General features: G+C 42.2%; 2 protein-coding genes across 5 annotated transcripts; both read left to right on the top strand.

The window, feature by feature from the left end:
* The first annotated feature begins 21665 nt into the window (after positions 1–21665).
* LOC128909182 (1-aminocyclopropane-1-carboxylate synthase-like protein 1) lies at positions 21666–48556 on the top strand. Of its 4 annotated transcripts, none has more exons than XM_054200517.1 (15): positions 21666–21888; positions 34298–34911; positions 36384–36443; positions 39136–39206; positions 39754–39823; positions 40976–41042; positions 41499–41596; positions 42181–42258; positions 43757–43857; positions 44562–44651; positions 45710–45755; positions 45905–46046; positions 46652–46794; positions 47163–47316; positions 47540–48556. In XM_054200517.1, exons 2-15 carry the CDS (start codon positions 34315–34317, stop codon positions 47836–47838), a joined length of 2016 nt encoding a protein of 671 aa, XP_054056492.1. In that variant the 5' UTR covers positions 21666–21888; positions 34298–34314; the 3' UTR covers positions 47839–48556. The 4 variants fall into 4 exon arrangements, with proteins under 4 accessions (XP_054056492.1, XP_054056489.1, XP_054056490.1 ...); XM_054200514.1 differs by lacking the exon at positions 21666–21888 and adding an exon at positions 32424–33176; XM_054200515.1 differs by lacking the exon at positions 21666–21888 and adding an exon at positions 32424–33176 and having other exon boundaries at positions 46978–47316; positions 47540–47677.
* Positions 48557–57763: 9207 nt separating this feature from the next.
* On the top strand, positions 57764–135266 carry EXT2 (exostosin glycosyltransferase 2). Its single transcript, XM_054198591.1, has 14 exons — positions 57764–57899; positions 60614–61173; positions 61334–61423; positions 66499–66615; positions 70365–70560; positions 72843–72982; positions 73864–73957; positions 93747–93878; positions 104309–104498; positions 116951–117117; positions 124237–124380; positions 124919–125047; positions 126240–126322; positions 132560–135266. Exons 2-14 carry the CDS (start codon positions 60638–60640, stop codon positions 132696–132698), a joined length of 2157 nt encoding a protein of 718 aa, XP_054054566.1. The 5' UTR covers positions 57764–57899; positions 60614–60637; the 3' UTR covers positions 132699–135266.
* The last annotated feature ends 8913 nt before the right edge of the window (positions 135267–144179 follow it).

The following is a 144179-nucleotide window of genomic DNA, read 5'->3' as shown; positions in this document are numbered from 1 at the left end:
TGGCCCGTGATTTCCATAAAACCTATTTGATCATGTTTATTTTAATAACTGAATATTTCCAAATCTTCCCGCTTTTAATTTCTTCACCTTGATCACAGTTCCTTTCCTAAATACTGTGAATAGTCATTCCCAAGCTCCTGTTTTATTCGAATGCTTAATGGTAACTTGTGATCAAACACTGTTGTAGAATCTAATTTAGGTTGAAGAGGTCTCTGAAGATCATCTGTTTCTTCCATCCACTCAAAGCAGGACCAACTTCAACGCCACATTGGGTTGCCCGGGGACATATCTGATTGACTACTGCACATCTCCATGAATGGTGATTTTCATAGTCTACCCAGGCGCCTGTTGCACTGCTTGACCATCCTCATCACGATTTGTTTTATGGCTTAATACCTAAGGGAAATTCCCTTTCTCTGTCCTGTGTTGATTGCATGTAATCCTGTTGTTGTACCCTTTATTGACATTTCCTATCCTATTCCCGCCCAAGCTTTCCCTTCCATTTCTCAGACCAGTCTTGCTGCCCTTCCTGAAGTGCCTGAATTAGCAGAGGCCAAGCATGTACTTGCTGGACTCGGGGGAGTCCGGGGGCACTGCAGCCCTGCAAGCATGCTCCATGTTGAGAAATGTGCTCTGGTGCCAGAAAAGATGCAGGGCAGAGGCAGGAGGCATCCGGGACCCCTGGCATTTCCCAGAGGGGTGGTGCAGGGGACCTCACGCCTGGGGCTGTGTTTGTGCAGCCCTTTGCCCACCTCTGTGATACAGTCGCTGCTGCTGCCTGAGCCAGGCGTCATGCTCCGGCTGCCTTCCCCGCTTGTTTTCCTCCTTGTGGGTTCAGTTGTTTTGCATCTGCGAGGTTGAGTGGGTGGCTTGTCGTTTCTGTACGCTCTGTTCTTTTGGTGGGTTTAGTTTAGTCTGTGTGTTTAAATGCAGGTTGTGCTTAGCAAAAGGGACATTGCTGTCATTGAATGGCATCATCTATCTAAATACCTGGTTTGGCTTTTACACCAGAAAATCTGATGAGATACAAGCTGACATCTTCTTTTCTTCATCTGGTTACAGGAAGTCACGATGTTTTTTCAGGGAAATCTTTATTCGAAGATCTGAAAATGTATAAACAAGGAGATACTTCCTCTGCTCTCCTTTGTCAGACTGTCAAAATTTTTACGAGCCACCCCGATTTGTGGTTTTCACTTGTTATTCTTTCTTTCGGATGACAATAGGGAAATGAGTTGACAGGCACTGGTGTCTGAGGCAGGGAGTTGCTCTGGGGACAGAAGCACTCATCTTTAAAGAAAACTTTGTTGTGGTTTTGGCAAGGCTGGGTCAGTGACCCTGCCGCAGAACGATGGTGACTTTCACCCAAGGGTATTCATATTGCTAAAATACACAAAATACCTGAAATAGCTGCTCTCTGGCACTGTCCTTTGTGGCTGTGAAGGTGTGCATGGATTTTATCCAAGGAATATAGGTTATGCTCAAACCTATAAACATGAGCACGTGCTGACTTATTTATAAAGTCAGTCTCCTGCCAACAGAATAAATAGCCTATAGCTTTCCAGACACCTAAGTGGAGGTTTGTACCTTTATTCTGCTCTCATTTACACTTCTATTTTAGCACTGTGAAGTGTCACGTCAGTAAAAAGGCAGGCTCAAGCACAAGGCTGCTCATCAGTTTGTTTCATTTGGACCCAGTCAGCAGTTTGTAGTCTGGGTGCAGGGGAACTCGGAGAGTTGATGTCTGTCTGGTCTTTGACTTTCAGGATCAGGCCTTCGCAAATCGCAGCAGCTAACGAGGGAGGAGCAGGAGAGTACACCTCGGACTTGCATGGTTATATTGCGTTAGCTTGAGCAAAGTGTGAGGAGCAGTGGCTAGTGGTGCTTGTACTGGTGTCTAATGTGTCCATGTTGGTTGGAGCTGGGGGCTGGAAACAGCAGTCAGTGGGGAAAGGGGCTTCACCAGGTTCATGAGAGAGGAGCAGGGAGAGCCATAGCCATGAGATGGAGAGTGCTGAGGTGTAACTTGGCTGAGGCGTAACCAGTCCCTATGTTTCAAAAGTCCATATGGTGAGTTGGAACAGATACAGGCTGTGAAAAGGGAGGAGGATGGTGGGGAGCGGCAAAATATGAGGGCAGTGAAAATGGAGTGGGAAAGTAGGAAGGGAAAAGCTGGAGCAGTACAGACCCCCTGCAAAGAGAGAGGTCAGGTCGGTGAAAGATTCCCCATGTCACATGTTGAAACTTGTGACAACATCCAAGTTCTTCTAAATATTAGTTGGGCATTCAGACACAAGGGGAGACGTGAGGAAGCTCAGGTTTGAGAGTTTTTCCTTGTCTCTTCTACTTGTTCTTCCTTTTTCTGTCAGCCTCGTGCTATGGCTGAAGAAAGCTGGAGGTTTCCAAACTGCTGCACACAAGTCCCGTGTAGAGTAGAGAGCAGAGGCAGAGCCGTGCTACTGGCAGCTACTTTGCCTGCTGCCTCCCCCCCATGCTCCCGTGAAAGGGCCCATCATTGCCATGAGGCACGTGAGAGCGCAGGCACGCTAGAGCACGCCAGGCATCCTCTGATCCAGGCAGCGGTGGATCGTTATTCGTGTGAGAAACTCAGTGACTGAGAAAGTGCGGGAGAGTTGTGGGGACTGATATCAGGAGTTGCGGGGAGGGAGGGGTGCACTGAGTGGTTCTTGGTGGCTTGAGGTAGCCATCGAAGCGCTAAGCAAGGAGGTGCTACCTGCACTGCATTGCCAACACCCACAGCAGATGCCAGTGTTGCCTGGGGATCATAGGCATGGCCATTCTTCTGTTGACCTTCGGCATCTCAAAGGGACTATGTAGGGGAGGGAATAAAAGGCAAAAGTATATGTATTCTGTCGCGGTGGATGTGAATAAAGGGATGGATGCATAAATGTTCTGTCGTCTCATACAAGGGTTACCTGATGGCTGTCTGACAGCATTTTGTCCCGGCAGAGGCAGGTGTTGGGTTGGAACTCCAGAGGCAGAGTTAAGGATCTGTTAAGCACCTCCCCATGGAGCGGCCTTGCCTGTCCTGGAGGTCCTGAGTATGCCATGCTCCGCTGAGCCCAGGTATGGGGAGTCCAGTGGGTCGTGTCTAGTGTCCCTGTGGAGTCTGTACAGAGATCCCAGTGCCGGGCCCCAGGTGTAGTGGCAGCTATCTAGCAGGGGGTCCTCTAAAGGGTCACCCCTGCTCCACCATCAAACAGCACTGCCTTCCTCTAACACCCAGGTGAATCTCTCACAGGCTTTATTCTTTCTGCGCACGAAGAGACACCTTCCTGGTGCAGACTCACAGCCGGCTGCAGTTCATGGCATGCATCAGCCTGTTATTGTTGTGACACTGCTCATGTATTTCCTCCTCTCACCCACCGCCTTTCCAAGGGGAAGCTGTGATAATGACAGGACTTCTCGTTCTTTGTCACAGAAATTGGGTATAATTGCTCCATTTCAGTGGCTTTAAGAAGTGCAGCAAGGGAACAGGCTGGATTCTTTCTTAAAACATCAGTCATCTGAAGCATTTCGTAGATGGCACATCAGGGCTGGGAAATGACTCAACCGTCTTTGTTAAAAGCAATCTTTGGGCTCTGGGAATAAAATTAGAGGGAGAGAGCTGAAGGGGGTGTGGGAGAGAAAAGGAGACTTGAGCAGCAAACAGACGCCGTGTTCTGTGCCGCTGTTGTAGCGTGAGGTTTTCCTCTTGCCAGAGCTGTATCTGAATCATCCCTTCAGTCAAGAAGCTATTCATCAGCCAGCCTCCCCATGGCAGAAAGGCCAAGGTGTCCCAGAGGGGAGAGGTGGCTGGTGGGTGCAGCTGGGCTCGGCACAGCCACGCTGCCGCTGGCAGCAGCGCCGGGCTGTACCTTCTCCTGGTGTGCCTGCGAATAATGTTGTTCCTGTGAGGGCACTGGAAAGAGGGCAGACCTCTGTCCTAGACCTCTGGGATCCCTTGGGGAGGTGTGGGGACGTAAGCACTCCGACATCTGCCTAGGTCCCACGTACCTCTTGCTTTCAGCTTAGTGTTGAGATCTCAGCAGAAGAACCCACCGCCTGAGCCCAAGATGGGCTGTTATTAGAGGAAAGCCTCTTTGAGGGGAATGAGGATTGCCATGAACTTGCGTGGTCTGATTAAACTAGCACCCTGTTCTCAACTGACACAGTGCACAGGAACTAGGGTGGCCTTCAGCTGAGCCTTCTGCCCAGGGCCAGGAACGTCTCCCTGCTGGTGTGCTACTGGGCCACCTGGACTGGCTACAGCCTTGCCCTCCTGTCACAACACGGGGAACATCCAGCTTGAGGTAATCCTTGCTGGGAGCCATTTCTCCTCCTGGCTGTGCTCACAGAAACCTTGTTGAGTTGGTCTTGCCTGCCTGCGAGTCTTTGTAGGTCTTGTGCGACAAACTGCTGATGGCAAAACAAGCTGCTTCTCAGTGGGTGTAGCAGGGACTGGCTTTGTTTGTTTTTCCTGCTGCCAAGGCCTTGCTTATCTAACCTCCATTTGAGTCCTGTTTTGCGTGGAAATATTCTTATTTATGCAGCTGGGGCAGAGGCCCTTTTTGTTTTAACTCTTCTAAGTTTGAACTTGTAGAAGAGAAAATCTCTCATGGTCGCTATCTTCCTTCTGCTGCATGAAATGTGGCGCCTGATAGTGGGATTGTACTGACGAGGCTGTTCTCTGCTCAGTAATGAGCCATGGTAATGTCTTCAGTGCTTTTACTCAAATGTATCTAGTACAGCTAACCCAGGCCCTCCTGGTTCAAGAATCACCCCTATGACAGAAACATCCAGAGGCTACAAGCCTGATACAAGCCAATAGCAAGAAACAATCCTTGCTCCAAAGAGTGCTCAGAGGTGTAAGCGCTACTGTATCTGGAGGACTTTTGCAAGAGCCAGCCGTATGTGATCTCAGAGTGGGTCTGGAGGCCATCTCCGGGGATGCCATGTGCTTAGGCACACTTTTTAGGCTACTCTGCAGTCAGGCTGGGGGCTGTCCATGAGGGAGCAGATCACTGAGCGGGCTGTGCTTGTAGCTGTGCTTATACCATAGGTGAAGATGTAGCCATGTATTTAGGAGGCCCTATCACTTCGTCCTGCTGTTTCTGCAGGCTGTACTCTGGGTATAGCATCCCTGATTGCCAGCAATGACTTGGCAATGACTATTGTGACAGCAGGGACTTGATGGTCTTCATGCACTGATGTGACCTCTTTGATCATAGGAACCAAGGTGACTTTTTTCTTCTGTTATAAGTTGATAGAAAATTCAGTCATTTGCAGAGCATCCTATGCCTCTTAGGATGTCTTCTGCAGTGTGAGAGCTCAGCTTCCTCAATACTGTGGCTGTACCAAGTACTCCGTACTCCTTGATGGTACTGTAAAAGGATGTAGAAATGCGATTTCTTATATATGGCTTCCTTTTATAGTCTCTCAATGCACTGCTTTGTTTTTTTGTTTAAATACTCCAGGCTCCAGTTTTGCTTTGTTCAGCACAGTCTGTCCGACACAAAGGAAAGTCAGTCATTAGTGGTTAATTAGAATGTGTTTTTCTTTCTTGGCTGTCCTGTGCTTTTTTGGATTACCCAGGTGGCTGTTTCCAAAACAAAGTTGATCTCTGTGGCTCCCCTCTGAAAAGCATCTACCTATGCCCGGTTATGACTCTGCAGTAATTAATGAAGAGTTGCGGAGCTGGCCTATGCCGTCTATTTAGTGTGGCCCAGTGTGTTTCTAAGTACCATGACAAATTGGTTAAGGGAGCACGAGCGCACGATTTGCCACAGCTGATGCTACTGGTGAGAGAATTAGACTGTCCATCTGCATGCTCAAAGGATCTGCATTGATAAGGTCCTCATGGCAGCTCTCATGTAGCCTGTATGAGGAGAAATTGCAATCTTGGGAGCAAGCATAACGGAATAGACCTTGTTAGGAATGTTTCAGAAAAGAAGATGTGGTTAGAAAATGTGTATGTGCTAAAGCAGAAATGTTTCACAGAAACCTATGTGGTTTGACAAACTGCCAGTCTTCTGTTGGATAACTTGTCTGTTGTATCATGCGTTTGACCTCGGCGCTGTGCAGAAACACAGCTTCCAAGGTTTGCCCCTCAATTATTGCCCTGTAGTCACAGTCCTGGCATCCTCTGCCTGGCCGAGATGGGACTTCTCTTGTGCTGTAGAACCTGGAAACTCGGCTCTTGAGTGAAGTTGATGCGACTCTTCAGTTTCGCTTGCTCCCAAATAAATTTGCTGTCCCTAATCAGTGTTAAGCAGCAGTGATATTGGGGGGGGAAAACACAGTAGTAATTTTGTTCAACAACTACTGAAGTCCTGGGCTACATCTAATATCTTATACACCATGATATACCATGTATCAGGGTTTCTGATATTAAATTTTACAGAATTTCTGTTTCACAGGAAACTTGCAAACCTTTTTTATGTCTATTTGAAATTACATTTCAAGCTATTAAAAATTTCTACAGAAGGGGAATCCTATTATTCAGCTAGCCTGAGATCTGACTTCCACCTTATTGTAACTGAGATTTTGAGCGGATGTAGCTGGAGACATTGTGGCAACCACTATACTCCTCGATAGCAGTCGCTTTCATTCTGTGTAAAATTCAGTGTATACTGACGTTTACTTGCACGTGGGCGCTGGAGGCTCACTCAATGGAGACTAAGCACAGAATGTGTTTGGCCGCTCCTAAAACCCTTTGCAAGAAAGAAAATTGTTTTACAGGCTCTGATAACATATTGATGTGTTCTGTCTCTACAGAATGAGTTTGAAGCTCAACAGCAACTGAAAAAAATGTTAGTGTTTTCTACATTCAGGAGATGTTACTTTCTTGGGAATTTGGTCACAGGTATATTTAGTGCTTAAAAAAACCCTACCCCAGAGAACTGAAACCCCTAGAGAAGTTTGACTAATGTTTAAAGACATCCTATGGCCCAATTCTATACAGTTTTATCCTATTATGGAAGGAAATCAAAGATGAAATATTACGGCTCTAAAGCCATGGCATGCCTACCATCTTCATTTCCAAGTGGCTTCACAGGATATTGCAATTATACTAGCTGTGGGGTGCTTGGTTTCTCTGTGCAGCAATTATGCTGCCCATAAGTAAGCAGAGACTGAGATCTTAACGAGGTGAATTCCAAGAACTGCAGTCCTGCAAGATAAATGAAAAACTCACCCACATCCGTCAGTATTTACCTTCTAGATCAAATCTCAGGTCAAGCTGGGAAGAGAGTGTTAAAAGTCCTGACCTAAGGACAGGCCAGCTGGGTTGGACTCAGCTGCTCTGCCGTCAGTTTTATGTGCAAACTTGGGCAAACAGTTTTATTTCACCTGTTCTAGGCACCTCATTTTCAAAGCGGGGCGGTAGTACCTTTCTGTCTCACAGGGTTGGGAATGCAATACAGCTTGAGGCATTACTGGTTTGGAAGTACAATAAATCCACCTGTTTTCCTGATTGTATAGATTATATAGACGGCAAAAGCAACACAGGGAGTCAGCTTTTTCTGAGGCTGTGCTAGAAATGATGGATTAGTTGAGCTAGTCTGGGAATAACATGTTCTGATGCCAGATCCCTGTTTGGCCATCCTGTTGCTGTCTGTGCTATGCTTGGCTTTGTATCTGAGGTGCTAAGGAGTTCCACCTAAGGGAATGTCCTGGTTTGAGGTAACTGGAGGTAAAAACATCTAGTTTCTCTCCTTTACCAGCTGCAGTTTCTTTTGGAAGTCTTTCAGATTAGCTCAGCCATTAGACTCTTTAATTCCTTTAAAAAAAGTTTGGTTTTGCTTTCATATACTGACAACATGCTGATGCTTGTCACTTGACTTGGCTGCATAGCACTTCCCATGACCCCGGTAAGATATTTTGGAAAGAATATTACAACAAGCATAAATCGGCCCTGAAGGAGAGCGGGTTCAGTAAGAGCATGTTGCAAGCACTGACGTCAAAGAAGCTAGAAAGCTGTGCAGGACTATTCTCTCCCTGAAAACCTTGTCATGAGGTAATTTTCTGAGGTGCTGACTGCTGACACAAAAAGACCTTGATGCTGTTTATGCAAGATCTGGTTGGCCTTCCGTCTAGTATTTACAGCACCCTCATTGATCTCACATATCAGTGGAACAGAGGAGGCTTTGCTCCCATCTCTTTGGGAGCGTTGCCTGGTACTGCACAACTTAGGGTTCTGCCACACAGCTGATTTGCCTTGTTCAAAGCTTACTGACAAAGTTGCATGTCATCAACAAAATATGTGTCCATCTTGGTCACTGACCAAAGGAAAGAATAATTAATGCAAAGCCATGAGAGAAAGAAAAACCAGAAATAAGTGCACGTTCCTTTTTTGAATACAAAATCTCTTAGCAGATTTTGTATTCTTTTCTGCCAAAGATTGCAGTACCTGGTTGCTCAAAATGATTGATTAATTTAGGGAAAAACAAGCAGATTGTTTCAGGTATCTAGGAATGAAATGTAGACCAACCTATTTTTTGGTCTTTCAGTAACAAGATGTTTCAGATCATTCAGGCTGGTCTCCTAAGTAGAACGGGCTTCTAGTTACTGTCAGGGTTTCCAGAACACTCACAAAGGCAGAAGACCCTTTGGTGTGAGACACCCACGCCCAAGCCTTCTTCTGCAAGGGGTGTTGCCCAGGGGCTTCAGTCACCAGGCTGTTGTGCTACGCTGTCTCCGTTATGTCTTGTAGAAATGGTGGGATGGCTTCAAAAGAGAAGCCCGACAGACATATGTAGCATATCTGATGGTTTGGTGATTGGGACCCTCTAATAGAAAGGGTAACGGGGACAGATAAAAGTACATGGTCTGGGTCACTTACGTGGGGTTTGAACTTGGGATTCCCTTGTACGTGATGGACAGCTAGCACTGGGGGTTCTCTGCCCTGTGTAATAGGAACCTCTAACTGTTTCTGCTGAAGCTGCTCTACTTCATTTCCAATGACTCCTAAGGTGAGAGTAAGTGTGGTTCCATGGCCAGCTGCTTAGTGCCGCCCACACAGTACCACCTCTCTTCTGCAGCTCCGAGAACAGTCTCAGCTCCCTTGGGAGCCATTTTGTCTGATTCCTTTGGCTTTTGTAGAAAATGCCCCCCACGGGAAATTATTTGTTTTCCACCTAATAAAACATTTCACTTAATCTGAAGCCAAATGTTTTCAATTTGCCAGATATTCCAAAATATGTCAGTCTTGGGGGGACCCGCAACAACACTTCCTTTTTTTTTTTTTTTTTCACTCCCCTGTTCCGTGACAGAACAAAATTAATTAATTACTGCCTCAGTCCACCTCCTCTCATGCCAAAGGCAAGGCAGAAAAGGTACGGTAGTGCTATCTCCCCTTCTGGGCGCAGAGAGCTGTGCAAAATGGGCTGAGGCTGAGGGAAGCACTATGTCTGGGGGGAGCGGCACAGGGGCACCCGCCAACCCCGAAGGCTGGCAAACACACGTGCCTGTTCGCTTCCCGGTAAAAAAGGGTCATCCTGCAAAAGGAGAGGTGAGCGGTTCATGGCCTCAGGGCTGTCCTCAGGCAAAGGGGTGAATTTCGCAATATTGACTGTCTTTTGGGTACCTTCCTCTTTATGCACCAACAGCCAAACCGCTCGGTTCACGTGCCCCAGGGCTGCTGAGATGCTGCTCCTTGAGAGTTAATCTGTCTTGCTTGAACAGTGTCGCAGACCGCAGTTCCTGCTGTCATGACAGTGACCTTCCTCCAGGCACCAAAGAAAGCGTCCAAGGAAGGACGAGGTGATGCTGTGGCCTCAGTTACGTTCCTCCCCTTGCAGCCGCTGCCTCTGGCTCTTGTTTCCCAGCAACTCAGCCTGCAGGCGTGATGCCTATGTGTTATGGGGATACCTTCACCTCCACTTCCAATGTCAAATCTGTGCTTTTACTCATCGGTCTTTTCTCTCCTCATCTGTTTATTCAGCCTGTGATAATGCTTCAGTCTCCTCACGAAGGCTAGACGGAGGAAGGGGGAACAAGCTGTCTTCTAGCAACGCAGGAACATAAAGCTTCAGCCGCAATTGCAGTTACCAAGTGCATAAAAGCCGTAATTTCTTTGCCAGTGCACAGTCCCTATCCAGAGACAAAGCCTCTGCAAAGCCCTGCTGGCAACGGCCCCAGCCAGAGACATCTGCGTGGCACATCCCTACAGGGGTGTAGAGCAGAGGGGACGATACATCTCTACTCTGCAATTAAGGCACTCATTTTGTAATTTTTATTCCTTTCTTCTGGAAGCTGGCAAAGCACTTTGCTTCTTCCCCTCTCCCACTGCAGTGCTGTACGGTGCTTGGGCGCTCCCTTCCCCCTCTGCCGAGCGGCTGCCACTGAGTTCCCCTGTCCCCAGCTGCTCTAGCGGGGCTGGGTGACCTGCCACCCTGTCTGCCTCCCTTCGCGTGAATGACGCACTTGCTTTCCCAGCCGCTGCTGGGAGGCACTGTTCGGCACAGGACCCTGCTGCTGGGAAACCCATGCGTGCAGCCCTGCTCTGAGGCATAATGCAAAGGCTTAAGTATGTTTGTTTGCTTCATGGGTTTGGAAGGGCTGCCAAGCCCTTCTCTAATTTTTTTTCCTTGGTGTTTTTTTCTTTCTATTTTTTTTTTGTTGATGAGTCCTCCCTTTCCATGTCTGTGGTTTAAAGTACTCTGCTGCAGGTCCCACACTTTAATCACTTGCTTGCCCAGCTCTCCTTTTCCACCTAACGCTGTGCTTCCAGGGCACTCTGATGTGCTAAACTCTGAGCAGATGGACCGAACCGCTCAGCTGTTTGGATACACGCACAGGCTGCTTTTGGGATGTTACTGATCTGATGTGATTCAAAGATTTCACAAAGACTGAAATCTGGACAGACCCTGGGAAAAAGTCAGATCTGCTGTACTTCACCATCCCATTACACTGATGAGCGTTGCAGGTTTTCTCTCCTCTTTCATCTGGGAGGTGGCGTTGTACATCCTTCCTCCTTCCTCTGTACATCCTTCCTCCTAGTGCACTCACATGCAAAGATCATCTCCAAGCAGAGCTGTATTTCTCAGCGTCCTAAACGAGGAGTCACCAGGCAGAATGAGTCACTAGTGCAATTTTTCATAGTTTAATCTAAACTTCTAGGGCTTGATTTCATTATTGTTGCTTACATTGAGTGGTTTCTTCCTGCATGCTGAAATCAGCAGGATTACTTGTGTCACTTGGGTGGAAGCTTTTTTAAAAACATGGGTTGTTTTAGGTCAGGATTAAATTAGGGGAGTGAAGTACAGGAAGAAGTGCTAGGCAGGTAAACAGAGCTGGTGATGAAAGATGCCTTCATGCAACCTTTCCTCTGTCATGTGTACTTTTATGTTACTTAAGCACTTGAGCGGTTTAGTAAATTCTGTGAGCTCCAGGCTGGAGGAGAGAGGCTGGCATGCAGTGGGGTGGAGAGGTGGGATTCAGTGTGCAACTAAGAAATGCCATGTCACTTGTGGAAACATGCAGTGTTTTTGGAAAGCAGGGAGTTGGATGTAGTGTTGTTCTTTACATTTTCTTTCCCAATAAATCCTTGTTCAAGAAACAGAATAACTTCCCCAGACCATCAGAGCTGAGTACTCTAGAAAAACCATTTAGGTCTTTTAAATTACCCAAGGACCTGACTCCCTTTCCTCAAATTCCACAAAACAGATCTCTCTCTGCTCTTTCCCAGAATAGCAGATCATTCATTTTCCCTCCTGTCCCTCCTCCTGCTAAAACAAATCCAGTCCCTCTGCAGGATTTCTTAGCATCTTGGCCAGTCTAACTTGAAAAATAATCTTGTACTGAAGCTTTCAGATCTACTCTATTACATGATTTTTCTTTAGTCACGTCTTTCTTTTTCTTTCTAGTTAAGTCTTTTTCACAAGCAGAAAAAATAAGCAGAAGATTTTATATATATATATATATATGTATATATTTGCAGACTTACTAGCATATCTGTTTTGTCTCTCATCCAAATGGCAGAGGCAGCTTGGTTCTGACAGTCCAGTTCAGTCCTCTCTCTCACCTTGGTTTCTCTTCTCTAAATTCCCGCTTTGACAATGTCTTACTGGTAACGTGCTACCCATAACTGAGCAAGAGTATCCCTGAGGACATCACCCACAGATCTGTAGCAGGACTGTCCCTTCTGTCCTTCAGGACATGATGTGTTTTCTCAGATTCTGTCAAAAAAACCTTTTGCAGAATAGCATCCCTTCCCCCACTACTGCAGATTTGACTTTTTGAGCAGTAGCTGAGGAAGGCTGTGACCCTTCCCGATCTAGGGCAAGAGACCTCTGGGGACAGCAAATTGGGTCCTGGACCCCCGCTTCACTTGCGCCAGAGTACTGACAAGTCAGGTTGGCTACTGTGCTCCCCAGTGAGCTCTGTCCTACTTCCTTTATCCCTTTTCCTCTGTTCCTTTTCTCATGGCAAAAGCAGTTCAGCCCCTTTTTCTTGAGTCAGTAACTTTTTTTAAAAATTCAGTTCAATCTTCCCACGCTGCAGAGATTATTTTTTTTCTATGCTGGCTGGGATATCATTCTGTATGGAGACCTTTCTTTTCTGTAACCCCGGAAAGTGTGGGTGAAACCTATAACATATAGTCAAATATTTTGAGAAAGCATATAATAATAAAAAAACCTAAGAAATGACTACCAGGGGCTTCAATGTTCTAATTTTCAAAGCAATTAGATAATAGAGTAGGTCAAGAATATGCCTGCCCCGCTTTTTCATTTTCCACGTTCCTTATGTCCTATTTCTGTAGCTTTTAACCCTTGTAATAGCTAATCCTTTGGGAGTAAGGATGAATCCCTTGAAACTAGTCTACTTGGAAGGCCTGGAGTAGCTTTTTCCCTTTGCAAGCACTGGCTTTACCTAACTGCATAACCTATGTGAATATTCTCTCTGGCAGGCTATGTAACCCATAGGACCTCTCAGATCGTTATTTGCAGTAGAAATTGTTGAGTATAAAGCCTGTGTTTTGGACTGAATGAATCCTGGTTGTTTAGCTGAGGCACATGGGTGATGAATAAGAATTGCCCTTCTACATCATCCCAGCTACTTACAAGCACGGATTGGTATTTTGTCCGAGGCAGTAGCAACACATAGGTGAAATCCAGAGTGGAGGAGAAGGGAAGGAGAACAGAAGTTGAACAGAGGGCAGGCAGGGTCATGAATCACAGAATAGAAAAGGGAAAACTTTTCCCACCCACTTTAGTGCGAAGAGAATGAGTGATGATGAAGGGGGCGAGCACAGCCATCTGAGCGCCTCTTCCCAGGTCTACAGGTGGTGCCGGGGGCTTTGGCAGGTCCCCTGGGGACAGCAGTTGTCACTGCTTCCTCTTTGGCTCTCTGTAGGCACACAGCTGGAAAAGTCTCATGGATCTACTCCGGCTCCATCTGCTCTCTGTTTATACTGTGATATGCTCCACAGGGCCGTAGATGCAATGCACCCATCGGAACACAGAGTCTCTGCAGAGCAAACGTCCCCTGTGACTGGGTGCGCCGCACTATGCGGGACGGGTATAAAGCTGCCGCCTCCTGCCAGAACCTGTGCTGGCTCTTGCCTCCCCTGAAACCTCAAAACAAGCTCAGGTCAGGGGTTTGTTGTTGCTGTAGGTTTGAAAAACATTTGTTCTTCTCGGTCTCTGGTGTCTTTGGGGATCTGACACAGAGCCGGGAAACTGTATGTGGTGCACCACCTTCTACAACGCTTCCCAGGCTATAAAAACCTGAAAGTCTTAGCGGGAAGGTTGCCCTCCCAGAGCAAGTGCCCCAGGCCTGGCAGGTCCAAGAGATGGGGCTGAGCTTAACAAGTTCAAACCCTTATCCAGGGCTTCGTTTGGCTTCGTTATCGCTCTGACGCAGTTGTGTCTGGAAGAAGCCTTTGGGCAGGCCCTCCTTGTTTGTTCTTATCGAGATCAAGACTTTCAGGTGCCTGTGCGAACTGTGACCTGAAATTCCAGGTCAGATCCTGCCTTGCGACCCAGCCCACCCATGGAAATGGGAGAGAAATTCCCAACACCTCTGGCTGACTGGATATTTATTGAGTTCTCCCACACAAAGTCCTCTGAGAAAAAACCCAGCTCTGGATCTCTTCGCTCTGCACATTTTTTCCTCTCAAAACAGCCAGACTTGATCAAAGCATAACCCAGTTTGACAAAGCATTTGTGAACTTGAGCAGACCTGGCCTTCGCTGCAGTCTGTAATGAAACCCCAAACCCGTGGCGCCTTGCCTGGTTCCAGGCTGGGTTTCGCTCAGCTGCTGGGTTCAAAGCAGCCCAAGCCAGTTGGGTTTAATTGCTACGGATGCCATACTCTGTGCAGTGGGACACAAGGTGGAAAGCTGGATTTCCCCCGCCACCACCACTCTCAACAGACAAACATGAGAGGGATCCAGTGTCTCCAAAGGGCAGAGGGTTTGGATGAGACTTGCAGGGAATTTGCAGGGGGAATTCTGGCAGAGCTGGGTTTGCACAGGGGCCAAGCACATTCCTGGTGCAATGCTGTTGACGTCAGTGCCCCATGCCTTGTTCAGCATCGGATCCTCAGTTGTATTTTCTCTGGAGCTCATACAGCCTGGCATCTGGTTTGTGCTTTTGTTACTGCAGCTGTTTGCTGGTCTGGCTGCTTCAATAATTCCTCCGGTCCCTGGAAAACCCACCCATGAGCCCATCTCTAGAGCTCTGTGATTGCTCTGTTAAACACACGCTTCTCAGATTGGCTCCCTCTCCCCAGACTAATTCATCTGACTAATTATCCCCTTCGTTGGTGCTAGTTTGTTGTGAATGCAGAAATTTGGTCATTGCAATTTGTTCTATTCTTGAAAATTCCAAAGTCGTTGAATAACGATGAATAGAAAAAGCCTTTTGTTAATTCAAATTCAGCAGTGAATAGTGGCAGCCCCTCTGATGGACCTGGCATGTGAGGCTGTCTCTCCCAAAAACGTGAGGCTGAGGCAGCTAAAATTCGGCTGCTTCAGGGAAGTTGGGTGTGAGGCTGCCCTGTTGTCCAGCAGGTACCGCTCACAGGTACTTTCCTAAGCAAAATATTGGTGAATTCTTGGGAGATTTTCCAGTGGGAAAGGTGAAGGAAAACCACTGGGACCTAGAAAGGAAAAAGACAATTTCCCTTAGTGGAAGTGGTTTAGAAAACGAAATGTCTACCAGCACTTTCTCAGTGCAGTGGCAGTCTGGCAGGACTCAAGCCACACCAGCTTAGACCAACAAAATGCTATTAAAATGGACACTGGGTAGCACCATGTTAATAACCATGTTTAACTGTGGAGAATGCTTCTGCTGTTTGCATAAATCTCTAATGGATTTTTTGCAGTCCCACAAGCACTTTGTCTCAAGCAAGTTCTCCAGAAAAGGGCTGTGTCTTTTAAATTCCCGTGGAGCCATCTGTGCAACTGTGTTCTTGCACATCATAACTCAAAATACTTTGCTTCAGCTCTATCTGTTTCACTAGTGAGTGGCAAGCTCTGGGGGTGGGTGGGACAGTTTTACACTTGGAGCTTCTTTAACTGGGTGCCCTCTGGGTCTTACATCTTAAAGTGAGGTCCTTAGGGAGGCCTAAATGATCTCTTCCACGGTTAGGCTTCCACAGTGTCTGCCTTCTGATATTTCCTCTCACCTGCTTTCTTTCTCTTCTAAAAGAAACATTTCTTCATATCCCAGTCTATGTTTTTATATGGATAATTTTCCAATCTTCCTAGTGCCTCCTTCATCATTTTCTATTTTATTTTGGCTCTTTCTTTTGAAAAAGAAAACTGAACACAGTTATTTCAGAGGACGGACTACTACCATTCCTATGATTCCATTATATTTTCAGTATTATCTTTGTGGTCATTTCAGCATGCCTTAATATTGATTCGTTTTGACCGCTGCTGAAACTTGAGCAATATGTTTACTGAATCATTTGCAAGTGGTTTAATTTTGTTTTTAAAAAACCAGTAAAGGCAGTTTTCCTTGTCTCTCGTTGCCCAGTTCTCTCTGCAAGACAGGACCTTCTGAGACTCTTACAGTTGCCTTTTCTTGATGTCAGAGGTAAATGATGCGAACTCTAGTTCAGATTCTTCTATTCTGAAAATGACTGCTTATGCCAGATTTCCACCTGCCGCATTTTTGCTGAAATGGGTATTTTGAATTTTTCTGGATGAGCATTCCTATCCCAATATCACCTAATTATGGGCAAACTGAAAAAAATTATCAGCATGTACTTATGCATCTCTGAGAGCAACTCATAGGCATTCCTGCTTTCTAGAAGAAATATGACTAGAGCGATGTTTTGGTTTCATGGAAAGTAAGTTAAAGCTGTAATTCCCTGAAAGAACATTACACATTGACTCAAAGTCCACAAAAACATTGTTCTCTTAGGACATCTCAGGAATGAAAGCAGATCCTTTTGCTTCTGTCATCTCCTTGACTCTTTCTTGAGGCCATAGCGATCAACTTCTCACCTGGTGCTGTTTAGTGGCAGATCTTAATCATGTTCTTAGGGGGCAGTTCTGTTCCAGAAACCACCACCACAGCTGCTGTCTCTTTGACCACACCAGAAAGAAAAGTGAAGTTTGAAAGAAACACAGAGTTAATTGCCTTCTGATCTGTAGATGAAAAGTTGCATCCTTTTCCGCTTGCCTTAAACATGCTGGTTTAGAAGAGGCCCTTTTATTATTAAAGTAAATCTATTAGCTCTGGGGCTTCTCTTGATAGGTCTCTGTTGGGTTATTGTGTGAGATGCAAAGTGACTTTTTCTCAAAATATTTGCTGTGGTTAACTGTAGAGAGGACCTGTGAATCCAGAATCAAACAATGGTGGGAAAAAAAGACCAGTGAGACATGGTCATGCAGAAATGAAAAGAATTCCTACGAATGGAAGATTTCCCATAAAAGGCTGCATGTTGTTACCTGCTTATTCCCATTAGTCTCCCTGGCAGGTTTGAGATTGTGCTGGAACGTACGGCTTTTTCACATTCTTTTCTGTGTATCATTTTCTCTTCTTCCTCTGACCCCTTCCTCCCACCTCCAATATTTGTGTTTGAGTGAAAGCTGGACACAGCGGGAGAGAGATTTGGGTTCCCCCCTCCTCTTCCCCTCTGATCTCTCATCTCTTATTTATATCTGTAAATGTTTTGTTTTATTTGATGTACATTTGCCAGAGAAATGCTGGGCCCAGCTCCAGGCAGTCTCATTTCCCTCTTCCATCTTGAGACATTCCAGACCTGAACAGCATGAGCTTGCACAGCTAAATATTTAGGAGAAAGCAATGAAGTTGTGTCACCAAAAAGCTCTGAATATCCCTCCAAATAAAATGAGCTTGTTTAGTACGTGCAGAAAAAGATGTATCATGCCTTTTCTATGAAATGCCTTGGAGCAGACTGGGAAAGGCCTATACTTAAATTATCAGCCGCTGTGATCAACATAGCCTCTCACTTGAGTCTCGTATCAGAGCTAAGGTACCACCACGCTCCACTCACTTCCAACCCCGGACCACTGAAAGATCACAGTGTGGTGGTGACTTCTCAATCCAGTAGCATCCCAGACCCCTCCTAGACAGATCAACTTCTTTCACTGAAGATCAGACTCTTTGTGTTTCTTCATCTCGTTCCTCTTTTAATCTTTCAGTGCTTTCTACGAACATGGAGAGAAATGATGGCAAAGCGTGCTTCTCTTGGAGCACAGGCACTGTACTGCTCATCTTTGTTGAGACAAACGTCACCTACTGCTATGAGTTCTGAATCTGGCACCAGTAACTTTGCCCGCAAAAGTTTTAGAGATTTCTAAACCTCTCTTAGAAGTTGATGCAGAAGTTTGCCAGAGGTTACTACAACGCGTAGGAGGGACAGTCATCAGCAGAGGAGTAAAGCAGACAGCTAGGACTGTCTGCCTTACTTATGCCATTGCAGGCATTTTTGACAGAGCCTGTGAACCAAAGCACAAAGTCTGAAAAAAGTACCAGAGTTTTAGGGTAGCTTCTGGACATTAGCACTTGTGTGAATCAAGCTCCAAGCCTTCAGACTGGACATGTCCATGAAAGCAGCTCTTTATCCTCCGTTGCCACATGCCCTGGATGTGATAGCAGTAGAGGAAATTGAGAGCAAATGGGATTCTGGAGAAAGTGGTCCGATTTATCCTCAGTAATGCTGGAGTAACTCCGCATGGAAGGTCCTTCATGTCCAGATGAGCAAGACAAGACAAAGACCAGCTGCCTGTATGTCTTGCCCTGCCTGGTAGTGGCTAACGCATGCTGCATCTCCCAGTTGCCTCCTGCCCATCATAAAGGCTTTTAACACTTCTCTAATCAAATAAGGACAACACTGTATTTAATCAGTTGCCTGTCAGCTGGCACAAGGCCTTGAAGTAGTTCGGAGAGGGAGGACAAACACTGCACACCTGCTTCCAGCCTCTGCCCAAGACACGCTCAGCAACATCAAACACTCCCCTTCGGTTCGTTTCTGGGTTACAAGCGAGTATTAAAACAGGGCTACTAGTTACACAGACGTACAATATCTTTGCATCAGCCTAGGCCCAACATTTTACTCGTTAGCTCATCAGTCTTATGGGAAACATCTGAAGCCTGGTCATACGCAAATAAATATTCCCAGTGGATGAGAGGAAGGAAAAGGGAGATAGGGAGAGCTAAGCCAACAACTTGACTGAATGCAAATGGGAGAGAAAGTGAACCGGCTCTGCATTGCCAAAGTCTGGATTTTTCTATGAACCTTGTGGTTGGTTTTGCTATTCTTAATGCCCCAACTCCATGGAAATCAGTGTGTGTTTATTCATATTTAAATAATGCATTCCTAGCTCTTGTGTTTGTAGCATGAAGCTAGAAGTGGAGTAAGTCTAAACTCACTAACATCCTGAAAACCCACCAAGTTTATTATTATTTCTCAAAAATGGGAGCTTTAAGGCAAGCCTTCTGGAAAAGGAGAAGTCAGGATGATTGTTTTTGAATGTTTGCTAACTTAATATATTGATAATAAAATCTTTGGTGGAAAATAGATGCTGGTTTTAATTTCTGGTTTTATTAATTGGAATTGGGGATACAGAGACCTCAGGGAATTACATATTTTTTGTGTATTAATATACACGTTCTTCTTTTAACTGAGCAGCTGAGGGAGAAAAATCTATGAAAACTGTAAATAAAATTTCTTTTCTTTCTCACTTCTTGCAATTTGTTCTGTAAATAACTACAGCAGGTTTTGGACCAGAGTCTAGACCTTGACCACTTAATCAGAGGATCACCTGTGCTTTTTCCCCAGCATCACTTGGGAGCATCTGGCACGTTCTCCACGTGGGACGGGCACGTGGCTTGTACCTGGGTTTGGAAGGGAGACAGCAATGATCTCTCACTCTTCCCACCGTGGTCTGGAGCACAAAGAGAGTGAGACAACACGGCTAAGAGGCGACTCCTGCTTTGGCGCAGGAGGTCTTCCACGCCAGTGCCTTCCACTCCTGGAGACATGTAAGTGATAGACGACGCTGCCTCCTGGGTACCAAGCAAGCACTGCCATTTAGCAAAGCCCCTGCCTCAAAGGTTGGCAATAAAGGTGAGATTTGGAGTGGTTTAAAACTAGTTACTACTATTAAAGCAGATTAATATTAGCTTAAACAAACTTGTGCTTTCTGAAAGAGGTATCCTTCTGTCTGCAGACAAAGAGGCTTGAAGTATGCTAACAAGGAAAGCTGTTCTGGAAATCTGTGCTGTCTCTCTGAACATAACTATAGTCTCATTTCTCTTTTTGCATATTTGAATTTAGTGAATTTTAAGGAGTTTCGTAGAGGTAGAGTGAATGAAATCCCATCCATCAGACTGAAGCACCCTGGGCACAGGCTGAACACACTTCTATGTATGCTGCCTCGGCTTGCCAAAATATTTCTTGCTTCCAGTTGGAAAGAGGCAGGGTTCCTTGTGGGACAAACAGCCCGCTTCAGTCACGACCTCTGGGCCAGCAAAAGACTTAATGGTTTTTCTGTGAGGTATTCATCATTTATAAATAACTGGCTTGAAACGTAACTAATTTCCTTTATAAATTACGGTAATTTTGGTCACTTCTGAACCAAAACAGTTTCAGTCAAACTGAAAAAAGGGAAAGCAGAGAGAAGAAAGATGGTGATAATGCACATGTTTCAAGGGGAAGGTTTATATGTGTCTTCCTTGATAACTACCCTATTCAGTTGCAATAGATCCAAAACTGCAGAGGAGAAGGGCTGAAGGGACGTGAACTAAATCTGGCCAGTAAGATAACTTTTTAAGGCTAGACTCAAATTTGGGTTCAATTAAAGCAAAGTCTCTTAAGGGGTGGAGAAGATACTCCTGGAGTGTACAGTCAGATGATAACAGGATAAACTGAAAGGCTGACAAATTGGGAATGGGATGTGAAGACTCTTGTTCGTAAGTCTTTGATAGTACCACAGGTGAGATCATGTTTCCTCTCTCCCATCTGTCCTTGATTTACAAAGGATGGAGGCTGCTACTACAGTCTTGGTTATAGACACCTGACTCAAGTTCAAGCCAAGCAGCTCACATCTTTAATACTGGTGTTGTCCATTGCCTTTCCTGTGTCAGCTATTGTGATGATGGTCCTGGAGATGTTCCAGTAGTCTGGATGGGAGGTTTGGGTGGAACTGGCCTCTGCTCAGTTTCTGCTGCACAATCCCACAGCACAAAAGCAGTTCCCTTTCTGAAGTCTTGCTGGATGCATTGTAGACTTAAATAGAGATCAAAAAAATTTCTTTCCTCTCATGCAGTCAGTCACCCACCAGTTTCAAGCTGTGCGACCATGGCAGGGCGGCATGGGCAAAGTTCCCTTTGTCAACTGAGGATGACATGCCCCTTCTGGCTGTATTTGGGGCATGAGTACCCTGACTCAGTTCACTGGCACTGCACTTAACTACTATTTTTAAAAATTACTTACAAAACCAGAGCAGATTCTTTTGCTCCCACCATGTATCATATTTGGAAAATGACGTCAACGTGTCAGCAGCAGAGACTGGCTTTCGGCAGGCTGGAGAGACCTTGCGAAGGGTGCTGTGCCTCAATTTGCCAGAGATTTATTAGCTTTGGAAAGAGGGGTCTCGAGCATCCCCTCAGGCTGTGGCATGGGAATTTGTGGTCTTGGGTTAGGAGGTGATCTCTGCAGAAACCTTCTAGTCTTTGCAAATCTGAAGTTAGGGGTTGGAAAACATAGTTAGCATTGGCATTCTTCAAGGCACTGACATCTGATTGTTATTGACATCTGGACCAGTGAGTAGCTGAACAGCCTGTCACTTGAAGGTCTAGAATTATTTTCTTAAATGTTTTTAGAACCTTTTGTGAAGTTCTCTGGGATGAATCACTGTTTAACAACAGCTCAGTAAACATCATACAGTTAAAATGACTGAACACAGTACAGTTTGAATTGTGATTGAGTTCTCAAAGAAAAGGTTTGCCAAAAACTGCAAAACAAACTCTGTTCTTTTCCTTAATGCAATAAAACCCCTGTCAGCCTCCAAGGAATCAGATTTTCAGAAACTTCTAGCAATAGCTGTGATTACTGAATGTTCTCTTCCACCCCAGAAGGCTCATGCCCGGTGATTGATAACCAGCGCACATGCTGCTCTTTAAATACTGCAAGGAAGGCACGTGACCCTAGCCAAGGGCACAAGGACACAGCCCCTGATTGGGAAAAGCTTGCAAGGGGGGGTGTGATTCTCACACATGCTTTTCTGGGAGCTCCTTGATGCAATCTCAGTCTAATGAACACACCTGACAAAGTAAACAAACATGAAAAAGAGCAATTCCTCAGCCTTTTTGCCAGTTATAACTGCAGCTGCGCGCTGGGATCCTAAGGCAAATTCTGACTGACTGCCCACCAGCCCATTTCTGTTTCTGCCAGCAAACTTCACAGGTAAGAGCAAAATATTAGTATCTGACTCCAACTGTGTTTTGCCTCGGCTGTAAGGTATTGGGAAATATTTTTATTTGCTTTAGGCGATGGGTATTGCTCATTTGTGGAGTACCCTTGTTCTGGATAAATGATGCTGCTGTAGCTGGGGCACTGAACTCGGATGAGACAGCCAACATCTCTTGTTGGCACTTCTCTGCGCATGTTCTTTTTGATCTGGGACAAGTCGCTGAATCGCTCTGTGCCTTTCTTTCTTAAATGTAAAGTGGGAACAAGCTGTGTGACTATGTTGTGAGGTTACAATCATAAACACACGTGAGGCATTTGCCTAGTATAGAGGAGAAAAGAAGATTGGAATAGCCAACAGCTATACCTTTAAGAGTCGTGTTTTCCCATTTCCAACTTTTTTTGGAACCAGACCAGTGCAGTGGGATGACTGTTAGTCAACTGACCCTTACTTGGCTGATAGGGGAGATTATGCTGGGTATTGTGATGGAGGAGCTGTCTGTTGGATCAAACCAGCTCAGGACCAGCAGATCTGATTATCTTTGTGGCAACCTTCTGGACAGGTCTGCAGCACTGTGATGCACTGTAAGGCAGAGAGTGAGAAGAAACAGCGGGGTTTGGCAGAGATAATGAGGCCAGACCTCCCGTCGCATGGACGTGGTTGTTCAGCTTTGAGGACTGGGTTGGGTCAGGACCAATTTTGGAGGGAATGGACTTCTGACAGCTTGGATCTGGCTTTGTGTAGCGCTGCTCAGCTTCCCACATGCAGTGCAGTCCTAGGACTGCTTAGATACATGTATTCAAGTTCACTTGATGAAGCCCGGGGTTGAGGGAACTGGCTGTGACAGCTGCAGAAGTGTTAGGAATTATTTCTGAGGTATCATGGGAAATGTATGAGATTCCCAAATCTAGGGAAAGGATGCATGTAATGATGGTCTCTGAAGACAGGAGAGGGAGAAAGATGTGAAAAGAACTGGATAGTAGTCACTCCAGTTCCAATTCCTGGAAAAAGTGGAACAAATGAGCTGTGTGTAAGCATCTAGAAGATAACAAGGAGATAAGTTGCAGGTATGCAGGCCTGTCAGGAAGAAATCGTATCAGAGCAGTCTGCCCTCTTTTTTCTGACAGAGTAACCAACCAGGGAAGAAAAAGGAGATGTCCTATATTCCGAGTTGGGTAAGGTTTTCCATGCTCTTTCACGTGATACTCATAAGCCAGATACAGACATAAGCCCTGGGTGAAACTCGTGGAATATGGGTGCACAGCCCCATGGAAAACCTATTCACTGAACAGCACTGGCTGCTTTGCATCAAATGGGAAGGGAGAAACGAGGGGACTGCGGGGTCTCTCCCCGGTCAGTCAGTCTTGTCATTAAAGGCTTTGTAAGTGCAATAAGATAATGCTCATCAACTGTGACAGCAGTGTCACGTCGGGAGGCACGCAAGGACACAGAAGAACAGGGTCAGAATTCAAAGGGGTGTTCAGGTGCTGGAGGACCAAATGTAAAAATGTTTGATATGGACAGCCATAAAATAGGAGTGATTAAGCCACTGAGCAGATACAAATGGCTTGCATCGCAGCAGGTAGGGAAGGTTTTAGTGGTTATAATCGATCACAAAACGAATGTGTTTCAAACGCCTTGCCACTACTCTTGGTTAAGAGACTAACGCTATCCTAGGACATACAGACACGAGTATAGTCTCTTTTCTCTGCTTAGCACTGGGGGGGCGGGTTTGGCTGGAGTGTTATGCCTTAATAGTGGGTGCCAGACTTCCAAAAAGCTGTAGATCAGTTTGAGTTGACAGAAGAAAAACAAAAATAATTACAAGTCTAGAGAAGATACTCTCTGCGTTTTTTTAGTTTGTTGAGAAGAGAAGGCTGTATGCTAACACCTCAGCTTGCTGCAAAAGAAAGAGGAGTAACAGTTTTCTGTGTAAGCAGTAGATACGACAAGAAATCTCCCTTAATCTGGTATTGTAGCAGGGGAGATACGGGTTAGACATTGGGAAACCCTTCTCCTGACAAATACAGTGAAGCACTGAATAGGTTGCTTAGGGAGGCTGGGAGTCTTTTATGGGAGATTTCATAAAGTTTCCATCTTCCAGGAATTATGTCACGGTAGTGCTGCCACAAGTAGAGACAGAAATAACAGAAGAGAACAACAGAGAATGCGTATAGCATAGTTGCGAAAACCAGACCAACCTTTGGGCAAGTAAGTTTCTCTTCCAGTCTCGAGCGATTGGTAACCTCGCTGTGGAATGGGCCAGTGTCCCCTGCCAGTCTGTGCCAGACAAGCGGCAGAGGCAGGAGAAATCGCGCAATAAAAGAGATGCTTGGCAGTCCTTTTAGAAACAAAGGTAGCAGAAGCACCTACACGCTTTTATTGACTGTTTCAGCCTTATTTTATTTTCCAAATACTAATGACAGGTTGTGCAACTGTCAGGACATGAGGATCCTCTCCCAGGCTTCAATTTAAGTGTCTGGGGGCTACTGGCTTTAAAGGGATTTCAGGGTCTGGGTCCATGTGGGAAAGTGGAAGGTTTTCAAGTCTTGGGAGAACTGACTTCCATCTCGACCACTTCCATGTTTCTTTCCCTGACCCATTTATTTTCATCCATATGCTACTCTGAAGGGAAAATAGACTCTTGGCAGCACTGACAAATATCCGCTCCGAGGTATCAGATCCTTGTGCTATTCTAACTCCTGGTTATGTCTCCTTTCCAGGCAGCAATCAATCCAACATGGTTGTTTGCATTTAAGTGTTAGCATACAATTTCTGCTGGCCTTGCTTAAAAATTTATTTTGGGCAGCTCAAAAACCTCCCTGTCATTCACTCCCTTGCGCAGCCAGACAGTGATGATTTCCCCAGCCTGTTCTCAGGAAGTTTGCATTAAAATACTATTTAAAAGTTGGAATTTCTTTTCTGGGCCATGTCAAGTTCAGATAAACATAGCTTATCTGGATGAGGCACCAAAGTATTTTACAGCCCAGGCAGCTGGCGTTATGCAGTTCAGCAGGACCAATGTTGTCCCACAGAGTCTCAGGCTGTTTCCTGAGCGTGCTGGCAGTTACGCAAGGACAATCAATGTTCCTGGGAGCAATTACTGACTTTTTAAGGGCAACATCACTGAAGCTCGTGCACAAGATGGGGAGAATGAGGGAAGGAGAGCAGAACGGTCTCCAGCTCTCATGAACTGACTGGCAAAGGAAAGCTCAAAAAAAAAAAAAAAAGGACTATTTATTAGCAGTTACTAAGAAAGGATAAATAGCACTGACAGTGCGTGAGGGGAATGTTCCCTTTTGAGGATTATACTTGGTTCAGGTAAGCAGAAGCTGAGTGCAGCTGAGTGGGATGGGTACACCGATGCCTTTGTAGCTCTCTGTTCAAGGCAAGCAGTGATACGAGTTTTGTGGCCTCAGCCTCAGACACAAGGCTACCAGTAAATGTTAGCCTCGTTTGTTATTCTCAGGCCTGGCGGAGCAGAAAAGGAGGTCAGGATGAGGACGATGATCTGCTGTCAGTGCAGCGAGGCTGGAGCAGAATAGCTGCGGGGCTGCGGCACGTTAGGATTGAGTTGCACTGGCAGAGCCCAGTGAAAACCAAGGACACCCGAAGCAGTGGGTGCTGCAGGCCAGCGTTACAGCTCTGTAGGAAGGTCTTCTTTACATGCATGGTTTCCCACTCTGTATGCATATACATGCATACAAATATGTATATGCAAAAAATATGTATATTACGTATATTATGTATTATGTATATGCAAAAAAACTACACTGATCCTCCCCCCAGTTAGAAAAGACCCAGTGTGAATGAACAGGTCTTGCTGGGAGCACGTTAGAAGTATCCTGCTTGGCTTTCAGTCACGCTACAAGAAACAACATCCCAATTTCACCTCGTGTAGTTATTTCAGGCAGAAGTGGTGTAAACTCCTTACTATTATAGAAAAAATGCAAAAGAATTCTCATCCATGATTTTATCTAGAAATTTAATCCTGACTGTTTTATGTATCAGACCAAACATGGAGGTCTCTGTGTCTATCCTTAGGATCAGATAAGAGCCGGTTAGCGTGCTCTTTTCCTTGCCTTTGGCTTTTCTCTTTTAAGGCAAATGGTGACAGATCCTGTATACGCCTTACTTAAAACTAGAAGGACAAAAAAACTTATGGTAACTGAAGGGCACAGTCCATCCAGCCATGGAGGGGGAAATGGGTTGATACTTGTTTTGTTGTGTTATTACTTGGGGAATCTTATCTCTTGTATTTGCCTCAGTGATGCAATTTTGGTGTTACTGTGTCCTGATTTTGTAGAGCAATACAGCAACACATACATTCCTGCCGGTTGTTGCTGTGTTTCCGAGCATATTAGCTACTCTTTTAATATCTCTTTCAGGATAAAGGATAATAATGTCAAAATGCATAAGTTTCTGTGATAAAGATAGTAACCTTATCAAGCTGAGATTTTTGTGATCTGCAGATGTGAGTTTGGAGGGCTGAGGGGTTCTTGGCTTGGTGTCTGTGGGTTCTGAAATGACCCATGTTGTTTTCTGGCAGCAGAGAGGAAGAAAACATTTGCATTTCTCCTTGCAAAGAACTCACAGTACAGACCAGAGTCAGCCCAAGAAGCAGCAATGGCCAAAAAAGAAAGAAACCAGACAAATAAAAATGCATGACTGGCTAATACAAACAGCATGTCAAGAGGGAAGCAACTTTGAGCACTCGTTTTCCAGCTAAAGCTTGTACCTCTTCTCTTCCTGTACTCTCAACGCGTTTTTTCCCTGCAGTCCTCTTCCAGTATCAGTGACCATGAAGAAGCTGCAAACAGAGGTCACTTCGTCAGTTGCCACACCGTGTGTCCTTTGCGGTGAAGCCTCCCAGGGCTTCTTTCTCTTGGGCAATGCAAAATCTCTGTGTTTAGAAAGGGAAAATTTCAACCAGCCCTGCAAGGAAATTAAACGTACGTTTGAATCTGCAAGTAAGGAGTGCCTTTGCTTGCCTTGGCCACGAGGTGCCTGGCAAGCCTCAGCAGAGGTGATGCACAGGACGTGAAGCACTGCAAGAGCTTTCTCTACATATAGTATGACAAGTGCCAGTGTCATATGGAAAGCTAAATTTATTTGCTCTAACAGACACATTGGGTTTGATTTCTTGTCCAGGACATCAGCCACTGTTACTTCACCCTGAAGAAGAAAATACAGACCCTGTCACTCCCTAGTTAACTGTGGTGTGCTCATCAGTTTAGCAGAAGTGCAATCTGCTCCTGCCCTGAAATTTGTCACCATTTCATCTGTAGCATAGACACCTGCTCAGTCGCAACTTACAGAAATTGTATAATGGCAGCTGAATCTACAGGAGTTTAGATATCTTTGAAGAAGAGAATTGGTCTCTCTTCATTTTAGCCCTGTCCAGACCAGAAATCGCAGAAGTAGGCTTGGTCATAGGAACCTGGATCCATTTCCTTTCCGGAATTCCACTAACATATGAATTTAGACACTCAGACTCGCTTTATCTCTGTTTGTTATTAGTCACAAGGGTTAGCCAGTACTTAAAACACCCCCAACCCAATCACCGCTTCCTGCTCCAGGGAATACTGTTAACTAGTTGCATGGGATGAGTAAGCAGGCCTGGCTCTTATCACAGTAATCTGCACTGAAAGTACAAAAAACACAGTTTCCCAGTTGTTTGTGTGGCTGTTAGGCTGACTGTGAGAGTGGAAAACACCCAGCACTTGCACTAATTCCCTCTGTCTGCAATGGGAGAGGTCCTGTGGGTCTGCCCAGAGTTTCACAGAAAATGCAACCTGCTGTTTAATCAGTTACAAAATTAACACTTGGGGAAAAAAAAAGAAATAAAATAAATCAGTCCCAGAAATTCTAGGTGCTTAATAATGAAACTCTTCTTTTCTTCTGCAGTTTTCCTTATCCAGCTCTGCTTCACAAAAGGTTTTTGAAGACTGTCCTACTGCCCTCTGTGGGCTTTACTGCAAAGTACCTTAAATAACCCTTTGGGCATGTGTTGGGAACATGAGTCCCTCAGAAACTTTTGCTTCTCTTCTCTCATGTCCATGTGCTGAAGCTGCTTATTAAAATGATGTCTTAATTTAACACGACTGACTGTACCTCTGCTGTCAGTGCAACAAAGACGACTAAGAGAAGGCATCTGTAATGGTTGTTGGGGCTTGCTTGCTCTGAAAGCCAGTGAGATATAAACTCATCTCCAAGGAAAGAGAGTGTCCTGGTTGGAGATGGAAGAACTAGTAATGAGTTAGAAAGGAAGATCCTGGTACATATGAGATCCTACCTTAGTTTTGGTTTAGATTATTTATTTCAGTCATCATTTTGTGGTTTTCAGGGGTTGGCCTGAGGGTTTTTGCAGGAGAATTGAGTGGATAATCGATACTACTAATAAGATTTATACATCAAAAACTCTTTGTGAAGCAGAAAAGGTGTTTTGCAGCGCTTCTCTACAATGTTCAGTTTTTCAAGAATGTAAAAATAAATGCTGCTTGATGGCTTCAGCTGCTCAGTGCCCCTTGGCAATCTGGGGAATAAGATGCAGAACAGACAGTGCCCTGAAGTGGGTCTTCCCCACCTTCTCTGGACAGGGTGTCAGCTCAGACCCGGAGAAACTAATAGAATTAAAAGAGTTTCAATTTGTTGTCGTTTGTCCAATAACATGGCAAAATCTTGTATTTATTTATGCTACCTACCAAACTAGGGAGATAGAAGAATGTTTTTGTCTCAATGGTCTATTTGGACTTCAATTTCTAAACTGCAATTATCGTGAAGAATTTTTAGCAGTATCACCTTGTAGGAACTAGACCTGAGTCTGCTCAACTCCTGACTCCAAGTCAGTATGGAAACAGATGGTTGTGGTTGTGGATTCGGTCACGGTGCTGCTGGGCTTCAAGAAAAGCGCTGCCAGCAGCCGCTACACATCCCAGGGAAGTAGCCTTCCTCTGCTCTACAGCATTGTAAGAGTCAAACCAGCATCCTTTTCCATGGCAGAGGCTGTTGAAAACAGTTGTATTTTGCTCAACTGCATCAGAAGCTTCCTTTTATAGCGAACTGTGGAGAGCCGTGTACTGAACTTCTGGCAAACAGGCCTGCCGGGCAACTAACCCTCTGGTTAAATCTCTCCCTGATGCATTCCCGCGCTGCCAAAGTGCTTCTTCCCACCCGTGGCTTTCCAGGAAAACCCCAAACGGATTGCAGACGCTGGAGGAAGGTAGCTGGGGCTGGAGCACCCTCTGCAGGGACCTTGTCCCCATCGCCGTGCCAGCCCCCCAGCTGCCTGCCAGGGGAAACACCCCGGTCCCACCTCGCCTCCTCCTGCAGAGTGGAGAAGGGGCTGAGCCAAAAGCCTGGAGAGGTTTGGGTTGTTTTGCTTGGCCAAGCTTCAGCCCCAGGTGTGTCACCAGTGGGAACTGCTCAACCCCCTCTCTGCTGGGAGGGGACGTGAATGACTGTCTTTGGGAGAGGGCAGGACTCTGGAGATGCTAACCCAAACTGCTGCTCGTTATTAGCCATCCTTTCTGCTGCATGAAGGCTTCTCTAATTTTAAGTAGTTACAACAGAAGAATTTATTGTTCCCAGCTGACATCTCACTGAGTTGCCAGGCCTCCAGTTGCTTCTGTGAAAGTTTTCCCTCCCAAACCCACCGTGATGGTTGTCACGTTTCCCAGCTGATGGAATAATATTCAGTTGGTCCCTTCCGCCCTGCTTGCAAATGGGCTGTAAATAAACAGGAATTTCAGCTTCCAGGGCTTTCATTTCAGTGCTGTCTGTGACTGTGCTAGACTCCAAATTTAATGAAAATTTATCTTGAATCTCATTGATTACGGAGACTGGCAGGAGAGCACAGTCCCCTGCTCTGATGGCCTGCAAGGCAGAGGGCAAACACCACTGTCTAAGATTTGTCTGACCATAGACTAATTGCATCAATGACTCGGAGACCCATAAAAAACTAAACTTAACAAAATAGTGAAGCTTTACACCATTTTTAAAGGGGGTATTTTCAGGATCACATGTCAGGGCTTCTTAGAAAAGGAGTTGTGGTACACACTTTGTTCAGGGAAGCAATGCCCTGTGACTGCGGCACCCGGCTGTCATCTGCTGAGAGGAAATGAAATTCTCTGAGAATAAGGAAATTACTCTATGACAGCGTTCAGTTTGTATTCCTGAGCTTGCTGCATGAAAAGGAAAGGCAGAGAGAGGTTTTCGTCAAACAAGTGTTAAAAGAATTAGCCTGTCTTAGATACATAAGATGAGGTGGCACCTACACTTCTGTCACTAAAACAGGTGTACAAACCAGTTCAGAAAATAAAGTCTTTTTGGTTTTGCAGTTCTCAGTGGCTTGCACTGTGCATGTTTCATCACCATCGCTTCTTGTACTTTGGGAACACAGCTCAAAGAAGTATCTCAGCAATATAACACCATGTGATATGTTTGTTCTCAATGCCTTAAGCGCCTTACTTCTGTGATTGCAAGGGAAGCTCTTAATTTCATTTAAAAAATCAAGTTTCCACTTCATGTGGCATAAAAAGGTGGAAGCAAATGAACCATGAAGAATAGTTCAAGATGTATTGTTTTATGTCACAAATCTAGGTTCCGTCCCTTTTAATGCTCGCCTTTTGAAATAGTGGTTCTTTCTGAAGCCAGGGCGTACGTCCGGTTACTTTTGAGAATGCTCTACTGCTGCCTAAGTTATGGCCCTCAGGTATAACAGGCTGCAGCCAGGCTCTCAGGCTTCTTTGAAAAGCTTTTCAAAAAGACTATTCCATGCTGCCTTTGATTTATTTATATTTACCATTAAACTTCTATCATCAGTGGCTCTATTCATTGTTGGTCTGGTCTTTGTGTACTCCAGTACACAGTCAATGTAAATGTCCTTATATAATTAAGTCTGTATTCGTAGAACATAGAGTGCTGTTCCCATGAAAAACCCTAGGAAAGTAAAGTAAAAGCACATCTTTCTTATGGGGATGTGGAAGCACAAACTCCAGTTAAGCAGACCACTGGAAAAAATCCAAACTACTATCTGATCAGAAGTTACTATGAAAGGTAGTATCGTTTTTAAAGCTAAGTCTTGTCTCTCCCCCCTACACACACCCCTAGAGACAGTATTCGAGGTATTTCACAAAATATAATGAAGATCAAGATTTTTGTTTCCGTTTTACAGCCAGAGAAATGGAATCAGAGAGGCTGTGAATGATTTATTAAAACCCAGAGGGAAGTTCATAAGGGTTGGATAAAAACCCCGCAGTGCTGCGATGAACCTATCTTTTGATCTGAAAGGAAAAATCATGAACCTTGTATGTGCTTCACAAACCCGTACACAAGCATATGGACACACTGTGTTTTGTTCCATTTTTCTCATAAACTACTGTTTTTATGTTCATACTCGCTGCCTTAGAGCTCAGTCCTTATCCTGACAGGATCAGGCCCTGAAATTTCCAAACCGATGGGCTGCGGTGCAGCCCCCTGCATCCCGCGGCGCAGCTTGGTGCCATCTTCATGGCAACTCTGTGAAGGCTCCAGTTGTGCAGTTACAGATCCCTGGAGGGAATCTGACTTGGCGATGAAGAGGGGAACGTAAGGAACCCTGCACCCGCTCGCCGCAGTCCTCCACCCCACCAAGGGAGGTGGCAGAGGACGGGGGTACTTGGAAGGATTTGGACCGACGTGAGGTGGCAAAGAGTCAACTGAGGTAACACCTGGTCCCGCGACTGCGCTCTGGCTGCGGGAGGTCAGACAGACAAACCGGACACACAAGTCCCCCGCTGGGTCCGGGGAAGGCGGGCAGGGACCCGTCCCCCGGCCCTGCCCGAGTGACCCGGGGTGGCTGCCGCCGCGCACCCCGCCCGCCGCGCAGCGAGCCGGGCCCCCCGCAGATGCCCCACCCGGCACCGCCGGGGCGCTGTGAGCGGGGCCCGCCCCTCCACCGGCGGCTTTGGCGGGGAGGAGCCGTGCCCCGGCCAGCGCAGCTCCCGCCGCGGAGCCCGGGGGGTGACTGCGGGCGAGGCCGTGCCGAGCCGTGCCTGGCGGGGACGGGACGGGGCGGGCGGGCCAGCGGGCGCCTCCCCCGGGCGGCGCGGCTCGGTACGGCGTGGTACGGCGCTGCCTGCCGGGGGAGGGACCTTGCGGCGCGGCGCTGCGCCGCTCCGGACGAGCGGCGAGCATCTGGCCCGGACCAAAGTTATCCCGGAATAAGGCCGCACGCATGTGCGTCACCCCGGATGTGAACATGCCGGCCCGGCTCCCCGCTGCCTCGCTCCGCCCGGCTCCAGCGGGCGGGCCGAGCCGGGCCGTGCCGAGCCGGGCCGGCGGCCACACAGCCCGCTAAGGGCCGGGGGCAGGCAAGGCCGCCCGGGCGCCCTCCAGGGCCGAGGTGCCAGAGCCCCCCTCCCGGCGGGGGGCACGGCCCCCCGGGCGGGGCGGGGGCGGGGGCAGGGGCAGGTGCGGCGGCCGGGCCGGGCCGAGCGGGACCCCCCGGCGCAGCCCGCCCCGGACGCCCCCGCGGTGCCGCCGCCTCCCCGGCCCGCCTCGGCGCCCCTTCGCGCCGCTGTCCCGGCGGGGTTCGGCCCGGGGGTGCCGGGCAGGGCGGGGGATCGGCCCCCGGCACCCCCCGTCCCGCCCCGCCGGCCCGGAGCGATGGATTTTCGGGGTAAGAAGTACGAGCGCGGCAGTAACTGGTCGGACCCCGAGGTGGTGGAGCTGCTGCAGCTCTGGGCCGACGAGTCGGTGCAGATGGAGCTGGAGAGCTGCCTGCGCAACCAGCACGTCTTCAATCGCATCGCCGAGGTGCTGCGGGAGAAGGGCATCCACCGGACGGGCGACCAGTGCCGGGAGAAGATCAAGAAGATGAAGCTGGAGTACCGGCGGATCAAGGACAACAGCAAGGCCCCGCGGGGCGGTCGGACGTGGAAGTTCTACGAGGTGATGGACCGGGTGCTGACCAGCCGGCCTGCCTTGGCCTACAGCTCCCTGAGCGGCAGCATGATGGCTCAGCAGGTGCTGCAGGGCAGCATGGTGGAGGGCTACCATCACCAGTTCGCCTCCTCAGCCCTGCCCTTTGGACACTCCCAGCACCCTGAACTGATGGAAATCAAATGTGAGGAGGTGAACTCTGATGAGCACTGCTTGACCCCAGAGCCCCCACCATCCATGTCTTACCAGCAGGGCTCCCCTGAAGAACATGAGATGGAGAGAGCCTTCTTGGAGAGGGCCCAGAACGACTCTCCCATCTCCAGGGTGGAGGTTCCCATTGAAACCAGTGTTTCACCTTCAGGTAGGGACAGCCTTTTACATTCCAGCATAAGGTTTCTGCCCGCTTCCCCAGAAGGACAGATTATTTCTGGTGCAGAGATAGACACCTGGTTTTCGCACTGACGTTTTGATACTTATTTTTCCATGTCCCAAAAAGCTTTAAAGTAGAAGGCTGGTATCTGCATTCATAGTCTTCTGGTCATTCCCAAAACGTATCTTGCTGCGGGTAAATAAAATCTAAAATTACTGCGCTAGGCTAAATATTGTGTATGGAATCCAAAGGGCTGGCAGGTCTGCCATAAGCCGGGCTAGGCATTTGTGCTAGATTTCTGCATATAATGCTGACAGTACTTACTGAAAAAAAAAATTGCATGGTTTTGTGATATCATTTGAACATCACCAGGGCTGTCTGCGGTCCTCATGCTGAATTGTATCAGGAGACCCTCTTCTGCCACAGCTACACTATAAACCTGCAGGTGAAACTTCCCTTGAGTTCTTTGAAAATATTTTCCAGATCTAATCTTTTAGGACACTCAACAATGAAGAACACTTGGGAATAATCATTGCCTGGCTTTCTAAGCTATTCGTTAGGACTTGGAAAGAAGACAGTTTTGAAAGTCACTGGCAGAAACAGGTTATGGGTTTGCAGGATACAAGACTCCTACACTGACAGTGCAGTTTGGCAGTTGCTTGGCTGCCGCAAAGGGCACAGTCGGGAAGTCGGGGGGATTTCAAACCAGTCTAGAACAGGTTGATGGAAGAGCATGGCATGACTGGAAAGAAGAGAAACAATAACCAGTGTGAGGTTAATGTTGGAGATCAGGAAGAAATGCTATGTTCTCTTGACTGGTTGCTCGCTTAGCCCAGTGGAGGGAATCGATGATCATTAAGTTTAATTCAGGGGCCGAGTATGGAACTGGGGCTGGCAGTGTAATGGGGTGCCCAATGCGTGAAGTTAAAAACAAACTTCAAACGAACTTGCAAACTTCAAGATGTACCTGACAGGTTTTACTTTGGTTTTCCCCTAAAACCCTACAGTAGGTCAAAGGGTGTTTACTAGGAGGGGCAGGGGAAGGCAGCAAAGCATGTCCACACCACTTGCTGTGCATTAAGTTTTTCTTCTTTGTTTTTACGTATTCACAGGTTTCAGTGAGCCCAACATGGCAAACTCGTCACGGATCCAGAATGTGGTTCCCCGGCCCGGCTTCTCCGCCTTGCATCGGCTGAGAAAAAAGCGGAAAGGCCAACGTGTGAGGGACCCGCTCGATGATCTCTTGCTGAAGACCCTGACATCTCAGCGGGCCATGGAAGAGCGCTTTTTGCAGATGGAAGAACGCCGATTTCAGCGAGATTTGGACGTGGAGGAGCGTCGGATGCAACTGGAGCAGCGCCGGTTTGAACTGGAGCGGGAGCATGAGTTTCGCATGTTCAATGTCTTTGCTCAGATGCTCAGCATCCTAAAGCAGAGCCATAGCGGCTCCTCCTCCTCCATTGCGGTGCCCCGGGGCTTGGACTTCAGCCAGGCACTGTCTGAAATTGCGGGAATGGGAGGAGGAGGAGGTGACCTGCAAGAGATGAGGGCTCGGCCGCTTGGTGAGAGGAGGGTTGACCTGCATGGCTTCTGTAACCCCAGCGACTTCCAGAGAAGTCCCTACCTCTCTGCTCGTGGCAACATTGCCAACATTTTTCGTGGCTCCACTGAGGAAGGGTACAAAGCTTATCATGCTGACAAGTATGATGAAGACAAGAACCCTAATGTGAGTGAGAACCTCAGAGTGTTTTCTAGGAAAAAAAACTTTCTTAGTGGTTTGCTGACAGATATGCTAAAACTGTGGGGGTTTTTTTGATCTCACTAATATGTGGCGGGTCAAGCTGTTTGAGGAAGAGAAATAAAAAGTGGCTTTGTAGATCATCCATATATCAGAGAGGAAGGCCCCAGGTTTGCACCCTATGATTTCCCTATTGGGGAAATAATAGCAGTAGTAGACCATGAAAGATAGAAGAAATCCATGGGAACAGAGCTCTTGTTCCTCTTTTCACCTCATCAGCTCTGAAGACCATCTCTGATTATCTGATTATTGCAGATGATGAGCGCAGGAGATACAACAACTAAGTGGTAGACTTTTTTTTTTTTTTTTTTAAAAATTACTTCTGACTAACACTCAGCACTTTTTTTGCCTGTTTACGCTTGGCCGCTCAGTTGTAAGTAGCTCATCATACCCCCCTTGTGGCACAAAGGCTGAGTGCTAATACTTCATGGCAAATGATTACTGAGTGACAAGTATAGTAAATATAAATAATGATTTATATGTGGATGACTTTTAAATAGATCCCGCATTCAGATACTGACCTACTTGAAACTTTAAAAATGTTTTATTATTATCCCTGACTTTAGTCAGGAGGTGCTGGGAGGTGAAATTTACATTTTTAAGACAGAAAAAGTCAAGTTTTGATACAAGGTGGATTATGAGGCGCAAACTGCCTCTTGTACCAACTGTTGTCTATGTAGGAGGTAGTTTTGTAAACAAATGCCTAAAAGTGGACTTCTGCTTTAGTAACATCATAAACATACGGTTGCTTAGATTTCCTTTTGCATTTTTAAAAATGTATTTACCCAACCTCTTCCAATGATGAAAGTGTGCTAGTAGATTTGAACTCTTCAAGATCTAATATAGTGCTAAATAAGCAGCGCTAAATCCTAAACTTGGAACTGTAGGGTCATCTCTCTACAGGGGAAAAATTTAGTGTTTTAATCGCTTTTCATGGCTACATGTTTATGTGGTTTCTGAGCAAATCAGTGGAGTGGAACGGTAATGACTGATAAACAAATGCTTTTAGATAGAGAAGTGTATCCAAAACCTTGTTTAAAACTGCTGCGGAAGGGTAAACCTTGGTTTTCTCAGAATTGGTTTAGGATTTCTTTTGTAGTTAGGTATATACCAGTGAGTGAATTCAAGATTAAGTTAAACATACCCTGTAAAGAAGTATAAACCGTTAGTACGTATTCATTTACGGACAGTTTATTGACTAAGAAGCTGAGTGCCTGGGATATATATGTAAACACACACATGTAGATATGTGTCTCGAGTTATATATAGTGAAGTTTATGTGAACTGTGTTTTGACGTTTCGTTGGTAAGCTTTTAGGAGGCAATTTAGTGACGTGGTAGCTAAGGGGATGTACGCACATGTGTTTTGTGTCTATAAACAATAAATTATTTTTTTTCTAGGGTATAATAAACTTTGGCACCAGTGAGAATAAACTCTGCTTTGACCTGATGTCTAAGCGGGTAAGTCCTATTCCAAAAAGAAATACTGAATTTGCTGTGTAGTTCCTTCTTAGTGCTTGCACTTTCCTAGAGTTATTGCTGTTGCTCAGGTTTCTCTGTTTTTCGTTGTGAATTTTTTTATTTGTTGGAAGTAACTTTTGAATCCAGCTATTTGCACATTTATGGATGTTCTTTTTCCAGGAGGATAGGAACAAGGGTGATTTTCTGTTTCTCTTCATGATGGGTTTGTTTCCCTTTGGGGATGTAGTTGACTCAGAAAACTAAATGAAAATAAGATGCATTTTATTTTCTCTTGCTGACATTAGTTGATTTTATACAGAGGTTTTGAAATTAGTTTTGAACTCTACTTAATTTCAAGGATCTTCACATCTGTCCATTATAAAGTCACACAGTTTGGACACTGCTTCTGAACTTCCCTGAAATGCGTGAGAGTGGCAGCAGTAGATGGTGGCAGCTCTTGAAATCTCTCAAAATCAGAGTGGGTCAGCTGCTACTTGCTCACTTTGTTCAGTTGCAACAGGGAGAGGCATGAAACACAACTGTTCCACTCAAACATGAGGAAAAGTCAAAAGAAAACAAGAGAACCGTGCTGTAGAGGAATGTTTCTTGATTTCCATTAAAATCACTGCCCAAGTGCAGCCTGCGAGGCGGGCAGGTGGCAGTTTCTCCTGCCTGAAGTTGTCTGTGGGGAGGGAAGGTGGCTCAGGGTCGGACAGTCGGCCTCTGCGGTTTGAAGTTCATGGTTGCTCCCATTCCACCAGTTCCCACCCTCAAAATGTTCCTTGTTTTATTTCTGCCTGCCACTCCACTGACTCGGGGGGACGCTACCCCACCACTCGGCCTTCCAGCTAAAAGAACAGGTAAGGCAGAGCTGCTGCCTGCACGAACAAGGGGCCTTCTAGGCTGCATAGGTGGTACCTTCCTTCCTTCACTGTCCTTTCCCCTTGAAACTAACACCAAGGCTGCAGTAAGTAGTGCAGAGGGAGATGGTAGTCAGCTGCATCTTAATTAGCCTTATTATGAAAATGAGTTAAGACTTTGTCAGCTGTACCGAGATGGCTCATCTCACTTGTGGCAATGAGCTGAACTAAGATATTGTTGCCAGTTTCTCAGCCCTTGCTGCCTGGAGTTACACTATGGATGCACTGAATGCAGCACCAGCTGGGATTGTAGGCAAATAATTTGTTGCTATTTGGGACAATAAATACTTAGTGTTTCTAAAGTAACATATTTCTGTCTTCAACTTTTGACCCCTAAATTAGAGAACATTTTGTGGCGTGAGATCTCGGATGGTCTGCCTTTCATTTGGCCCATCTGGTTTCCTTAGCCCTTAATGCATTACCTTTAAGGGTTATCCTCTTTATTATTGCATAGTCATTTTTGGCCAAGTCTGCTGATATGTTTTATGTTGCATTCTCTAGATAAGTTTAGGAGACAGATCTAAGGAGGCACACTTCTGTGCTACATAGGCTTCCAGAACATCTACAGATGAATAAAGGAACTTTAATCCTTTAATATCAGGTTGTAATTCTGCATGGGATAAGGACAGTGTCTTTAAACTCCAGAGCTTGGCACCAGTTATTAAAACACCAATACAGAATGTTGTGGTTTTGTTATTATGTGAGAAACTTTCACACTGCATGTTGAATTTCCCTCCTTCCTCGCACTATTACCTACTTGTCGTGTCTCCCCACCCTCACCTTTTTTTAATATTAACTCTTAGACTTGGTTGCCATTAAATATTTGGAAGATACATTGTACATAATATTTGTTTGTTCCCTTTTTGTTTATGTAAAATGCTCTTCTCTCTGCCTGTATCTCCGCTATGCTTTCCCTTGCAACTTCATAGAACTGGATTATGTGAAACCCTGCTATTTACAACCTTGAAAATATTTAGATGAAAGCAGTGTGATTACTTTATCTAAACATAAACATTAAAAAGGGCTCAACAGTTCAGGTGAATCTCTCTTTGAGATCAGAATTAACTCCTAATAAGGAACAAAGTGCCTGCCCCAGGGAAGTATTATCAAGAAGATAATTTCATTTTTCTTCTGTCTTTTGAAAGCTCCCGTTATGCTTTAACACTTATCAAAATTTATCAGAATTACAGAGCTGCAGGAGCTGCAGCAACTTGGAACTGAGGCATAAATGAAAGCTAAAATTAATTTAAAAAATAATATATGGAAAGTTTTTTTTAAAAAAATAGTGACTGTGATTCAAAATCCTTTCTATGTCCTTCTGACAATCTAGACCTGAGCTTTCACAATTGGGACTTACTTCCCAGTTGAAAGCTGTTGTCGTCAGAGCTTAGGCAAAGCACTTTCTGGGACTCTCTGAGTTGCTTCATTTGCTGAGAAGTCTTCTGTAGGCGTCTCGGTCATGGGCATTGTGTGTGTTGCCTGTTCTGCGTCCTTTTTGTAGATCTCTGTGCAGCGAAGTTTTGGCTGCAATAACTTAGCAGAAGCCCATACTCACATAACCTGAAGTTATCGCTGATCAGTTTGCTGGTCCTTGCTACTCCAAGCTGCATTAATTTTGATGGTCAGTGGCTTTCTCAATCCAGTTTTACAACTGTTGAAGTCACATGTGCGTGTGTGTCTATGCAGGTATGTGCCTGTACGTGGATCCAGTCTATCTCCATGTTTCCGATATCAGTGATTGTGCTTTTAATGGTTCTTCTCGTTGCTCCCAGCTGACACAGACTGATATGAATCTGATGGAGCCTCCACTGCTTCAGTATCCTGACTGGAAGGGACATATGTTGTAAGTCTTCCCTTTTCTGTAACGCTTCTCTTTTTGACTACTTCTCTGATGAGCGGAATGGATGAATATAAACCGCTTCTGCTACACTCACTAGTTAAAACTTTTCTAGGTCATTTAATCATCTTTTTCTTTGCAAAACTGTAAATTAGCTGCCCTACCAACTCATCCAGTTAAAAATCCTTTAATGGGAGAGAAGATGCAAATTTTCTAAAGCAAACAAAGTTTTAAAAGCACTGTATACATTAACAAATTAGGTAACTCCAAACAGTTCTTGAAACACAGTGAACACTTGGGGACTTTAATCCTTCTCTTCTGTGCCTTGCTTAAAGCTCATCAGAAATGTATGCACCATTGTAGACACTATCCATGACACTTTTGCCATGTGTAAAAGTCATGTCTGTGGCATGGGCCTGAGCTATCCTGTTTTCTAGCTATTTTCACCAGACTTTACTATGCCCTGGCTTTATTTTCCTGAGATGTGGACCTGGGGAAGCCCAGCCTCTTGGAGAATAAGCTGAATCGATATTTGCTTTTGTGTCTTTCTCAGTTTACGGGAGGAAGTGGCTCGATTTTTGACCTATTACTGCAAGGCCCCTGCACCTCTTAAGGCAGAAAATGTGGGTAACCCACTTTCCATTGGTGTCTGTTCTAATGTATTGCCGTTTGTTGTCAAACAGTTTAATCTTTTTTTTTAAAAACAAATGATTTGGTAAGATGACAGCCTTTTATCATGTAACTGAGATTGATTCATAGCCATTTCAGTAGCTTTTGATGCACATTTCAGCCAAAACACTTCGGGTCTACTGTATATTTGCACGATGCTTTACCTTTGTGTGCCAACTCCTCATGCTAGTGCTCTCAGTGGGGCTTTATGTTTTCACCTCCTCATTCCGCTCTGGGACCTACTGTGCCTGTATCCCTCAGCCTTGACAAAGAGTGTCCATTGTTTCAGTCCAGTTTAATTTCATCCCATTCTGCTGTTACACCTCAGGACAAAAATCTGTAACTGAGCCAAGAGTCATTTTAGCCTGTAAAAACAGACCTTTACAAACTTTGTGGCAGTGTTGTAAGGAAGGCATCCAGACCTGAGTCTCCGCAGGACTTGCTGGCTTGTGAGAGATGCAGGCTGGGCGCAGGCGCTTGCGGGGGTCAGGGACTCCTGCCTCTGCTGAGTGCTGAAGGCAGCAGGAGCTGGTGCAGCCATTGCTTTTCTGTCTGCACTAATTCAGCAGAAGCCCATATTTCACGTGAAGTGAAGTTGCCACCGATCAGTTTGCTGATCTCTGCTTCTCCGAGGCAGCAGATTCTGCCTGATACTTGGATGGAAACTCATTGGACCTGTGAGCATCTGTCTTCTACAAGGAGTCAAACCTGCTCCTGTACGAGACAGTGTTTTCCACTTTTGTCCAAACTGGGCAGGAGGTCGGAGCTGCTGTTACCACAAAGAGATGATAACACATATTAGGTGATGAAAAGCAGTTTGCTTTTCTAGCAGTTTAGAACTGCTCCCCAATTTTTTCTCTACTTCAAGCTTACTCTTTTTCTAAATTGCTTATTAGAGTCAAGAACGGCACCGTGAAGTGTCTCTGAACGACAAAGTGTCTCTGAAACAAAGAACAGGACTAAAATGGTAGAAGTGGTATTTCAGCAGGAAAAATCTGGGGAATTGGGGAGAAAATATATTTCAGTGATATGGTCAGAAATTATTATTTTATAATGTTGTCTTTCTGTAGATGGTTTTATGACTAGCCTCTCTCTTCCTTCTGTAGGTGATTGTTTTAAATGGCTGTGGCTCGCTATTTTCTGCGTTAGCTACAGTCCTTTGTGATCCAGGGGGTAAGTGAATGGTTGGAAGATGTTTTTAATGTTTCTTTTTGCTGGAAAATAATGTGTTACTCTGTTTAAATACTGTTTGGTGGGAGGGAAGTAGTGGAATTGGCATTGGCCTACTGCAAAGTTCTTGTTTCCTCCAAGATTTTCCTGTGAAATTCATCATCTCCATGGTCTGCAGATGTCATGCACTCACACTTGGTGTCTTGCGCTGTCTGCCTCCACTGTTCCGTGGTGCCCTGTTTTAGTTCGTTAGAATAAATGTGGGCTATACTCATTCTTAACTGGGTTCTTGCAGAAGATTAAAGAAATTAATGTAGAAATAAAGTGGAGGAAAAGGCAGCAACATTACAGTGTTTCCAGAGGGCACAGCTGTAAAAAAGCTTTCATGTTTGGCTGAAGTACATTAGAAGAGAAGGACTGTGATCTGTGGGTAACGAATTTTGTTTTCTTTGGTTCCAGAGGCTGTTCTGATTGCTACTCCCTTTTATGGTGGTATCACCCAGAGTGTCTTCCTCTATGGTAACGTCAAGCTGGTGTATGCCTATTTAGACAGTAAGGTAAGATCTGAGGGAAGGGAATACCAACCTCTGTAGTTAAAAAATAATTGATACTGGAAAGTGCCGAGCTTTGGAAACCTCTGAAAGCAGTCTTCAGAACAAGGGTAGGCTGCAGCCTGTGGACATTTTCCCAATTTTTGGCTGGGAAACTGAGCACATAATTTGCAAGAATGTTGTTTGAGACCATAAATCTGGATTCCAGTCTTGTCCTTTTCTGGTATCTTACTCCCAATAATGGCTCTTGAGAGGAAAAAAAAATGGCCATTTTGAGCCTTGGAGACAGAAGTATGTACTGTCCTACTAAAGATGGTCCCAGGGGTGGAAGAGCAGATGGAGATCTTGCATTGTTTTAGTTATTCAAGGATAACCAGAGAATTCTCTGTGTGTGGCCAGTCTATGATGAATATTTATTTGATTTTATTTATTTATTTATTCTCTCTGTAGTATAAAAGGATAAGAAGATGGATGCTAGGTCATTATTGTTGGGTTTTTATTTTCTTTTGGGGAACATTCTTCAGGGGATTAGCTCAAGGCAGACTCTATTGAAATAACTTGGCCTTTTTTGTCTTTGTGATGTCTTTCAGATTACTGGAACAAGCACTCGGCCTTTTCAACTTACAGTGGAAAAACTGGAGAAGGCCTTGCAGGATGCCCGGGCAGAGGTGAGTGTAGCTGAGCTTCATATTACCAGTTAAGTCTACAATATATTTGAGACAACAGGTCCCAGGAGGGGCCTAAAGATCAAAACATTTTCAAAACCTATCACCTGGCTTTCTGGTTGTCCTTGTAGACCCCCTGAGATTAGACTGCTTGCAAACTCAAGGGCAGTCTTAGGGGGAATCTCCTGGTGTTGTGTCTGTCCAGTTTTGGTCACAGCAGAAAGGATAAACCAGGAGTACAAGACCATTCACAAAGCACTGGGACCCATTCATATCACCAAAAAAAAAAAAAAAAAAGTACTTGGGCACGCACTAAAAAGCAAGAACTACTCAGGGTTTGTCCTTCAGGATGGCCAGCTGAGTTACCTCAAAACTGACTGCTCTACATGGTAACCCACTAAGACCACCGAGAATTTTTGCAGGAGAGAGAGGTGCAAATCTAGAGGATAAATGCAGGTGAGCATCAGCTTTCTGAAGAGTTAGTCTGTAAGTTTTGACATTGTCCTAAGCCCTATGTGTGTTTAGCTGCATCTTTAGATCATTACCAGCTCTGACATGTCTAGCCAAGTGTGCTCTAAATGAGAACAGTTTGCATACACATAGCTCAAATCCCTATCTTTCTTGCCTCATTCGTGGGAAATCTTCAGTAATTTGTTAAATCCCAATTGCTGATACAGCTCAGAGAAAGTTCTCTTCCATGCTAAGAATGTGTGAGAGCATCGTTCCCATTCATTGGTGGATCAGATGGCAATGGTTGTGGCAGAATCCCTCTTTTCAATATCGCAGATTCAGTCTGTAATCTTTTCCTCAGTTCACTTTGCAAGTGATATAATTGTAAAAAAATAATCTTAATTTGTGGCTAAAAGTTTTCTCATACAGTTTTGGGCCCCTGACTACAAGAAAGACACTGAGGTGCTGGAGAGGGTCCAGAGAAGGGCAAGGAAGCTGGTAAGGGGTCTGGAGAACAAGTCTTATGAGGAGCAGCTGAGGGAGCTGGGGTTGTTTAGCTTGGAGAAAAGGATGCTGAGGGCAGACCTTATTGCTGAACAGGAGGTTGTAGAGAGGTGTGGGTTTGTCTCTTCTCCCAAGTAACAAGTGATAGGACAAGAGGAAATGGCCTCAAGTTGTGCCGGTAGAGGTATAGATTGGATATTAGGAAAAATTTCTTCACTGAAAGGGTTATTAAACATTGGAACAGTCTGCCCAGGGAAGTGTTTGATTCACCATCCCTGGAGATATCTAAAAGACGGGTAGACGTGGTGGTGAGGGACATGGTTTAGTGGTGGTTTTGTCAGTGTTAGGTTGGTGGTTGGACTTGATGATCTTAAAGGTCCCTCCAACCTAGACGATTCTATGATTCTATTATTTGAACCTTTGAGGTGAAAAATTATGCTGGAAGATTAAGGGGAATCTTGTGTCACACTCACTGTTCAAATAGAGGGACTGAAAATTCATCCCATGGTGGGCGGTCTCTTAATACTGCATTATTTGTGTTCTGCAGGGTGTCACTGTAAGGGCCTTAATTCTACTGAATCCCCAAAATCCCCTTGGGGACATCTACTCCTTGTCAGAGCTACGGGATTACCTGGAATTTGCTAAAAGGTATGTCAGTTTGGAAGGCCGAGGCATCCTGAGTTGGATACAGCTTCCATAATCTGGTGGACTACTCGCTGTCCCTGAATTTATCTGTGAATATCTTTTAAGTCAGGCAAACAGTCTATTCTTCAAACACAGTGGTGGGCTTAGGAGAGGAGAGGTGCATGCTGGGGACAAGGGAACATGGACCACGCAGTCATCTGGAGTGGCAAAACAACTTGTATCAAGGAATGCAAGTTTTATTTGTTGATAGTCCTAGCAAACGCTATGGTGCTGTGCTTCTCTGGTAGGAAGCAGAGTTCCTTTCCTCTCAGTTTCTCTGTATCCGCAAAGACAAAGAAGTATATGAATACGGGTTCCCAGCTTCATCATGGATCATGGATGCTCTCTGAGATTCAGAATCTGTGAGATTCTGAGTGAAAGATGATACAGCTTATTCCAGACAGGTAGTAGTTAATCTTCACCAGTGCATTGGAAATTACTGAATTTTTATCTCATTATAAGGTTGCAGTGGATGACAGGTGGATACATCTCAAATCGCTTCAACGTACATATAATAGACCTTCTGAGTTGTGAAAAAAATGTTTTACTTCTGCAAAATTTGATGTCCCTCTTCTTTGTATAAAGCAAGCCTTTGCAGGCCTGAACTTATTTCTGCTTCTAAACCAGGAGCAGCCATCTTTTGTAATCTCCATTTTGTCCTTTTGCAGACATGAATTGCATGTGATAGTAGATGAGATCTACATGCTGTCAGTTTTTGATGAATCAGCCACGTTTCACAGTGTCCTAGGCATGGACAGGTAAAATCAGCTCCTACTTCCCTGGCCATCTTCCAGTGACAGTTCAACATGATGCCTTGCTGAGAACTTGTGACTGGAAGTTAAGTCATGAGCTAGCAAATTCTGAATCTGCCTTACACTGATTTCCTTTTTTTTATTTTTTATTTTTTTTTGTAATTTCTGAGTGGCAAATGCATTTGGTCAAGTGCAATCTAGCAAGTGAAAACGGTAGTTAGTTTTCTGTCATGGTACACTTTTCAATGTGTGCTTTGGTATTTGCTTGTGACAGTCCCCAAAACTGGAAACAGATGTTTCATTTGTTGAGAGTGAGACTTTTCTTCCTACCTAAACATTGTTACCTCTTTCCCACATTTCTGTTGATGCCTGTAAAGACTTTCTGTTGCTGTTTACTTTCTTTTTTTTTTTTTTTTCATACAGTAGTCACGAATCACAGTGTTATTACAGACTGGTGAATGGGTTTTATTAGATATCGATTTAATGAGATGAAAAAATTTTCAAATCTCACCTTTTAAAAATATGATGTGTTTTTTTGTTTTGTTTTGTTTTGTTTAAAATTTCTAGTTTTCACCAGTGGTGCTATCTTTCTTTTTGTGCTCAGTTGCAAGGAAATAAAATACACTTGGTTAAGTGTTAGCTCAGTGTTGCTGGGCCTGGATGTACAACATTGCAAAAGAAGAACTTTATCTCCTTCTGCAAAGTATTAGGGTTTGAAAGAAAGAAAATTACTTCTAATTCTTGGAAAATACATTGGCACGGGCCTGATTTCTAGCATTATACATATAAGCTTGATATGTGCAGGAAATCTGCGCATGAAATATGGCACTTGCAAGTATCTGTATATCTGAAATATTTAAAAATTGCATCTAAAACTAGTTCCAGGGAGCTCCTAGCTTCTGAAGTTAGGTCAGATATGAATTTTCCCTGCTTGACTGATGTTCCGTCCTGCACTGTTTGTCACTGTGTAATGCTGCCTCTCTGTTTCTGCAATGCTGCACTGGTGATCCAAAAGCTTCAGCACCTATGACACTAATTGCCCATCTGCATCCTTCTACATACAGATTGCCTGATCCACAGCGGACTCATGTGATGTGGGGAATAAGCAAGGTGAGTGCTGGTTGCCATCGTGGCGTGGCTTCCTGGCTGGTAGGGTTGGCCTGGTGTCCTCAGGTTCCTCATGCTGGAAAGAACAAGGTAGAAGTAACAAGGTCCCGGTCTTCCTGTGTAATAAAGTAGTCTCTCTGTGTCTTCTGCAGGATTTTGCTGTCTCTGGGATTCGTTTTGGTACTTTATATACAGAGAACCAAGATGTTGCTAATGCAGTGGCTTCTTTGTGTTATTTCCACGGGGTTTGTGGACCTGTCCAGCACAAGGTTGCACAGCTGCTTAGAGACAGAGGTGAGCAGTAGCTCCATGTATGGTCCTCTGCTGTTCTGTGTGTCTTGGGACCCAGGGGATCCCCTCCCCTTACTTTCCCAAGTGGTCTCCTGTTTGTACAGCTTAATTGACAGTCTTCTGTAATCCTGAAGCTGCCCATGTAACATGAAGCTGACGGTTCTAAAGAGAAGGATCATTTCTGCAGAGCTCCTGATCAGCAGAATTAGAGGAGCGTCTTTGAAGAAGTGTGATAGCTATTTGTATAAAAATAGCCAGTGTTGTGTAGAAGCAGCTGAACAGAAACAAAGAATACAGGCTTGTGGGACGAGGGAAAATGGAACTGGATTTCTAGCTTTGCCCTGGATGGAGTGCTGACAGTCCGCAACAACTAGGAGCTATGAATGTAGGGAAACTTCCTCAGGACGGTAAGGAAGATATTATTCTGCACAGACATGAAACTGCTAAATAGTTCTTGCCCCTCTGTTTGCTATTTGAGGAAATAGAAAACAAAAAAAGGAGGTGAAGGATGAAATGGAAAAAGGCACTGTGAGTGTTTTAGAAACTTGAACAGATCTGAATTCTTTCTCAGTTTGTGATTTTTTTCTTTATCTTCTCTTTCTGGTCAGACTGGATCAACCAGGTATACTTGAGGGCCAACCATGCCCGCCTAAAAGCTGCCCATACGTATGTGACAGACGAGCTGAAGACGCTTGGGGTTCCTTTTCTCAACCGCAATGCAGGCTTCTTTGTCTGGATTGATTTCCGAAAGGTTGGTAGTCCTAGGAGGGGTTGAGGGTAGGCGCATGGTGCAACTGTATCTAGAGGAAAGTTGAATATTGTGATAAACATTTTGTTTTAACAAATCTGTTCTCTGATGAGCAGAGGGAAGGGCTGCCTGGTATTTCTGTCCGTTCTTTTCCTTTCGTCTGTCTGTGCATTTCCCTCCTTGCAGGAATCTTACTGCTCTCAAGCCACTTTCCTCCCCATTTCTTCCTTTATATCACAACTGCTGTACTTCAGAGGTAAAAGGTGTCTCCCCTGGCCTTTGCAGACCTCATGGGAATCACAAATTCATGAGGATCTCAGTGAGTTAGCCTGTATGTTACTAACCTCTGCCCATTCTGATGGCTCTCCTAGTACCTTAAGACAGGCACATTTGAGGAGGAGTTGCTGCTCTGGAGACGTTTTCTGGATAACAAGGTCCTCCTGTCCTGCGGTAAAGCCTTTGAATGCAGTGAACCTGGGTGGTTTCGCATCATCTTTGCTGACAAGACCCACCGGCTACAGTTAGGTGAGTAATGTTTTCTTCTCTTTTTCTTCCCACCAGAAATTCTGCAGTACTGTTTCCTCCTCTCCTTAATCCTAAACTTATCCTATGACTATTATTATCCTCTTGTCTTCTCCGTTCTTCCTCCCTTTCCTTCCATCCTCCATTTTTTTCTGGATCTGGCCAACCTGGGGACGCATGTGGCTAAACTAATTCACTAGTGTTTATCCTCCTTGTACCACTGCAGGTATGCAACGGATCCGCAAGGTTTTGGAAGAGAGGGAGCAGGAGATACTGGCTGAGGAGAAGGAGCAGCCTTGTCAGTCAGATCAGGATGGCAAAGCAGATAGCACAGATGAAGTCATTTTTGTGTCCCGCCACCAGGAGCCTGCCTCTGCTGGTAGCTCCAACCTTGGTGACCTCATTGGCCTCTTGCAGCAACAGATGCGTTCGTCCGACTGGCTACAGAAAAATACAGCCGAGCAGTTTGCACAGGAAAAGCCAGAGATCTATGACGTATTCACCAAACTGGTGGGGAAGCAGTAAGGGTCAGTGTGCCTTCAGGGGGCTTCCTGAGCAGTGACTGACCCTGGGCCCCTAGCAGCTCAGCAGTGACTTCCAGCAAATAATATATTTTCTGTATAGCAAGAAAATCACTTTGTAAAACCCCTCCTCTCCCCCCTGTTTGAGATCTCTGATTTGTATTATATAGGTGCATTCCTTGGATTGGGGTGAGGGTAGGGAATGGTGGGGGTCTTGTTCGCCTGCTGCCCCCTATCCTGCAGCGTCGCTGTATTTTGTATTTCATTTCTAATGAATATGCTCTTAACTCTCTTATAAGGTCCTGTGGTGTCATTTTTTATGCTTCTTATTTCATGCTTTCCAGGAAGACAGAGACTTGAGATTGTTAAAATGTGTAAAGTTTCCTTTTTCCTGAATGATGATCAGATGTAACTAACTATTTTGGGGCCAGAAGATGCCTGCTTTCGCAAAGAGGTGGTTTTGTGAGATAGAACCCAGTGTCAGCCCTAACTTAGCCTCAGCTAAGCGTAAATAAGCACGTGTATGCATTCATCTGCTTGGGTGAGGCTCTTAGGACCATGGTCATCTAGTCTGTTCTGTTAAAGCTTTTCATTTTGAGTTGGTTTCCAGTCTAACCTCAGTTCAGACAGTATCTAACACCCTCAGTTGGTGAAATGCCCGTTTTTGTTTCTGTCCTTCCTTTTTATATTCATATAAATAAACAGCATCCGTTGGCCTCTTGGCATGGTGTCCACAAAACAGCTAAGAACAGAGAGCCAATTGAAGGTTCTTCCTGCAGCCTTCCTGTTCCTGGAAGTCCATCCCTTCTGGTTAGCAGTGAGGTATACTGGTAGGACCATGCAGAGAATGCTTCTGCCACCGTGCTACGTGTACCTACTTTAAGCCCACAGGCTTCCAGGGTGGCGCCTCCACCATTATCGGGGCGATTAAGGCCATTTTTTATCTATGTTTGTCAAATTGCAGGGTATTTTTTTGACTAAACAGTATTCTTCAGTCTCCCCTCTTTCCTCCCTTTTCCATTTTAAAAGACACTGTTTCCTGTATGATGGTGATGAAGTATTTCAGTTGGAAAGCTGCTTTCACACACACAAAGCTCTTTAATTTCTGGTACTGTGAAATTTTACGTATCTTAAAGGAATTTAAGATGGGTTTTTCACAAACATATTAATCCAGAGTTCAAGGAAATTGCCCATGAAAACTGAATGGAAGTGTGCCCTTCTCCTGGTGTTATTTGTTCTAGGAGTAACTAAGTTTCATCCTGGTGGCATTATGGAATCTGTTTATATAATGAGTTAGAGAAGTGAAAGGTAAAATTTAGGCTAAATTCTGTGCTGTCAAATAGTTGGAATTTGCTGATCACAAGTGAAGAACCGTTTTCTAGTCTTCTGAACAAGCCTTAATATGAAATTGGAAAGGCAGTAAAAAAATACGTTGTCCCATGAAATGCATGCATCTTGCTTAGATTTCTTCTCTGTAGATCATTTAGGAGAAGGGAAGTATTGAGAATTAACAGGAAATTCAGATTATTCTTTTGTTCAATCTTCAAGTAAAACAGCTTTCATCGTACAGTTACTTTGTGAGGTAGGATGTCAGTGACTGATGGCTCACAGGGGTACCATTGTGGCTCTGCTGCTTTTGTTCTTGGGCAGATGGGCATGTCATAATGAGTGACAAAAGCATATGTCTGTATTGTAAACCATATTACCAAGGCGTAGGGAGCAAATAATTGATGTGACTGCACTTTGGTGGGGTGACGGTGGAGAATTGCCGGACAGTGAAAAGGAGAGTCTGACCAGTGGCTGAGGAGAAGATGGTGCTGCATGTGGCGGCTGTTAAAAGTAATCAGTCCCTCTCTCAGATGCCAGTGATGACGAGAGGCTGGTGAGGTGATTGTTAACATGAGTATAAGGGACAGTTATAAGCATCAGATTTGCTTATTAGTTTGGCATTTGTCCATGTACAGTATTTTTAAGTACATTCTTTGACTATGATAATTTATTTTCCATTTGCTCTTGGGTGTCCACAAAGAAAGCTATAGCATAAGACAGATCTCCTTAATGGGATGGGAGGTGAGATGTACAGCCAAAACACAAACGGATTTACTGGTTTGCCCCCTCTTATTTATGTATCCCAAAGAGGATCTCGGCAACAAAAATTCAGGGAGAAAGCTCTTTGAAATGAAGAGCCAGGTAAGACTGTATAGGCGTTAGCTGAAGTGGTATTTCAGGGGATTCCTGTAACAAACTCAATGCATTAATTCCTCCTAATTTTATTTTCTTTTGCTGTTCCCGACACTCCTATGGTTGGACTATGTTAATATGCAATAGTAACAATTAATATAACATGTTTTTCACACGTAGATGTTTACTGCTCGGGAAGCAGGTTTATTGCTCTGTGTGGAAGCAGCTAGTAGAGCGCATCTCTCGTAGGAAAGAGGGTGTAATGCACTTTTGAAATCCTCACAGCTAATATAATACGGCCCACAGTCACTTCCACCTGAGCTTGCTGTAACTCAAAATAACGGGACAGACACACGCTTTGTTGCATGGAATATTTTTCCATGGGTTTTTTTTTCAGGTTTAACACCTGCCTGAGGAGCTCTCCCCTGAGGGATGTTAGCTTGGCCACAGAAACTCAGAATAGAACTGGGAATGGCTGGAGAGAAATATGATGGTAGGAGGCTGCTGTTGGAATAAGCAACATTTGTTTTGACTGTACAAACCCCACAAATTTTGAAAATGGCCTTTCCTGGCTGAAAAGAAATGGTAAACATTTAGAAAGACCTGTGTAGGATCTATATAGAAGTTAAATCGACTCTTATTTGCTGTAAGAATACCCTGACAGAAAAAACACAGTCTCTGACGGTACAAATGGTTTGTTCCTTCTGCTGCCTCCATGTTAGATGTTCTCTCTGCCCACTATTTCTCATCATTATTATTAATGGCCTTTTTTCTTTTTTTTTTTCTGTGTGCCAAATCTCTACAGGGGAAAAAAAAAAAAAAAAAAGAGAAATGATTAAGGACTGTCCCCCTCCTGCATTTCTTTCTTTTACCAGTTTGCCAAGCAATACACAAACAGAGCAGTACCTGAAATGATGAAGCCAGTCAGATCTATATTTTTAGAAATTGCTGCATTTCATCTAAAATAAGAAATGCCATCAAGATGAGTATAACACTGTGCCTTCATTGCTTGTGTCCAATGTAATTAAACAAGATGATAAAATCCACTTTGCATACAATTTTTGTGTTCAGGTTATCATTCATTTGAGCACAGAGAGGATCCTAAATGGTTTCAGCCACGTTCCAGTTCTCTTCTCTTCCCTCCCCACCCCCCCCTTCCCTTTCTCTACTGCAGAGAAATGTTCAGCATTTTCAGGCTAGAGGCAGCAGCTCCCCATGCAGCACAGCTCTCCCTCATAGAGACTTCTCTGACATACATTTCAGGTCTACCCTTGATGCATCCACGTTTGTGGGAGGGAAGAACCTATGAATCTCCAAGTTATTAACCTGCGTTACATCGTAGTTAAGCGAACGGCATAGGTGGGGCCCATTCTAGATAAATATTTATGAAGGATCGTGCATGCTTAAGGAACGAATCTGTGCAGATGAGTTTTCCCTTACAGAACTTGAATAGATCCCAAGCAAATATCTGTAAAGGAAAATAGTCACGAAAAACTTAGTAGTTCTCGATCTTAACTGAAGAAGGGCAGCTGCTCAAATACACTGTATGATAGATTTTTTTCTAAATAAATGCTAATTGTTGTCTTTCTCTACTCGAATGCATCCCACAGAGCGTACAGCTGGGCTGCCTGCTGTGTGCTTCCCCAATCCTCAAAACCACCCAGTTTCTTAAAACCTACCTTGGGGTCAAATTATCATTTATATTGACAATTTCTCTGCAGTCCTCCTCCAGTTACTTGGTTACAGAATCCCTCTGTTGCTCTCGTGCTGCCGGAGGAGCGGTGATTTCATTTCATCAGAGAGATGGTGGCACACAAGGGCTGGATAAAAAAAAAACTTCTCATGGAGGATGCTACATGAATCACCCCCTGAAAATTTCTGCATGAAAAGTATCGGGTGTGCAAAAGGGTAAAGCTGCTTTTGCACTTATAATTGCATGTGCAGCTTTTCTTGTAAGTTTGGCTGACCTAACAGGGGGTTGGTTTGAAGCAATTCAGACCACATCATGAAGAACAGGGCAAGGTAACCTACAAGGATATACATATACAAGAGAGACGTGTATTCCATCTGAGAAAATCAGAGTGGGAAGATAACACTCATTCTTCATTCCAATTAATGCTTTATTTATTGCCGACTTACATAAAACACTGGCAACTGACCATTGACAAGATCCTAGATTATCTGCAGCTGACAAATGTACTGAAGAGTCTGAGATGGTTATAAATACTCTACTTTTTGTCCTCAGTTTGCCGGGATTGGTTATTTTTAGCAAATAGCCAGTCGACCTTATCAAAATGAAGAATCAAAAATAGTCTGGAAAAACACTGCAAGGAAAGGCTATTTTTAGCTCTCTGTCTATTCCCTGCTGCTATCCAGCAAGGTCTGATGGCACAGCTCATGCACGAGCGCTTAGTTATTCTAGGCGAACGCTTGTCATGACCTGTTCTTTCCCTGAATACCTCACTGCAGAAAGCATTCAATTGATTAAAGATTAATGCATCTGCAAACCGTGACAGCTGAAAGCTTTAGGGAGGGGGGAACATACACTGACAGAGCATGTTTCTGCCGTATTATAGTTTCTTTGCAGGGAACACTTGCCTAACTGAATATCCTCATGTCTCACATCCTTCAGTGGGAGCAGCTATAGCAGCAGACCTCCAAAGTATATTTACATTTCTTTTTATTTTCGGTTCAGGAAAGCAGTAGAGGACATAGAGTTACAGACATCATGCAGATCATTGTATTGACCAGTGCCATCTCTCACAAACCAGCAGCACTGGAGGTGTGTGATGGACTGGCTCCAGAGACAGAACTGTGCAACTGGCTGCTAGATACAGTTTATTGATGAGACTAATTACAAACTCAAGTGATATAAATGAGGGCATCATTTGGTTGTAAGACTTAATCCAAAATAGTGAACGAAGACAATGACCTGGCTGTTACAATATACTGTTTCTCTTTCATTTAGACTGAATGAAACTCTTTCATAGAATCATAGAACCATAGGGTTGGAAGGGACCTCTGGAGATCATCTAGTCCAACCCCCCCGCCAGAGCAGGGTCACCTAGAGCAGGTTGCACAGGAACGCGTCCAGGCGGGTTTTGAATGTCTCCAGAGTTGGAGACTCCACCACCTCTCTGGGCAGCCTGTCCCAGTGCTCTGCCACCCTCAGGGTAAAGAAGTTCCTCCTCGTGTTTAGGTGGAACTTCCTGTGCTCAAGTTTGTGCCCATTACCTCTTGTCCTGTCGCTGGGCACCACTGAACAGAGCCTGGCCCCATCCTCCTGACACCCACCCTTTAAGTATTTATGAATGTCGATAAGGTCCCCCCTCAGCCGTCTTTTTTCCAGACTGAAGAGACCCAAATCCCTCAGCCTTTCTTCACAAGGGAGGTGTTCCGGTTCCCTAATCATCTTGGAAGCCCTTTGCTGCATCCTCTCCAGCAGTTCCCTGTCCTTCTTGAACCGGGGAGCCCAGAACTGGACACAGTTTAGTCCAGTACCTTTTCATTTAGTCCAGTGCCTTACCAGATGATCTTTAAGGTCCCTTCCAACCCAAACCATTCTGTGATTCTGTGATATTTGTAGTAGCCATTAACAATTTTTTCAGAAGAAAAAAAACGAGCTATGATTTTTTAGTTATGCTACGCCATAGGTTGAAAATAAGGTGGGAAAGATGTCCCCAAAACATTAGTTTTCCCCTTCCTGTTTGCCTTTAAAAATTATCTCCCTTTATTATAAAGGTGTTTTCAGAATGTGCTGCTTCCAGCACTGCCTGCATAAGGTGCACCATAGTCTCACATGCAGCTGCTTTATGTGCGTGGACACACAGTAGCAGAAGGGTCTCTGGGCATTTCTTTCTCTCCTGTATGCTCATCATCCCAGCAGAAAATACAGGATGCTGTATGCGACAGCAGGCAAATGTATGGCATGACGGTAAAGCCCTTAAAAACAAATTCCCAGACGACCCCCGAAGAGTCATATAAGGCAGGACATAAAAGGGCAAAGCAAAGAGAGATAAAATAGCTGATTTCTCCTGTGCATTTATAAAAATTGATAGCCCGTTATCCAGATGCTGATGAATATTTTTACAAGCTATAAATGGCAACCTGGAGTCTAAAAATAGACGCTGTGCGGCAGACTTGTCTGGCTTAGCTACATCACTAGAATATAAAAAGGCTCCCTGATGTGGTTTCAGGGAAATCTCTATCAAAACAGTCTACATCCTCCATTTTTCTTGCTATTTTGAAATAAAATAGCTGATGCTGCTTGCATTTGTTTAATTCCAGCTTTTAATAAAATTGCATTGCTGTCCAAATTATCCTACAGGGATGAAAAGCTCATCAAGCCTCCATGAATATTTCAGCTGCAATTGATTCGATGCACTTTCTTCTCCCTGGCAGAGCAGGGAGGCAGAGGAAGCGCCCCTGGGCACCGCATGGGCTGGCGCAGGCTGCGTTCAGTGGTCCCTGGCCCCTCCTGGCCACACGTGGACCAGACAGTGTCCCTGTCACGCGACAGGGCTGCGGATCCCCCTCCCCGGCTCAGTAACATCCAGGCTCACGCTGTTGATTTTCATTGCTGCAGAGGTCCCCACGCTCATCCCAGCAGCCCCAGCACATGAATGGTGCCCTTTCCAATTCACAAAATCGGACACGGTCCATTCACCCTCCAGAAGGAGAATTCTTGCCTCTGGTTTATGAAGGGGGCAGCTCGCAGCAATTTCAAGCTGATGGGTTAAAACCAGAAACATTATATGCTCTAACAAACCGTAGTAACTTGCACTAGGGAGGAGGAAAAAGCCAGTACCAGCTCAGAAGAGACACTTTAAGATCTGAGTCCTTTCTGTTGCTGGCTTTGAATGTCACGGACTGGATGAAGAAGGTAGCAGTGCATCTGAGGAGAATGCTACATCACCTGCTCTGCAATGTGTGTGAGAAGAGGTTGGGAGAAAGAAGAGAAAGCACTGCAGCGACAGCATTTCTCCTTTCTTGTGGGAGTACCATGCTGACTCTGTGCATGCATGTGGACGGCTTTGCAGAAAGCGTTTTTTCCCAAGGGCAGGTGAAGTGGAAGAGAACTAACCCATTGCTGACAGTCAAGGCTCCTTGAGGACACTGTACTCTGTGAGCGTGTGTGAGAGAGAGAATCAGTTTAGATGTTTAGAGCAGGGACAGATACAAACCCCTCATCCTCTCACAGACACACATCGCAGGATAGTACACCATTGTACATAAGACACAAATATATAAAAATGGATACAAGACAAATTGAAGTGGGGAATAACACATTTCAGCCCAGTGAAAGCTGACACTGTGAGATACACGTGGTAAGAGTATTTTAAAAAACCAAGGAATACAGGTTAGGACAAGAGCTGGCCCATCTCCCCATCCTGCATGCCTTGTACCCCTGGCAGCAGAGAGCAGGTAGCAGACTGGAGATGCTTCTGGCCCAGAAGTCAGGCAGCTGAAGGGGCTACAGGAGACGTTAGCGTGGCAGGAGTTCTCTAAGCTCTGGCAGCAATGTTCCCTGTAGACATGCAGCTTTACAAAACAGAGGAACTTGCTCAAACAGCTCGTATCTGTCCTCAGATTGGCATGAGAGGAGAGCCAGTAAACAGGTGAGAACTGTTTACAGGTGGGAGATGCAAAGTCATCCTTGTTTCCACCTCAGTGGCACTGAACATAATCAAGGTCTGCTGAGATCAGCCCAGAGAGCAGGGAAAGGTAAAGATCATGGGTGCCACATGCAGGGACACTACGCTGCTACTGCTGAAATATCTCCGCTGCGTGGTTGCGGTGTGTGTGGCTCAGCTGCAGCATCTTACCTACTTTTTTTTTTTTTTTTTGCAAAGGGTGAGTTTGCCTACAGACTGTCAGTTCCTATTCCTAGGAATGAAACCAATGTCTGTGATTCTGGCACAGCTGGAATTTTGTGCAACAAATTTGTCCTGCTCTGTCTTCTGTCAAGAGAGGAGTTGGTTCAAGTTACGGCTGAGAAGGGTTTGGGTCTGTTGTTTTTTTTTCTCACTTAAGTAGCGTGATCCAGCAGGTTCGAAAGTGACAAAGAGTCCTTAGTCAATGAGAAAGACCAAAATAGTTTTGGAAAGGTGCACAGAACTGGAAGAAAGTGAGACAGGAATGCAAATGTATGGAAAACCAGGGCGGTGGTGGTACAAATTTTGTACACCCAGATAAACAGTAACATTTTTATTGTGCCTGTACCCCTTCTGACTGGGGAAGCGTTCTTCAGTGGTGAGAGGCCTTCCTGAATCTTGCAGCTGGGCTTCAGTGACTGGGGGGAAGTGTTCAGTCACAGTGTTGGAAGGAAAGTCACCAACAGTTGAGAAAACTGCCCCAAATGTACAGCAGGCTTTGGAGGGGACCCAGGGCAAGGGGCCCATGCAGTGTGGCAGGGCTGCGCCCGGGTGTAGCGGCCACGGCCACGGCTGTCAAGGCAGGAAGGTGAGGGAGGGAGGGAGTAGGAGCAGGCACGGCCTTTGCCTGGAAATCACAGAATCATAGAATCCTCTAGGCTGGAAGGGACCTTTAAGATCATCAAGTCCAACCACCAACCTAACACTGACAAAACCACCACTACACCATGTCCCTCACCACCACGTCTACCCGTCTTTTAAATACCTCCAGGGATGGTGAATCAAACACTTCCCTGGGCAGACTGTTCCAATGCTTGACAACGCTTTCAGTGAAGAAATTTTTCCTAACATCCGGCCTAAACCTCCCCTGTGCAACTTGAGGCCATTTCCTCTTGTCCTATCACTTGTTACTTGGGAGAAGAGACAAACCCCCACCTCTCTACAACCTCCTTTCAGGTAGCTGTAGAGAGCAATAAGGTCTGCCCTCAGCCTCCTTTTCTCCAGGCTAAACAACCCCAGCTCCCTCAGCCGCTCCTCATAAGACTTGTTCTCCAGACCCCTCACCAGCTTCATTGCCCTTCTCTGGACCTGCTCCAGAATCTCGCTGTCTTTCTTGTAGTGAGGGGCCCAAAACTGGACACAGTACTTGAGGTGGGGCCTCACCAGTGCCGAGTACAGGGGGGACAATCACTTCCCTAGTCCTGCTGGCCACACTATTCCTGATACAGGCCAGGATGCTGTTGGCCGCCTTGGCCACCTGGGCATGCTGCTGGCTCATATTCAGCCGGCTGTCCGCCAACACCCCCAGGTGCTTTTCCCCCAGGCAGCTCTCCAGCCGCTCTTCCCCAAGCCTGTAGCACTGCATGGGGTTGTTGTGACCCAAGTGCAGGACCTGGCACTTGGCCTTGTTGAATCTCATGCCATTGACCTTGGCCCATCGATCCAGCCTGACCAGATCCCTCTGTGGAGCCTTCCTACCTTCAAGCAGATCAACATTCCCGCCCAAGTTGGTGCCATCCGCAAACTTACTAAGGGTGCACTCGATCCCCTCGTCCAGATCATTGATAAAGACATTAAAGAGAACCGGCCGCAGTATTGAGCCCTGGGGGACACCACTCGTGACCGGCCACCAACGGGGTCTAACCCCGTTCACTACCACTCTGTGGGCCCGGACACCCGGACCGGTTTTTTACGTTCGCAGTTTGAACAGACTGGCTTTCCTCCCTAACATGGGGCTATAGTCACAGGTAAATCCAGAGGGCGGCTGCCCCCCCGCATCCGTCCCGCCGCCTCCCCCTGCAGCTCGTTCCTCCCGCCGCGGGGGGGCGCCCTTCCCCCTGCCGCTGCCGGGCGCTGACGCTCTTGGGCCGCGGCGGGGCGGTGGCGGGCCGTGGGCGTGTGTAGGCCGTCCCTGCCGGGCCGGGTGGCGGCTGCCGGGGGAGCCCCGCTCCGTGGGTCCGGCAGCGAGCTGGCGGCGCGGGCGCTGGGGCCCGAGCGACTGCGGGCGGAGGTGAGTCTGGGGGGCGCGGCTCGCCCTGGCCTGGCGCCTTGAGGGAAGGCCGGTCTGGGCGTTCCGGCAGCCCAGGCCGTGCCCCTGCTCCGGCGGGCCGGGTCTCCCGCCCCTTGCCCGCGGCGGTTCCGTCCGCTGGGCTGCGGCGGGTGGGCAAGGAGAGCAGGAGGTGGGGGAGCCGGGGCGGGGCGGAGGGCCCTGGCCCTGGCTCCTGGCGGTGGTGTTCCGGGCAGCGCGGCCGCCGGGTCAGCCTGGGCCCTCCCGAGCCTCTGGCGGCCCTCGAAAGGCGGCTGTTACCGCGGCTCTTACACCCCATGCAGCGCTACAGGCCTGGGGAAGAGCGGCTGGAAAGCTCCCTGCCTGAAAAGGACCTGGGGGTGCTCGTCAACAGCCGGCTGAATGTGAGCCAGCAGTGTGCCAAGGCGGCCGACAGCATCCTGGCCTGTATCAGGAATAGTGTGGCCAGCAGGACTAGGGAAGTGATTGTCCCCCCTGTACTCGGCACTGGTGAGGCCCCACCTCAAGTACTGTGTCCAGTTTTGGGCCCCTCACTACAAGAAAGACAGCGAGATTCTGGAGCAGGTCCAGAGAAGGGCAAGGAAGCTGGTGAGGGATCTGGAGCACAAGTCTTATGAGGAGCGGCTGAGGGAGCTGGGGTTGTTTAGCCTGGAGAAAAGGAGGCTGAGGGTAGACCTTGTCGCTCTCTGCAACTACCTGAAAGGAGGTTGTAGAGAGGTGGGGGTTTGTCTCTTCTCCCAAGTAACAAGAGATAGGACAAGAGGAAATGGCCTCAAGTTGCACAGGGGAGGTTTAGGCTGGATGTTAGGAAAAATTTCTTCACTGAAAGCGTTGTCAAGCATTGGAACAGTCTGCCCAGGGAAGCGTTTGATTCACCATCCCTGGAGGCATTTAAAAGACGGGTAGACGTGGTGGTGAGGGACATGGTTTAGTGGTGGTTTTGTCAGTGTTAGGTTGGTGGTTGGACTTGATGATCTTAAAGGTCCCTTCCAGCCTAGAGGATTCTATGATTCTTTGATCCCATAACTTTTTTGCCACTTCTTTGTCTTATTCCTGTTACTTCTAATGTTCCAAATGCTGGTAGACCTTGTTTCCTGCCTGCAGGATGCCCAAGTGGATTGTGTGCAGGGCAAAAGTGACTAAACGGTTCCATGGATGGAGAGTTACATTTCATTGAAGTTTTCTTCCCCCCAGGCATAGGTCTAGACAGCTTTGCTGAGTGACTCAAACACTTGCTGCAAATGTGTAATCTTTGTCATAATGCAAGAAGCTCTGATGCTGTATTAGGAAGGAGGAATAATATGGTTAGCCATCAGAGGCCTATGGAAAGTTTTTAGTTATAAAACTGACAGTAACGTAGCATTCTGGCATCTGTCTCAATAACAGCATCACACATGTATTGTCTTGTACAGTAGGCTTTAAAAGCTGTCTCCAGAATCATAATGTGAACATAAATTGATGAGAGCAACTGTTAAAAATGGAATATTTGTTAGCATCTGAGGTTATTTTTGTGCTGCTGTGTGTTAAGTGCAGTCACTTCATGCATTAGCCACCCCATCCTAACAGTCTTTTGTTAAGAACTCCCAAATAAACGTAACCCAATTTGTTATAAAGACCATTTAATGCCTTACTGATAATTTATTTGTATTTGTTGTCTGCTGTACAGTTGACTGTCAGACTTCCTTTCTTGTTCTCAAAGCAAGAAAACATCCCGTATGTCCAAAAGGAAAACACATCATTATACCATCCACATTCTTCTTCACGAAAAACATGCTTACTACCTTTAGAAGCTCCCACTGTGGAGAGTTCAGGTTGGATTTATTTATTATGGAGCTTTAGTAGAAAACCTAAACAGTTTTTTGCATGCAGGAAGTAGCTGATTCTTCAATCTGTAGTTAATATAAATTGCCTCTTGCTGGACCCACAATTCTGGGTGTAAAAGCTTGTAAGAACTATCAGAGACGACAGTAATTGTGTGACTCTGTGATACTTTATAACATGTTTTTCACTACAAGTGTTATACAGACGAGAGTGAACTATTATTAAAATGCTTTTCTTATGTGGCTGCAGTGGCAGCTCATGGAATGCTTTTTTGCCCCAAAAGGCATATTGACAAAGATGACAAATTAATTCCTTTTTTCTTGCCAGAAGTAGTTTAGCGTCATTCTAGTTGGATATGGTGGGGTTCCTGTAAAATTCAGTTTGAAAGCATTTTACATTAGAAGCAGTATCATGATCTTAAGTTTTGTGTCATACCCCGCAAAGGGCTTATAACAGGGCATCCAGGTTGTTTCTCTTCACTTGTAGATGAGTGTGTTATATTTTTTTATTAGTATTCACTATGAATACACTTAGACGTAGATGGAGCGGCACTCACTACTTCTGTAGCGTTTGAGATTTCTCCTTCCCCTCGCTGCCCAAGCCATATAATTTTTCTGATTTGTGGTTGTTAACTGGCCAATGCCATTCCATTCCAGACAGGACCACCAGGTCATCCTCATGTTGTCCTTGCCAGGTGGCAGTCCCAATGGCATTTTATGTTCTGGTGGGACACGTGAGCATCTGAAGAAATTTTACTGTAATCTGCTGAGACAAAGAACCTGTCTTGAAAGTGTTAACTGGATGTTTCTCTGTGTTATGATAACTATGTATCTCTTCCAAAGTTGGACCTAAAAACCTCTCTCTTTCTATTGTAGAGACAAGAGATAATTGATTCCATTATGTGTGCGTCGGCCAAATATAACACCCGGGGTCCAGCCCTCATCCCAAGGATGAAAACCAAGCATCGCATCTACTACATCACTCTCTTTTCCATAGTTCTGCTTGGCCTAATTGCCACAGGAATGTTCCAGTTCTGGCCTCACTCCATAGAGTCATCCAATGACTGGACTGTTGAAAAACGCAGTGTCCATGATGTGCCTGTGGTCAAGCTTCCTGCTGATAGCCCCATTCCTGAGCGGGGAGACCTCAGCTGCAGGATGCACACCTGCTTTGATGTCTATCGATGTGGCTTCAATCCCAAAAACAAAATCAAGGTATACATCTACTCGCTGAAAAAGTACGTGGATGAATACGGGACATCGGTGAGCAACACCATTTCCAGGGAGTACAATGAGCTGCTAACTGCCATCTCTGACAGTGAATTCTACACTGATGATGTCAACCGGGCCTGCCTTTTTGTGCCATCCATAGATGTCCTCAATCAGAATGCACTCCGTATCAAGGAGACAGCTCAGGCTTTGGCACAGTTATCCAGGTACTTACTGAAACTTCAGTGTGTGAATTCAAAGAACACAAAGTGGAAAAAACTAAGGTTAATGCTGGATGGGAAGATGCACTGAGTCAATGCCAGAGCTTACCAACTGTATGTAGAGAACACCTTTCTGACTGTTGTCTGTTTCTCCTTTTTATCTTAGGTGGGATCGGGGCACAAATCACTTGCTCTTCAATATGCTGCCTGGAGGGCCACCAGATTATAACACTGCCCTAGATGTTCCTAGAGATAGGTATGTGTTTTGCTGTGTTTGAATGCGCAGATCTGTGTTTAAATGACATTGAAGAAGCAAGAAGTTCAGAAGTGTGGCTGATAGCGAAGGACGTGCTCCTTAACGCTTACAAAGCTGGAATATGACTTCATGCCTTCTCAAAAAAGGGAAGCAGAAAAGACCCTGTCTTGTATAGGACAAGTGTTTGCTCCTGAAATCTGACAGTTTAGCCCCGTCCTTAATTTTATAAGGGATGTGTCTGGCAGTGTTTGCTCTTAACTATTGGGCTTGCTGTAAGGATGGAGAATCTTGAGGTTAGACCTGTATTTTGTGTGTTACTGAACTTGAGCACTTTACAGAATATCCCATTTGATGCAAATTAGAAGTTCAAGATTGATTGTAGCTGCAACTTTCTGATAGAAGTCAGATGCTTCAAGGGCATTTTAATGCAGCTGCTCTACTTGACAAAACTATGGAAAATTTCAATAGTTTTTGTTATCTTAACGATTACACTGTATTAGTAATTGGACAAATGCTCTTAGTTATTCTCTGACAAGTGTGTTTTGAAAATATTTGCCAGAAATTTAAAAGGCGTGAATCCTGAGATTACTTTTCACTTGCAGAATAGTTTACTTTTGGAAGAGGAAAGGAGGCTGTAAGGCAAAGAAAATTGTAGTAATTGAGGCAAACTTACTTAGCTTAGGTACTGTTACTGAATATTTTTCTACTAGATTAGCCTATATGTGCTGTGTTCTGCTGAGTTAGGTCCCATGTAACCAGGCCCTCTCTTGAAGGTCAAGGTTAACTTTCTTCTGCCAAATGTCAACAAAAATCTTGCCTGAGACATGGGATCTTAGCAAAGATGATTGTGTATGGAGTATATCTTGATTTCTTTGCACCAAAGATGATTTAAAACATCTATCAGTGCCAAACAGAGCATGTTTTTTCTGGACATGTTCAAAGGGTAAGTTTACTCGTTGTAATTACATCACTGACTGTGAAGTAAGGCTTTAATTTTTTACTTCCCTGTATGAAATACGTGTGTGGGTTAGCCTGCAGAGGGCAGTCAAGCATCGTTCTTATGAACCAAACCCGTTAATCTGTTAGTAAATACTTGCATTTGCTATTTTAAGATTTATACTTCTTAAGGGGAATTTTCATTTGATAATGCTCTGTTCAATGGAATGGGCTGCACTGGTACTGCGTGTTTATGGATACATGTGTCTGTCGAAGAAGTAGATTTATTAATGGAATGCAATAGATCTCATACGCTGCACAACTTTTTTTCTTTTTTTTTTTTTTTTTTTTCATTTTTGTGTCAAATGTCCATTTATATTTGGTCTTACGTGTCTTGGCTTAATATGCAGGAAATGTATTATTTTGGTAGGTGTTTGTTCTAAGCGTTTGTCATGTTAACATGGAAAGCCGAGTAATTTGAATATAAAAATCAAATCTTTTTTGACATACAGCTGTTCTTGTAGCTTGCCAAACTGACTCACTCTGCAGCTGTACAATCACTAGCTGTAATACATAAGAGAGACAATAACAGTTCTTGGGACGGAGAAGAGGTGGAAACTCCTTTTTGTAGGCAGCCAAGAGTTAGACTATATTCAGTGTGGTATAGAACCTGTACTACAGGTCAAGGTGTGAACACAAATGATCTGTTAAAATGTAGCGTGGACCTGGTCCTGGAAGGGCCTGAGTGGTGCAGTATGAGGTTACAATATGATTTTGGAGACCTTTGGAGATCTTAGTTCATATTTAACAGAACAGGCGACCTGGGTGTGTTTTCTTAATTTGAGAATGTCCACACGTGTTACAGAATGGGTAGTTAACAAAGTGGGAAGGACAGTTATTTGTAGCATCACAGGGTGAGGGGTTGCAGGCAAAAATAAAGGTATGTTGGCAGAGTTCAACTGGTTTGGAATGACTGGTCTGAACTGTACCAGTACAATTCCAGAAAGACTGGATTTGTGAGATTTTCTCGATCGCTGGTGAAATATTTGTGAAGTTTGAAATACATTTGTGAAGTTTGCACAGGGAATGTGGCCTGCCTTCTCTTTTCAGCACAGATCATGCGTAGTTGAACATTAGTGGATCATGGAGTTTGATAGAGTTGTGTTCTGTTGATTTGCTGCAGAATATTAATCCAGGTAAAGTAAGACCTTATACACAAAGGGGAATTCAGTTATGTGATATTTTTATGTCTGGAAACGTCTTTAGCTAAGTTACCTCACTAAGGGGTTGTTTGTTTATAAAATCTTTAAATCCACTTTCCAAAGACAGTGTAAAAGTGCTTTATTCCATAATTTCAAAGGTGGGAGTCTGCCTTGTGGGCATGGAGACTATGTTGCTGGTATTAGCTGCCATAACATATATAATCTCCTGCTATGAAACTTATTTTTTAAGTTTTTATTATTTGTTAATAAGTGCTATTGAATTTGGTACAATAATGAGGATGAAGGGATTTCTTTTGCAAAGCTCCTTTGTAGCTGTACAATTGAACATATGAACTAAGATACTTTTTTGTTCTGCTTTAGTTGATGAATTGGGTTTCAGTGACTTGTGAAATTTGGCAGAAAGCTGACAATGGTGGTAGCTGGGCAGAAACATTTGGAGTACAGACCAGCTGGGGCACTTCCTGGAAAGAAAGAAGGATCAATATATGAAAAGTGGTTAAAAGTTACTCAGGAGCAGGCTTATTCTTCACTGATCAGTGCAATTTAAAGATTATTTGTCTTGAGTACATTAGGAGTTAATATCTTTACTCCCTTCTTGCACTGTAGAGTGAAAATCTGAGTGGAGTTATTTAACTGGTGTTGGTTCCCTGTGGGTTTATTTAGGTAAAAGTCTGCATGACACACACCTGCTTTCTCAAGGCTGATGAGGTGCTGTCATGTTTTCACCGGATCCAATTAAAACAATCTGGTTGTAGTTTCCCAGTTAGGGAGGGTTAAAAAGTGAGGAGGGGATATGAAGTGCAAGAACAGCAACACCGAAGCCAATTTTTTCTCCCTGCTTGTAACTGAGTTAATACGGATAAGACATGGAACATGCAGCTTCAAGGGTGAGACCTAGTCATAGCAGCATTGTACATGTCACCAAAGGGGTGGTATTGGAAAGGAATCCAAAATAATCGCTTGATTTGGAACATAAATTCTCACTCAGCACATAGTTGATTTATCGTCCTGTTCTCTAGTTGATTTCTGCTCCTACCATAGTTTGTGTTCTGAGAGAAGAGTAATAAAGGGCAAATTGCTTTGACTTTGTAATTGTCATCAAGCTGAAATGCATCACTAATCCAGATACTCTAATCCAGAGCCTGGGATTTTCAAAGAGCTTCTTAAATGACGCTCAAGACTGCTTGCTTGACTATTTGGGTGAAGTCACATTTATGGCAAAGTGCGGTCGTGGTGTTGAACACTGAAATGTGCTGCAAGTAAGAGCAGGAAGTGAAGTAACCCATGGGTCATCTGATGGAGATTAGAACAGGCAGAACATACTGGTGTTTATCTAGGGTGTCATATTCTGATGGGAAAAATTATAGGTCTTGGATGATAATTAGGTATAACGATAATCTGTTGTATAACAACTGTGGAAAAACTACTTCTCAAACCACTATACTAAAGACTTCATTCAGGGATATCTGACCACAAGAATATCAGCTAATGGATTTTCAGTGTCTCTTCCAGTCTCACCTTGACTGTTTGTTCTGATTACTGATGAGACATGTGCCTGCTCCTATCTGAACTGCCACAGTATGCAAGCTTGTGATAAATAAGGCTTTTGGCTGTAATCATAGCTGCTACAATGGGTACAACTCCTCAGGATCCTTTCTGTAGTGCCTAGTGTACTGGTGTGTTTGTATTCTGCTTCTTTCCACAGAGAAGGAGAGAAACTGAAATTGGAGGAATATTTTTCTCCAAACTACTTTGTATGGTATGTTAAGCAGACACAGTATCATCCCTGGGGCAATGTAAAGTATAGCACACCCTCCTGTTTGGTGACAAAGGACTGCAAGTTTGATCATCTGTTTGAGAAGTCTTACTAAAGAAGCTGTATCTGAGCTTCTTTTGGAAACAGGATGATGCGTTCATGGCGTCACCTGGTCACTGAAGATGAGATGGCAACTGAAAAGGTGATGTCCTCTACCAGCATATTTCAAAGAAGCCTGATTTGGGATAGGAGATAGTAACAAACTGTTTTTTTCTGGCATTGTGAATGATGCATTGCTTTCTTCTGTACACGTTGCTCTCTTCTGTTTCTTAAAGCTCTTCTGTGTGGCAAAAGGTTGTCTCATCTAGGAAAAGGCACAGAGAATCAGGGTCATCCTGTTGGGAGGTTGATTTGCATCATAATTGGTCAATCTTTGATGATTCCCATGCTCTCTAGCACATAGAGCTGTCCCAAACAGCCTCTACTGTTGGAAGTTAGTTTCAGAACATACTTGTTCCTGTTATCATGTTTTCTGTTTATAGCTTTTTTTGTATAATATAAAAACGAAATAAATTTCTCTAGTTTGCATGATCACTTTGAAAATACAGTTGCAAATAACTCCATTTTATTTTCTAGCCTGAGAAGTCCAGAGTCGCTGTACGCTGTCAAAATACTATGTTATTGTATCTGGACTTGTATCTGAAGTATAGGTTGTCTCTAACACTTTGAGACCTGTGCTATACCCTATTTTAGTGCAGGCATCGAGGAATATGTTAACTAGTATAAATAATTAAGAATGTGTTTCTTTAAATTAAAATTAACTTAGGACATGTAAGCTTCCAAAGATGCAAAATTATCATAATGACTGCAATAGAATAAATTTCCCTGTATTAATACAAAAATGGTCCATTCCTCAGTGATCATACAAAATCGTGAGCATTCCATTGATGGCTAGATCCAATCTGGCAGTAAGCCCAGTTCACGAAACCTAAAGTGGACCGAAAAACTGCATGAAAAATGCCACTGACAAAAGTCGAGGGAAAAACTTATCTCAGAGCATGCATCTTCCTCATGTTCTGGTAATGACAATTAGTAAATTGCGCTCTTGAGTTTCGGTGGTATACGTATTCTGTTTAAAATTGCTTTCTTGTCTTTTTCAGAGCTCTGCTGGCTGGTGGAGGCTTCTCCACGTGGACTTACCGGCAAGGCTATGATGTCAGTATTCCTGTTTACAGCTCATTGTCGGGGGAAGTGGATCTGCCAGAAAGAGGACCGGGGTAAAGCAATTCTCATGAACTGAGCAAAGTATATTCAATATCATATTTAATATTGAGGCTGATAAAATATAAATATAGCTACTAACTTGGGGGGCTTGGGCAATTTTGTAGGAGTTGCTTTTAATAGCGCTTGCTATTACAATATATGATGGTTCCAATGCTAATGGCCTTGGCTCATCTGCCAATGTGTGGCTTAGCTATGAACTGAGAATTTTTTTGGAGTGATTCTGTTTTTCCCACTCCAGAAACTGAACTGTGAAATATGAGAGCATGACAGCATGACAGTGTTTCTAGTAGAATTAGATTCAATATTTCCAGTGAGCTGACAAGATACTTTGGATATATATAAAAGCAGTTTTTAATAGGTTTGGTTTCTTTAAACTGTAAGTAAAGCAGGGCAGTAATTCAAAGCAGGATAGATTGCCTAATAAATGATCGTTTCAGACAACTTATTTTAGGATACTTAAAAGCAAAGTAATAGCAAAAGATCACTATTGCAATGATAAAAAAAGTGTACTATACCACCATTGTGACTTTAAAGAGGTAGAAGGGATCATGGGGATCAACACGCATGCCTCAGGTACTATCAGCCAGTGCAAACTTTGAATGACTAACAGAGAATAGGAGCGAGAATGTGATCTTTACCTCGGTATGTCTTACGGATACATTCCTCGTATATCAATTTAAATGTCAGGGTGGTTCTGAAGTCATTTCAAAATGACGTTGGGAGTTTGGAACAGGAGAAGTCTGTAAATACAGCTCTGAACGGAAGAAGTTCTTGCAGAATGAGTCTTAAGGAGGATAGTGTAGTTGGCTCATGTAAAAGAAAGAAAGCTGATTTGATTGTGGCAACATCTAGAGCTTACAATACTGATTTTATTTTTTTTCTTTTTTAAAGTAATGGAGTAAGACATAAACACAAGCAACCCTTACAACCTTATAGTTAGAAGTAAAGCAAGACAAGTGTGAAATAAAGCACTAATTTTAACAGGGAATGTAATTAGCCATTAAAATGAGCTACCCTGGAAAGCAGTGGTTTCCCTAATCCATTCATGTCTTCAGAACAAGAGTAGGTAGAGGTCTGGAAGACATGTTTTAATTGATTTTGGAAGAATGCTCTTTTAATATTTCATAAGCCTCTTAATTACACAGCTGAAAATGTTTTACTGTAGTAAGGTCTTACCTCTGTCATGGTTTAAAAGATGGTCAGACTGAGGCAGTGGTGGTAAACGACATGTCCACTGGTTGCGAAGATCAGATTTAGAAATGCAGAAAGTTTAGATCCTTTTTTTTTTTTCCTGACAGTATCCTGTAAAGAATATGAATTATTAAAGTTGAAAACTGTGATTGAAAGGATGCTGCCACTATCGGATAGAAAAAGTTATTGTACTTTGGCTTCAATTGTCTTCTCCCCTGGTAAAGGGCAATGCTCTTGGTCTGAGCTGCTCCAAGTAAGGTACAGCAGTGAATTACAGGACAAACTTGTGCAGCAGTGGTTTGCTTTGCTCACACTTTGTGTGTTCGTGCTTGTGATGCTCCTGGACCAGGCCACTGGATAGCATCTGGCTGCATCCCAATTGATTCTCCATAGATCTCAAGTACTATTACAGTCTGACACAGAGTGAAAGCGTGCTTTGTATTTCTGTCTGAAAAGCATGAACGTGATGATAGGCTTCAGCATGTATAGAACCAATTGTAAAGAGAGATGCAGTCATATTGTTCATGCCCATGTAGTCAGCTAAATGCTATGTCTGGTTTTAGGTAAGATAAGAGAAACTGTCATGTGGGTGCTCATGCAATGCGTGAATCTGTGTTCAGTGAACGTATTGGAGTTTCCATGTTCTCAAAGTTGTTTTTTTTTTTTTTTGTAAGGAACAGACTGTAGTCTCCAGAGTACCATCTAGTGGCCAGTTAGTATTACTAATTAAAACGCATTTGCAGGTTCGATGGCTTTATGCAGGAGGAGTGAGACGAGGGCACGATGCTCAGGATTCAGGCTTGCTTGGGATAAATTATTACATTCCACTATACTAGGGTGTTATTTACTGGGAGCTGGGATATACTTTGTTTTGTAGCAAGATCTTGAGTGTTGTAGGATGATGACAGTTTCAAGGCAAAATTTCATTTTAAACATATACACAAACAAATCTGCATAATTGTTAGCTGGTTATAGGCATTTATTATCACTCATCTGCAGCAGTATTTCCTTTTCTAAAATGCAAATCCATTTTTATTCCTCTTACAGAGACGAAGTAAGAGGTTTTTATTTACTTTCCTTTTTAGTTGGATAGTTTAAAATATTTTAAATCCACCTTGGCTAGAAATATATATTCTATAGACCTGCTAGTAGCAAGTTGGTAGCAGCTGGAGTCTTGGGAAAAAAAGAATGTTTAAAAAAAATTCTATGCAAGTCTCATCTGTTAATTGGAGCAACTAAAGTGACCAGCATGAAAATGAGTAGAAGAGCTAAAAGGAGCAGCAGGAGAGGTCTGACATTATAAAGTGTGTGTTTGTATGTGTTTTCAGAGCTGTAAATTAAAGATAGCATCAAATGGAGTAGAACTGGAATCCTAAGTGCAGGCCTTGTGTTTCCTGAGTTCTTTTGGCAGCATGAGGGCAGGCACTCGCTGTGTGTTCCTTTCAATGGGGAGTGGTGGAGCAGTCTGAGTTAGCTGAACCATTTTAAAAGCAAAACAAAGTAGATGAGAAGAGTATAACAATTATATGACATGCTGTTTTCCAACATTAACATAACTTTTTAAAGCTGTGAGGATCTAATTTGAGACTGTATTCTTGTGTGTTTTACCTCCCATCTTAATTAGTGTCTTGAAACACTTCAGTATTCATAGAATCATCGAATAGTCTGGACCATGGAGTGGAAGGCACCTTTAAAGGTCATCTAGTCCAATCCCCCTGCATTGATCAGGGACATCTTCAACTAGATCGGGTTGCTCAGAGCCCCATCCAACCTGACCTTGAATGTTTCCAGGGTTGGGACATCCACAACCTCTCTGGGCAATCTGGGCCAGTGTTTCACCACCCTCATTGTAAAAAATGTCTTCCTTATATCTAGTATGAATTAATATCTAGTATTAAGGCACATTTTAAATATACATGGTTTTTGGAACGTGGTAGGAGTTGAGAGTGAATGGGATAATGGGTCTCTAACTTTGTCCTGGACATGTTGCTGTATGTTGCCCAAAGGGACAGAACTGAATCACAGCTAATGAGATGAGCTTGTCCTGTTGTTGCTGTCACCATATCAAGACTAAATAAGAACACAGGGCAGCTGAGTTGTCAGTTAAGCATCTTTTTTCAATTAAAATTGGAAATACATGGGAGGAGAAACTAGCAGCAACATTCAGCGTCCTATCCACTTTGTTATGGTGCACAAAACAGAAGAACAAACAATCCTGGCCATCAGTAGCAAGCTGTTTTAGTATGTAGCTAAATAGTGTTTATTTCAGTTTATAATAGAGGTTATAATGCAAATGCCTATTCTAATGTAATAAGCACTCTTACCAAGTAAAAATTTATTCAAAGTTGTAAATAATGCTGAGACACTTAGTATCCAAGATTTAATTATATTGCATCATTACCCTTTCCATCCTTGTCTGAAAATATGGTCTTGGCAGTGTGTCCACATTTAGTTAATCTTGCTCTGCTTTTTTTTTTTTTCCCCATGTTTTCTAGAGCATCTTGGAAGTAAACTCACAGCGCTGTCAGATAACCTTGCTGTGGTTTTTCAGTCCTCGCAGGTATTTCATTCTGTCATCTCAAATGGCTCTGCACCCAGAATACCGGTCCGAGTTGGAAGCTCTTCAAGCTGAGAATGGGGAATCAGTGTTGATCCTAGACAAATGTACAAATCTGTCAGATGGGGTCCCCGCTGTCCGCAAACGCTGTCACAAGAATCAAGTCTTTGATTATCCTCAAGTGCTTCAGGTAAGGCTGTCTCTCCTGGAAACTTCTCTTCCCCTTGGTGACTGTCTTAGCTGTGGAGCTGTTCCGGTTTAGCACTGGTAGGGTACTAAAATTTATTCTTACTTTTAAGTGGGCCAAGAACTGTGTACTCAAACTGATATGCAGACTATGCTGCAATTTGGAAACACTGCTTGTGTATAACAATTTCATAAGATTGGTCATGATGGTCTTCTGGTAACACATGACGACGTCATGTAAACTTAAAAAATGATAACAAAGATACTACTAGCAGCAATGGGAGGAGAAACTTTTGGACAAAATTGCTCACTTCAAAATTGGGGAAGAACATTGGAATCTACACCCTCCAGAATAACTGGCAAAATGACCTTCAGCAGGCACGAATTTGGAATTGACTTCTCACATGTAACAGTCCAGGCCTTGCTAGATGAAGCTTGGAAAAGAGGATGGGTTTGTCAATTGGATGGAAGATTAAAATGAACTTTAAAGAGCTTATGCGTGGATTTATTTGGGGGCAAAAAAGAGCGCTACGTTTAAGGAGAGTTGGTCAGATTGTATTTTTTGTATGCAGCTAGTAGTTAAACCCTACAAAACTCTCTGTATAGATATGACAGACTGAGCTAGAAGACTTGTCCGCATGCAGCTATGAAAACATCTAGGTGAAATGTGTTTCATGGCCTTGGCCCAGGTTCCAGAGGCTTTTTGATGTCTCAGTGAAGATAAAACTAGATAGCGTTCTCAGACCCCTGTGTCTCTTGGCAATTCACTAGCAGAGAGGTGCTGTGGCATGCAGTGTGGTGGAGTTATGCCATAGGCCACTGTGCTCTGTCTGTGGCCACCAGCAGCAATCTGTCTTTGAACTTCAGCAAATGATGATAAAATAACAAACAAGCTGAGGAAAGGCAAAGTTTCCACCCCTCCTGTTATGTTTTGTAGGAAATATGTTTAAAATTCCTTGTGGAGGAGGGGGAGAGGGAGGAAAGGGTCACCCTGAGTCCTAAACTTTCAGCCAAAGGGGAAAAAAACCCTATTTGTTTGCTTTATTTCTTTAAAAACAGACTGGATTGCTCAAGGATAACAAGTCAGGGAATCTATATCTATATTTTGCTATATATGATTTTGTAACTCAGAAGAGAGCTGGCACATGCCGAGATCGTTAAAATACTTTCCTTTGCAGAGCCCTGCATCTCCCTTTGGAATGTCTGGCTGATAACAGTGATGATGCGAGGAGATGTATTTATAGTAACCTTTGTCTAGACAGGAAAAATGGTTATCTGGGCAGATGAGCATGTGTGTCCACATCTGGGCTTCTTTTTTTTTTCTCTCCCAGATCTTACTAGAGTCTCTTCCACCTGCTGCTGTGTGATCTAGTGAGTCAATGGTTAAAATGTGTGTTCATTCTCTCTGCTCCTTTCATTCCCTGCACCCTTCTTTTCCTTCCCTTCCTGTCTGAGAGTGGGGGAAGGGGACTACGATCACAGTTCATCCTTTCCAGCACTGCCTTTACAGACTTCCTACTAGACAGGCTCTTGGACTTCTGGGTTGCTAATGCTTCCTGTTTGCAGTCTTCTCTTGAATGAGATTTTCAAGGCTTTTAGTACTCTGTGGGTATGAGTACAGGTCTTACAATTGCGTTACGAAACAAATGAAGAGCCGGCAAATCCCCTTGTATTTCCTAGTTCCATTTTGATGTTTTGCTGCCCTGCTGAGCCTCCTGGCTCCTTTTCCTCAGGCCACAAAATGCAAGCTGGAAAGATGTTTTCTTAGCTGTGGGAGCCCTGTATCAACTTTATAATTTTTCTTTCTTAGAATTAGGCATAATACTGACTTGGGTTTTTTCCTTGTTTGTGTAGCTGAACTCTAGAAGCATTTATTTTGTGATCTTGAACCTGTAGCAAGACTCCTCAGTGTCAGTGAGAACTAAAGTCCCCATTTACAGGGTGAGTGCAGCATAGTCAAGAAGTCCTCTCTGCTGCATTTTAAACTCATGTCTTTCTGTCTTGTGTGTTGTGAACATGAGTAAGTGGACTATACTTACCCATTTTGCAGCAACTTTTTATATCTTTGAAGCTCCCCTTAGCCATCTTCCTCCTGCCCTCACCCCTTCAGAGTAAGTAGCATCGATGTAGTTAATCTTTCCGTGTAGATCATGCTTTCAAGGTAAGTAATCATCCTGCTTTTTAACAAGGGGGAGGGCAGGAAAGCGTAATGCATGCATACATACACACACACCACAAATTAAACATTTCCTTTTCTCCTCATCTGTTTGACCCATTTGTTGACAGGAGTCTACATTCTGTGTTGTTCTACGTGGAGCCCGCCTGGGACAGGCTGTGCTAAGCGACGTTCTTCAAGCTGGATGTGTCCCAGTCATCATTGCTGACTCCTACATTTTACCTTTCTCTGAGGTTCTGGACTGGAAGAGGTCTGTACCCTCAGTATTGTACATCAAACCGCTGCATAAGGGACTTCTTTGCATTCAGTAATGTGAATAAAGTCTGTGTGATGAGTCAAGTGTATTGGGGGTTACAGGGAATAGAATACAGAATAAGATACGTGCAGTCTTTACCCTTGATATATTATGCATCAAAAATAGAAGAGGAAAACAAATGAGGCCGAGATGACAGAGCATTTGATTATCCTGTAGCTGATGATATTTTTTCTCAAACAGACTTGCTTTATTATCTTGTGCTTGAATTTAGTGAGGACTGGTCTGCATTCAGGCTCTTTTAAGAAAAGTATATGCTAAAAACTGCATCACGTAAATGCTAAATTCCGTATGTTCTGTCATGATTCCTAAGCTCATCTGAGCCTGAAACACAGAATTATTTTGTAGCTAAGTACACTGTGTTAAGAGTGTAGATTATTTTTCCATGCCTGCACTATGCCCAGTTACGTGATCTTAGGATAATACGTACAAAGATTACTAGTTTGTATACATAGCACTGTATATGCTGTTACTGTTCGGTCACTCAAAAATCTCAGTTGACAGCAAGTTAGTTGCAATCTAGAGTGGAGAATTCAGGATTTATGTGTATCTGTCTCTTCCATATTTATTAGATTGTCTCTACAGATCAGTCCATAGACTTTGTGGCATTATCTGTGGGCAGATTGGCTGGTGTTGTGAAGGAATTGCTACAGAATAATTAATTACACTGAGAGAAGACTCTTTCTTTCTGCTAATATCTTCTGAACATGTCTTACTAGAATTGGACAAGACTCGGGGTTGGAAAAGCTGTTGACATCTCATAATGTAGAACTTCTTTCATCTCCTCTTACCATTTGTTCTCTGATTTTTGCTTATAGGGCCTCGGTTGTCATCCCTGAAGAAAAGATGCCTGAAATGTACGGTATTCTGCAAAGTGTCCCCCAGCGACAGATTGAAGAGATGCAAAGACAGGTAAAATAATGTACTGTATTTAAATTATTTTCCTTTATTTATGGTTGGAGTGTAGGTTCATATACCTGCCTTACTGTGAAATCTGTTGGCATGCAGAAGCAGCCATTTTACTCTCATGTTAATGTTTTGATTATTCATCCCTCTTCTTTCTGTATGCTAAACACACTCATTCACCATTACTTTTCAATGTTGTGTCTCTACCAACCACTGGTGCAGCTAAATGTATTGAACAGCAGCTGTTGATCTGTACTTCATAACCCATAACATCAGGAAATTAAGAATATTGCGTATGATTGCAATTGCAGAAGAACATTTCAGTAGGCAGACTTCAGTTACTCAGAGTGGATTTTCTCCAACCTACTATGTTAATGTATGTGCTGTTGTGAAATATAGTATAGGATCTTCAGCATCCACAGTGATCAAAGCCTCCCCATCTTGGGTTGCAGCAGATCTCCTGAAATGTGAAACTGAAATTTTGACTATTTGCTTTTTCATGTAAAGATGTAGTCAAACACCACTTTCATTAATTTCACATTTCTTGTGTCCCCTCTGCTTTCTTAATGCACCTTCAGATGGAAGCTCTCCTTCAATGCAGGTGTACTACCTACTCTTACATGTTCTGATGAAATCACAGCGTATATTTGTTTCTTTTTCCTACATGGTATTTAAATCGTATTAAAGAAGTTCAGAAGTCTGTCTTTATCTCAAGAGAAGCTTTGATTTGTAGATAAATTTTAATGACTCAAAAAATGAGAGAAGCATTAATTGCAAAATGTTTTAAATATTTTAACTAAGTTGACAGTTCCTCTGAGAGGGAAATTTTACTTGGTGAGTGGAAGAGCTGAGATCATGAGCTGTCCAAACTTGTGAATGAAGTCTCTGTGGGCTGGGTATGTAGTCAAAAGGTAATGTCTTCTAGTTCACTCCAGTTGATGCTGATTCCTGTTTATTAGCTTTGCTGTTGCAGACAGCACTGTGAGTTGCTTTAATTCTAGAGCTCTCAGGTAAAGGGCGAGCTCAACAGATAAGGATTGTTAGCTGTGCGAGGACTGTCACAGAGTGTTAAGAATTTTCTTTTCAGATTAGGAGGTGGGATTCAACCACATTGTTCTTTTGGTGGTTGGAATATATAGATTACTTCTTTGGGCTCGTATCTAGGATCTTTCATACTTGTCACCGTATTGTACCTGAGCATATATTGTTACAAGGTAGGGAGATACTGTTGTCATTGCTTTTCCTGATGAGGAACTGAGGCATAGAGAAAGTAAGAGCTAGGTATGTAGGGAAAAAATAAACTCTCTGATCTCAGGTGACTTTTAAAGACACATGGGATTTCTGTAGTCGAATTTCTGCAAGAATTGTGAAGACATGTTTCTGAAATTCCCTTACACAATCTTATGTCTTTTGTGTGGTCCTTGTAAAAAGTGACCCAAGGCATGGTTTTCTGGGTGTAGCCTAAAATACTCTAGTTATTTCTACCTAGACAGTTCTAAAAGTGGCACAGTGTATATTAATACTGGATAAGTATGGAGAAAATAGACTCTCAAATTTAGCAGTAAATCTTTTCATACCTGACTTCTGTTGCCAGCTTCACTTCATTCTCTGTACAGAGAGTCTGCAAATATCACGGCAGCCGTCAGGGGTCTCCTTTCTCTTTACACAAAAGAACCATTTTGCTGTGGGTCACTGACAGCACCAAGTTGCCACCAGGGATGGCAGGTGGAAAACTAGCTTTGTTGTTACAGCTCCTAGGAACAGGATTTTGCTTTATTTTCTTTTTTCTCTGACATGAACGTAGATATGTTAACACTAGGGAGTTTTGCTTAATAAAGCTTTAAAACTGACATTAATACTCTGTTAAAGTGTGCATTGATTTTCTTCTTGTCTATTTTACTAATATCATTAAATATTTGTTTCAGGATAGTGTTCTCTTGCTACAGAGAATGCAGTTGACGAAAAACCAAACCAAACAAACAGAAAAAAACAAAAAATCCCCCAAATGTTCACAATGAAACAAACCAACGAAAAACCCCTTAATTCAGATGATCTCTAAGTTATCTATGTTATTTATAACTCCGTAAAATTAAGTTAAAATAGAATATATTTTAATATCCAGAATGCAATTCTAGTCTGTGTCTGGAATTAATTTTGTTGGATTATAAATGGTTTGCAGTAGTCATTGAGTCCAAAGTATCACTGAACGTGATGTAAACTGTGATTCTGCTGACTGAAGGTGGGAAGTATGTTTTTTCTAAAGCTTCCTCACATCTTGATGCTTTTGTTGAGGATATAGTTGTGCGTTTTGGTAGTAGGAGTAACAGAATGAAATTACAAGGTCTGTCTTTCTCTTGTCTTTGTGAATTTATTTCTGTCTGCATATTGAGTGTACTTAAACATGTTATCTCCATACATCATGTGTCCTGTCAGTCTTATTTACAAGGTGAAGTCCCAACATAAGCATCTGTGAAATTCCCTTGTTGATACATGGTTCTATGTTCTAGCTATCTGATATGGTGAAAAAATAGTTGGTGACTGATATTGTGTGGTCTACCGGTAACCTGACTGCTTTTCCTCATTGATAAGTATGCAGTAACATTCCACCTGTGCTACAGATTTTTGTTTCCTTCCCCTTCATCAGTAGGGAGCAGTTGCACACTTTGCTTACCATCTTTTGATTTAAATGGCTTGGGAAAGTATCTTAGGACTTTTTGGCTAGCCAAAATGTCTTCCCAGTTTTTTTCAGCATCTTCACTTTAACAATGTACAGGAATTAATGAATAAAGATTCACAAAATAAAGCAAAGGTGATGATAGAAGGCAGAATTTGAAGTTGAAACGAACCTTTTGAAAAGGCCGGTGCTAAGATTAGTTCAGAAACAAAGTAAATTTGTCATAAGTGCTCTATTTTGTTTCTTGGGCAAGGAGCTATTAAAATGAAACTCAACTAATATCCATTTATAGAATGAATCTGCAAATGAACTGGAGTGATTTATGCATGTTTTCAGATGTGATCTGTAGCAGTTGTTTGTTCTGCTTAGCCATGGAAGGGCAACAAAAGCTTCAAAATATTTGGTTTGCAAGTAACCCATATTTCTCAATAATATTTAAACCACTTTCTTTTGCTGCTTCAACTTCAAGGGCTGATAACACTTGATATGCAATATTTTGATGCTTGTTTTTTGCCAAGTGGAATAGGACTGACTGAAATTGGTCTTGTGGTATATTTGGTTTTTTTCCATTCCATTCTAGTTTTCACTGAGCATTGCTCTTATTTAGATGGAAACAAAGATAGTTTGATCACAATGATCATGTTCGTTCCTGTTTTTACATTGTTAAACACTTGGGGTTTGATATACGGTTACAAAAGGATTGGTCCACAACTGATGTTAAAATGAGAAAAAAGTGATCTTTGCAAAGAGCTTTTATTAAAATTGGTATGAAAAGTCGTTTTACAACATCTCACTGTTCCCTTTGCAGTTAGGATGTGTTTAGGTTTTATTTCAAAAACTGTTTTTGTGGGACATAAAATTCCACTAGGGGAGACAATATGTTTTTGATAAAGACTTGTGAAACATGCTTTGCCAGTACCTGCCAATTAACGTACTTTTTCAGTAAATTAAGAAACTAGTTGACGTGTTCTGACATAAGTATGGTTGAGATCATCCCCTTTTCAGCCAAACGGAGCAAATCCTTGATCTAACTTTCTCCTGATTTTTAGTAGGATGAAGCATGCATTCATCATACCTATTGGACTTTCTGGGTCTGATAACCTTTATAGGATTGGAGCCTCGTTGTCCGACTACTTTGGTTTCATTGTCTTGATTACGACATAATTCTTATCCTTAGCTCGAAAATCTCATAATTAAAGCAGATTTTATTGTAAATGTTAGCTTATCAGTTTTCTTTGTTGATTTGTATTTTTTTTGCAGTATTTTATTGCAGTTGATTCTCTGGAAATCATGCATCAAGGTTTTTATATATTATATATATGCACACATGCACTTATATGTGTATATATATTTTTTTTCAAGTTGAAATAGATTGTCTGCTTTTAATGAATAAACTTTTCTCTATGCTTAATTTTTGCTTTGTTTCTGGAAGTACTTCTAGCCATACATCTGCTGGAGAAGAGAGGAAGGCTCTTGAATACAAGTCATTACATTTAAAATACGTAAAAACCCACATTTGAAAATATTTTCTTACGGTTTGTACACTGATCATGAACATCACACAATACTGTCATGACAAGAATAAAATACAGGTGCTTTAGCTTTGGCGTTTTCATTTGTTAGGATCCTACGGCTGGGATGACCCGGGCTGTGATTTCTTATAATACAACTTTGTTTTGCTGAATTGTTTTGTCAGACAGTACATGGTATAAACCAGGAAAGAGGTTTATTGGTTTGAGCAGAGCTGGAGTGTGGGAAATCAGAATTGATTTCTACTGTCCTGCATTATACCTGTTTGTGCTGAGATCTCTGGAGATTAGCCCTATTAACTTACGCTTTTATTATTTAAACTTGCAGAACTTTTTGCCCTCAACAATTCCTGGTTCAGTTTTCCTGTCTTTCCTTACAAAAGGGAGTAGTTTCTGTGCTCACAGCCTAACCTACACTGTTGTGAAAAATTGTTACGTATTTTCAATACTCTGTGTATCGCCCATGCCAATGAGAACTGGAGATTAGCATTTGATAGCTCTTATAAACTCCAACGTATTGACCATCAAAAAGAGCCTCTGCCAGTTGAGCTGCTAAAATTAATAGCAGTCTGGGTGAAACATGCATCTCTGGGGTTGCTGTCTTGTCTGTTTTCTACAGTAATGTTGTCATTCTCATTTTCTTTGAAGCTTCCTTGAACCATCCCCCTCTCATATGGAAATAGTTCCATATGGAGTCTGAAACCCTGGCAGAAGTGCCCAGAGGCAAGTTGATAAGCAGCTCCGCTGCACAGCTAGTGATCCAGCAGACCTGATGCTGCGTTTTTATGGTTTCGTTTTCTCCGCACCACAAACCAGCAGCCAGGTAACAGCAAAGTTGTAGAAGTGGAGGGGCAAGAAATAGAAGTCAGTGTAATAGACACGTATGATAGAGAATGGAATTTGAAATTTTCCCTTGCTCCTGAAGAAGAATAAAATAGCTAAAGAAAAAAGGCAAACCAAAATTTTGCTGCTATCTGCTTATCTCATGCCTTGTATAGTTTCCCTCCCAAGAGAGTTTTTCTAGTGTTTTGGTTGAAAGCCTGTTAATCTCTAGAAACATATTTCACCACTGTAGTTGATACATAAATGTCTTTAACTTGTATGAAAGTTTTCCACAAGTTACATTTGAGCCTCTGTGCCCTTTTTCCTTTCTTTTTGTGAGGTGAATCTGTCTATCTGACTTTACAGACATTTTGTAAATGTTTTTCCTCAATAAATATCAACAATTTGGAAGTCTTTTAACACAGGCTTTTTAAGGCATAGGATCAGAATATGAAAGTATTCTGTAAAGGGAATAGAAGAGTTATTCCTCTGTTTATTTAGGCAGTCTTTCTCACTGAACGGATTTTAGGTAAGGAGTTTATTTTCAAAAGAAGGCTTTGTGTGTTCCTTTTTGACTTTATAACGTGCCCCACCTCCCAGAAATAAAAATTTGGAATTAATATCTAGTCTGGAAGACTGGATGACTTTGTGAGGTCTAATGGTACAATAATGAAGAGCTAGTGTTCTTGAGAGCAGGAATTCTTTTCATCCCGGTTTCCTAGGGAATCAAGGCTATGATCACATACAATGTGCATGCTGTTTTCTCCTTTGGTTTCTGTTATTGTCTAGTTTCAGCCAAACTTAGAGAGGTGGAGATCTTGGAGATAAGAAATTCCATAAAATTAGGTAGCTGTGTAGAAGATGAGCACTCCAGAAGAGCACGGCCTTTAAGGAAAAACTTGCAGATCAAGCTAACAGTAATAGAAAAAACCCTTGCAACTGTCCCTTATGAATGATTCTGCTTTGGGAAAGGTTTTGTTTGGAACTGGCACATCTTAGGCCAAAGAAATTCAGGTATAGCATGATCAAATGATAAAGTGACAAACAAAATTCACTATAGATTAAAGAAAGGGGTTATGTGAAAGGAAAAACAGCCTTCCATAGGCAGTGTTGGCCTGTCAGCTGGCTGTAGTCTCTTGGAGAAGAGTTTTTAGAGCTGTAATAAAGAGTTATATGAAAATAGAAGATTCATGGTCAGTTGTGGTCAAAAAAAATAACGTAAAGAATTTTTAGAAAAGAGGTAGAGAACAAAATGGGAAGTACTATGTCACTGCATGAATCTGTTGTATGTCTGCACCCTGAATACAGTTCATAGTTATGGTTCTCCCCTCTTAAAAAGGATAGAATAGAACAAGGGTGATCAAAGGTTTCAAGAGAAGAGTGATTAAACACGAACTATTCATCTTGAAGATGAATTACTGGGGATGAGGAGCAAGAATATAATGCAGAACTATAAAATAAGGTCATGAAGAAAGTCAATGGATATGGCTGTACATTGTTTGATACAACTTCATTTGGTGTTCCCTAGAACTCGTATTATTGGAATCTGGTAAAAAAAAAATAAAAAAGATGGTCTTTTCCCAGAACTAGTAGGTAGTCTGTGGGACTCATTGCTTCAGCATCTTGTGTGGGTGAAGGGTTTTTATTGACATAAAGGGTGAATGAAGAAATACAGAGAAGGAGAATCTGTCAGAGATGAATGCAAAGGTATACCCTCTGGCTTAGGAAGTTCCTGAGTTGTGAGGAAGTGGTGGCTTATGTTTGCTGTGTCCGTCTGGGGGAGGTACCTGCTGCAGACCGTTGTCAGAGACAGAATACAGGAGCAGAATGCCATTTGGTCAGATGCGGTGCGGTCGCAGTGATGCAACTTCAGGACTCAGGTTTGCAGGAGACCTTGGTATTATAATGCCTTGTGGAATAACCTTGTCAGATCATCAGTGTTTTTTTAAATGCATTTTAACTGCACTGGCTGCCAAAAAGTTCAGTGAGAGAATATTGACTGTGATGTATAATTTCCTTCTGGTATGAATGAATAATTCACTTTCCTGAAGCCCCACAAAATACTCACTCACCTAGTGACCATGCAACATTCTTGATTTTTATTAATTAATGTTTTGGATAATCACAACCTCTTGTCTTTTCAGACCGTGTGAATGATTAACAGCTAAAAAGGAATGCAAATTCAGTTTAAAAAATCTGGAATAGAAAACATGGAGTTTGCAGTGTATGTTCCTACAGTCGGAATACCTGGACTAGCTATTGTGGTTTTTCTAGTGCACATCCCATGTGTCTCAGCCCTGACCTGAAAAAAAGTTCAGACTCCAGGTCAAACAGAGCTGAAGACACATGCATAAATCAATGACTTGTTTTAGTGCCACGTTGAAACAACATGAGTGGCTGGCTTTTCTGACCCCTCCTCCCTTTCATTTAATGTGCTTCTTTGGCTCTTCTTTAAAGAGGGCTCTGTAGAGTAATTTCTACTCTTATCAGCTTGCTGACAGCTATATGAGCCTTTCTGCTGGCTCCAGGCAATCACTGCCGGCGTGTGAAATATCGCATTCTTACAGTGAAATGGTCCTGGATAGAGTTAAAGCAAATGGCTGGTGGAGTTTTCCTGTGGGTGGTGCAGCTCACATAAAAGAGATGGGATTTAGTTCTTGTTAGCCAATTAAACAGAATTTCATTTCAGTATCTGGACACTGGAAGCTCTTTGAGCATAGTTTGATTTTTACAAGTCCTTTTAATGAGAATATTCAACTTCCAGCTTCAGTTCTTTCCCTGACAGGGGACAGCTTCTGTCTCGGAGTTCTGTGGACCCATCATTATCAAATTTAAACGAACTTTCATCTGTCTGCCATTTGTAGCGTTTTAAGGAGTGGGATTGGAGAGGCTAACCCTGCTTTAATCCTCCCAGAGTGCTTCAGTAGAGCTCCGGGTGCCCCATAAATGTCAGGCCTGGACAATTTGCCATCTTATCAGATGCAGTGAAGTTAGTTCCAGCCCTCTCACCCCTCCCCCAGAGGAAAGATTTGTTGCTGCAAACAGCAAAGGAAAGAGAAAACTTTTTCCTGGCTTACTGCCAGGATCACCAGGGGAGTTGTAGAATCCTTGGCATTTATATATGAGACTTTCATTGCTTCCCCCTCCCCTCTTCATTTGCTGCAAAGAATATCCTTATCCTAGTTTTTTTTTTCCTGTTGTCTGTCCTGCCTTGTTGCTTTCCAGAATGAAGAAAACGGCTTTCATGCTTGTTGTATTACAGAGTGGTCTTGATGGCGTCTCTGAGAAAGAGCTCAGAAATTTGAGAGCAATCAGCACCTCAATGAATAATTTTTATAGGATGCTGTTGCACTGCCTTTTTATCTAGGTTTTCAGCCTCTAAACAACACAAGGCTAAACTTCAACTGTAAGAGGGAAATTATGCTATTTTAAGACAATGTTATTTTTTGTTTTTTAAGATTAGATTTTAAGAGTCTGTATTTTAAGAGTGTGTATGTTGTTGCAAAGTGGACTTTTGGTACTTATCCTTTGCAGATTGCTGTACACAGGTTGGGTAGACTACAGATAAACCCAGATGATCCAAAAATTGGAAAGGCATGTACTTCTTTTAGAAATAATATTTGAAAATACTTTGTCATGCACGTGAAGCAGTTAGCTGCAGACAAATGGGTGATTAAGCATCTTTCTTAGTGTTTCACTCACTCTTTGTTACTCTGTGCTCTCCCTCTGCTGCTGCTTAGTCTGTACCATATCACATTTCTTTATCAAGTTCACTTGCTCCACTTACCCTTTCATTATTGAAATTGTTACAACTTTAGCACTTACCTATATAGTAAAAATACATTGCGTTGTTGTAGTAATTTGCATGTGAGTATATTAAATAGTAGTAGTAAATACACCTTGGTCTTGTATTCATTTTACTGATAAGTGGATAGAGGCATAACTAACTTGTACAAGCTCAAATCATAATATTAGTAATGGAATTTAGAAGTCCTGGATCCTGTTTTAATGACTAAATCAAATGTGTTTTACAACACAGGAACATTTGGCTTTTAAGTTATAAAGGTTTTATGTATTCTATAGCAACAGTCTGCTGGCAGATAATCTTTAGGTGGCTTTTCCTTTAATCTTTGTCTGTAAATTGTGAAGATACCTTAACAGTTTCTTAGATGCCTGTATATAGGAAAATTATGGATCTTTGTTACAAATGGAAAAGTGGGCTGTGTTAGGAATATACTGTAATGCCCTTTGGCTTGCAAATGGCATAACTTGTATCTGGGGGCTGGCTCCTTCATTTCCTTATTTATTTATTTATTTATTTTAATCTTTTTTCTTTTTGCATTAGCAGACAATTTTGAATGCTCTTTAGAAATGAAAATGGCACCTGGCATTAGTTGTCTTTGAATACATATTCTATCCTGGTGGCTTAAATCTGTACAGATGCTCTGGAGAGGGAGGATTATAGAGGGTGTGCATATTCCAGGATACTAATAGTGGAGTAGGGAATCATGGATAGAAGTTCTTAGATTATGGTTAAGCTTAAGACAGACAGTCTCGTGCAGCTGGACTCAGGTCGTAGTGGAATTCTGGTTCCAGGGGATCCACAGAATACTTCATCTTGGATCCCCCACACAGCACAGTCTACTATAAAATGCTTCCCAACACTGTAGCAAACAAAAGCGAAAAATATCAATAGTGCCTGTTGAGCACTGAGAAGAACTTTCCTGATCTTGAATCTGGTAATTACGTGAAGTCCAAGCATGAATGCAACACCCATTAACCACTTGTCTGAAATGCTTCAGCAAGCATTTAGCAGTACCAAGCCCAGGCTCTGTGGTCTTCCTCTCACCACTCGTTCTGTTTCTAATCTTTTGCTACCTGTGTTTAGTAGCCGGTGCTTCAGGGAATCTCCTGAGATGTGAGTTCCGTCTACTGCAGAGGATATGTTATATATGTATTGAGGGGAGAGGGAAAACAACTCCTTCACGGTTTTTATTGTTGAGGTGAAGCAAAGGTTTAATACAGAATAAATATGCAAACCCTGGTCAGTGGTGTACTTCCCATCTTTTTTCAGGGTAGCAAGGACTTCTGTAATAAGCTTCAGTGTTTATCTTTGAGATTGCTTCTCCTTTTGTACAAAATTTGGCTTTGTGTGTAAAGAATATTTCTCTTTACCATGCTATTTCAGATGTTTGCCAAGAAGAAAGAAGTAACTCTTGTTGATGTCTATCAATTATGGTGTCCAAGTAAAATTATTTTCAGCCCTGTTCCTTTGCTGTGTGACCATCACGTAGTATTATCACAACCAGCAATTATTAATCAGTTTATCTATTTCATCAGACAGCCATACAGCCATGCATGGTTTGAGTCATGAAGGATGAGGTACTACATAGCTTGAGCTAACATCAGTTGTTTTTAAGGTGCAGAGGCAAAAAGCAGCACCATGTCCTACACTGAATTTTTCCCATAGATATGGAAAAAAAATCCCAGTGACTGCCAGTCCTTCAGCTTTTACCCTTAGAGAAGTCAGTAAGATATATCTGTATTCAAGCAATGCTGGCAATAATGTCTGTGGTTAAAGTTGTCCAATGTTGAGAACTGTGTGTATGGGAGTATGTCTAAGTTTGTTCTTGTATAAAATAGAACTATATGGCGTACAGGAAATTGAGCACAATATATCTTCATCAAAAGGCCAAGTTTTTCCCGGTATAGAGCTTAAGTTCTGAAATTGAGGTATGTGCTGATTTTTGACCGCTATAGTATGGTGGTAACCCTACCTAGATTTTTTTTTTCTTGCTTCAGAAAGCTGTCCTTTCATGTGTGTGATTGGCACTAGGCTTGCTTTGTGTTTAACTTCTCTAATCAAGGGAATTTAAGCTTCTATTCTCCCAGCATTAGTACAGGAGTCATGGGAAATCTCAAACAAGACAGATCTTGTTGCAGCAGTTGACACAAATAAAAGCAATTGTGCTTTTATTTATTTATTTTTGATGCTGGATGCTGATTAAAAGTTTCCAAGCATCCTTTAGCCATGTTATAAAGCCAACCAGCAGAGAGCAGGGCAGCTGCCGAGGCGGGGAGATGCTAGTGGACATAGGACAAGATCACAGTGGGAAGCATCAGTCTGTGTAACTCAGAAAGCTGGGAAAGGTGTAAACAGATCCCCAATTTATCTGTAGAGTGGGCTCTCCAAACACTGTTTTATTGGCCAGTGGCTCCTGCTTTACTAACCTCTAACCTCTGCAGTACTCAGAGGTGCTGCCCACCAGCCAGCCTTGTCTTTGAACCTCCCTTGGCTCCTGCCACCTCAAAGGCTTGCAGTCAGATTCCAGTGTTTTGCTTGGGACCTCACCTCTCAGCGGGATGCCTGCAGCAGGGAAAACCGATCTACCCTGAGAACATAGACATATTTGAAGGCAATACCCCTGGGACTAGAAACCTATTGCTTTTGGTTTCAGGAGCTGTCTGTCATTTGTCAAGAAATGTGGCTAAAACGTCCCCTCCACCCCCCAACTTGTGGTCATACAGTAGTTGAATGTTCCCTGCAATTACATACACATATTTGTTTTCTGTTATTTTCTAGACTGCTGTTGAATCAATGATAGCGTAAGTCTAGCTTGCTGTAGGTCTGGTTTCATGTTAACAGAGAGTGTGCAAAGGACAAATTTATCATAAAAAGGATAATACAGATCCAAGTAATTGTGACGACTACTCAGGTTAGGTGTGCCTGCCCCTTCCCAGTAACAGCCTGGTGAAATTGTAGTAATTAGGGAGCCCTGGAAACTGGAAGGAAGAGAGTGGGCTACTTTTTGTGTCTTTACACCATTATCAATTATGATTATGTAGATATGACTGGAAGCCAGAGTAGGATCTATATTACTCTCTTACAGCTCTGTTATTTCTGTGGTGTCAAGACATGTCATTTGCCTGTAAATAGACAGACCAACTGAAAGCTATTAGGGAGCAAAGGGAATTCAGTAAATGCTAGTCATTTTTAGATTACGTATTTTTAAAACTCTTAAGTGCTTCATGAAACTTTGCTTTTTTTTTTTCTTTTTTTTTTTTTTCCTCATGCTCTTACTTTCTTTCCTGTCTCTGTCTCTGTGCTTTGCGACAGTATTCCCAGCCACAGCTGAGAACAGGGTGGTGGTTCCATGCTGCGCATAGTGCTGGTATCTACTTGTTGGCTCCATAACTGAAATGTATTTTGGCAGTGGATTTGTAGGGTGGCAGGGCAGTAAGTCAGGTTTCCTGGCTGGTGCAATGTTGCCTTCCGCAACAGAGTTGTGAAGCTGACATACTCATTAATCAAAGAGGCAAGTTTGAGGTGCAGAAGTGTATGGAGGGAGGAGAGAACACCAGTGCGAAGTGGTATTTGTATCTATTCATCTTGTGTTGTTATTTTTAGAACTACGTTACTATCACTAGGACAAGAAATAGTGGAAATCTGTATTTTAGGGGGTCAAGATATTGCAGGATTTCAAAACCATATAAAATGTTACCATTTAATGAGAGAGAATGAGAACTATTCTGTTAAAAATAGCCGCTTCTGTGTCATATATTTGAGCCAGATTTTAAGCAGAACAAGGTCTTGTTCATAACAGAAGGTGAAAACTTTAAAACAAACAAAAAAAAAAACCCACAAAACAAACCAAAAACAAAAACCCCACCCCAAACAAATACAAAACCAAAACCCCCACAAGTTATCTGAAAGTATGGAAGCAAGACTCAAAATGTTAACTTTAACAAATATGTTTCAAAAAACCATTCTCATATATGCATAGTATGTGGTGGTGTACATATGGATTACTATAATTGATATAACTGATTCTTTTCAAACCACCAAAAGAGGAGAATCTGAGGAAGACTGGCAGCGCAAGAAGCCTAAGATTAATATCTGAGCTTGCACTAACGTTTTCCTTTATCCTTACCTCTTATGAGTCAGCATTTGTCAAGTAGTATACAGCAGTAAAACTGAGAGCCAGCAGAAGTGAGTTACTCCCAAGTGGCTGGTGTCTGAAGAGTGGGACTAGCATTTTGAACTCTGACCTCTGTCCCCTTATGAATCGGCAGCCTCAAAAAGGGAAAAAAAAAAAAAAAAATTTGTATAGTGGAAAGATTTAGTTTATACTCTCCATTGTATCTGAAGTAGGCAAACACGCTTGTTTCATGGCTGAAATTACTACAATGGAGAATATATTGAGCCAGGTGATTAAATCCACCTTCTGCTTTACTTTTGAAGAGATATTTTTTGAGACTGAATTGCAATAAAAACCAGCACCACAAAATGTCTGTCTATAATTGCTGTTACCTCCCTTTTTAGGTAATTGTACTGGCACCCCAAAAGTGAGACAACTTTTCAAAGCATGGCTCTTATGTTTTTACATAGCCTGAAACATATGAATTCTTTCTTAAAAATATATCCTACATTCTTGTTTGTTCTCATTTCAAATCTTTGTACCTCTCTGGGAAAACGAGAGGGCCCTCAGACCATTTTTGAACATACGACTTTAAGGTGAAGAAGGATTATGGCCCACAGCTGGCCACTAACTCTGTCCTCTCCTGCTCTGAATGACTCTATTTTTTCCCCCACTGATTACAGAGAGAAGATTGAGCCAGCCAGCTTTAGGTGCATTGAACTTGATTGTGTGATATTGCTAAGAGTCCTAAACCAAATAAGCACTTTTTTTAACCCAAATTCTTACCACTTTCTAGCAACAACAAATTACTGTCTAATTCTCCATTGTATAAAGTTTTCTGAGGGCTTCTGTTAAGCCTGTGTAAAGATGCAAAGATGGCACTGGTTTTAGCTGGCCCAGCTGGTATTATCTTTGCTGAAGAACTGCATACTAAAAGTGATAACGTGTGATCAGCAAGGAAGTTGTTGGAATAAGGAAGCAGATGTAGAAACAGTAAGGCAGTCCAGAAAGAGCAGGAAGATTACAATTCATAGGCAGAAAAATGTAGGAATTTGGGGTTGTAGGGTCCTCAGTCTAAACCCAAAATTTGTCTTGGGAAACTTCTTACAAAATGCTTGTTCCTCTCTCTTCAGTCCCATTTTACCTTGTGGGGGGAAGAGGGAGCTTGAGAGCTCGTTTGCTATCTGATTATTGTATATCATCAGCTCTCCTCATTTGCATCTTTAGTATGGGGCAAATATATAAGAATTTTGTTTATCTTGAACCTCAGTAGCCTATCTAATCCTACTGCAAAATGGAAAGAGGTTATGGCGGGGGGGTTGCCTGTGACCAATTATAGTACCATGCTTAATGGGCAATAACTTGTTAGGTCTCAGTTAACTTAAAAAACATTTCATTATACTGCAGTATCACATGTAACTTAAGAGCCTGAAGGTCTTAGTGGATGAACTTCCGTGCCCGGAGATATAAATACACTGCAGAGCTGTAGGTATTTCTTGTAATATCTTTTATATCTCTGCTGAAGGTACACGTTTTAGCAAACTGACCACAGTCAGTTGCTTCAGTAGCATTGGTTAGCTAAATATTAGTTTTATTAGTTTAAGGTTTCGTTTTACAAATAATTAGAGAGCATAAAGTTAAATATTTTCTTTGTTCTTCTATCCACCCCAAAATTTGAAAGGTCTGAAATGGTTAAGTCTCACAACATCTCTGCGAGGTGAACGTTACACATGCTACTGCGAGGTGAAGTAGCAGCAAGAAAGCAAATGAATGTCAAGCATTTGTCCGTACATAAGTAACAGAATGAGCATTAAAAGTAAGATGACCAAGCTTCCAGGCCAGTGCTGCTGCAGCAGCTAGGCCGTGCTCTTTTCTTCGGCCAGACTTCCCTAACCCAGCTGGTCAGGGAGTAAAAACCAGGAACACCAAGAGCCATCAAGAAGGGAAAGCATTTGAGTCACCCCAGCCAGTGTGAAAATAGTTATATTGCAAGGCCTTGTAAACCTTTTCAAGGCATTTTGCAAACACTGAACTCCTGCAGTGGGCTGAAATCTTACAACATCGTGGTGCCTGACCTAAAAGCTTAGAGAAGTGGTGGTTTATGGGCAGTTAACTTTTACTGCTCTTTTGCGAATCTTGGTTTTCCCCCTTTTGCGAACTTTACCAATTCCCACCAAACCATGGGCTGTGAAAAGGCAGGAGGCTAGAAAGCTCCTTTCATGGTCTGTTTTTCTGCTTGATCTAAATGTTACAGATATTCCTTTCCTTGCCTCATGCCCAGTGTTTTTCTTTTCACAAACTAATCAAAAGATTTACATTGATCTGTCTTGCAGTCTTCACTGGAGCACCATTAGTGGCATAAACACTAGAACTTATAAACATTATATGAATGGACTTTGTAACCTGATGCTATGCTGGCTTGTAAAGAGCTTATAAAGAGATGCTAGGCCCCCAAGTGTGTTTATTTCTAAGGAAAATAACACCTTACCTAAATAAATGTTACTTTCTGTGAGTAGGCTACCCTATTGCTGCATGCTGCTGCCTGTTGTCTCCTATAAAAATAACTGCAAATGCTTCCGTCCCAAGCTCTTGCCTGTACCAGTATGTGCTGAATATTATCAGTTCAGTTTTTTTATAGTCCACCTGAACAAAATCCTGGAACTGAAAACAAGTGGAATTGAAATTTTGGTTTGGATGCTTGCTTACTTGGTTGAAGGAACACAAAATTTCCCATACCATCTATAGTTTTGAGGAATAAAACTATACAAAGTTTCTAAACTTTTTCTTCTGTTTTAGAGAGATTGCTAGTGTTCCTCAAAGTGTGCATATGTATTTGTAGAGATAAATTAATATCTCTACATTGTATTAAGCAATTTTAGCCTTTACAGAATGTGGTGGGTTTTCATGGCCGATTCAATGAGGATGCAGCAGTTGAAAGTGGGGTGGAGAGGAAGGAAGGGAAACAACTTATAAATACTTACTGACATGCCCATGTGTGTGACCTTGGTCTGCAGAGCCCACCGCTTGGAGAGAGGGGAGAGTTTGGATTCCAATTCATTCCTTCAGTCTTTGGCTTCCATGGTGAAGCTGTCTTGGCTTTGTAAAATTTTCTGCCGAAATTGAATTCAGGTGAATTAATTTCATGGGGAATCTATGGTATTATAAAAGATTCTAATCACTTCCAACCCATTGGGTAACCCAATAATATAATGTATTTCTCATTCTCAGTCAAGTCATTCAGTACTCTAAATTTCACTCTTCCACACCTTGGTAAAACTATTATAGAAGGTAATGCTTTTCTGTCTTTCCTCTTGGATCTATGCTAGATTTTCTATTTATCTAGAAATTTAGAAGGGCAAGACAAGCTGTTTTTCTTAAGTACCTGTTTACAATTCCTGGTAAGCTATACCTCCAAAACAAGATCCCATAAGTTAACATGCGTTCATCTGTGTCGTTTTGGCAGTTGCACAAAGTACACGTTTGATCTCTATTTACAATTTAGATTGCCCATGACCTAAGCAATATTTAGGTGTATACAAGGTTAGCTTTCTTTACAAGTCTGTGGTCGACATAGCGTGTTTCCTTAGAAAATTCTCAAACCTCATCAAGCAGACTCGTAGAGTACTAGAAGTTAATTTTGGTTCAAGTTGAAAAGAATGGTAGCCTGACCATATCATAGTTGTAGACTACGTATAATTGATGCTATGTGGAAGACAAAATCTATGATTATAGATTATAGGAAAGTTGGCGTAGGAGTGAGTGAGGAACAGATTTCTCTCTCTCTTTTTTTTTTTTTGTTTTGTTGTTGCTGTTGTTTTTCTCCCCTGTATCCCAAAACATGTTCATGGGATTTTTATCCCCCCTAGGTATTTGTTACATTCCAACATAAGCTTTTCAACCACAGCAGGTAGAGCAGAAAATATATTTCAAATGGGATTGACATACATCTTCCCAATAGAAAACTTTCCCGAAATGTTCAGTAACTTAGCATGCTGAGAGCAGACACTAGCAAGCCATGTTAATCAGTTCTGCTTTATAAAAGCAAACAAGGTGGGGAGGAAGTAATGAGACCCTGAAACATCTGTTTGGAGACTTCGAATCCCCTTAGAAGGTTTTGAGTTCTGCCTTAAAGAAATACAACTCCAAAAAATTACAGCCAACTGTGGGAACATTTTCTAGCGCTTTACAAAAAATTAATTACATAAATATTAGTGTGTAAAAAGTACATTCCCTCTGCCCTCTTTTCCAGTTTTGCTTTTGGTGTAAAGGTGTAGTCTTGCCTGACATTGCAAACATTCTTTCAGCAAAGAGAAACTAGATCAGATCCATCCTAGTTTTGCCGAAGGAGGAAAAACAGCTTTGATTGTCAAAAAGCTAGATAGTCATAGATATTACAGTATTAATAAACAATCATAGAGTTAGAACAGTAGGAATGCTGTCGCTTAATAAAAATGAAATACACAGTCTTGTGTGTATTTTACACAATTAATAGCTACTTTACTGCTTTATAAGGTTAAAAGGCTACATACAATAATTTCTCTCTACTTAGTGCTGCTTATAGTGGTGGTTCTAAACTGTTGTCTGATGTGAAAATGAAATTTGAAATCTGTGTTGTTACTTTTGTTCATTTAGGATATTTTAGTAGAGAGGTTCATTGTTCTGGTCAATTTTAATTCTTAATCTACTTCTGGTTTTCTTTTTAAACCAATTGCTGCTGAGTTCTGGATAATACGTTTTTCTTAAGAAATGGGGCAGAGGGAAAGGAATACTTAAGTCTTTGCTTAGCATGTGGTGTTTGCTTTATTTAATGCCTTTTTGGTATTTTAGGAAGGCAGACGTTATTTATTCTTACCTGTTTATGTAACTTTTCTGCTTTTTCAGTTGGACGTCATATGCATTTTGTTCTATGTTCTTAGTAATCAGCCTGTTACCCATCTGTGAAGTCCTACCAGGGAGGGAAATAAAGAGAGGGAAGTGATTCCGTTCTAGAGTGAAATTGCTTTGCACTCTCTGGGCGACAGGCTCCAGAGAAGTGTAATTTTTGGACATACTCATCAGTCTCCTTAATAAAATTTTGAAATACTCTGAAGTAGTAAGGCTTATGGTTGTTAATGTTTTCTCACAATAAAAGTAGTGCCCCAGAGAGCACTTGTCTGTTTCCTAGTTCACTTTCTTAATTGTAGCATGGATTTTTTTTCATCTTAAATATTTAACAGAACTATTCTAAAGAACCTGTTTTACAAACTACCCACAGAATAGAGTTTTAGGGCCAGTGTTTCAGCAGTAGGTCTTTAGTTCGGAATCCTGTAGCTTACATTCATGGTAAAGTACAGGGTCGTATATGCATGAATATGTGCAAGTTTGCTTGTAGATTTGCATTTTCCCTACTGGTAAACTCTGTTTGCTGTCATTTAGCCTAGGAATGCTCCAGCACAAGCGTACATGTAGGAATCGCTCTCTGTCTTCTATAAAAAAGTAATGACCTGCAGAGTGAGACATGCTGGCAACTTAACAACAGCTAAATGAGAGTTATTTTTGGTTCACCTTAAAGTCTGTACCTCCAAAAGCTTGGTATTCCTTCAGTAGCATAATATTCTAAATAATATTATTAAATATTCTCATAGCATGTGATTAAAACCAGCCCGTCTGTAGAGCTATTTAAGGAACCTATAGCAAGAGTAAAATAGCACTTGCCCAAATTCATATGTTGTCTTCAGTTGTTGTGTTCTGGCTCTGAAAGCTCCTTAAGCTTCCAATTATTAAAAAAATGTCTTTTGTTTTAATTGTTCTACAACCTAGATGCAAACGCATGCTCATATAGTTGATACTGAACCACAGGGAGACTGCAAATTAAATTACCTTCTGGACACTTTAAGGTGCTGGAGTTTCCTGAAGAAAAATTAGGTTGAAAAAATTCACATCTCTTGGGCCAAAACACTTGAACTACATTTATTGGCAAAGCGTGTTTCCTTGTGGGTTGGATGGGGTCCTACCAGATCATTTGATGGTTCTAGGCATGTAAAAAGTATGTTTATGTGTCTAACAGAGAATCAGATAAGTCAGCATTTTCATTCCCAAAATGCTGCTTTACTTCCAGCATTTCTGTCTTACATAGAAAGTGGGACAAGATTAAAATTTGCCATACAGCACCTCAGATTGAAAACAACTCATCTGTGAAATTCAGTGTGTTTGTGTATAAAATCACATGCTTCATTTCAGCGGTTTTACACTGCCCATGTTGTAAATTAGCCTAGGTTAACGATTGTAACAAACAGGCATGTGCATGTACTTTTATGTAAAAATCTTAATTATTTACTTGTGTAAACAGTATTTGGTTTTTGGAAGACTAGGGTTAATGAGGACTGAAGTTCTCTAGCTGATCAGCTGTCTCTAATATTGATGTTAAAAGGTGACTTTTAAGTTCCACCTTTTAGGCTGTGTGCTTTTCTTTGGCTATTTAGCTGCACTATGGATTTTTCTGCCTTGGAAAAACTGAGCAGTTTCTTCTGTTCTATAGTCAAACTGCTTTTGACTTTTTTCAAGAGGAAAACATATGATAAACGTGTGAAAGTAACTGATTCCTTCAAGTATTCTCATTATGTTTAATTACTTGCAAAGTAATGCTGCTGCTTCTTTTTATTGACTGTAAATCCTGTTTTTTTTGGGGGGTGGCGTTGAGTTTGAAGCCTTCAGGCTCTATGGAGATTTCCTAGCTACAATAAACATGCCTCCTAATTTAATTTCCACCTGACTTGTAGGCTGCATGGAACAGATTGTGCATGGCAAAATCACACTTGATTATTAAGCACTGGATCTATGCAATGTGAAAATGAACTTTATTCTCTTTACAGGCAAGGTGGTTTTGGGAAGCATATTTTCGGTCGATGAAAGCAATTGCTCTTGCTACTCTTCAGATAATCAATGATAGAATTTACCCATATGCTGCGATTTCTTATGAAGAATGGAATGATCCTCCAGCTGTGGTAAGTAAATTCGTTTGATTCAGAAAACAAATTGTGGGTTTGTTTTTTTTCTTGTATAAAAGGTATGTGCTATGAAACTTGGTAATAATTTTGTGTATATGTGTGTGTATGTGTTGTGTTGGTAGCTTGCACAGATGAAGCTAATATATTTTTATGACAACTGGCAAAATAACTAGCAGTTCATTTTATTTCCTGGCGGTGAAATGCGAACTTTTAACTTTTGAATTGCATGCGCTAAATTGCTTGCTTGTTTATATATTTATTTATTTTTCATGCATGCATTCACACATACTTCTTTATTTCTGTTTAATTTAGCATGAGTTTAGTGCTCTTAAAAATGAATAACTGCAGTGGAAATAGTTGGTGGAAATACTGAAGATCTTAAACAATCTGCAAGGCTCTTTCATGTAATTCTGATGAAATAGCTAATTATTCCTATGCCTACAATTTTCTCCATGTTATTTCTACATAATTTCTCTTATACAGAAACTGATGATCAAAGTTTTGCTGTGGTATTTTTTTCTTTAAGAAAAAAAAAGTTTCACCGGTTGAACCCACCTCTGTTAAGAAGAAAACTGGAGTATTAATTAACCTTCTGCACCAAGCAGCTGGTTCTGATTTTTTTACTATATAAAAGCCTGCGGATGATTTTCACCCATAATCAGTTAATTTTCTCTGTGTCAAAATATAAAAAATAGTTTTGTTTTACTAATAAAACCAAACTTGTTAACTGTCTCACTTTATGAAGGTTTAGAGAGAGTTTCTCTTCATAGGAGCACTCAGGAGTTTTACTTCAGTGTGTTTTACTTCAAGCTCTTCAGGCAGATAGAGTGGGAACGGTTGCTGACAAAGAGTTAAAAGCTCATTGCTGGGTTTCAGAAAATGATTTTTCCGCTGCTTAGCAAAAGGCATTAGTAATCTACTCTTGTCATTGCCTAGAGAGAAAACATGGCACTTGTCAATATTTAAAGAAGAAATTAAGCTGCACAAGAAGTAAGTACATACTCTGCAAGAAGGGGATCAGAACATCTTAACACCTTTAGATTATGCTAGCAAAACAAGCAACTTGAAACACCTAGTAAAATGAAGAAAATGGCTTTAGGATTACTCAGTATTCAAAAGAGGACACAAAAACATCTCCTGGGTTCTCACCTATACTGGAAACCTATCCATTTCTGGGAAGCTAATCTTCCTCTCAGCACAAGCAGGCTCTTCTTGTGTTTTTTTTCATCTATGTATGTCTACTTGGAAGAAGTATTTGTATTAGTCCTTCAACCTAGAGGTTCTTAAGCAGTAGGTTTATGACCACAGGCATGGCAACATACAGAACAGAACTCTGAAACTGAGGGGAACAAGTAACAACACCATCGTGCTAGGACAATACAAGGAGTAGGCAGGAATATTGTATTGATGTGCAATTGCCAAGAAAATTTAGAAGGCTGACTGCAATTAGACAGGCTGGAATCTGTCCAGGATGTTGGAGTTAACACCTCATATCGTGCCGCTCTCATGCCACGAATGGTCAGTTCCTTGGTGGTTTTATGTCTCAGTTGAAAGAATTTGATGTTTATCCTAGTCTATGAAAATCGCTTAATATGTGCATGAATTCATTTCTTGCTTCAATATGAAACAGCAATGTCATTAAAAATTCCTTTATGGGCTGTGTAAGCTCCATAGAGTGCTTGTGACCCTTTCTCAGAGGGTCAGTTAAAGAAAATAGAATTCAGATCAGGAATTGTTCAAGAGCAGTTAAATTTGTAGAACAGCAGTACACAATCCTGTGATATCTTTAACTGGGAATTTTGATAGCTACTCTGAGCATGTATGAACATTGCCCTCCACAAGGCTCTTTTTTTTCTTCTTTTTTTTTTTTTTTTTTTCCAAGCCAGCTAATACTGTTTGGTTTTGACCTTTGTTCTTTCATTCAAAGCAAATAACTGGAGCCTTCCCCAATTTCTTTGAGATACCTTTTTTTTTTTTTTTCCCTTGAATATATTTTATCTTCTTGAGGTGAGAGCATATTACAGTTGCGGTCTATAGGGGAGCATATTTTTCAGGAGTCAGCTAATTTCTAACTTCAGACAACTTAGAAGGTGATGATATATACAGTATCTGCTAGTAAATTTAATAAGTAAATAAATTTAATAATAGTTATTGTAATTTTATAAAAAATAATTGTGCTAGTCATAATTCCACAGTTGGTGTCTGCTTGTCAGGGGAATAATGATCCACTTGAGGCTGTTTCTCGTCTAAGCTCGTGCCTAATGTCCACTCATAGCACTGTTACAATTTCTACTTCTAGTAAGCCTGGATGAAACAACATAGTTGGAAAGCAGGTACATATGTACATTTGAGGTAGCGGAAGATGGCAACTGTATACCCTAACTCTGATAAGAAGACAAAATAACTAAAGATGACTTGAATGTCTTCCTCGTTTACGAGAAAATTGCCATATTCTTCTCTAAATAAACTCCAAGACTTAAGCATTTAAAGAAAAATATTTTGGGTTCGCCCCAGGGCCATGATATTGGTAACTGTTAAAATGAAGCACCTGCGAGATAACATTAATACCACTGTGAAATGTATGAGTAACTGGGTGATTACTGGCTTCCAGAACTTGCCACGTGTATTCTGCCTTCAGACTCGGCTGGCTTGGCTTCCAGTTTCTCTAGCTCTGCTTGTTGTTCCACGTGGTGTTGAGGTCAGTAAGGACTAAATGCAGTGCTCTTCTGTTTCTGTATCTGGGGGGATGGCTGTTATCTTGGACAGTCAGCATGAAAGTGATATGCACGCATTTAAAATCAGTGAGGCATGCTCGTGGCTAGATCTGCATATATATATAAGCTTGATTCCCGTTCCCCATATATTTCTCATCTCAACACAAAGAAAACACCAGCCCACCTTGTGTTGAGTCTGCAGTTTCCCAAACGCTTTAAAGCGTTACAAGCAGGTACTGTTGCCAAAAGAGGCAGTCCTTCACCCTTCTACAGTTGGACAACGATTTCTCTCTCTATTTGCTACCTTCTTTTTGAATTTTCTCATTCACTTGTGGTGACTTAACTGAAATAATTTTCATGATGTAAAACTCAGCCAGCAAAAGAAAAAAAAAAAAAAAAGGGGTGGGGGGGTGAGGGAGGGACTGGGTGGCTCAAAATATTAGTGAGACTGTTGCCTGAGTATCTTCACCACAGTGTGGATACGGCAGCAGGGCAGGAGGGTGTTTTTCCAGCAGGAGGGAGTATAACGTACACAGAAAATAAATGCATACACAGTTAATTCCATACTTAGTACATTACATTGAGGAAGCAATCCAAGAGTTTTATGTGTTTGTATGGGTTGACTGACAAGTGTTGGCCTGTTCTGAAGACAAAAAATAGGTTATAAAGTGGATTATTTTCCTACTTGTCCACTATCCTGTTGAGGAAGTGGAAGATTAGTAGCATATAACATGCTAATATGTTATGGAGTAGTACTTTCAATAAAAATGCACTACAAGCTATTTCCTCCTTTTAATGAAGAGGGGCAAATGGTGTTTTGGGGGCCTGAAATTCATTCCTGGGCCACACGAGTCCTTTATGTCTCAGTCTTTTGCTGCAAGCATGGGAGTTTAATGCCTTTTGTATTTCTTGGCCCAGCCATTATCCATTAGGCAGGAACAATCAGTTACCTTCAAGTAAGCCAGAAAATGACCACTTCTTACAGTGTGCATTCTGATGGTTACCGGTTTGGGCTGGACTAGAACTCATGACCTGGGTTTTAGATGTAATCCCTTATCTTCAGTTAAGTATTTTGTTATGCTCTAATAGAGCTAAATTATTTTCTCACTTGTGCTTCTTTGTAGATTATTTAAATTCTCCTCTTACTTTGCCTCATACCTTGCTAACATATATGGATTTCTGAACAATGAGTAAGACAGGGTTTTCCCAGATTTCTTTAGTTGCTTTTGTTGGAATTCTTTCAAGCATTTTTATAACGTAGACCTATAAAACATTAGAGTTTTTTTTTCTCAGGGGCTGCTTTTGAGCTTTGACCTGGGATGATACAGACCATAGTTTAATAATCACTTGAGAATATCACTATGTTGAACAATAAACATACCAGATTTCATTTCCCCAGTGAGGCAGAAAACAGCATCATAGTTTGGTTTAAACTAAAATAGCCAAATTAACGTAGTGCAAAAAGTGCTATTAATTTAGCAAAGCCTAAGTAGGATGTTCATTTACAGAATACTTTGTGGGCTTCTGCCAATTACCAGGCACTTGACGCTTTTTAAATAATTAAACTATTTCTAAGTTCTTTGGCTAGTATTTTACAGCCCTCAGTCTCCAGATGATGCCACTGTTACAGCTCTACTGCCATCCTAGTACCATTCCTTATCTTCAAAGCATTTAGCGAATACTAACATATGCTTTTTCATTTACCTGTAAATGAGAACAAACTAGCACTTTTTTGGGCAATGCACATCTGGTATTTTTTCCATTGAACAATATTAGTTTCTCTTCCTGCTGTATTTCCTGCTACCTTGTGTGATTGTTGGAATCAGTGGGGTGAAATTTTGCTTTATTTACCATGTTAGCAGATAGATATTCTTTCTTATACTAAATAAATTTCAGTTTATCTATATGTTTTTGCAGTGTTGGTGTTATGGCCAAGTTGAGTATACCACGTATATTGGTAAATATTGATCGTATTGTGTGTGTGAAACATGATTTAACATATAACATACCTGCCCAGAGATTAGGATTCTTTTCTTACACTGTGATAGATAACCTCACAGTTATCCTATGTTGTGTGGCTAGTATCTAGTGTGTAGGTTTATTTCCATTCTTAATTATATCCTTTGAGGCATGAACAACAAATTTTTGGATTTGGTTGACAGAATCGGAAACTGGATATCATATCTTTCACTTGAATGACATTCTAATTCTTAAAACTAGACCTAACCATTTAATACTCTTGGGTTTTATTTTCTGTAAGAGCTTTTTGCTTTGTCTTTAGCTTAGAAGTAGACACATAAACATACAAGTGAGAGACATGTTTTTAACTTTAGCAAAGCTGGTTTTGAGACACACCCAAAGAAACTGTACGATTTTTCTGGCCAAAGGTGAGGGTCTTGTTGTTGTTCTTACCTAGTTTATTGCACTGCCTGGTGCCCCCTGGGTCTTCATGACTGTGCAGCTTTATTTTATGCAATGAGTCATTAACGTTAAAAAAAAAAAAAAAAAAGGGACTTTGCTTTGGATTGCACAAGTCATCTTTTCAGTACTCCCTGTCTTTTCTAACTTTGGGAGCATGAAAGGTATGTTAAGTTCCGTTTTCCCAATTTAGATTATGTCATACCCCGTTTTTTGGGCGTCAGGAGCTGCTACGTTGACTTACACCAGGGAAAAAAAGAAAAACACAAATCCTTTTCCTGGTTCTCTTTCAAATTGTTTGAATACTCTTATTAAGGTTATAACGCTATAATATTCTTACTCTTACAAAAGAATGGCAATAAAATTGATGGAAGGATTCCAAAAAGGATAAGTATTATGGCAAGTGTAAATATGAACTCAGTTCTTGATAATTTTCCTCACTGGAAATATTTCTTTGACACATTATTGAAATTAAGGAGTTGAAGACAAGAGGCTGAAGCTGAGTTTTGATATCAAAGAACGTGTTCAGCCAATAGATTCTGTCAGAAGGGCTCAGGCAGCTGATTAGATTTAAGCAGGTAAGCAAAAAACCCCATGCTGAATAACTTAGCATTATAGTTACATGATGTATTTTGGCAATCAAAATTCATGATTCATGACAGTATCAGATTTCATCACTCCAGAAGGAATAGGTAGAAACTCCTGTGCGTCTTGTGGCTAAAATGTTTTTGAGGGGGGTTTATAATCTTCATCAAAACATGAAACGGTGGCCACTGCAGCTTGGCTTGTGATTCTGCAGAGTGTAAGCGCTGTGGTTGGCTCTGGAGAAGCAGAGAGGGTTAATTCCTTTGGCTTTGCCCTATGACCACTTGAGGATGGGAAACATGATGAAATACTTTCTCAAAGTATTCGATAGAAACTTATCATGAATAATTGGAGCAAAATAGAATAAATCAAGGCTTTTTTTGGTCTGGTAATTCATAATTGAAACCACATTGGGTTAGATTGATATTCAGAACAACCCAGCTGAAAAAGCCTTACCCGCAGAAGCAGGGGATATATATCCCTGCTTTGCTCAGATGTATAGGACTGCGTAGCTACTGTTTAAGTTCAACATGCTGTTGTCCTTACCTGTGTGCTTTTAAAAGACAGTGAGTTGTTGTTCAAACTGTGTCATTTCACTAATATATTGGTTACAACAACCACTGAGTCCAGTTGTTTAAAATATACAGGGAGGAAAACCCACTGTCTTGTTCATGGGAGCAGTGAAATTTTATTCTTCTGAAGTGTTGTTGCTGAGTTTTCCCACTAAATGATAGCTGGGAAGTACTTGACTCTCCTCTAAAATATGGGACATCTCACACAGCCTTGTCTTCCTAGAGACCGTTCTGTGATGCAGTTTGTGATGTGTCTGCTGTGTCTTTTTTGAAGTCTCTCTCAGTGGTACACCCAAATAAGAAATTTTGGGGTAGAACCCTGTCTTAGTTATGTCTGGTATATTGCCAATACATTTGAGGCTCTGTAGCATTTATAAAGATTGGCCAGTTCTCGGTCCAGTTGTGTTCTTTAATGTCCTGAAGCTCCTACCTATCTCACTCCTGTATCCTGCTAAGAACAGTCTGTTTAAAACTCCTCTGCTAACTTGAACTTGAAGACTCCACATTGAGTCCAACCTTGAGCTTCCCACATAATGAGAATGGAAATCCCTTGATACCTTGTCCTTAATGTATTAGCTTTTCCTAAAATAGAATCAGGTTGTTTTTAATGACCAAGAGGGAGAGCAATATTTAATATATCTATGGTAAAGGAAGGTGCCTTATTTCTAATGCATTATTACACATGCCCACTTGTGGAAAGCATGCACAGGACAGCTGCAGCAGTCTTAATCCTTCCCTGTACCCATTCCTGAATTCCCCTCTCTCCTCAGCTTCAGCCCATTCTTAAGTTCTCACTGCCATTCAGGCCCCACTACTTTGGCTTTTCATGTGAACTGCAAAGAGTTGTTGGACAACTGAGACTGTGAAACTTAAGTGACATGAGATTACTCTTAGGAAACTGGCATTTGAACTTGATACTTTTTTTGCCCATAAAAACGATTCACAGCAAATAACCTATTAATCTTAAAGCAATTCTCCTGGCTCCTCTAATGATATTAGCTGGGAGGGCAAGAGTGAAGGGTTGTCTTATCCATAGGTGAGTGTCAGCCCATTGTCAAAGAACGGTGATGGATGATCAGTCCGATGTTGCTGTTGCCCTTCTCTCTGAGAGTGAAAGTTCCTGTGAATTTCTGTCAAGAATGTTAATAAAGATGGGACTGGAGGAAATGTTCCTTCACCACTCGGTTTCTTGAGCAGTGACTGGGAGAACCCATCCCTATGTCATTATCCATTTCATGCTTTGTTGCCATAATGGAGATTTAATTAGGTTGCTGTTGAATTAATTGCCTGCATGGTTTGCTTTTCCCAAGCAGAAATCTGGAAGACTTTAGCAAATCATGGAGGCTTGAATTTGCCTGATTTCCTGCAGAAAGTGGGGTCAATAGGTCTCAGACTGTAGACACACTCTTCAGGCAGGCAGCAGGGGGTTGGCTCTTAATGGCACTTGAGAGATGCTTAATTGCCTTTTTGAAATGTTTTTCTCAAATGAGAGGCTTGGTTCTCCCATCCATTAGTGTGTGTCTACAGGCTTTTCCCTCCTTCCATCATCCTTTCGTAGATGCAGGAGCAAAAACACCTCAAAAGTTGCCTTATTTTTCCTATGTTATAATCAGCAGGGGAGAATTTTCATGCCTTTCTGAAAGTAGTAAAAGTTGGCATTTAAGTAATGTACCTAAACCTCAAGTTTTTAAGAGAAAGCATCATAATTTTTCAGACATGTGTGCACGTGCTTGCACATGTGCATTAATATTTTTTTCTGTAAGTACTTAAAATAGTCTTAGATGGTAGAAAAGGAATAATCATTTTTCAAGGATATTACAGCAAGTAATTTGTTAGGAAACTCTGTGTCCACAGAGAAAAAGTTGCTAGATAAACTTCAAGTGGGAGCCATTGATTTGGGTGGCAATGCTCACCCATAAGCAGTAAATACAGCATTGTCCGTACATTACCTGTTATTTCTTCTTGTAGGGCAGAAGCGTAAGATTTTCTTGGCACTCTGCTGAGTATGGTGTTAAACCTCTGGTTCAAGTACTAATGAAAGGAGGTTTCTGAAAGTTGTTTTAAGAAGCTGCTCAACATTACAAGGGTCGTTTAGGTAATAGCAGTCTCGGGGTGGGGGTTGTGTGGAAACAAGTCTGTAAAGCTTTAATGAGATGGATTATGCTCTGGTAACATTTAGATTGTGATTTGCTGTAGGAATTATTGAAGCTGGGGGAAAATCAGAGGGCTGTCCCCATCTGCCACCAGTCTTCTAGTAAAATTAGCAAAAGTTTGTATAAAAGCTTTAATTTTAGAAAAGGTAATAGTCTGAAAGCAGATTTGTTTCTGCACAGATCTGTAATGGATATATATTTTTCTGAATTACTGAGTGTAGTCCTCTGCTGTCACAAGTAGCCATGTCCCTTTTATGAACCGAAGTTCCACATTATGATGTTATTTCTACATTATCCTATTACTCCTCTTGGGTAAAAACTAGAATTTCATGCTTTCCATTAGGAACCTCACAAACAGTTTATGCTGAATGCTACTTGTACCAGACTTGATAAAGTACGTGTAGCTGAAGACTAGTCCTTCTTGCCAGCTATTTTAGGAAGTTTGCAAAAGGGTGTCCTGCTAACAGATCCTTGCCTGGAACATACCCTTAGACCATTCTGGATTAAACTGTGTGCCAATGCTGGGCTTAACTTTAAGTTTCTCTTTTTCACCTCACATATTTATCCCCCCTTCAGTGTTGATGGGTTCAGAGAAGAAAATCATATTCAGATCATATTTTTTTTCCTCTTTGCCAAAATGGTCAAAATGTTATGATCTCTTTTAGTAAATAGGCTCTCTATTCTTCTCATCCTTGAAGTTATTCTAGAGGTGTCTAACCACTAAACATGAGGATGGTAATTGTTGGATGTATAAAGTAACCCAAAGACTAAATAAGGAAACAGAAAATTGCAAACTTTTATTTCCTGCAAATATGAGCTGATAACTTTGAGTCTGTCAAACTTGCTTTCCTCCTGATACAAGCAGGCTTATGGTATGAGTTTAGCTGGAGATTCTCACAGTATTTTTGTAAACTGCTGGCAGTTACTAACCTCTTATGAGTGTTCATAGTTTTTACAGGCTAGGATTCAAGACTTTCCTGCAAAACAGCATCACTCAGTTTCTGCTTTCCCAACTCCCCTTTTCACCTCATCCCAAAAGGTCTTGTTTTTCCCTTTGCTTCTCTGTCCAACCCCTGCTTGGAACGTCAGCTGGAATGGAAAAGTTGAGACTGAAATGCCGGCGCTTTCATTCCTGTCAAATGGTCCCTTCACTGCTTCCTCCCCCACGTTGTCGGCTCCGAAGGAGGTTGGCACATTCAGTGAGAATTTAGTTGTCTGTCTCGTCTTTTGCCAGCTGAGCTGACTTCCTTATGCTGGCATTGTATTGAAGTTTGTATTGAAGTAAGACCTTTAAAGTCTTAAAAGGGATGCCCTAGTTAAAATTCACGAGGGGTAGTTAACTCTCTGAAATTCATCTTTGCATCTCATGCCTTTTTTTTTTTTTAAATGCAATAGGTGGGTTTTTTCACCATTGAACAAACACAGTTTTGTGAAAGCTAGTACATTATTCCTTAGTGCCTGCTTTTGCCTTTTTTGCTTGAGTACACATTTTATGCCAGGTTTATGTTTTTGTTGCTTTGGTTTTGTTGTTGTTAACTCTCTCTCGCTTCTGAAATTGTAGTGCTGATTAGGTTTATCTTTGTTTATTGAGTCCTGACTATAAATATAAATGTCTTGAAATAATGATTAGTAAATAAGACACGAGTCATGCTAGCTGGCTTCAAAATTCACTGTGGTTTTTGTTTTCTACAAATCTATCTGCCTCTTCCACTTTATTTTTGATGTAAAACCCCTCTTGTTTGCAATGTTACAGCTAGGCAAAAATGAAAACTGAATTAAGAAAGAGATTGGAATAAAAGTTTTGAGAAATGGCTGAAGTCCACTTTTGCCAGAATTGGAAAGTCAACCTGCCTGATCTGAGCAAATTCCAAATCCGATGGTTAGGTCCTGCCTACGTGAATTACTCCCTACTGTAATAATTAATCCCTACTGTGATAATTCATGTTAATTAAATTGTTTTCCTGTTCTCTTGTTTTCCTTCACAGAAATGGAGCAGTGTGAGCAACCCGCTCTTCCTTCCGCTGATCCCACCTCAGTCCCAAGGTTTCACAGCCATAGTTCTGACCTATGACCGGGTGGAGAGCCTGTTCCGAGTCATCACGGAGGTGTCTAAAGTGCCTAGTCTATCTAAATTGTTAGTTGTCTGGAACAACCAGAATAAGAATCCACCAGAAGGTAAGACCCCGTGGCAGGTGAAAACTGGGGGTAGCGTGCCTACTTGTACCTGTTACTGAATGGCCTCTCTTCTACTTCATTAATATGTCTTCAAAAATTATTTCATGGTTACTTTCAAAATAATAAATTTGGATTTTTTTTTTTGTGGCAATGTTTTTGAGAGTGAAATGAGAAAAGCCAAAGTAGATCCAAAGAAAAAAGCATACCAGTGGTTGTGCTTTTGAATCTTCTGAATCAAAGGTAACAGATGCAATAGTTATAGAAGCATTTCTGTCCTTAACTTTATTTCGGGGAGTGGTAAGGAGACACCCACCTTTGATTTGTCAATGCTTGGTTTTATTTCTCTGTAGACAGTGTCACATCATAGTGAATACTACTTCTGCTAGGCTGTTTTCTAGGGCAAATGCGGTTCAAAGCAGCAAAATTGTTTGAATGCTTGGAGGTATAAAATAGGTTAATAGTTTGATATATGAAAGGAAAACTTGGGACACTTTGGGTGTCTGAAGGCAGTTCCCACACCACCAGAATATCTTGTGAAAATGCTACAGCTGTCCTAAGAAGATGAGACATACGTGCCTTTGTTTAAATGTTTCTGTTTCCAGCACATATGATACTGTGTCACCTTTTTAGTCTTTATGAATAAATCTGGTGAAGTCTACATGATATTTTAAATTTTTTTAATTCATGGTTATTGTAAAATGAGGGCACATTCACAGACCTTTTCCCAGATTATTTAAGCGTGTAGATTTTTGGAAGACGAGTTGGTTTCAAAAGTATATTAATAACTCCAGCGTAAATTGAGTGCTGTAAAGCTCTGAATTAATTTGTTTAATTTTGAGTATCTGAGGTGTGCTTTGCTGGCATGGGTATCTGCTGGCCTGGCATGCCGCTGTAGAGTATCCCCTCATGCTAGGACCTCAGTCTCAGGCTGCCCAGTCCTCACAGCTTACTGCCTGTGTTTCCAAACCCAAGATCCTAATCCCATGTTTCTCTGTCTCCTTCCATGTAACGCCACTACATGTGCCGTGACTGCTCTGTCTCCCACTGGCTCCCTTTTTTCCTAGATCCGGGCTGTCTGCCTCACAAGACCATGCTGCTCTTACTCTTCTCCCAGGTCCTCAGCTGGAATCATAGGTCCTGGCATTGGTGAATTCCTTTACAGAATCACCATGGAGTAAATGGTGATGGCATTGCCCCACGTAAAGGAAGGTAGCTAGGCTTGGCCTGTGGTAATCCTCTGCAGTGCCAGACAGTGGCTCCAGCACTGCTCATTTTGTTTCCATGCTCATTGCTTCCTAGGATGAGCTGCTTCCAAGTTCCAAAAACTAATACTAAAATCCTGAGCGTTGTTTTGGGCAATTAAAGCCTCCTCTTCTCATTCTTGATTAAATATTGTAGACATAGTAGCTGTAAATGAGTTTGTTTCCTATATGCTGTGTACATATGAATCTGTCATTCGTATCTGAAAATGTGGTGATTTTGTGGGAGAAAAAATGTTGCCTTCTAGGAATATGTGTTCAAAAAACCGCTATAATTCGTGATACAGAACCTTGTGGATTCTTCTGTCTTCTTTAGCAAATGATGCGTGTTGTTAGGACTCCTTGCTTTGCAATTCTCTTTTCAGAGGCTTCAGCCGCTGCTCTTTTCCCTTCTTCCAAGGTAGCTATTCTGCATAGCAGCGAGAGACAATGTAAAAATTGATCCTTGACCACTTGTCTTGGTTTACCATCTTCTAAAAGCTTCTCAGAGCCAAGCTATTGCTACCATTCACTTGGCTCATTTGCCATTTTGGCAACTTGCTCCAGCTTAAAGCAGAGTAGCTTCATTGTTTGCTTTAAAAAGTGTTTTGTAATACTGCTGTGCTAAACACCTCAAGTTTAGTGGTTTGTTAAATATTTTGCAGTCCTTTAGAGTGAGAAGTGTTACATATAAATTGATGATAATTGGAATTTTTACAGTAAGAAGTTTTTTTTCTAAAAGCAAAAATACTTAGTGTTATATTCAGTTATGGGAGCACTGAATGCGGGTGGATTTGACACAAATGGATTGTTTCCTTATTTCCCTTGAGTGAGTCTGAGAGCAAATAAATCATTAGAATGATCTTTTTTGCTAAATCACTCTAATAATCTTGCATTCAGAAATTCTTGAAAATTAAAGTCTGCTTAATTTTTTCCTGCTTCAATTACCACTAAGTCATAAACTAGTTTCAAAACAAAACAAAAAATCCTTTGCCTGTAGAGCTTAAAATTGTGGATTTGAGAGCACAGTTGAAAGCAAGGCAGTTTTGCCCTTACATTAGCCTAAGCATTGCACTGAAGCAAATAACTATGTTTCTAGTGTCCCATGTCCCTTTATTACTGTTATAATCATTGTAATCTCTTGGCCTATGGCTAGAGAGAGGTCAGTTTGATTAAATTAACTTGTTTTATTCCAGATCCACGCAGGGCATTCCACTTGGCTCTTCAGCCAGTCTCTCGTTCAGTCTGTCTATTAGTGATCCTAATCCTTGGACTTCAAAGCCTCTGCTGTTTATAGCCTGTTAAAGCCAGGAAGTTTCTGATGGATTAGAGCAAGGAATGAGTTTGAAGTTTGTAATGTGCACCACTGTCACTGATAAAGTCTGGTTTATTACCCTACAGTAGTATCTGCACTTTTATGGCTATTTGCTTTTAATTGGTTATAGTAAAGCTGAGGCGCTTAACCTCCTAGAGCATCAAGTGCTCTATTCCCTGGTCCTTCCCATGAAAGGGACACGTTTCAGTACAGAAGCAAATCTTGGCTTTTTTCTCTGCAACCCTTTCTGTGTTTGTTTTGTTTTGCATGTGTAAGTGTGAGGGCTGGGTGAAGGACATCTGAATTGTCTTCCTTAGTGATTATGTGTGGTAAATTGAGAATTGGATTTAGATCTCCTGAGATGTAGCTGGCGTAGTGCCACACAAATATGACATGTGGCTGCTCTTTTCTTTCTTTCCTCTGTCAACACCGGGGAAGTATTATAATAGAAAATGACATTGTTATCGAAGCAATATGGATTAGAAATAGAGCAAATCTGTTCCTAGGAATGGCACGTTTTGAACTACATGCAAATTCTAAAATTAATGTTGGTTTTTGGGTTTCTTTTAAATGAATGCTTATGTACTTGTAATAATGCCTTTATGTAATGAAACACAGGACTTGAGGAAAACAGAATAAAAAGGAAATATTCTATTCTAAGTATTGTACAAAATTTAAGATGCTGAACCCCTCAACAAATGTGACATTCCATAAGATAAAAACCCTTTTCTGTTTGTTCTCAGCATTTAGTAAAACTTGAGTGAAAAGATGTATTTGTCAGCAAGATCTGAAAATGAATTAATGGTGACTTTTGTCAGACAATTGACAAGACTGAATTGTGGTCACTCTGCCACCAGTGCTGCTGAGCATCCCTCAGTGCAGGTAAGAGGCTGTAGCTGATCTCGGCTGCTGCACTGTGGAATGGTAACAGGTATGCGGGGTGTGCAAAGCGCATGGAAAACAAACGCCTTGCAAATCTAGGCCTGTTGGGGGCAGATGCAGCTCTGATATGACTGACAAATTTTTTTTGTCACTTTGGCTGATAATAAATAAAGTAAGCAGCTAGGAGGGCAGCTGGTTAATTGAACACCTGACTGGAAAGCTTTCACCCAAATAACATACGAAAGTATGAAGTTGGAGGAAAAAGTAGCTACATGTATATGGGCTAGAAATCAGTAGCCGTTTAAAAACTGTTTTTTCCCTTTGTCCTATGAGTTTGCAAGGACCACTCTTGTAACTTAAAGCGTTTGAGAGCTACGTGTGCAAGTCTGGGCTCATCACCCTGTGTTTCCTTTAGAATCAGTGAAAAGAAACAAGCACCTCCATTCAGCCTGCATTAGGGATTTATTTTAGAGTGAACTAAATCATGCCTCCAAAGTAACCCTTTTTTCCTCCACTGAGTATGAAGGAAGCACAAGGTGACTAGTACAAGCTTAAATGAGTGATCTTTAGTCACCTAACTGTGTGCTCTGAGTTCCTACTTGTTTTGCCGTACTGGCACCTGAACATGGTGAAGGACACGTAGGCTGTCTCACAAGGTTCTTGAGAAATAAACAAAAATTAATGAGCACTAAAAGCCCCAATGTTTCAATTATTTTTCTTGGGCCAATAGTTGTTGTAGCTGGGACACTGACCAGACACAACTTCTGCCTGATGAAAGGGAGCAACACATCTCTTACTGTCACTCAGTTTCCATGCCTATAAAATGAATACAACAATATTGTCTTAGATAAAATGCTTTGAGTTTAAAACTGTTACCTAAGTAGCATTATTCATGGCATTATCATTAGGTAGATGTCGAGATTTCTAATGAGAAAGTTAGTGTCTACTTTGAAATCAAAGTAAAATATGAATATATTAAAATATAAATAATAAAGGAAGCTGCTTTTTATAGGTTTAATTTAATCTGAGTACCTTCAAAACATATACAAATATGTATGTATCCTGGCTATATAGCCAGTAGGTTAGCTGGTTATTCCCATTTTACAGGTTTAGAAACTGGGGTACACCTCTGTGAAGTCTTCACCATCATTAAGTAATTCAATTTCAGGGCAAGGAAGAGACTCAAGAAGGTCCCGTGCTTTGGCCTTTATTTCACTTAGTTGAACACACTGCCTTCCCATACCTTCTATTTGAGAGCTATCATCGACATAGGTATGTGTAAAGGCACGGAAGCTTCAGTGTGTTTTTTGAAGTCATTGCTGAATCTGTGGGCCAAAGTAGGAACGCTGTGCTTTAGGTGAGACTAGAAACCAAGGATCTACTCTTTTGCTTTTGAACTCAAAATATGAGCAGTGTCTTAGGAAAAAAATACAACTGCAACAGATGAATATATGAGCAACACAGATGTCTTCTGCAAATGTTTTGAAGGTTTCAGAGTGCTTATGGTAAAAATGTTGGATTTTACATGTGAAACAGCAGGGAGAAAATACCACATAATTTTAATCTGGAACCTTAAAGCTTTATTTTTCTGATCTTAAGTGCTCTCTGGATTTAGAGGATGTGATCTCTTCTCTGTGTCTTTGGCTGAGTTTTGCCTATATTCTCAGCCATACAGGGTATACAAGAAGCCTGTAAACCTAGCAGAGATGTCAGCAGGCCCATGACTGCATTTATAATAATAAAAAGATCAAAAGCTTTGAAGTATTATAGGCAAATGAGTTGTTTTTTTTTCTCACTCACTCTGCATCCGTTAAAATAAACATTGTGGTCCAAGTGTTTGCTGCTGAGAATATTTGTGTAGACAGGATGTTTTTTCATTTTCTCCACCAGCCAAATACTTTTGCCCTTTCATTTGTATTTATCTAAATTGCTAGTTCTGAAATTCAAGAAAATAGTCTGTGATTGAAATTTCCACCGATGCTTCGTCACGTTTGTTTCAGACAATGGAAGAAATCATTTTGTCTACCACATAAATGGTATAAAAGTGTATAAATGCATTACTGTTAGTAAATACACAACAACCTACAAATTGTGTGTGGTAGCTTGATTCCTTTTTAGGTTCAATTTTATAAAAATGGAAAATATATTTTAAGGAATGTGTACTCTCTGTGTAGTTGTATTAGTAGTGGTTCCTGGAGCTAAGCTGCTGATAAACTTGGCATAAGATACAAACTGTAAGGTTTAGGGGTATTACTGCAATAATCATCCTTCTATTTCAATTTGATACCATTAATGGACATATTCATATAAAAAACTGGGGATAGGAATCTGCGTTTCCAATGGATTACTGTATCTTAAGAAAGCGTTAATTTTAAGAAAATAATAGCTTTTATAATAGCTATTTATAATAATAAAAAAATAATAGCTTTTAATAGTCAGCACTGGTAGGAATGTGGGGGTTTTTAAACTTCTCTTTAGGTTTTGAATTAATTTGGCTTCTTGGCTATGGACTTAGTGCCATTTTCCTTGATTAGCTATAGAACTAATTAATAATGGTTTTATTCTTCCATAAATCATCTTATGAACATTTTGCAATGTTATTTCCTGAGAAAGTCTAGAAATTTAGTGTAACAAACTCAGTTTCACAAAACTGGGCCCTGAATAATGTCTTGGAAACCAATATTCTATTTTGTTATATATAAGAGGAATTCTGTGCATTACTGTAGACCAATATGAAAATCGTAATGTAAGTAGAAGCACCTGTTGAACAGATAGTTCTAAGTTGAAGCAGTTGAAATGGCTTTTTCATTCAGCCATTATTGAAGGAATTCTGGTAATAAACAAATGTAACGTATTTGATGTTGTTGTTCCTGACAGTTTTGTGAAATCTCAGATTCCAGCTAAGTTCTGCCATTTGGTCTTTGAGACTGAAAAAGTACTTGTTAGGCTTTCATCATCCGTGTTCATGGACTACTGTAGACCAATTAGAATAGCATCAAGTAAAAGATTTTATAAAAGATCAGGTATGAGAGTTGAGTGTGGTGTATGGGATCCTGCGCAACTGCAGGTACAGAGGAGAGTGTTTAGAGGTGTTTTCTGCCAGTTGCTATTGATTTTAGTCTACCTTGCACAACTTCAGGTTTTTCATTTTTACAATTCCAAGTGGGCTTCATGGAAGTTGTGGGAAGCCTGAGCTTAATATGAATTAATAGTCTGATGCCAGGTTGTGGGGTCATGAGATATTCCTAGCTGTTGTTACTGAGGAAGTAAATGAGGAAGAGCATGTTTACATGAGCGTCTTTGAGTCATCAAAATGACATTATTTTAGCCAATAAGTGAATCTTATTTTAGTTTGTCATATTGCTCTTAATACTGGCAAGCATTCAGTTTTTGCCATCAAGCGTACACTGTAGTTCCAGCTCCTCATTATCCTCACCTGCTGCTTCCAATTGCAAATGGAACAAACCATCTGCATTGAAGTATCACTTGCTATTTTTGAACTTGATACTACTTAGAATGGGTGTCCCAAGAATACTGGCTAGCTCTGTACAGCAGCTGTATTGACTCTCACTTTCCCTAGGTTGAATGTAGAAACTGGAAATGGATGATTAATAATTAGAGCAAATAACTTCCTATATAAAACGCTTCTGTCTGCTGGCTAGATAGATAATAACGCATCTGCTGCTAAATGACTCCTTCAGATGCTGTTAACTTCCCAGTTTCTGAGAAGCAAGGATACAGAGAGTGATGCTGTTTAACATGATGGTGCCATTTCTCTTTGAAAAGAGGTTGTACACTCCACAGAAATATTACTTTCTTCAGTGATCCCTCTTTTATGTATGATGTAACAGTTCATTTAGAGCTGAGAAACAGGGCTGGATTTCAGACTGAGAATTCATTTTTATACATAAGCATTTTGCAAGCTTATGTTACTTACATTTTTGTTACAAACATCTGATGGCAAGCCTAAGGAGGTGTGAAAGAGAAAGGGTATTTTGATGAGAGAGGGTATTCCTTTAGGTTATAATGAAGTTGCCTCTCATGATTGTCCTCCCTTCTCTTCTTTGTCTTTCATGTAATTCACTGGGAGCTGTAGCTGAGAAACACATGGGATGTGAGAGGATGAGAGTTTTTGCTGCGCTTCTGCATACGAATGTTTTAAATGGCAATGTAATTCTGGGACTTTTTTGATCCTGCAATTTGCAGAAATAATCTTGAAATCATGCTTGAAAAATTTGCTGTGAGATGGGGACATTCAGGACTTAACGGTGTGATTGTGGGTTGACCAGAAATACAGCCGTGTATGTGGTTGTGAGAGATTGCAAGCCCATTAGAAGTGGAAGCTGCATTTGGAAAAATAGGGAAAGTGCTGATTTTGTTTAGAAGACCACATGCTGTTTTCTGTGGGCAGCTCCTGCAATCAGTGCATCAGTAGTCCTAAATAGCACAAAGTGCCAAGAACGCCCTAAGTCTTGTTGCCAAAGAGCAAGTGTGAGTGTTATTCAAACACTCTTCTCTCCTAATTATTTCAGTACGATGTGCAGTAGGAGTTTCCTGTCATTCCCTTCAGACTCCATATATACATAGACTTCTGTAGGCTCCCTTCTGTAGGCTCCAGAGCGCTTTATTTTCATATTTTACCTCTGTCTTCTGCTGCATCACAAGAAGTCCTCACTGGTTTTAAAAGAAGTAAGAATAATTCCTAGGCCAAACACCCATTTTTACTTTTGTATACATCAAAGTTCTTATGCCGTCTTGTAGGACTTCATCTGCCTTCTTGTCTTGGGCTTCTTTTGTCCTTGTCATACTCCGTTAAATGATGCAGTGCCCTCTTACTGTAAGAATAAAGCATGTGCTTTTACCTTGGTTGTAATAAAGTCTACTAAACTGAGAATTTCCCCCATGTATGTTTTGCTAGTGTTGAGGTTTTTCATAAATTTCCAAAGAGCATCTGAAAATTCAGAGCATGGTATTACAGAAGTGGCAGACCCTGCCTCTGACTCCTCTAAGCCACATTCTTCCTATGTATAAAAAAGAAAAGTACAAATACTCTTCTTCTGTGGTCTTTTAAGATAAATATAGACAGTTTTAACCTTCCTGATGGATTCAAAAACTTTGACTTCTGAAGTAGCTGTTGTCTTTTTTTTTTTATTGACTGTGTATTTCTTTTGGAGTTCCTGCGGTAGGGCTAGTTTTGAATACTTGGGTCTCTGAGTGGAGCTGTCATTTGCGATAGTCATTTTTGCCCAGGCTGCCAAAGTGGTTGCCCGTGTGTCATTGTGTCATGACATCTCCCATGCGCTTCCATCTGAGGCTGTAGATGAGCAACCTTCAGGATCAGATCAGCCTCTAGGCAGCAGGCAGTCTTATGCTTTCTTTCATTTTGCATGCTGCAGAGTAACTGGTACGCTAATGTCTTATTCAAAGTTTCTCCAAAATGGTAATCTTTTCTGTTCATTAATTTAAGTCCAAATTCAGAAACTATGTATTATGTTTCTCAAAGGACAGATTTTTTACAGTAACATATCTCTTTTTGAGAATTGGTCATTTTGAGAGACTTTCCAAGACTTTAGTAAATCATGTGGATTTAACAGGATTTACTCAATCTGAGATGCATGCCGATTATAATTAGATTACACCTTAATTTTTCATACACTTTTCATTACTTTTCTTCTGTTACCATATTTTTAAGCAAGTGGCATGTCTGTTATTAAGCCATCAAGCAGCTGATTTTCTAAAGAGCTAGAAGTTTAAAGTGTCCACGCTTGCTTACTTTTCTGAAGTATTATTTTTAAATCCTAGTGACTTTTCAGTTTCAATTTTTGTTTCAGTGTGTTTCTGCACTGAAATAAGATCTTTGTTGCAATTTGGTTATCTTTTTTTTTTTTTTTTTGCGTAGCAGACATGAAAGGAAGAAAAGTGTGAATAAGAGAGAACTTTACATGTATAAAATGTAAACTTTGGTACTTATAAATACAAATTTACAAATGCATACATACCTATGACAATTCTGATTGCTACTGGAACACTTGTGATGGTGGAGTCTTTTGGGGATCTAGCAGGCTGCTTAAAATAATTTGATACCGATATTGGGATTATAATTGGATAATTATAGGCAATTAGCCTAGGGTATTTAAGTAGCTTGCAAATGTTAAACAGTCTACAATCTTCATGAGGCCATGATATATGTCTTTGTGAGATACTTGTAGCTGTCTTATAAATATGGATACTTCCATGATGTATGGTAAACCAGTAAGAAAGCAGTGAGTTGACTTGAAAGTACTGATGTGCAATAAGTGGTTCCAGTCATTCAGTGTTATTGCCTTCTGAGGTTAGGATGACTAGTAAGTTGAAAATCTTGAAATTTCAGTGGTGTCTTACTGGAATCGTTGTTTCAGATTATGGTTCAAGCAGGGGATTTCAAAGACCTTACAATGCTGAGAATAAAATGAGCTCATTGCACCGGAATTGGAATCCATGGCTCTTGAACATTTTTGTTGTGGCCCCAAGGCACTTGCTGTATCTCCCCAGCTGCTGCCTGACTGTGACTTCCATTGGAGCCCATCAGTAGCATGGTTGAATCCTTTAGATGGGCTACTGATCAATATTATAAGCCACTGAAGTGTGCATCAGTGTTTGGGGTGATGTCTCTTGCCTTCTAGAGGAGAAGAGGTGAGTAAAACTGGACAAGACACCCAGCATACATGTCAAATATAGGCCATGGTCTATAAGACTACACAGATAAAGTTAGATTTTTACGGTCACTTTTTCAGTCTCACAGTAAAAACCTAGAGGTAGGAAACGGAATACAAATGTTGCCAGTAAATATCAGCTATTTCTTCTGCTTTCTTTTGGCCACCCACGCATGCCAATCCTTCATTCTCAAATACAGCTCCAAGAAAAACTGACTTTTGAAGACTCTTGGTGTGGTTTGGAAAGACAGCTTTGTTTTCCCAGTGAAGTAGTGTTTGCGCTCCTAGTGTCTTTAAGTAGTGTTTGGACTCCAGTGTCTTTAAGCAGCGTGCACCTCTGTGTTTTATTTAGGAGTGGTGTGTGAGTTGTTAAATCTGAGAGGCGTAGTGGCAGTGAGGATGTGGACACTCGTTCCTGGGAGCAAGTTTTCATGGAGGTTGAGGCAGAGGGATGGTAAGATCCTGTGGGTTGACCTGTAAGTCATGAGTCACCACGTCACCTTTCTTTTCAATCCAGTGACTTCTATTGAAGTTGAGGGCATCTTCTACAATAATACACAGTCTTGGTCAAAGACATGATGCACAGAATTGGCTGCTGTCCTTGTTAACTTCCTCCAGAGGTTAACCACTGTTACTATTAAAAATGTCTGCCTTATTTATACTTTGAATTTGCCTGGCTTCAGATTCCAGTCATTGTTATTTGTTATGTCTTTCTTTAGTTGGTTGAAGATACGTGGCATTTTTCTTCCTGTGTAGATACTTGGACATGTTTATCAAATCCACTTTTCATTCCTTCTTCTAACAAGCTAAACAGATTGATCTCCAAGATCCACCATAAGGCATTTTCTCCTGCCCTCAAGTGGTTCTTTCCTACATGATTTCCAGTGTTTTAACATGCTTTGAAAAATACAAACACCAGTATCAAACAGTATTTTAGCATCTGTCTGATTGTCTGCATACAGCGAGAATTGCCCTCCACTCCCGCACCACATCTCTTACTACTTACCCATCCACATAATGCAAGAGTGACATTAATTCATTTTGCCCCAGCAGCATGTTGAGAACTAAGGTTCACTCTGCCCCCTTAATCCTTTTCAGCAGCTGTTTTTAGGGAGAAAGTTGCCTTGGCCCTAGTGTTTAACTGTGCGTCGAGTTGTGTCAGTCTGATTTTTCTTGAAATGCACCTGGTTTACTAAGCAGTCCAGAGTGCTCTCAGTAACCTTATCGTCCTCGGTATTTTTCATGTCTCCAGGCTTTGTGTCACTTGCAAATTCCACTGGTAATTAAACTGCTTCTTGATGAATTCATGCTTTTGGGACACGTTGTACTGTAATAATGTCTACTGTTAAGCGTTGTGCTAGGAAATGTATGTGCTTAAACATGTGCATTTAGAATTAATGTTTAGTATTCAGTCCTTAGTTGTGTTTCTTTTACCTTGGTGCCCTATGCCTGCAGTTATACTTTTGTAGGAATAGAGTAGGATTTTGAAAATTTTTAAATATATGCAAAAGCCTGCAGAAACTGTTAATGTGACATTTAAGGTGCTACATTTTAAATAGATGGCAAGAAATGGAAATCTAATCTCATTGTACAGTGAATTGGATCTTGTTTTATATCTACACCTTCTTTTGTTACTAGTTAAAGTATCATTTGACTTGTGAATTTTCATGATTGTGTGCTCTATTCTACTTGTAAGGATGCTGTAGGGCACAAGTTAAGATGCGTTTGAATTTATGTAGCTTGATTTATTACTGTCACTTAGGATTTCGAGGATGAAAGAAATTACTCATACACAGAATCTACTCCTTAACTGTCAATAGCGATTAATGTTTTAGAGTATCTATATTTTTAATTGATATAATAAAATTTAGTTTTCTCAGCACTTGATAGATCTAAAATTCTTTTTCAAATTCTTTATGACCCTAGACTTGCAGTCATTAATGGTATGCTGCTGCTTCAAATTCTTTTAAATAGTTGCAGTTGAATAAAATATCATTTCTTGCTGTATGGCCTAAACCAATACATAGTATTGCTGACTGTTGTTACGTGATTATTGCAGACTGCTCTTCTGGGCAAGCTGCCCCCCATATATAGCTGTCTGTGAAGCGCTCTCTAGAGAGCAGAAGAGGGGAATGGAGCTGAACTTCTGCCTCTTGCCTTCATATGCCTACATGTTTGTCTAAATGAAAGTCAGGGGCCCATTGGCCATTAAGAAGCTTTTGTTTAAGATGTGAAGAAACAAGCGTGAAGAGAAGCTAAGACTGATGTGCAGACTTGTTGAGAAGTATAATATTGAATTCCATTTCTTTTACTTTTTCTCTCTAGATTCCCTCTGGCCAAAGATTCGTGTTCCCCTGAAAGTCGTTAGGACTGCGGAAAACAAACTTAGTAACCGCTTCTTCCCCTATGATGAGATTGAAACAGAAGCAGTGTTGGCTATTGATGATGATATCATTATGCTAACCTCAGATGAACTCCAGTTTGGCTATGAGGTAAGAGAATTGTTTTTTTCCTGTCCACTTCAACATTGCATACATATATAAAGTGGAGGAATCGGTGCACAATCTGCTGATTCAGATTGCTGCCTCTCTCTTTACTGTAATAGTTCAACACTGACTGAAATATTTTTACAGATAAGTCATTACTTTATGGAAAAAACTGCCAGCTAACAGAAAATTTTCAGTAACTGGCAGAGTAAAGCCAAGAGACTCCAGAAAATGTTGTGTAATTGGTGTAATGGAAGCAGTCTGGAGACTGTGAATTGCATTCTTCTTAGCAGTTTCAAACAGTTTTCAGCCAAATCAGAGGTGTTATCCAAGTTAATGTGTCTTGATGGACAAGACAAGTTTCAGAGATTAAGTGTTGAGAACAGAGGAGGCCTCTTGAGGACATGCTGAAGTAAGGTGGAGTGAAATGAAAAGAGGAACTGAACAATGTCAAGGAGGGGATGCATGTATCACATGCTTGAAATGGCAAAGCTTCAACAGCTGCTCTTGTAATGAGGGTATCAACAAAAAGAATTTGAGTTGTTTGTTAAAAAGTACACTTAAAGCAACACTGTTGTCTTCCTTCCAAAACTTTGGTTTGAATGAGTTAATTTTTGTCTTCTGTTTGTATTTGAGTATATGACACAGTGAATAATCTGACATTACTGTTATATGTGTGTATGTAGGACAAACGTGCTATGTTTGTAAACAAATCAGAAATATTAAAAAATGTAATACCATATTTTAGGAAAGGTTTGAGTCATTTAGTCACACTTGTACCTGCAATATCAAGAGCAAAACAACACTGGGCTTCATAAATGAGAGCTAGAACACGAAACTATTACCCAAATTGAGTGGAAGATGAAAACCGCTTTTCTAAAGGGTATATAGCAAACTAAATCTGATAGTTGTCTCATTTTTAACAATTTTAAGTGTAGTTGTTAACACGAGAAGGTATTTTTTAAGATAAGTTGGGAGTATTTCTTTGATGTGAATATGTATGTGGTAAAATATGGCTCTTACTCTCTCTCAAGTGAAAGAGAGTGTTAGCAAGTAACGAGCTTTTGGACTCAAGAAGTGACTTGTGGTAGTGGAGGTATGCTGATGTAATAACAAAGATGTTAAGTAGTGGAGACAGAGGTTTAATCTATCATGTGTGTCTCCAGAAAGGAAATACTTCCCTTGCCAGGTTAAGAGTAACGGTTTAGTACATGAAGTGTGAAAGATGGAATGAAGAGAAGACAACTGAAGGAAGGGGGTTTTTTGGCCACATGTGCCTTTTCTATACTTCGTTGTCTACGCTGAATGTTTTAAGCACTGCAACAGCAGAGCAATCAAGTGTTGGCAGTTCTGCAAGCTGACTTACTTTTGTCTCTGTTGGTGCTATGACTACTTGTTTTGAGGGTGAACTGATGGGATGAAAGATTGTAAATCCATAACGTGCCTGCTGTATAAATCCTGGCTCCATTTGCAGTTTGATCTTCATTTTCATCGAGCTGTCTCAAAAGTAAATAAAAATAAGTTTTCCAAAACCCTAAGTGAAACCGTAAGTAATTCCAAATGAATCTCTGCTACTGGCAGAGCTGGCTTGGAGGGCTTCGAAGCAGAGATTCAATCTGCAGCTGAATTTCAGCTGTGTCAGCCAGAAGTTGTGAGAAGTAGAACTCTGGTGCTCGTGTGTCTCAAGCGTTAATTTAAACATCCTCAATGGAGGATATGTGTAACTTCACATATATTCAGTCTGGCCACTTAGGCAGGAAAGGGTTATCCTCGTGAAAAAAAAAAAAAAATGAGGCAAAGAAAAGTTGATGTGAATTCCCCTGAAGTCAGTGTGATTAGGTGGCAGTTGGGACTTACAACTCTTCATCCTCAGGTCTGGCTGTTGGATTGTGCTGGCTAATTTATTGGCCTTCTGTAGACCATATGCAGTGGTTGCAGGGACTATCTGAGTAACAGTCCTCATATGCAGCGTGTGAATGTAACTGTTTGGACACAAGATTGTTTAGTCTGGCAGACTAAAACAGACTAAAAGCTATTGCTTTTGCAGTTTTTTGCATTTTATTATAAATCCTATTCCTTTTTGATTCTGGGAATTCGGCTTACTACACAGCCACATCGATGGAAAATTAAAATGCCTTATTGAGCATTAAAATGCCTTATTTAAAATTAAAACGCCTTATTTCTTTCTAGTTGAGACAAACCTCTGGGTAGTTTGAATCCTTATATTTTGAGCTTGCTTTTTATTTCCCCCTGTAAAATAAATGAATAGAAATGTCTTTGAATACAGAAGCACAGCGGATTATTTTATAAATACACAATTTTCCTCATACAGAGGGTGGGTGATGTAGTTCCTACTCTCTGGCACAGAAATCAGGGGCTGAAGATTGATCTTTCCTGTCCCTGAGTGTCTATGACTTGCTTGACAGGCATGAGCTGGCTCCCAGATGTTTAAATTGTCCTCAGCCTGTGATAATTTATTTATCTGTTTATGTGCGTTACCAGAAAAGTATCTCTCAAGCTCCTGACTCATTTGCAGGGGAATCCGGAGGGAACAGTAGCAGCATATAATGTTACTAGAAAGTTTTCTTTTAAAAGTATGTCTGCTTCTGCTTTGGTAATAAGGAGGGCTGGAAACGTGACGTTCGGTAATTTTCTTTTCTCCTCCTGACATCCTTGAGACTTTACATTTAAACATGTGGCAAAACCCCCTCTGTCACAGACTTGTCTGAATGTATAGAGCAAGCCTAGAAAAAACAGAAAACTTTGATCTCTGTACACTTTCAGCCATAAAAAATTATAGTAACACTCAAAGTGTCAGACATTTTTTACTTGTTAAAAGTGAACTGTTATGGTACAGTGATTTATGACATTGCGTAAATCTATTGGAGCAAGCAGAAAAATAGTCCCTGTGTGCTGCTGTATTAAGGTAGCAGAAGAATACTCATGACATTCTGACTTTGAAAAAAGTATTTCTGTTAAGTTACATGACGAAATCACGAGTGTGACTTGGGGCACTAGAAAAATAACTATTAGGGCTAGACAATTTTTCCCCCACTTACCCGTCTTTGTTGTTCACAGAGGGGGAGTATCAGAGAGACACAAAAAAAGGAGTGAGCGTTTAGATTATCATAATCTTAAAAAATTAAAGCAGAACCGTTAGCTGAAGTATTTGGTGTTTGAATGCAAGACTGAAAGCACGCGTTGTAGTGTTCCCACCTCTGCATCTCAGCTGGCCTTGGGGCAGATGGCTTAGCATTTCTGTCACCCTGAAAACTGGTGATAACAGTTTCCAAGCATGAAGTTTATGAAGATTTCTTATTACACACTTATGCAGCACTTTGTCCTTACGAAGACTAAAGTATTTTTATTACAGCAATAATAGAAATAATGTAAATTGAGATTATTGCTCTGAGTCTGGATTTTTTGTTCATAGAAAATATTGTTCAGTGTATTGCTAAGTGTGGTGGTTTTTTTCTGTTGGAAGCTTCTTGCCTTCTGCTAGTAGATGATTTTATTCTGTCTCAGAGCTGTTTTTCAGTGCTTCATGTCTCTGGCATTCTTTAAAAAAAATCAACTCTGATGAATTGCATATTTCACTAGGCTAAAATCTTCATAAAGTTTGAATGCCTTCTTTAGAAGAATTCTTCCATACCCATTTTGCCTGTTAAAAATGTATTTTTCAGCATTCCTTTATATAAGGAATAATATAACTCTGCTTACCAAAAGACTTATCTATGGGTAACTGCTGGCCACATTCAAAGCTATTCTTCAAACTGAAGTTATTTTGCAAATTGTGTGCATGTGAAGCATTGCTTATCTTTTAATGGGCTTTGTGTTTACAGTTTGCTTTGCTTTCTAATAATATCACAAGCCATCCCTTTGAGGACTGGGGGAGAATTAAGAGTAGTGGGGCTCTGGGAGGAGAGAAGGAATACTGATTGATTGGGTTTTCTTTCATTTGCGGAGAACAGTCAGTATTTCATTCTTGCAACGTTGGTAGCTTTGGAAATGCTGATTATTTTTCTGTTTATTAAATTTTAAAAAATTCTAGTTGTAATTCGCCAGTTCCTGAAGTTGCGTGTGACTTAATGTAGTCTAATAAATCTAATGCATAAATGTTGGAGTATGTTCTGGAAAAGGAAATGCTTCTCTGCCCTCTGGCTCCACGGAGAATGAGCTGTGGCAGCTGTTCTGATGGTACAACGGGACTGCACAGAATAGTTGAGGCGAAGAGGCAGAGAGAGCTGTGGAGAGGTGGGACTGGAGGGGTTCTAGCTAGGCTGTTTGTGTCACTAAGGGAACTCAACTTGGAAACGAAATGACTATAATTTTCTTTTTGTGTCTTTTACAAAGCTTTTAGTAAAACTACCAAGTCAGAACTTCTATTTGACTTCTCATCTGGGAGATGCTTTGTCCAAAAATACTTATCTTCAGGGTTGTCTAGCACAGTCATTGGAATAGTGTTGTCCGCAAAGAAGCATACCTCCTCTTCACTTGGCAATATATGTTTCCTTGGATGTGTCCCTTACCAGTATTAAATCAGACTATCTTTCTTTAGTCTGAGAAAGCTAATAAGATCACTGGCTAAAATGGAATGTATTCCTAACAGACTAATAAATTACAGGCAACCATTGAACAAGAAAATGGACAGTAGTGCAAAATAGAGTGTAGTATAAGAATCATTACCACTAATTTTATTCTGAAAGCTTCCTTATAAGCAGTAGCTTTATATATTAATTTTGGCACAGAACGTATGTATGGATTTGGGCAATGAGCTGGATGTAGCTATTTGAAGCCTTTCCAGGAATTACCATTGAATGGGCTAGTGATGAACATTATGAAAAAGCCAAGCTTTTCCACTGACATTGATAGCATTACTTTCAAAAGAAATCTCTGTTTTTTAATTCAACCAAGTTATTTTTTCAATGCATCAAACTGACAATTTTCAGAGGCCAGAGTTGGGGTAGGATTGAGCTTTACAGTGATACAAAGAAATCTGTGTGAGTAACAGGCATTATAGTTGGCTTTTATTTTATGTCATCTGGACATAAAAGATGAAGATGACACCAAGGGCAAAAACTAGAACGGATGTGAATCTACGGTTATGTGTTGTGGAGGCACTGAAGTCCCTTGGGAAGCAGTAGCTGAGTTTAATCTTTTTTTCAGTTGCCTTTAATATGCATGCCGTTCCCTCTACAAGAATTCTTAGCCCAATACGGTGCAGATCTGTAGTGTTCTGTCAAATCCTTTGTTGAACCTCAGTAGCTTGTGTGGTGCTGCCTTCCGATAGCTGGGAGATGAGCCTTTTAATGGTCAGGTTTAAAAAAATATTAAAATTCAATCACTGATTTGTTGAGTCCTAGAGAGTGAGGAATAAAATTTTGGAAGAGGGAGTGGCCATACTTTTGGGGCTTTGTTCTTTATTAATGTTTTTGACATCATGTCAAAATAGATATCTCAAGCTCTCACTGGCTTGCCTGCCAAAAACATGTATTTTTTTAATTACCTGATGGCACCAACTTGTAACAACGTCCTGTGAATTCTCTTCCTTGAGTTCCAAATCATCTCTGCTTTCAGGAGCCTTCTGTGTTAGAGCGTTGTCCTGTCTAAATATTATCCCAGTACTTGTGCCCTAGAACTGTCTAGAAAGATTGATTTCTGGAGAAAGTGCAAGTCAGGGGGAGAGTCAGAAGATCTGGTTCCCATTCTTGTTTCCTGTATGATTTTTGGCAGGTTTCCTCATCTGTATGTTTGAAATAACTGCTCTCATCATGGGATTCTGAAGCTATATTAACTGACAGCAATAAAATGTGTTGAGATGTATAGATTAAAAGGTATATAGTAATGCAAAATCACAGAAATATAGATGCAGAAGCAGTAACTTAAAGCTGATTGTTTTATCATATTTACTTTGACAAAATACTTGCATAGAGTCCTTATAGTCCAGGCCTCCCAACTGAAACATACTGACACGTAAAAAGTACCCAAAATGAACTGCTGATGAGGTGAGGTTTGCAGGGTGGTGGGATTCCTGATAACACTTTCTTTACTGGAAATTCAACTTGCTTTTTGTACAGAGAAAAGAGGCTTGCTAGTGAAGTGACTATTGGGGATTTATGAGATATTTTGTTTTGTTGTTGTTGTTGATCTTGGATGCACAATGAAATTTAGTATGTGTTTGTTTATTTTCTTACTACCAACCTGAAACAGAAACACTTGTGACCTAATACTGTGTGTTGGACAGTCAAGACTCGGTATTCTTCCAACAAACCTAGCAGTTATTTGGATTAAAGGACACATATTGAGTAATTTGTCTGCAAATAATGCAGATAAACACTAACCTCATTATTGATCAGCAAGAAGACGTACTGTGCATTTTGCAAGCAAGTAGCGTTCAGACTCTTCTAAATAATTATAATCCTTTCTCCCTTTTTTCCTATGCAAAAAGTTGTCCATTATTTAACGTGGCCAGCAGTGTGGAGAACTGGGGTTGCGTTAATGATGCCCTTCTCCTTGTTCTTGTCTACTGTGTTTGATCCTGTAGTCAGCTACAAAATAATGGATGGAGTGACAAGGATGGTATCTTGATTGTATCCAGCTGTCTGGAACAAGTCAAGGGCAAAGAGGCCTTCCATGTAGCAGTAGATCCATCCAAGCACCCACTAAAGAATACCAGAAATATTAAAATATAAGCCTGTTTTAAGCCTGTTCCTATCAAAGGAAGCAGGTTGGTTAGATCCAAAGCCAGCTGTGAAAGTAGTTAGGTTGTAGCCATATCTACCAAAGTTAACATCAAAAGTTCCATTTTAATCATATTTGGGTTTAGTGTTAAAATCTTTTTGAATGGTCGGTTGTATTTCTCTACAACAAGGAAGTCAGTATTGCTTTGGTGGCCTTTTGCTCTGGGGTATGGCTTCCCTGAGTTCTAGGGTCCAGGCAAGCTTGGGATTTTTTGTGTTTCCAGGCAGTTTCTGTTTTCTAGAATTGGCACTTAGTAGAAGAATTGAAGTGGTCTTTGCACCACTGTAACTCAACCCTCCCAAAGCAGATGTGTTGCATCCGCACATTTGTGTTCGCTTGCTGTGCAGGCCTGGTTAGCATGGTGTCACGTCGTTTCCTCCTCAGGTTTGGCGTGAGTTCCCTGATCGGTTGGTTGGATATCCAGGCCGCCTGCATCTTTGGGACCACGAAATGAACAAATGGAAGTATGAATCAGAATGGACCAATGAAGTCTCCATGGTGCTCACTGGGGCAGCGTTTTATCACAAGGTAATATCCAACGTGTAGTATACTACAACATGAACCTTTTTTAAAGAGCTGTATGTATTTCTGTCATTGTTCTGTGAGTGTTTTGTGGTGTGATGACTGTGTTTTCTACAACAATGAGAGAACCGATTGCAGACTTTCCCTAAGCCTCTTTCTTTTTCAGTTGCTGCGGAAACAACCGATTTGTCTCTGCCTGTAAAGTAAAATCATTGTGAAGTTAGAGAGGAACTCTTGCCAGTTTGCAGGACTTGTAACTACACAGCAAATTTTACAGTGAACGTAGCTTTGTAGCCAGCAGATAAGAAAAGAAAACCGATTGTAAAGAAGTTTCTGTGCTGGTCAGGAAAGGAGTAATTATGCAATTAAGCAACCAAAAATTATTTTCTATCTGCTAAAGTAGTCCTTGGCTGAAGGTGGTATCACAGTTTGCCCATAATCCATCATTAGCTGCCTGCTGTTCAGTGACTGAAATATTTAGAGTATTATAGTTACTGCATCTGTATTTAAAATTATATTCTCTTGCTTTCCCTCTATCCTGCAGTACTTCAACTATCTTTACACCTACAAAATGCCTGGAGACATCAAGAACTGGGTGGATGCTCATATGAACTGTGAAGATATTGCCATGAATTTTCTAGTGGCAAATGTCACTGGCAAATCAGTCATTAAGGTGGGACTTTTCTGCAGTTTAGCTTTACAAAGCTTAAAAACATGATGTATGTACTTATATAAATTTATTTAGTAGTCTTCAATATATTACTTCATCTTCCTTTTTCTCTCATTTATCCCTGGTATGGTGTCTTGTTCTCCTTCCATGGTAGAAAAGCTCTTTTAGTAAAACTTCTTTGCTAACTGGGAACAGAGAATTGTTTTTTACCGGTTGTTTCTGGTGGTTATTTTAGCTATCTAGATGAGGTATGAAAAAGGTAATTTAAATGATAGCTATATATATGTGTGTGTGTATATACACGCCCACATACATATATTTTAACTATTTGAGATCACTAGAGGAAAGAAATTGCCAACTGTCCACAGCTCGCTCTGTCATGGCCTAGCAACAGCTGATTTATAGGAATGTTAATTGCAAGAATGTTAATTGCAAGATCAGCTTTAAATGAACTTTTTATCCCTGAATTAATTTCCTGACATGTTTCGACACGTTTTCAGGTCTGGACATTCACTCTGTACATTCATTTCAAAGTGTGTCAACTTGGAATGAGATTTAGAGGCCACCAGGCGTTACTTCAATTAGCAGGGTCCATTTTCCCATCTGTCCATCATCATTTACTGGGACGGGTGGCTGCGTTTCCTAGAAAAGTCTTTAGAAGATAAAGTGTGTGTTTTTGCTGAAAAAGTTCTTGAGCTGTATGAGGGCACAGCAGAGTAATTTGGCACCTCTCTGCAATTCGGAGAGTCTTGCAGAGTTTGCCAGTCAGCTATTAACTGGAGTGAGCAAAAGAGCGTCTGTTGGATTAACGTTACGGTGAAGTATGGGAAGCTATATTTCATCGCTGTTATGGCTGCAAGAACAAATGGTGTTTATACAGGGACCTTGGCAGTGAGAAAACAGTCATTAAACAGGAATTAAGGAGCTTGTCATCGCCACTTCTTTTCAGTTACAGAAGGAAAAACCCCTCCAAGCCGTTTTTATTGGGCCCCTGTGAATTTTGCAGTCAGCCGGGCCAGATGGAGCTGAATGGAGGAATGGAGTGGCTTTTTTTTTTTTTTTTTTAACCCCCCCCTTTTTGAGACAGCTCGGCTTACACTGCAGGCGTGTTCAGAGGTATTGCGCTGCTCTCTGTGCAAGGAGATTAATGTCCCTTCTGTTGATATTTCATGATATCTGGCATGCCTTTCTGCAGGTGACCCCACGAAAGAAGTTCAAATGTCCAGAATGCACGGCAATTGATGGGTTATCACTGGACCAGACACACATGGTGGAAAGGTGAGTGACCACCCTTTACTCTTCTTATTGCCTTGTTCTGATCCCTCCAATTTTATCCTGTGTCTCATTAAATTAGGATCAAAAATGCTCACTGATTGTATTTCTGTAAATTACTAATTTTGAAAGAATGTCGCATGGATTTGATCAACATAAGTCATTCCTACAATGGATGATGTGACACTGAAAAGTGCTACAAGAAAGGGCACGTTTTTTAGCAGCTTTGCTGTAAAGCCTATAGGACACATATATGAAGGCTGTTGGCAGTACTTTCAGTAATACCACATTTCTGTTTTACTATGGAACACCAACTGTAATGAATATGAGATATTATTTTTTTTAAAACCAGGCAGTTGCTAGCTTATCAAGGAGCAACAAGGATATAAATTATTAATTATGTTATTTGAATTGATGTTTCTAAGATTGTCTTTCCTCCAGATCATGAAGCACATTCCTTCCACTAATGAAGGGCATTTGCCTGCACATTTTTTTAATCATGCACATGTCACATTTTTTAACAGTAGCAGCATTATTATATTTTTGTGAGAATTTAATTTTGAAATTAAGTATGTATTTGGAAAAGCAGTGAATGTTTAGACTGAGATACTGAAAGTTGTTAAGCATAAGAGTTGCATTCTCTGCTTTACAGTAAAGTGGCTTCCCAGGGTTTTACAAGACACTAAACTTCCCTCTGCCTTGGCTTCTGAATGTGTAAAAGTAAAGAAACTTTCCCCTATTTTACAAAGCTGTTCAACACCCATATTTGAAAAGGGATATCTGACAATAAAGTACATACTAGTTATTAGGCGGAATTAACCTGAAATCTAGGACTGACAAAGGCATTTCACCTTAGGCTTCTTGGGCTATTGCCTCTCTCCTGCAAACTTTGGGAAAAATCATTTGCAAGCATAGAACTGATGTTGTAAGCAGGGGTAGCCATAGTGCTGGAAGACACCAACAGAAAAGGTGACAAAATAAAAAAATATGACCTGCATTTAAAATAGGCCATTTCAGATGTGCACTGAGAGACATATCACGGTTATCTTACCAATTACCATGGTTATCGTCTTAACAATGAGTTTTTTTCTCTTTTCTGCAGTACTCAGCAAATTTAAAGTGTTGTATACATTTACTGGCCTTTAGTAATGTAAAGGATATCTATGTATTATAATATGTGCAGTGAACTAATGCAAAACTGGCTAGTAGGCTGGGGGCTTATTTACAAGAGTGCAAACATGTGTCTGATGCGTAAACACACATTACACAACACACACAAACACATACATAGTTTGGCTGATTGATTATTAACCAAGCATCACACTAGGCATTGAAGAGCATAACCGTCAAGGTTAGTGACAAAGTATTTAGACTGGATGTATAACGCGGCTGGATTAAAAAAAGGAGTATGCAAGTCAGATGTAAAACATCCCCATGAAGATGGTAAAAATTACTCTGCAAAAAACTTCTTAAGAAAGGGTTTAGAAGCTTTGTAGATTTTAAATGTTAGCTGAAGGAGAAGCACGAGAGGTTGTCCTGTGTCTAGAAATTTTGCACGGGCTTACAGGATGGACTACCTGAAGATGGTTGAGCTTTCCTGTGATCATACTAGTAGCATTACAACAGCACATAGGAATTTTGGTCATGAACTAGCTTCTCATTAAGGTAAACACTATAAAAACAGAAGATGAAAAAGTGCTTTTTGCTCCGAAGTGCATTGTGATGCAGGGTAAAGGTCATGCTTCTATGTCTATAGCAATTCTTGTATCCTCAGAGTAAAGTATCATTGACAGTTTATTGAGAACATCTTTAAACTGTTGCTTTGCTTCTCTGTAGTTTCCAGCAGTGGAGATAACTGGGTTGTGGGAAATGTTTGACGGCAAATCCACATACTTTTATTTGCTCAGCCAAAGGACTATGCGCTGGCATAGGGTCTGGGTGCAGGAGAAAATCTGGGGGGGATATACAGTTTGGGTGTATTCAGGCTTCATTTTGAAGATCATGCGTGCTGCACCCAATACCTTCTTGCCCTGCGTTTTTATTATCTACCTTCAATATAAGGGAGTTATTTGAAAATCTGAAAGGGTTTCTTTTTTTGAATCTTCTAAGCTAGCTGTTCATTTTAAGTGAATGATAAGTGATAGCAACTCCTAGAGCAAATTTTCCTAATTTAGCAATAACTAAGGCTCTTATGGCTCCTATGATGTTTTTTTTTATATATATATATATATGTATACACACAGTAGCTATTTTTCAGGGTCAGGAGAGAAGCTGAATGGAAAAAGTGTGTTCATCAGGGAATCCTTGTTGTATTATAAAATAATAACTTTGTACAGATAACTTTACAGTGTTGGGTACCAAGAACAATACCTGGGCTATAAGGCAAAAGTCCATTATCAGCTTCACTAGCAACTTCCCAAAGTGCCTGACTCCTTGTTTTTTCAGCATTCAGAAATAGCAAGCAGGTATTCCGAGATAATTGCTTGCCCGGATATCCAGGGATCAACCTACTGTTTGTGAAACAAACAGTTTATCAGGGTTGTCATGGGCATGCACAACATTTAGTGTTAGGTTTCTGGTTCAGAAATAGCAGACAGATGCCCAGCAACTGCCTGATGATTGTTTTATAAGTGTAAAAGGTTTGAGAAGTCAGTTGTGGAGATCTGTCCAGGAGAGACACGTAACTAACCAGTTCTCTTGGGCCTTTTGACCCTCTCAGCAGAGACAAAGGAACGGTGGTACAGTTGAACTCTGTCTCTTATTAAGGGTTTTTTTTTGATCAATACTGAAGGATATTTACAGCAAATCATGGGAAAGCCAACACGGCTATTCTTCCTGCTGTGTAATTTCTCCAAGATAAATAAAGATTTAGTCCCCAGGGTAATCAAGCTCCATCATTAAAATACATTAACTAAAGAAAGCTTTGAACCAAGAAATCCCCTTCTTGCCCTAGGTTAGTCTTTACATTGGGTCACAGAAGAAGCTGTAGGAGGATCTCATAATCCTGCATTTACAGGTGCTGTTTAAGTAGCAACAAGTTTTCTGCCTTTAGCATCTCTGCATCTGGCTCTCAAAAATGGAGAACTCTGTAAAATGCAGCCTAGGGGGGCATCTGCCTGTACAGTAAATACAACAAAGGGCTGAGCTGCTTCTGCAGCAACATTAACAGCAGTATCTTATTTAGGACCTGTAAATATTTGTTAGAGTCAAAATAGGAAGCCATTCCCTTAAGAGGCAAACTGACCAGGTAACAGTTGGCCAAAGGCTGCAGGTGCAGAGTTCCCCTGCAGAAAAATATTTGGGTTACAAGGGAGAAGAAACTGATTAAGAGAGACCTTAACAGACATGAAGTTCACCCAGACTGCCAGGGGTAATGAGGCTCTCAGTTTCCCAGTTCATACCATCTTAATTCCTTGTTGAGCACAACTGATGTTGTCAGCAGAGCAAGGAAAAAAATGAATAGGTCTTGAACGCAAACATGCCTCTGTTAGTACAAATCTGCAAAACTATAGACACAGCCAAGAAAAACAACTTCCCTCCATGTTAAGATGACATGTTACATTCTCTTGGCTACATAGCTTTGAATGTTTAATGTTCTAGATATCCTTTCTGATTTATATTGTCCCAAAGTGGCAAAGGCCTTGGAATTCAAGTGATTTAGTTCAGTGCAGGAGATGAAATTTTTGGAAAGAGGCGACTTTCCTTCTAACACATTTTGTGGCTTGTGTGTGACATTTCTTTCATCTCAAAAAGCCTGTTTCTGATCCTTGAATTTGATATTTCCTGAGGACTAACTTTTCTCATTCGGACAGAATGATTCCATTTTTCGTTTTTTCATTTCTTTAACAATGAAGTGGTTTCTTGGTGCTTGAAGATACCGTACCAGTATGTTTGAATGGTCTTGCCACCAGAATAAGTTTGTCTGTAGAAGGATTCCGTCTTGATATTTTCTCATAAGGCCTCATCTTTGATTTGGCAGTATGACCTCTGGAGGGAAGAGGTCAATTTTGTCTCCACTATCCGTTTAGTTTTGTCTTTTGCTCTGAGGGTGCCGCTTAGTTCTGGTTGTGACAATTGCTGATCTGATGTAGACACCTGCCTACCAGGCAGCAGCCTGAGATAACTAATTCATTTCACACCGGCCACCAAGCAGCTGTTACATTACAATGTCTTTCAGTCATTTGAACCAGTAGACTAGAAGTATTCTTGTATTCCAGAAACCAGTGAGGGCTAGCAGCTGTGCAAACTTCACACGCGCGTATCCCAGTGCATCCACCTCCTCGCCTGTGAAGTCTGTGCTTTTCCTGCAACAAGGCTTCTCCAGTACATGCAACTTGGATTATAGTTAGCCATGTTTCTCAGGGGTAACAGATTATTTGAGAATCACGTGACTTTAAGGTGTCTCATGTTGGGCATCTCCTGGAGGCAAGAGAAGCTGCTTAGTGTTCCTGGAGAAAACGCTCAGCTCCTGCTCTGCCTGTTGCTGTAGCCTTTCTGTGCCCAGGGCCCAAAGCTCACCCTCTGGATGGTTCACCTTGTTATTACAGACATTGAACAGCTACTTGAGTCTCTCTGCTTCAGTCCTGGCTGATGCTGTTTCAGATCTGTGCCACCCTGGAGCAAATGGTACTCGTGCCAGCTCCAGAGGTTGCTTCCCGCTGCATACAGTTTCCTCTTACACTCTGAATTCCTTTTCATTTGTTTTCTAGTCCAAAGATTTGAATCTGGAGGCAGGAAGAAGTATGAGAGGATAAGAAGGTAGCAGAAAGTGAAATATCTGCATTTACCTGCATTGAATATTTTATTTGAGTATCACCTTTATGAAGTAGTTTTCTGACACTTTCCTCAGGACAGAAAATGGCCTGAAATATGACTGTTACAGCTTGAAAGAGCTATGTAGAGATGTAGCACTTTAACAGCCTAGGCTTTGTGTTTTGCAGTCATTTACTCTAGTTAGGGAGGGAGCCATGGGATGGCTCAGAGACTGAGGAATTAATTTTGAAAACCAGTCTTGCTGTCCCATCTACTTCAAAAGAGTGTTCGGGGCAGTGTTGAGCAGTCCCCATCACAAAACTGTCACACTCGGTTGGTGTGATTGACCGGGTCTGCTGAGGAAAATTATCCTGGAGCCGTCGTGACCCCCTAACCCTTCGAAGGGGTCGGGAGAGGGTGCAGTTGTTGGGAAGTCAGAGACCTGCTCTGGGACCGCCTGCAGCACGTCAGCCTCTGTAGCTGAGTCAGAGCACTCACGTCTTTTTTGTTTTCCCCCTTGAACGGCAAAAGAAATGTGACCCGTTTTCTTGTAGCTGTCTCTGTTAAGTTGTGCGTTGGGGACTGTTGTTGTGATTCTTGGTGTCTAAAGTTCTTAAAAGCTGTTTTACGAAGTACACAGCTAATGTTAGCTGAGTGCTGGCAGAGGTGAGATGAGACAAGTTTTCCCTGCCTTGCTTCCACAGGTACTGTGCCTTTCAGTGAAAGAGTTAAAGGAGCGATGTAAGGTTAAACATCTGTTTGCTTGGCTTTTGAAGCACACGGCTGGTCCCTTCCACAGCATTACTGACACCTGAGATTATTAAAACTGAAAGTCGTCAATGCTCCGATCTTTTTTGTGCTGATGTGATGCCTTACAGCTCAATATCTCTGTATGTAGACAAGGAAAATAAACTAGTTGGTTTAATTTTATAGTTTTTATTCAGCTTCACTTTTAAGTTAGAATACAGTCAGTGCTGTCTATACACGGAGGCATGTTTATTTTTGTGGGAAAAGATAGAGCTTCTGAAGAAGCCTGAAAAAACCCAGACTTTTTTTTTTTTTTCTTTGGAACTCCCATTTTCACAAAGGCTTGGTTTTTGCAAAACCTTCGTTATGAGCCAAATTGACCCAACAGTGGCCCTTTAAGAGACATGTTGGCAGTTAATCTGTTCTGGTTTACAGCATGTACATTGCTTTAAGAATGACTGGAATTCTAGGGGGAGGGAGAAGGGAAGCTTTGACCTCCATGTGCACATGTGCTGCTGCCAGCATCCCCTTGCTCATCTCTGTGATTAAATGGATAAATCAAAGAACACCAGCTTCTTTTCAGTTTTCTCTGCAGTGAGGCTCTCCTTTTATTTACTAGTAACTAGCGTGGCTGAAATACTTCCGAGTGCAAGAGGGAAGGTGTCTGCCGGTTACGTTGGTGTGGGAGCTGGTAGCCAGCCCAGTTGTTGGGGTTCTTAATTGCACTGCTTTCCCTTTCACCAGATCTGAATGCATCAATAAGTTTGCCTCAGTCTTTGGGACCATGCCTCTGAAAGTGGTGGAGCACCGTGCTGACCCTGTCCTGTACAAAGATGACTTTCCTGAGAAACTGAAGAGCTTTCCCAATATCGGCAGCTTGTAAAGGCAGCTGTGAGACAAACCTGAGTGATGAAAAAGACGGCCAGAAAGGTGCTATCAGCAATATGAGGCCCTGAAGAAAAAAAATCGCTGGAGAGTGGGTTACATCTGAGGCAGATGTGAATTAATGTTTTATTCTGGTATGTTATCTTCCCCTTACATTGCGCAAAGATGTAATGGAAAGCTGAACAACTGCTTCTCTGTTGCTCACGGAGGATTGAATCTGTTCATGGGTCCTCCCAGAAGTGTCAAACACAGACTTTTCTCCAAAGGAGGCTATACACTTGAACGAATAAAACAGAATCTCGCTCCCTGTGGTCTGATTGGCATGACTGACCTCTTCTATCAAATGTGCTGCAATTCTCTGATTTGTAAGCATCCATCCATTTAAAGCAACTGTCTGCAACGTATAGCTGCTCTCTTTTGGGAGGAGCTTATTGCCTGTGCGGTTGGTGGGCCTCTGTCGTTTGAGCTTAATGTTTGTCTAAGTAACTGTGTAACAAATTATATATTTTTTTTTCTGCATAATGAGACAAATGTTTATTTTTCTACAACATCAGCAACAAAAATCTGCGTGTTGTCATGTGGTGTAAAGGGCAAAACATTTTGTTACTTAAATTATTTTGATGCAAATTAAGACACACAGCAGCTGGGAGGATGGTCTCCTTCAAAGCAGAGAGCTGCAGGACAGAACTCGAATTCCTACACCTCTTCTGCATAAATCTCAGGTTTTCTGCCGCATCCATGCAAAAGACAGTGACTCTGTCAAAACTGCTTGTGTTACACATAAAAGATGTATCTTTCAGTCTTGCTGTATTTTTATTTTCATTATCAAAACAGCGGTCAGGTTATAGTTTTATATTGCAGGCACACACAGGACAAGAGCTATGAAGTAAGGTTTTCACATATGAATCCTCTTCAGCAAGCAAACTCCTGTAAGTTACCATTGTTGGAAAAATCTGCTGGATCTTTGCTTGTAATTTAACTAAGGAACCTATTGCCGCAGGTTGCCCCTGAAACATACAGCTTAGGTAGGCTTTTGGAGAGGCTTTATGTTTCTTAAGAGCATTGGAATTGTTTCTCAATACTGAAATTAACCTGGAATAGAAAACTAAATGCAGCAAAATTAGAAATAAAATTGCCTGGACTATTACTTCTTGCCCTTTGATATTAAAGATGGTCTCAAATCGGGCTGAGAAAGGAATCTCTGTTCCAGCTCCACTGACAAAATGTTTGTTACCAGGTAAGGATGATTTCAGCGTCTTTTGAAACCTCCATTGCTGCCAGTTACCGAGACATCCTACTTGATGGGCTGCTTTTTCTGTTACATTGTGAGCAACGTTATTCCTCAGATTTTGCCAAACCCCAAACAATAGGACAAGTGTTAGGCATCACGGTTCACCCCCTCTCCTAAGCTGGATAGGCAGCAATGACAGAAAGCAAATGAAAGTCAGGCTAGAAACAGGAAACATCTGCTCCTATTTGTCTCACCCCCACTAAGACTTATCTTATTGCCCAATGCAGTGGATGTGCTGTGAATGAAAATCATATTGGAACAATAGCTCTGAGGGGATGCTTCACTTCATAACTCCCCTGGGATGTGCCTGTAAACTGTATCGTCCGATTCTCTGGGAACGTTTAATTACTAGTAAATGTTTTTCGCTGCAGTCTTTGTTTCATTCCTGACTTGCTGTGGGAGGGGGTATAGGAGGATAGCTGTTGCAGTGACAACTGCTGTCTGCACAGTGGGTATCGCAAGATAAAGGAAGGTTTGTCACTCGTTATTTCTCCTTTGCAGCCTCTCAGTTCATTCACATGCACTTTCTTTCTGAATCTTCCTGTTGATTTATGTCCTGGTGCTTGAGCATCAGGAGATACCAGCGTATTTCCCGCAAGAAGTTTGCTTTAAAAGGGTAGCCGTGACAGAGCAGTAGTCACTTCAGTTTTGGCTGTTCTTTGGGGCTGATCTCAGCTTGGCAGGCCTTAGCAGTTTACCTGACTTCAACGTCTTCCTTACACAGAGTTGTGAAGCTGCTGTGATTTCTTGGTTCTTTCTCAGTAAGCCAGTAAAAAATATACTTTTTGCAGAGTCTTAAAAGACACGGAAGATTTGAAATAGTTGGTGGAATATTTTTAGGTGGAGACAGCCTAAGCAGCCCTCCTAAACTAGTCTATAGTCTCAGGTCAGTAAAAAGGCAACAGGTCCTTGTGCCTGCATCCCAAAGCATCTGAGTGAGTTCCCTTTCTACAAAATGCCCACTGACCCCTATCAATCATGGTTTGTCCTCTTACAGTTGCTTTTATAGGGCCATCTTATTTAGATGGTAATTTGTCTCTGATTTGTGCCACAGAGAAAATTGGGAAACTGACTATTAAAAAAAAAGAGGCCTACTTCCCCTCTACATTTATAATTGTGATATTCTTGATGCAAAATCTGTAAAGGTAAGATGTACCTGTATGTCTGATTTGGAATGGGTTTGTTGTCAGTCTTTAAATTAAGATCATTGTTAACTTTTCATTGTATATGTATGTTCTCAAAAAAGGGTTAATGTTGGTACATTAAAAAAGTAAATCCAAGGAGCGTATGTTGTATTTCACTTCTGGAGCTGCACAAGGAAAACCTGGATGCATTTAGAAGGGAGAATTGCAGTGACAGGTTATTTTGCTACATAAATCTGTGTTAAACGTTAAGTATCCAGAGTGTACTCTAGAAAGATCTGTCAGTGTTTTGTCTTTCCCGAAACTGGAGTTGGATGGTTGTCTTTGAAGTAGAAGTTTGCTCTGCGCGAATTCATCCCAGTCACCTTTTTGGAGAGAGTAGTTGTTACTCTAATTTTCTGCCAAGATTTGACAGTAGCATTTAATCTTGGAGAAACAGGGAACAGATCCTTTCTCCGTGAAGAGAGACAGCAAATGTTGAAGAACCGTGCTTTCGAGAAAAGAGCTTTGGCTGAGCCGTTGGTATGGTGGACGTCAGCGTGGTGGCAGCTCTCTGTTTCCAGCAGCGCTGCAGCGTGGTCCCCGCAGAGCATGGCGCACCTTGCTACTTGTGTATGGCAAGGGGTGTGATGGACCGCAGTGCTTTCCCTGCCACTCATAGCGAGTCTTAAGGATACATTTTTAGCATCATCAACTCTCCCTACAATGTGTTGACTCTTTTCTTCCTCACGGCTCCACTATCTCATTACAGGATGTGCCAGATCAAGCCCTGATGTTCTGAATTACTCTCTCCTGCCATCTCCAGCTCCTGGTCTTGAACCTCCTGCCATCCACTGTGCTTCCACTGGTGCGGTTCAAATATGCTTTATTTTATCCCTGCCAATTATCAATTCAAGGGCCTTTTAAACTCAAGGGCCTTGGAGGTGCAGATATCAAAATAATTGCAAGGTGGGATTTAAGAGGTGCTCAGTGCTTCTGACTCATTTTGCTTTTAGGTTGTACCAGTGAATGGTGAGCACTCTGGAAAAATGCTGTATTGAAAGACATGAAAATGAATTTAAGTAGGCGATTTTAATGTTAAAATACCTTCAAAATTTGCCATGAATGCCCTCCATAATGAAAGGCTGGTACCCTGGGTACTTCTCACGGGTAGAGCACCTTTTGATCAGGAAAGGTCTCAGAATCAGGTTAGTTAGTACTGCATAAATCTGTCCTGACCTTTCACAAGGAAGCTGCTGTCGTAACAGGCTACAGCACAACACAGGAAAGAAAAACTAAAATTGGTGGTACTGATGAGAAAATGGAATTTGAATGCCCTAGCCAGAGATCCAGAGGGAGTGAGTATGGTTATTTTTTTTCATCATTCTTCTTAAAGACTCGCATGTTTACTAGGACTGCTGCAAAGCATGTTCTTTTGTAAGCTGAAGTGCAAACTGCAGGTATTTCTTGCAATCGTGGATAGTCTCCTCCATGTACTTAATGCAAGAAAAAAACCCAAAACATCCTGCAAAGTCGTGTTAGATTATGCTAGAAAGTGAGCGGGTGCAGTTGCTAACTTCAATCTGGTCCCAAAGAGTTGGGAGGATCAGAGCAAATACTAGGCAAATGTTCCGCGTATATTGTCTTGGTTTTTTTTCTTATTTTTAGGCTGAAAGAAATAATTTCTCTCAAACTGCCAGAAAACTCTGAACACAATATTCTTTCCATCTTTCTGTAGGATCTGAAAGTTGTCCCGTAACGAAGTAGTCACTTCAGACCTCTTGCTAACATCGGTTTGTAGAGAGAGATGGCATTTGCTTAGCAGAAAAATCGGCTAGAACGCTTCAGCTTTACTGTTGGTCCGTGGATCCTTCGGTTGTATCTCATGCTGTTGGGAGAGCATGTAGGGCTGTGTGAGTTCTTTCTATGATGCTGGCCACTGCTGTATCTGAGCACAATAAATTGAGCTTCGCGGTCCTTCCGCTTGGGTAAGATCAGCTTCTTACCTGTTCCTGCAGATAAGCAGTAAGGAGAGAAGCTGTGATATAGCCAAGGCCTTAGGAGTTGTGTGGGGAAAACCAGATTGAACACCAGCATCCCAGGCCCGTGTTTTAGCAGAACGGCCACATTTTGTCTGAACCATTGGTTTTTTTTGTAGTTTTGGGTAGCTCAGTACCAAAGTAGAGAGCCGTTAGCCTTGACTTTCAGTGTCAGCGTGCGTCAGCCTGGCCTGGCTTGAAGCCATTTAGAGACATTCCTGGTGCACTCTGTGTAATTTCAGCCTGATGGAAATGGCTGTAATGCAGTCCCACCTCTGCTGATCTTCAGGATTCCCCTGTCTGCAGCTTCTTGTGGTTGCTTTGAAAACGAGTTATGTTTCCCATTACAGGATAACAGCGACAATTGAGGCAATTAAGTGGAGTGGCATGGAGTTAGCAGCACGCAGGGAGTTTCCCGACTGAAAACAGTGCGGCTCAAAGGTTGTCCCTGCAAGGTTTGCCTGTTTGCTGTCTTCATTTGTCTGGAAAAGGATCCAGTAATTCTCCTTCAAATTTCCTTTACTCATTCTAAATGCCAGTTTACTTGCATAAATAGGAAGTGCTCCTGCTCCAGATAAGCGTGACAACTCTGCAGTGACTCTGGACTGAGATCAATGCGACTTGGCCATGATTTCATTAGGTCTATGAACTTGAATCAGTGCTCAGTGCCAGACCGTATGCAGGGGGAAGACAACAGGTAAGATGGGCAAGGGGAGAACTAGGTGTCTATAAATAGAAATAACCCATGTTGTGACTATTTCTACAGAGTCATAAGAAAAAGAAAATACCAGTTTAATTATTTAGTTGCATCTGTTGGGTTTTTAACCTAAATTTTAGGTGGCGAGGGACTGGAAAAAGGTGAAAGCTGGACCATTTGACCAACAGAGGTGTGAAGAACTTGGGCTAGGAGGTTTTTCATGTGTGATTATGAGATGTAGTTGCTGTTGCACCCTGTGCTTTTAAGGATGAAGCTTGTCTCTTCTACCCCTCACCCCCATTCTGTGCAGCAATGGGAACCTGTAAAACTAAAAGCCAAAGCTTGGGACTGACTGAAAAGTGCCACTTACGGGTATCCACCTGCCCCGTCTGAACATCTAATGCTCGTCCAGTAGATAAACGCATAGTCCCTTGGAAAGACACCTGAGGTTTTCAGGCGAAAGGCTCTACGTTCCCTTCTCCCTGTCCGTATAGCCATAAACTCACAAAAAACCTGCTTCTCACCGGCTGGTCTCTCCATTTGAAAACTTACAGGTCCTTCTTTTGTGAAACCTTTCTTTCCAAAGGGAGGGCCAGGTCTAGGCACAGTTAGTGCTGGGTGCCTTCAGCTGAGGACCGAGGGAAACAATATCCTCTTTGCCACGCTTCATACAAACAGGCAAGGGAAAAGGTTGGAAGCAGAAAGGACCGTAAAATGAGATCCAGGAATTCAGCAAGGCCACAGCAAAAGGAGCAGATTGCTAACTCGGAGCATCTGTCTCTGCCCTGTGAGTAAGTTACGAACTGAAAAGCAAGAGAAAGTGGAAGATCCTTTCACAAATAATAAACACTTGTTTGTCTCAGATTAAATGCAACACCTTTACATGTGGGCTCCAGCTGGCTGTAAGTAGGTGCACCTTGCACGGCTGTTACCTTCCTTGCCAATGAGAAGATTATCGTACATCCATCTGCTTAAAGGTTAATAACTGGCTTTTAAAAAGAGGAAGAAAAAAGGCAAATCTGTTTAGTTTACAGGAAGAAAAAATTGTTTTTCATTAAAACTGCCCGAACTTTGCCCTGCCTCAAAGTCGTATTCTCCAGCAGAGAAGGAACGCGTTAACCTAGGTGCTGTAGCCACATCTCCTGGAGAGGAATTTTTCCATGTGCTTTAAGCAACTCCTGTAATGCCAGTTAGGAAAGTGCAACTTCAAGAAAAGAATGTACATTTCTAATCTGGGTCCTGCCACTATCTGGAGTTTAAAGAGACTTTTTAGCTCTTTGGCAACATTCGGGCCAGGAGCGATTTGTGATGTAAACCCATACAACCAGGATGTTACTGAAACTGGCTTCAGGCTCTCAACAGTCTGAACTCTGCCAACATCTGGAAAATCTGGCTTTGAGTGCTCAGGGAGGGAAGGAATTTTTCTCCTACAAATGAGAGGAACGGATAAGCTTGCAACAGCACCTGCATTATCCGTTTCTTTGCAAGATGGAAAACAGCCATGCTCCATCTGAACCGAGCTGACGCTCCCAGGCAACTGATGGAAAGGCCAGAGGGGCTCTGTGGGTCTTGGTGGGTTGTTGACAGCTGCTGGGCACCTTCTCAGCTCTGCCTGAGCATGAAGGGCACTTTCTAGTTCACCCAGCATCTGGAGCTTGGGCTCCTACTGGTGCCTGTGCTGGTGGGTCCGTGGAGTCTGAAGGAAACGGCATCCCAGCTGAGTTCATTCATGGAGTGAAAGTGCCCTCCCGGAAACCGTTTTTCCCCATGTTGGGGTGGGGTAAGACCCCCTGGGAATCTGTGGGATGGAGACAAGCCCCCTCCCCTTGGTGTGGGGAGAAGCGAAGCCCAGAGAGCTTGGTCTGCCCCGCAGCCTAGCGCAGGCACCTCTGGGGAGCCCAGCAGAGCCGCGGCAGAGGAGAGGGTGGGTGAGGCTTGGAGGCTTCTGCCAAAGCGGAGCTGGGAGGGGAGGGAGTGGGAATAGGGGAGAAAGGAGGGATTTTTTGGGGGGAGCTGTAGACTGCCAGCCCCAGGTGTCTTCTCTTTGGATGTCAGGAGACCTCGTGCTGTGGTGCTCTGAGCGTGACTGTGCGGTGTAAAAGAGGTGGTTGCTGTAGCACGGGGAGCCGGGTGGCTGAGGCTCTGCGGCATCTTGTTGCCAAGTCACTCACTTCTCTGTGTGTCAGCCGTGATGGATTACCTGCTGCCTCCTTAGGGACTGCTGGGGAAGGGCTGGGAGACCCGTTTTTGGCTTAAGCTCTGCCAGAAGCAGCAGCTCCTGAGTGGTAAGCAAGGGAGACCATCCTCTTCTCTTCACTGGGGCCACAGTACCCTCTGTGCTGGCTAGTGGTGATGCTGAAGGGCTCTCCTCAGCCGGGAGCTGGCTGGCAGGATGCTCCCGCGCCCGGCTGCTGGCTGTTAACCATCTCTTTGTACGGGGAGAGGCAGCGGCCCGTGAGCTGCCACCTGTTGTTAATCTACCCCCGGCTAATCCGTTCTGCACTGTGTCAGCAGTTCAAAAGGGCACTGTTAGTATTTTTTGCCAACTTCAATTAACGTGAGATTTTGGAGGCCCCTCTGATCACATTTCATCTGTCATGAGTCAGGAACAAACCAGCCAGATTGCAGTTGAGAGAAGAGAAGGAGTTTATTGCAAACCAAACCAAAACAACAACAACAGTGTTTGTGCCCCCTCGGCCAGGGCGCCTGGGAAGCGGGGTCCTTCCCAGCGATGCCATCCCTTTCAAAAACTGGAAAAATAAAAAGCGGCACCCAGAAATTCCAGCCCCTCCACCTCCCAAAAAAAAGAAAAAAAAAAAAAGGGGGGGGCAAAAAAAAAAAGCTGCAAGTGCAATAATTTACTTCAAAAAAAAAAAAAAAAACCAAGTTAAAAAGAACCAAGCTGCAAGACCGTTTGTTCTTTTTTAATATTCCACTGTAATGAACTGGTAATACATGGCTGCATAGGCAATAACATTGCATGGCACAAACCTCACATGGCAACATTTTTAATGATTTTTTTTTTATTCTTTTTTTTCCTGAACTTTTTTAAAACTTTTTTTTTTTTAGTATGTTCTACCCCAGGCCCTTAAGCTAAAGAAAAAAAAAAAAAGTTGCGTTTATACAAGGTTACAATATTTTACAACAAGAAAAACAATAATATTGATTGAGGTTTGTTTTCTTTCTTTCTTTCTTTCTTTCTCCCAGTCTCTCTTTCAAACACTGCACACCTAAACTGATATATTATTATACATTGAAAACTGTCCTTCAAAATCAGTAGTATAAAAGTCCTAGCTCTACCTACCTACCTAGCTATGTGGGGGCGTGGGGAACCGTGTTACCAGCAAAGAGTTAAGGGGGTGCAAGGCTGCTCCGTCACCTCCTCCCAGCTCCCCTTGGGAAGCTGCAAAGGGCTGAATGACTTTCCATCCGATTCCGTCCCCCTTTCCCATTTGGGTTTAATTTCTCCTTCGGTCTGTTTGCTTTTTGCCATGTCAGTCAGAGCAGCAAAATAAACGCGGGGCTCTGCCTCTGCTTGATTATTTTTCAAACCTTTTCCAGGAAACTACCTTTTTGCCTTTGTTTGTTTGGAGAGTGTTTTACAACGTGCTGCCCGGTCTGGGTGTGCTCTGGGAAACAGGGAAACGCGCCTCCCCTTCCCGAAACACCTCTGCTGATGGAGAAACCCAGCCGGCAGCCCTGCTCGGGCAGCCCACCGGGTACACCCGGCCCGGCTTGGCCCCGCGTCCCCAGGGCTGGCGGGGCAGGGAAAGCCACGTGTGCCGCAGCTCTGCGACCTCACCTGTGACGCGCTGTCACCATGCGTGGCCTTCCCCTAACGCCCTGCCTGCGCTCACAGCTCGCACCAGGTGTGCTCCGGCTGGAGGGATGCGTGCTCCCTCACATGCTGCCGTGGGCTCTAGAGGAGAGGGAGGCTGGTTCTCCTTCCCCTGGCTGTCTCGGTCCTCTTCCCCGTGGGCTCTCCCCAGGTGGTGGGAGCTGACCTGTGCGGCACGTCAGGCAGCAGGAGCCTGGCCGCTGGCTGGAGAGGCCGCTGGGAGTGCGGGCGGGCGGTGGGCGATGCGCTGGGGGGCTGACTTAGCCCCCATCTCACTTCTCTCCTTGAGCTTGTTCAGACACAGCAGCCCTTGGAGTTTGGACCCCAAGGGGCCCAGCAAGCCCCAAGCCTGGTTCTGCACTGGTTTGCAGTTGCTACCAAAGCACTAGAAGTGCCTCCAAGTACTCGGCAGTGAGTGGTACCCAGCCGCTTTTAAGCAGGTGCTAGGGACCTGTGCTGCTCTCACTATTTACGTCCTCCTAATCTCAAAGCTCTGTGAGGTTTCCGGTGTTTCTAACTGTGGGCAACGGAGGGCAGCCACCTTGCAGGGTACCTGCTGCGCAGCCGCGGCCAGGACTGCTCAGGAGAAACGTTTTGATACCTCTGTGAGGCCGGAGAGGGCAGCTGAGCGAGCCCAGCTAGCCGGGTGCTGCACCCACAGAGGAAGCCACCGCGGCCACGGCGGGTGTCGGGGTGGCTGGGGCTTGGGAGACATTCTGCTGGTGGCCAGGGACAAAGCTTGCAGCTTCAAAGGCAAGCCCAGGACAGGGAGTCGCAACTCAATGTATGGACAGGAGTAAAATGCTAAATAAGAAATAAATAGAGAAGAAAGTCATAAATAGAGTTTAAAGGTATTAAAATAGTAATAATAATAATAATTATTTTAAAAGGCATCATCGTGGTAACTTGAGATTGCAAGAACAGCACTGACCCTGTGACCCTTAAGAAATGCAGTAGCCGCAGGTTGGCTAGATTAAGATACATATGTATATATAAAAGTATATATATATATTTATACAGTTTTTCTTGTTAATTTAACAGCTAGTTTTAAAAAAACTTTTAAATTAATTAAAAAAAAGTGTTTGTAAATACAGATGCACATAGCTTAAAAACTGCCTGAATAGCTGCATTCGGAGGCTTCTGGGGGGACCGCCTTCCAGCGCAACCCACCGATGTGGGCACGAGGGGCCGTGCCGGTGCGGGGGCAGCACCCGGAGAGGCGAGGCAGAGCCCGGCAAGCGGGAAGGATGCCCTGTGGCAGAGGGGCTCCTGGGAACAGCATCCCTGCCCTGGCCTCGTGATGCTTTCGGGCAGGCTCAGGGCTGGGCACGTGTGGTGTCATTTAAAATAGATTGATGGAGTCCAACATGTGCTTTGCACATGGATTTTAAGGTGAGAGAAAGCGGGGGCCAAGCCTCTATAAATGCCAAGTCTGCTGCCAGGAGACTCTCCTCTCTCTCTAACAAGACAAGGGATACGGCGCTTAATCCTCTGGGCTCTTAAACAGCTCGGGTGAAATCCTGGCCCCGTGGAAGTCCATGAGGAAGAGCTACCCTTTAACTTCAGTAGGGAATGCAGCTAACCTCTTGAATGGCTGTGGCCCTCTGTTGGAGCCGCCTTCGGTACCTGCAAGCCTGGTGGGACCTGTCCCTGTGTGCCCACCTGCCCCAGCGCCCGCTCCCCCGCTCCGCTAGCTGATAATTTGCCTCGTCAGTGATGTTAATGAGCTGTTTGGGCAGCGGCCCTTCACAGGACTGCCTGCTGACTGGGGCGAGCATCACGCTCCCCGGTGCACCTTGGAAAATGCTCTCGGCACTGAGCCCAGCTGCCTGCCCGAAATCTGCTGGAGACATCGCCTCCTGCCACCGGTCCCTGGGTGGCCCAGGACTCTCAGAGGCTTCCAGGTACAACCCTGACCGGTCAGCGTGATCCTGTCGGGTTCGGTCATCGGCATCACTTTTAGCACCTAGGCCCTGGTGCCCCATTGCTGAGCTGGGACATACATCCTGGCTGCTCGTGTGGGGAGAGGCCCTGGTCGTATACTCGGTGTGGTTAACTGCGTGCTGGTTCCCTGGGTTTAGGGATGCATGTCTCAGCATTTCTGAGGAGAGACAGTACTGCTGGTCTTTTCTTATTCCAATAAATATATATTACACTTGATCTAGCAAGGCCCTATCATTTACGTAGTGTATGGCAGTCTAAGCACTATAGAAGTCCTTGCGTACCTTGTTAACCTGAAACCTGACATTTGGTTGTAGCTTATTTGGAGCCTTTTCCAATACCACTAAATACTCCTGGACCTCGAACTACAAGATCTCCTAACACTGAGCATGAGGAGGGAGGGCAGGGTGACGCACAATTTTTTATGGGAGTAAAATCCCGTAGTTCCTTGGTGAATCTCGGAGACGGCTGCCCCAGCTGAAGCTGAACTGCGTAGCCACCCTGTGGGGGTGATAGTGCTCAGCTGGCCATCAGCTTCTCCTCGGTGATAAT

Source organism: Rissa tridactyla, chromosome 4 (assembly GCF_028500815.1).
Source record: "Rissa tridactyla isolate bRisTri1 chromosome 4, bRisTri1.patW.cur.20221130, whole genome shotgun sequence".
In the NCBI taxonomy this organism is placed as follows: domain Eukaryota; kingdom Metazoa; phylum Chordata; class Aves; order Charadriiformes; family Laridae; genus Rissa; species Rissa tridactyla.
The sequence above is the reverse complement of the archived record's forward strand: the minus strand, read 5'-3'. Positions and strand labels throughout refer to the sequence as shown.

Coding starts and splice junctions, on each gene's coding strand:
- LOC128909182 (XM_054200514.1), top strand. CDS start 32,540: ATGGATTTTCGGGGTAAGAAGTACGAGCGCGGCAGTAACTGGTCGGAC. Junction 45,756..45,904: donor TGATGTGGGGAATAAGCAAG/GTGAGTGCTGGT, acceptor TGTCTTCTGCAG/GATTTTGCTGTCTCTGGGAT. Junction 46,795..47,162: donor TCTGGATTGATTTCCGAAAG/GTTGGTAGTCCT, acceptor TGGCTCTCCTAG/TACCTTAAGACAGGCACATT.
- EXT2 (XM_054198591.1), top strand. CDS start 60,638: ATGTGTGCGTCGGCCAAATATAACACCCGGGGTCCAGCCCTCATCCCA. Junction 61,424..66,498: donor CTAGATGTTCCTAGAGATAG/GTATGTGTTTTG, acceptor TGTCTTTTTCAG/AGCTCTGCTGGCTGGTGGAG. Junction 70,561..72,842: donor ATTATCCTCAAGTGCTTCAG/GTAAGGCTGTCT, acceptor ATTTGTTGACAG/GAGTCTACATTCTGTGTTGT.